General features: G+C 46.3%; 3 protein-coding genes and 1 long non-coding RNA gene across 4 annotated transcripts; 3 read left to right on the top strand and 1 right to left on the bottom strand.

The window, feature by feature from the left end:
• Positions 1-289: 289 nt before the first annotated feature.
• LOC309857645 (uncharacterized protein) lies at positions 290-8,356 on the top strand. Its single transcript, XM_082750365.1, has 6 exons — positions 290-598; positions 972-999; positions 3,682-3,747; positions 5,469-5,542; positions 5,931-6,007; positions 7,222-8,356. The coding sequence occupies exons 1-6, from the start codon at positions 434-436 to the stop codon at positions 7,352-7,354; spliced, it is 543 nt and encodes a 180-aa protein (XP_082606491.1). The 5' UTR covers positions 290-433; the 3' UTR covers positions 7,355-8,356.
• A 5,562-nt stretch (positions 8,357-13,918) lies between these two features.
• LOC309857642 lies at positions 13,919-94,360 on the bottom strand. The gene is made up of 4 exons (XR_014307823.1): positions 94,261-94,360; positions 71,894-71,995; positions 71,752-71,793; positions 13,919-14,002 (listed from the first exon to the last, which is right to left on the bottom strand). It is a non-coding gene; the product is annotated as an uncharacterized lncRNA (long non-coding RNA).
• On the top strand, positions 72,712-79,461 carry LOC309857644 (uncharacterized protein). The gene is made up of 5 exons (XM_082750364.1): positions 72,712-72,778; positions 74,708-74,839; positions 76,320-76,390; positions 76,855-76,879; positions 78,690-79,461. Exons 1-5 carry the CDS (start codon positions 72,751-72,753, stop codon positions 78,797-78,799), a joined length of 366 nt encoding a protein of 121 aa, XP_082606490.1. The 5' UTR covers positions 72,712-72,750; the 3' UTR covers positions 78,800-79,461.
• On the top strand, positions 81,702-89,584 carry LOC309857643 (uncharacterized protein). The gene is made up of 6 exons (XM_082750363.1): positions 81,702-82,010; positions 82,384-82,411; positions 85,094-85,159; positions 86,880-86,953; positions 87,342-87,418; positions 88,633-89,584. Exons 1-6 carry the CDS (start codon positions 81,846-81,848, stop codon positions 88,763-88,765), a joined length of 543 nt encoding a protein of 180 aa, XP_082606489.1. The 5' UTR covers positions 81,702-81,845; the 3' UTR covers positions 88,766-89,584.
• Positions 94,361-144,179: the final 49,819 nt, after the last annotated feature.

Raw genomic sequence — 144,179 nt, forward strand, 5'->3', positions numbered from 1 at the left:
GGTGTCCCTGCTGGAAGGGGATGGCGGTAAGTATTCTGTACTCTAGAGTCACTCACTTGTTTGCAACAACCTGGAAAAGGGCCAAGGTCGGGGCTTCGTCGCAGCCACGATGAGAACCACCCTGATTCCAGGTCTGGCGGGACTGAGAAGAAGGGTCAGGGTAACAGAAAGGGATTTCCTGGGGAAAGACCCGTGGCTTCATGGCCCTGTCCCCGGAAACTACTGCGCTGCTCTTAGGTGGTGCAGGTTTGGAGACAGGCAGTAGGTGTGCCTTGGAGATGGACTATTTCACAGCTACTCCAGGCCCTGTAGCTCCAACAGGAGGCAGAGTTTCTATTCACATCCCTGCTCCTCTCCAGGACCTTTCGTCCTCCATCCAGGAAGGGCCCACTGCAGCTCAGTCCATACTGATGAGCTCCCCACCTCCACACACATGTCCACACGTGCACGCCAAGCAAAGCTCCCCGAGCGATTCCCAAAGAGTCCCATAGGGGTCCCGACATTCTCTGTGTGTATCCACCCAGATCCCCTGGCTAGCCTGTACGATGACCCTGACGTGGACAGCACAGAAGGAGAGGGCCCATTGTTCACCAAGGTGGTAAGTCAGCCTTCCTTCAGGTGAGGTACAGCATCCCTTATTTCCCTGATACTCGCAATCAGATCCGAACATCTCGGCATGTACAATGTCCTTGGTGGAGAGATTCTTGAGAGAGCGACTCTTAGCCAGGGACGCCCCATTCCAAAGACCCTGCAGGAAACAGCAGGTTCGGTTACTGTCCACAGGGTCGTGAGCTTTTTCACGGGTGATACTGACACCGCCGTGCCACCTAATGGACCCAGGGCATGCGACCTCTAGGTGGATTCCATATCACTGCCCATGACCCTGCCCATCACCAAGAGACCAAAAGAGCTGTGCACACAGGACAAGGCAGGACTTGATGTTCATCATGTTTTCTTTTCTATAATCGCAGGTGGCCCGGCTGGAAAAGGAGCTTAGTGGTAAGTATGCTGTCCTCTAGAGTCACTCATTGCTTTTGAGCAACCTGGACAAGGGGCAAGGTGGGGCTTCCTTGCAGGCTCCATCTTGAGAGCCACCCACAATCCAGATCCTGTTGCAACGAGACTAAGGGTCATGTTCCGGACCGAGAACCCAGGCCTCGTGACCCTGGCCCCGGAAGCTACCGTGCTGCTCTTAGGTGCTGTAGGATCGGGTGCTGGGCACGTGGTCTGTTTCCATGGGAATCCATGTGCTGTGATTCTCAGGGTTGGTGTGTGTGTGTCAGGTGGGTGAATGCTGCGCTCTCGAACAGGTCTGGTCCCCTCAAAATGGCGATTAATGGTGTCCACGTTCTCAGGGACAGTTCCCATCACTGTCGCGTCAGGAACGTGACATGGAAAAACTCTTCAACACCTACAATTGAAAGAGGTGTTCTTTCCGTGCAAAATCACATCAATTCCCCCAGAAAACAAATCCCGTCGCTAACTAGGAAGGGCTAGACTGTGCCCCAAAGACACAAGTGTGTCCCTGTTACTGAGTCAGCGTCCATGGGGCTCTCCCGCCAAGGTAGGTCTCGGGCAAGAATGGTCACAGCACCTCCCTCTTGACACTGCACTCACACACACACACGTTCGTCTCTGCATCAGAGGCCCCACGATGCGTCTTCCCAACCTCATCGCAAGCACTGAGTGCTGGGACACACTTCCTCCCTTCTGCAGGCGGCATCCGGGGCAGCCGCATGCAAAAGCCCGTTCGGGGATGACGCGCACAAAGGGGCAATGGCCAGGGAACAGATGGGGCCAATTCACTCCGTGTTTCTCCATGGAGAATTACCATTTCCCTGCAGATACTGTGTCTAAGAATGCAACTGGCCTTCTCCCAGGGAAACCCCACACCCACCACTGGTCCTTGCTGGGGCACTTGGAGGTGGGCCCAAAAGGTGTCCTATCCAAGGGGGAATGAGGTGGTCTTCAGGGACTGAGGATCACTGGCGGCACCTGGGCCCCCTCCATGCAGGAACGAAGGGTGCTCTGTGCATCGCAAGGTGGCCAAAAAGAACCTCAAACCTCAACAGGGGTGACAGGACAATCACCACCCATTTTGCTGGCCATCTGTCCATGCAAGAGGGCCTTGTTAGATTCGGAAGGTTTGGGCCAACAGACAACTCAAGGGGGTTCAGTGCCTGGGAATGGAGGGTTTCAGGGTTCTTTGGCAACCAACAAGACTTTCTCTCATGAGAAACATGTATTGGAAACAGAATCTGATTTTCCAACATCTCTTTTTCTCTCTCGCACGCGCGGGATCCACGGGAGTACCTTTCGCTGCTCTCCGAGGACACTCAACGGGCTTTTCCAGGGTAGTTGCGCCAGTCTGCATTCCACAAATTGCATACAAAGTCTCCAATTGTCTGCCTCCTTCCAACATGGGTCCTGGGTTTGAATTCCTGGTTTGGGTCCTCGCCACCCTAACTACAATGCCACAGCTCGGCGTCCTTTGTATTCGCATTGCCCTCACGATGCCTTAGGCTGAGCATCTTTTCGTACGACGTCTGTCTGACTGACCGAGTTATTTGTTCCCTTTGCAGCACAGACTATTCCAGTCTTTTTCTCGATTCTTTCATTTGGTGAAATCACAGTCTTCTTTTGTTTGGTTGGTTTTCTTTGTTGTTCTTCCTTTACGTCAGTGAACACACCTTTTCTGAAATAAGGATTGCCAAGGGGGTCTCCAATCTGTGGGCTGCCTTTTCACTCTGTTCGCTGTTTCAGAAGAGGATGCTTTTTCTGGGCGGTCCTCTTGGGAAGCATCGTGATGCCAACATGAGCGCATTTCCGGGGCCATTTATCTTTGGCTCCCAGGTGCCCCTGACTCTTTGTATGCCAGCACCCTCCTGTTGGCTCAGGGGAGTCATCCAAGGTATTGGAAGGTCAGCTTCTAGAGACCCACCACTGACTTCTTCATATTCAGAAACGTCGTGGCTCCTTGTGTTCCTTTATGGTTCCCTTATCTATTCTAGCAGCTTCTCTGTCCCAAGAGCAGCACATTGTATGCTTTAGATCCGTGCTGCATGGAATCCGTTCCCCACTTATTCTAGGAACTGGGGCTTCACCTTCATCTCTTCGGGCCCAAAGACCTCCGGCAGCACCTGGTGGGTGTGTGTGAGCCCGGGAACGTCTTCCCTTGATCAACGTCCCTGTCACGCCAGCCACAGATGCCTGAAAAATATGCAGGAGAGCAGGCCTGGTCTCTCGCTCCTGGTTGGTGTCTAGTGCTGAGTGATCCAGGAACGAGTCTGTCTAGTATCCATCGTACACAGTCATTTCTTATCTCAGTGCAGTACACAGAAATCATCAAGGGAACGAAAACATCCAGTTGCTCACTCCCACTAGCCACACGTCAAGAGTCCCATAACAACTGGAGTTTCCGATGGTTGCGCTGGGAGGGGACAGCGGTCATGGGCATGCAGAACTGACACTGAGGTGGCTGCTGCAGCATCCTGGTCTCATTAGAAGGCATGAGACTCCAATCCCCGTCTCCTCCAAGGGCTCCGGCTCCGCCAGCCCCGTGAACCTCTGAAAGCACAGCAGAAGAGTCAGGCAGATGCTGCACGGCCCAGAGACATCTCAACGCACTTGGGAGGAAGGGGTGAGGCGGTTTCTCTCCTAATGGCATTGCTCCTCTTTCAGTTCTTACAGATCTACTGGTAGAGAGCATCGAGGACTACTCCTTCAGTGAGGACGAAGTCTCTTCAGGTAGGGAATGGCACCGAAGAGGGGAACACGGGGACATGGCTCCCGGGAACATGGGGTTGCCCCTGCCGCTCCGGAGAATGAAGAAGGTGGGTCAAAAACCACCAAGGAAAGGGATGCTCTGGCACAGGCATGATTTGCTCATGTCACGGTTTCGGGATGAAAAGAACAGACGAGGTGTCCACGGGCCTTTAGGGTAGGCTGGGTTTGTCATCACCACTCGACTCCTTGCGCGGCTCCTTGAAGGATCTTTCCCATCAAAGCTGCTCGTGCCTCCCTTAGCCGCTGCCACATGTCAAAGCTTGGCCTCTTTGCTCATGGCCTTTCGGGAATGGTGCACAAGAGATTCTGAATCTTTCTTGGCACGGGCCCAGACCTGGTCATGCTCAGGACTTGGCGGCCCCAACCGCACTCTACTGGGCAAGAGAACCGCGACACTACGCTCTGGTCTGAGCCAGGAGGTAGAAGACAGGTCTAAATTCTCTCCCTCCTAACCTCCACTACCAAACCGTCCCGGTTCTCTCCAAGCTGCTATACTTCAAGGAGATGCCCAGAGCTGCAGAAGGGAAAGCGTACTTCCCCTGGGTTCACTACACAGGTTCCTGTAAATCGTACCTTCTGCCAGCCTTCACACCCCAGCCGAGTCTGACCTGTGGACGTGTTCCCAAGGGCGGGACGCCCCCATGCAGCTCCCCTGGAGAACCCCTGTCGCGGGCCACGGTCCCCTGGGCCTGTGTGAAGGGGCTGCTGGACCTGCTTCACACACTCGCTGCCCCGGGTCCACTCTACCTCTCACCAGCTGGCATCGAGGCATAGCACAGAGCCTCTTGGGAGCAGGGCCAGGGAGTCACGGTTCCTCTCACAAACCCACCTCGCCGCTCACAGCCCTGGCCATGCTCCCCACTCCCTAGGCATGCCCACACGGCAAACGTTCCTCAGGCCTGCCCAGGGCCCTACACACACCCCGACCCCGTCCATTCCCGGCAAGCCTCAGCAGGAGCACTGGCAGGAATCCTGTGTTTCAGTAACCACACCGATGGATGCTTTCCAGGGCTGCCCTGAACAGCTGAGGGCGCCTGCACAATTTCCCATGCTCCCGTCTCCATTCAACCTCTCTAACACTTAGGGAAACAGAGGGCGGTGCGTTCCCTGAAACACGTCCCTGGGAAGGTCATCCCAGTCCCTGGGCAGACATGGGCTGTGGGGAGGAGGTGGGCCATCTCTCCCTGCATTTCCCCAGCAATCCCAGGCCCATGACAGCTGCTCCCAGCACAGACAGATCGGGGGACCCAGGATATCTCCTCTCTTTCATGGTTGCCCCCTCCTGGACAACAATAGGACTGGTGGAGCTTGGCAGGGGGAAGGACATGGAGCATCTCTAGGGGAGGAGGTGGAGGAGGAGAAGGAGGATGAAGGAGAGCAGGGAAGGACAAGTACAAGGACAGAGGAAGACAAAGTCCCGCAGGCAGTCTTAGGGACAGTGACAGCCTCCAGGGGGGAAAGGATCACACAGCCGGGCTTCCGGGTCTTGGAGAGAATCGGAGGTGGGAAGAGCAGGTGGGCAACCGGAGACCCCCCTGTACCCTGCGGAAATCAAGCGACCAAGGCCAAGGAGGACTCAGAGCTAGGGACACACCCCACTGAGGGCAGAGCCCAGCATCCCCAGAGCAGTGGGTCGCCAGCTGCACTAACTCCCCTTTGTCCTCTCTCATGGCCAACCCCAGCATCCTCGCTGCTCTCTGACCCGGAGAAGGATTCCATGGACGACGATTCCGTCGGAAGGAGCCACCCTGCGCCTGTAATGCACTTCCACCTCCATCTCTTGGGCTTTCTCTCTCCTCTGTCCATAAGCGCCTCCTCCCAGCGCTTCCCCTTTCCCTGCTTTGACGATGCCCACCCTGGAGGCCCTCGTCTCCGGCAGGCACTCAGGCTTTGCATCGGAACTGCTGCATGAAATCCCCAGGCAGCCCTCCTCACCCCTTTCCTACCATCACCCTGACCCCTCACTGCTGATTCTGGGAAGCAGCCCCGGAGAGCAGAGCAGAGAGGAGGGCTGGGAGTCGGCAGGGCACGGCTCACCCGGCTGGAGGGCCCTCGGGAAGGGAGGCTGGGTGTGAGTATCCCCACACTTGGTTCTCTGATGCCGGGGAGTCTGTGCTCATGCCCACTTCTGCTCTTGCTCTTAGCTCTCAAGAAGCTTCCCTTCGGTGGACTTGGCGCAAACGACAAGGGAAGCAGAAGAAGAGGAGGACTCGGGAACGGGGTGAGTCGGGCAGGAAAAGGGGCCGGTGAACATGGACACACGTTCTCCCTCGTTGCCCAGTCCCTGTTGTGGGCACCTCGGCAAACCGCACAAAACCCGGGGTGCTGCCCTAGCCTCTGACCACAAAGAGGAGAGGAGAGGAAGGTCCCAGTCCCTGCAGGCACTAGGAAGACCTGAGAACATCCCACGGGGAACCTCCACCTGATCCAGGCAACTCCCTGTGGTGGTTAGGCGCTGTCGTCCAGGAGCTGCTGATCTTGGAGGGAGGGCCCTGGCTACCTGGAGGGACTGGACCCCAGGCAGCCTAGGCACAGTGACCTTCTGGAAAAGGGCTCCACGCCCCCCATTGAGCCCCTCCCTCTGCACGACACAAGCCTTGCCCTCCCACCCTGCAAAAGTCAGCAGATGGCTTACTCCCAGACGACACTACTCGAGAAGAGACAGTGGTGAGGTGGCCTCATCTCCCACTTCAGGCACGTGAGAAATGAGCAAACAAGACAGGCCCCCGGGCTCACAGGAGCAGGACAGCTCACCCCTCCCAGCGCTGCATCCCTGTGGGCACGTAGTCGGTCCTGGTCTCCAGCTGAGTCATGTCTGCCGGCCACTCCCATACGATCTGACCAACACCTCCAGTCCCCCGAGCCTCCAAGATGCCTCGTGGGAGGTAGTGGGTCCCCTCATGGCACCATTTTGCTTTGTGAGTTTCATACTCTAGAGACTCTCCTCGATCCCTCAGTCAGCAGGGGAGATTCACCAGGGAAAGGCCACCCTGCTTGCTCCCACCTCACCCAACACCTGCCCACAGCTCATAGACTGTGCCAACTCACTTCCCATGGGGGTCGGGAGCACGTGGTCTCTGCCACGCCACCTGCAACACTCATGTGGGCAAAGGCTCCCCCCACAGAGAAGGGGCACGTCCAGGGCTCTCAGAGAGGCTGGGGAAGGGACAGCCCAGCAGGAGGAGGACCCCGCCGTCATGGAGGAGGACGCTCAGGGAAGGGCCTGAGGGACCCTGGCTGTGAAGCCTTCATTCAGCCCCAGGGGGCCCACGGGAAATTCCCCTTTCTTCAGGTCATGCATGGGTCCTGCAGGGAAACCTCCACCTCAACACCTCAGAAGACATATTCCCCCAAACCCCACAGGCCTCTGGTAAGACATGGCCTAAACCACACGCCACTCACTATCTCACACCACTCCACCCGTTGTCTCCACAGCTGCGCCACAGGACAGTGTGCCCACCACCCCGAGGCAACAAAGGCTCCTGGGGTGCTCCGACAAAGGGAGCCAGGAGGGCCCTGGGGCCCCACTTGCAGCTCCGATTTGGGCCCGGAGGAGGATTCGGCGTGAACACACAGGGAAACACGCCTGCAGGAACGGCTCTCTTACGCCTGACCTCCGTAGGCCAAAGAGACGACTTCTGGGCAGCCCACCAGAGGACGGCACTGGAGCCCCGAGGACGAGATGAGAGGACCCTCTGAGTCGGCCGCCACACCCAGAGCTGGCTGCCCAGGCCCTGCCGATGACGGACACTTGGAGCACGAGGCAACCACCTGGGCCCACAACAATCCGTTGTGTGGGGAGACTGGGCCCACCTGGGACTGGGCCCAACTGGGACTGGGCGGGACAGCAGCCTTCCCGTCGTCTCCCCTGTCTGCTGCAGGGGCTGTCCCCTGCAGTCCCCGGCAACCCTGCAGAGCATGACACATGCAGGACGAAGCGGCACTGCCAGGGCCCCTTGACCACCCTGGGATCCACTCGAGGGGCAGCAGCCCTACCCCTGCTGGATTCCCCGAGGGTGCCGCACCGGAACCGCCCCTGTCGCTTCGACGCACAGGACCGTGACCAATGCTGGGCTCAACACTGGCAGCGGCCCCACAAAACGGGCCCCGCTCAGCCTGTGTTGTTTGGCAGCAGCAAGAGGTTTAGGGAGGAGAGGCTCTCCCCTGCACTCAGCGGCCTCTTCCTTTTACAACTCTGACAGCAGAGGCCTCCCCCAGCTGGGCCTACCCCACCTGACCAGGAACGACCCACGCGGAGGGACAGCTCTACGCCCCTATTCAGCAGGAAGAAGCTACAGAAGATGAGACCGTCCTCCTTCAACAACCTTAACCACGCAATGCTCCGCCCTGGTCAGGGGCACACGAGGAGGGAGGAAGGAGAAGGCTAGCTGAGCACCGAGCAGGAGCTGGCACGCCACACCGCCCCCCCAACCTGGGATACGGGGGACATCCCTCAGGCGCTCTGACTGCCCTCAAGCTGAGGAAAGGAAAAAACAGATTCTCCCCAGATGGCAAGACCGGAGTCTCCCTCGGTTTGTAAAAGTCCTCGTGATTCGGCAGGAATCAAGAGGCCCGCTTAATGAGAGCCTAGTGACCTGCCAGAGGCCCGGATCTCCGTTTCCTGAAGCCCTGACATCTCCCTCCCCTCCACGACACTGAGGGAGGCTGAGGCCGAAGGAAATGTCCGTAGGGACAGAGTTTCTTTTCAAACCTGCAGTCCCTTGAGAAGGACCTGTGAGAGGAGGAAGGTAACATTCCTCCAGGAAGCTCCCCAGCATCTTTCAATTCATGCCTTCCTAGCAGGAAAAACCACCTTCCCTTCACAAGAGCAAAGCCAACTGTATCCTCGGTGTCCTCTGTCCTCCTGCCACGTTCTCGCAAAACTTCCCTTTTGCCTGACCTCCCCCAATGCCACCCCAGAAAGTCAGCCTCCCGTCACGACCCCAGCAAGCAGCCCTTTCTACCCAAGGGTCGTATCCCTGTGCTTTAATAAAAATCACCTCCTGCCAGCAAAGCCGTCTCAAGACTTCTTTCTTGACCATCGGCCTTGAATGCTAACCTCTTTCCTACATCAGTCCTGTCTCTTGTAGGGCTCCTGTGGAAACAACCCTGCAACACGTTGGGCCCATTTCTGTCAACTCTTCCGATTCCATCCACCTCACCCACTGCACATTCTGTGTCCTCCGAGGACCGGACCCTTCTGTGGTTCTTGCACTCAAACCCTCACATGGCCCCTCTCTCAGTCCTCGACGTGGTTGACGTTGCCCTTCTGAAACTCCCCAGCATCCCTCCCTCACTCTCTTTGTCTCGCAGGTTTATCTGGTCCATAGGTTCTCATCACCAACACCCTACAACCGGTTTCTGCTCCTGAGTAAAGGACTCCATTCCTTTCCTTTCTCATCAAGCTCAAATCTTAACTCTCAGATGTTTGTCTCACAACTTTCAAAATTCTTCTTTCCCCTAATGCCTCTCTACCAGTTTCTCTTCTCCCTTTTTCAAGCCACCCTCTCTCCCACCCTCCCTTCGTTCCGTCCTTCCTTCCTTCTCTGCATGATCTTTTCGTTCTTTGTATTCCTTCCTCCCTCCCCCTCTTTCCATTTCTCCTTCTGTTCTGTTAGTCCCCACACAGCACTTCAGTACTTTTTCACCTAGTGTTCTGGGACTCACTCTTTGTGTACAAGACCCAGGAGCTCACGGCAATTCGTTCCCTAATAAAGGATGAAGGGAGACCCACACGGGGGCATCTCAAAGGTCGGCTTCTCTGCAAGTCAACGGGAAGCTTCAGGGTCATGGACCCTGGCCTTCCACACTAGAGCTGGACACGGGCTACGCTAAGCATTCCCCACAATCTCCTGTCTTCCAAGACCCTGAGCATATGGGCTGTCCCACCAGAAACCTGAAGAGTTTCATTTCTCGGCTGAAATGGGCCTCGAGCCAAGCCGCCGCCCGAGTGTCTGGAAAAGTCACTGGCTTCAGCACGACTCACGGGTATATAGTCTTTGAAAAAGAAACATCAAAAATTTAATCAGCAGTTGACGTGGGTTTGATGCTACCATGTAGAAAGATCTAAATGAATTCCGGAAAGGAACAAGGCACGCGACTACAAGTGGCCTACAGGGGTAGACGCAGCGACCATTCCTGAAGGGAGGGGCTGGAACGCGTTCCTTGAGTCAAGAAGGGAGGAACGTGAGGGAGCGATCCTGCCACAGCCCCTCGTGTTCTGGCCACTAGCAGAGGGTTCACACTGCACAGGAACCCGGGCAATGCTGGAGCACAGCACGGGAGAGGTCTCACGTGCCTCACTCACTCCAGGTGTGCTGTGTCCTGGGAAGACAAGCCTTGTATTTCCTGACAATGTGGAAGAGCCTTCAGCCATGGGTCCCTGGTGCCAGGGACATCAGAGCTCGTTCATCCTGGATCGCAGCACACCCATCTACCCAGTGTGGGAGAGCCTTTAGTCGGGGCTCTAAGCTCGGGAGACACGAGAGAACTCACCCTTCCGAGGAACGGAGACATGATACACATGGGGGGAACAACTCCAGGGCAGTGCTCACCTCTGTACACAGTAAGACCACTGGAGACGCCCCTCACGGATGGAAAGAAGGTGGGGGACCCTTGTTTCAGAGAGCTCTGCTCTTCTTCCTGCCCAGGAACTCACACGGGGTAGAAGCCATGTGCTGGGATTGCTGCACAAGAGCTCACAGCAACATACATCCCTTCGAGGCCATGGGCAAGTTCCCACAGACAGAAACTGGTTGAATGTCATCTTCAGGGGAAAGCATTTAGGCCAGCCACACCCTTAGCCAGCATCCGAGGATCCACATCGGCGGCAACCCCAACAAATGCGGTCAATGTGGAAGAGCCCTTGGATACAGCTCTCACATATGGAGACACCAGACAACTCAGAGCGGAGAAACCTGTGTCTGTCACCACTGAGGCCCCGCCTGTACTCAGAGGGCCGCGCCCACCTTGCTCACCGCCACAGAAATCACACAGTACAAACCCTTGTCTCCCGTCACTGAGGCAGAGCCTTCACCCAGAAGTGGACCCTTTCCCAACACCAGAGAACTCACATGGGGAGAGCCACTAGCGCGATATCCTGGTGGAAGAAGCTTCAGGTGGGGTTCATGCCTGAGGCTCCCGCTATCATCTCAGAGTGTGCTTCACCCCTCACACGGGAGCGAAGGTGCAGACACCCCTGGGACGCCCTGCATCATGGCTGTGGCTGAATGCCGAGGACATCCCATATGGGAATCCCATTCCTCACGGAGCCAACCCAGGAAGGACCTGAGAGGATTCACACACGGGAAAATCCTCCCGGTCTGAAGAGCAAAGGAATGGGCTCAGCTATCCCTTCTTCCCTAGCCAGCAATGACACCCTCACACCGAGGAATCACTGATCCCAACACAACGAAGGGAAATTCTTCCCTGGACACTCCCATCAGAGAATCACTGGGCAACTACCTCCTAAGGAATTCCTCGGGGTGACTCTGAGATACAAACTCAGACACTGCAAACACATATAACAGGGCCCCATTCTGAGGGATGCGGAATGCGCTATTCCAGTAACCAATAGCTAGAAATCAAGCACACCTGCTCTGATCCAGGAGTACTTCCATAAAGGCCAGTCTCACCAAACAGGCGGCGTCTCACAACCGTGCACAAAATGCCAAGTAAGAACAGGGGATTTCTCCTTCAGGAGCTCTCACAACAGACACAGGTACTGTCCCTTGGTAGGAAGTGGGATCATGGGAAGTAACACTGCCTGGGATCCATGAGAACATCAAGTCGAGGGGGAACTCAGAGTCTCAGAACACAAGGTGATAGAAGTATGTTCACAAAAACATGAACCTATCGATGTATATAGATCGCAAGGATGAATGGCCACAAGATTCAAAAAACACATGGTTTGTGATCTACCTCTCATGTGTCCTTAATTCTACTAATATTGTCCTCACAAAGCGCAAAGGATTTAAAAAATAATTGCATGCTTAGAAATATATCTACTTCACTTATTGGAGATCGACAGAGCTAGCGAGGGAGCAAGAACAGCCGGGGTCCGGCAGCGGAGAAGAGAAAGAAAGGTGCCCAATACAGGGCTTGATCCCCAGGCATCCAGGGATCCTGACCTCAGCCAAGGGCAGATGCTTACCCAACTGCGCCACCCGGGGGCTGGCAAATTAATTTCATCTTTTACAAAGATGCTCTTCTGGAAGACAGGGCACCAAAACCTCCACAGTTCAGCATCAGGCAATGAGGGCTTCCTCCCTGTCTATGAGAACATGGAAGCCAAAGGTTTTTCTCCACCACCAAGAAGAGCTACATATCTCTGGGCCTGAGAGGGTGTACAACCACTGCAGATGTGGAAATACTCCCCGATTCAGTAGATTTTGAACAGGAAGGCGTTCTTACAGTCCCTTCCATAAAGACAAAGCCTGTCCAGGAATGCCTGCGAAGTTCTTTCAGTTAAGGGACCAGCTTTTGGCTTTGGGTCAGGTTAAGTTATCAGGGTTATGGGACTGAGCCCCGTGTCAGGCTATGGAAGGCAAGTGGAGCCTGCTGAAGGGTCGCTCTCATCCCCTGCAACACCCACTCCGCTGCAAAAAAAAAAAAAAAAAAAAAAAAAAAAAAGGCAAAAAAAAAATCGAATAGAGAGAGAAAGAACATGTGCGGAAGTCCACTCAGACATCCATTTGTAAAGATGCCTGGGATTCTTTGCTCTAGATGAATGGCCCAATAAAGCAAGGGTGGGCAGAAAGTCGATCATCAAGAGAATATCTATTTATAAGGTCAGGCTGCAATAACTCAGGACTGTGCTAAAAGGGGCAACCTGGAGTTCAGAAGTCTTGTGTGGGGCAGGGACTTGCAGAACCTTCTCCACATGTGCCACTAAGTCATCTTCCCCAAGCAGCCGACTCTAGACATTCTGGTTAACGGTACATCTCCACGTTAATCGACAAGAAGAGGCTCTCTTTGCCTCCGGAAGAAAGACAGAAGCCGGCACGAAAGACACCCAAGTCAAGGCCTGAACCTCAACCCAGATGGGAGGTTCAGAACCAAGACAACTTACCACTGCGATGCACGTGCACCAGGGAGATGACAGTGCTCACACTCCTGGACGTGCTGCACTTCCACCTGCACTGAAGAGACAGAGGCCAGACGCTTTGGATGCTGCCCAGCAGGCCACGTCCCCTGAGCCTCGAAGCACCACCTGTAAAAACAAGGAGAGCATTCAGTCGAGGTCTCAGGACCCGCACGTGGGGAGACACAGAGTCACCCATGATGGAAGCAGGCCCCTCCGTCCCAGCAGGGAGTGCAGGTTCAAGGAGGCCAAAACCACAGGGCCCCGCCATCTGTCAAAGTCTTAGCATTGCTGCTGGAAGGCCTTCCCCTAAAGCATGCTTGGCGAATTGCCTGCCAGGAGTTCCATGAGGCTGATAAGGGCCTCTGGTCTTTCCTTGCTACAACATGTCTCATGGGCCCTGGTACTCAACAACAACAACAAAAAAAACCACGACTGACTACCTTCCTCTTCCACAACAACCCTTCCACTTCAGGGTCGTGGCTATGGCAGAGTTCACACTGTGCGCATTTTGCCCTGGTAAACGCCAACCCTCCAATAAAGCACAGAGCAGAGAGTCAGGCTTGAGCACGCTAGTGACCTGGCCGGCTGCCTCCCTCCCTCCCTCCCTCCCTGGCTCCAGTCCTTTCCTATAAGCATCTGCCTGGGGCTGGGACTCTGGCTGTGCCCAGGTGCCCCGGGCCCTGGGTACAGGCCGTCAAAAGGCAGTTGACGGGCTATAGACTCCAGCCAGCCAGCCCTGTGCTCCCCTCAACCCAACCACCGTGGTGACCAATGTGGGCCCAGATGCCAGATCCAACTGCAGCCCCCGCCTTCCTGCTCAAACACAGGGTCGCCCCCGAAGCAAGGCACATCGGCCCCAAATAACCTGCCCCTTTGCCCCCACCTCACTGGGCTGAATATCCCCTGGGGACAGAAGCCCCAGAAGACAACACAACCTCCATTCCAGGCAGCGCATTTCACTCGTCCTCAGGTCTTGCACAGGTTGTCTGATGGGTCCATTAAAACCCGCCTACGTTGCTGCTCTGATGTGAGGAACCCTTCACCACCCCAGAGTTTGAAAGGTCACCTCACCCATTTCGGAGGGCTGTCCCAGTGACCACGCCCACTTCTCCTGCCAGCCTGGGACTCTGCCTGCAGAAAAAGAACAAGAAAGAACAAGAGTTGGTGATAATGTGAAGAAAAAGGAACCTTGTGTACTGATGCTGGGGATGAAAACTGGTGCAGCCATTATGGAAAACAATGTGGGGGATCCGCAAAAATTTAAAAATACAACAGTCATATGTTCCAGTAATTCCATTACTGGGTATTTACTCAAACAAAATGAAAACATTTGAAAAGATACGTTTATATTGCAGCACTATTAACAGTAGGCAAGATATGGAAGAGCCCGTCAACAGATGAGTGGATAAAAATGACGTGGTGTATATAGAGATATATAGAGATATCTAATAGACTAGTACTTGGCCAGAGAAAAGAATGAAATCTTAACATTTGCAACAACATGGATAAATCTAGAGGGTATACTACTAAATGAAATAGGTCAAAGAAAGACAAATATCCTATGATTTCAATCATATGTGAAAGTTAAGAAACAAAACAAAGCATAAAAGAGACCCAAAAAAAGAGACTCACAAATATAGAGAACAAACTGGTGATTACTAGAGGGAAGGTGGGTGGAAAGAGGGCATGAGACAATAAGGGTGTGTCATTTGAAAAGAAAGACAAAACTCTATCTGAAGTCAATATTATTGTCTATGTAGAAAACCTCAAATATCTTATATAAAGAAAAAAAAAACTATTGGAAGTAATGAGGAAATACCAAAACATCATAGGATACAAGGTCAATATAAAAAAGTCAACTATTTTCCTATATCTGAATAAAGAACTGAATTCCAAATTTTCAAATGAAAAAAATACTATTCACAATACACCCCTAAAAAGGGTACTCAAGTATAAAACCCAACACAATACATACATACAGGAAGACAAAACTGATGGAAGAAATCAAAGATCTAAATAAATGGAGATAGAGCTCCTATTCATCGGAAGCAAGACTCAATATGGCTAAGACGTCAATTCTTTCCAACTTAATCGATAAATTCAATGAAATCCAAATAAAACCTCACAGTTATTTTGCAGATAATGACAAGAAGATTCTGAAGTTTACACAGAAAGGCAAAAGATCTAGAAGAGCCAACACACTGGACACCTGGGTGGCTCAGGTGGTTGAGCATTTGCCTTCAGCTCAGGTCATGATCCCACAGTCCTGGGATAAAGCCCCGAGTCAGGCTCCTTGCTCAGAGGGGAGCCTGCTTCTCCCTCTGCCCTCTCTGCCTGTGACATCCCCTCTTTGTGCTCTCTCTGCCAAATAAATAACATCTTTTTAAAAAGTTTTAAAAAAACAGAATAGCCAACACAACGTGGAGGAAAAATGAGAATTCACATCACCTGGTCTTGAGACTAACTATAAAGCTACTAGCCACCAAGACAGTGTGTTAGTGATGAGACAGACACACAGATCAACAGAACAGATTACAAGGACCAGGAATAGAGCTACCAAAATAAAGTCAAACATTTTTTGACAAAGGCACAAAGGGAATAAAAAGAGAAAAAATAGTCTTTCAACAAATGGTGCTCGAACAACTGAACACTCATGCAAAAGAAATGAAACTAGACACAGACCTTACACAAGTATTAACTAAAAATTAATCAGAGGGCACCTGGGTGGCTCAGTGGGTTAAGCCGCTGCCTTCGGCTCAGGTCATGATCTCAGGGTCCTGGGATCGAGTACCGCATCGGGCTCTCTGCTCAGCAGGGAGCCTGCTTCCCTTCCTCTCTCTCTGCCTGCCTCTCCGTCTACTTGTGATTTCTCTCTGTCAAATAAATAAATAAAATCTTAAAAAAAAATAAAAAATAAAAATGAATCAGAGATCTAAATGTAAAAATACAAGAATAAAGAATACAGGAGAAAAATCTCTAGGACACTGGTTTGGGTGATGGGTTTTTAGATTCAACAGCAAAAGCATATTCCACGGGGAAAAGCATGCGTTGGATATTATTAAAAATAAAGTCTTCTGCTCTGGGAAAGACATTTTTAAGAAAATGAAAGGATAAGGCACAGACAGGGAGAAAATATTTGGAACACAGATATCTAATAAAGGCTTTGTGTCCAACATCACAAAAGAGCTCTTAATGATTCAATAATAAGAAAAGAAATGACCAAATGAAAAATATGCAAAAGATTTGAACAAACTCTTCACCAAAGATATCAGGATAGCAAATAAATACACAAACAGATCGATGCTCCACATCACCTCAGTGGGAATATGCAGACACCATGACACAGGTACTGGAATGGTTACATCAAAAATAATGACAGTGCCAATTTCAGGTCCAGAATCAGAACAACAAGATTCTGATTCGTAGTTGGTCCAGAATCAGAACAACAAGATTCTGATTCATAGTTGGTAGGAACAAAAACTGATACAGCAACTTTGTAGAAATAGTTTGGCAATTTCTTGCGAAGGTAAACATACATACATACATACATAACCAACACAGCAATTTCACACCCTATGTTTTTGAAAACTTATGTTTTAAAACCTACATGTGAATATTTCTAGCACCTTAATTCAAATGGTCCCAAACTGGGAGAATCAAGCATCCATGGGTTAACCACTCTGAAATCATGTATGCAACTCTGAAATCATGTATGTGTATTCTGAAATTGAACTATCAAATAAATGAAATTCCGATGTTAGCTGGATTCTCACTGTTAGTGCAGGAGATTACAGACAAGCAAGGAGAGAAGGTTAGACTATTCCATCTGGTAATGCTTACAACAGTGTGAATACTTAGCTTACTACAGATACAGATGGTGACATACCAAAATATTTATAGACACGTGTATATACATGAGTGAGTATACACATATTCCCTGTTCAGTTAGCTGAGAGCGTCTTTGAGCAATGACTTAACAGTCACAACAGACACAACTAGTTCCCCAATCTTGATTTCTCATACTATGCTCCAATGAAAAGAACCAGAACTACTTAGGGGGAAAAAATGGCTAATTCTATGGCAGGAAAGACATAAGATGTACCTGGAAAATCTACTGCCACAGAGTAAAATAGAAATACTCAAACAATAACCGGGTATGTCAATAGACACAGGAACCATCAGAATGTGCTTTTTAAAAATTTTATTTACTTGTTTTTGAGAAAGTAGGAAAAGGAGAGAAAGCATAAGCAGCAGGGAGGAGCACAGGGAGAGAGAGAATTTCTATTTATTTATTTATTTATTTAATAGGCAGAGATCACAAGTAGTCAGAGAGGCAGGCAGAGAGAGGGGGGGAAGCAGGCTCCCTGCTGAGCAGAGAGGCCGATGTGGGGCTCAATCCCATGATCCCGGGATGACGACATGAGCCGAAGGCAGAGGTTTTTACCCACTGAGCCACCCAGGAACCCTGAGAGAGAGAATTTCAAGCAGGCCCCACATTAAGCAAAGAGCTCAACGTGGGGCTGGATCCCAGGACCCTGAGATCATGACCTGAGCTAAAATCAAGAGTCAGACACTCAACCAACTCAGCCACCCAGGTGCCACTAGAAATGCTTTACTAACCAACCTGGAACAACTTGAGCAACCAAAGGAACAAGGTATCATTGTACTAGAACCAAAATATAAAATAACTAGCCATGAATTCGTGCCGATATAAATGGATTAGTAAATAGGAGAGAACAGAAAATTCTCCTGTGCAGAATTCCTGATAATTTATGTACATAATTGTGTAGCTACTCCAACAGGAAGGAGGTACAGTGTAAGTGGTATAGTGTAACTGCCCACTTCCTTCCGAGGAGTACAGCATGAGGACAGAGAAAACAAAGTAATAAGTCATGTCCAGAGCACTAACCCTTGATATGATAAGACCAAAGGACATTTTATCTCTGTGGTCTTCCTCCAAGAAACTCATAACCTCAGTCTAATCATGAAAACAACAGCAAAGAATTCCCAATTGAGGGACATTCTCCAAAACACCTAACTGTACTCCTCAAAACTGCCCAGGTTATCAAAAACAAGGGCAGTCGGGGCGCCTGGGTGGCTCAGTGGGTTAAGCCACTGCCTTCGGCTTGGGTCACGATCTCAGCGTCCTGGTATCGGGCCACGCATCGAGCTCTTTGCTCACCAGGGAGCCTGCTTCCTCCTCTCTCTCTGCCTGCCTCTCTGCCTACCTGTGATCTCTCTCTGTCAAGTAAATAAATAAAAATCTTAAAAAAAAAAAAGAAAAGATATTTAAAAAAAAAAAACAACAACAACAAGGAAAGTCTGAGAAATTGTCACAGCCAAGGGGAGCCTAAACAAACGACAAAGTGAAAGGTGGCATTCTGAAACAAAATACCTGCATGGGGGAGAAAACACCAGGGTCAACTATCAAAAGACAAATCACATCCCATAAAATAATAGTTTACAACCCATATAATGGACAAACACTTGTATCCATAATCTAAAACAGCCAGACACTGAAGAAGAAGAAAAACAAAAAAAGCCACAAACCTAAGAGCAAAATGGGCAAAATATGAACAGAGGGTTCACAGAAACGTAAATACACCTTTCAGATACATGAAAAAATACTTAACCTCACTCATACTTAAGAAGCTTACAGAGATAAACTTCATAAAATGCCATGTTTCTCTTTCCACTACCAAAATTCCAGAAGTTGAAGCACATGTTCTATGGGAGAAGCTGTGGACAAACAAGCACGGATGCAGTTTCGATGGGAGTGACACAAAATGATACCACAATCCTGAATGAGCGAGTTATCAATTCTATGCACCCGTTGACCTGGCAGCACACTTCTAGGAATTTATCGGATAGAAAAAACCTATATGTACAAGGTCATTCACTAGAACATGGTTTGTAATAGCAAAAGGTTTGAAATAGTGCATAACTAATAATAACCAGTTAACTAACTATGGAACGTCCATGCTTGATTACTGTGCAGTTATAACAAAGAAACAATCCATGTTCTGTTTAGATACAGACTTTTAAGAAGTGACAAAAAAGCAAAGAAAGAACAGAAAATCATGTATAAACTCCTTACTCAAAGTGTGGCTCCCTGAGCAGCAGAGTCTGCTTCACCTGGGAGCTTTTTAAAAATGCAAAACCCAGGGCCCCCACCAGATCCACTAAATCAACATCTGCATTTTAACAGGATGCCAGCGGTGTACAGCTGCATCTAAGTTCGGAAAGCCCTAAAGATGATGGATGCCCTTCTAAATAACAGTAGGGGGCATACAAGAGTATCTTTTACCTGAAAAAAGAAGCACTGGTAGGACAAACAAGACAGACAGATATCTACAGCAGGAGGACCATAACTCCAGTTTGTCTGAGACTGTCCCCATATAGCCAGTTGTCCCATTATAACTTTATGGAACCTCTTTCATTCTCAGTGGAAGTGTCTCAGTTGAGATGAAAAATGTCACCCTTCCTAGAGGGAACATCACTTAACCTTTAACCATGTTATTACTAATTCACAAGTATTTTATTAAAAAGAGAGAGAGAGAGAGAGAGAGAGAGAAGACCAGTCAGGGAAAAACACAGACTGAAGAAAAGCAGTGAGCCAAGGATGGTTGAGCAACAAACCCAAGGAGAGGCAACGTCTGGGGCAAAAGGGAAAGACAACTTTGTGAGGAACAGTAAGGGGATGTATCAGAGTTAAGAAAGGAAAGCTAGCAGGCAGGTGTCAGAAACAACAGAGACTGAGGGTTATGCTGCAGGATGGTCAAGTAAGACAAAGCCAAAAACTGGATTTGACTACAATTAGGTAGCCTTTTCCAGAGCTGACTCAGCTGAATGTCGAAGAAGCAAAAATGCATTCATGAAGTTGAAATATGAATGAGAAATGCAGAAACCAAAGCCGGAACAGGCGGCTATTCAAGCTAGAGATGTGAACAAGCGGACACACAAACACTTAGGGAGAGTCATCTGGAAGACGCGTGGTCCCTCCATTCCACCAGATCTTTAAAGTCCAGGCCCAGAAGTGGGCCCTTTCCCAACACCAGAGAACTCACATGGGGAGAGCCACTAGCGCGATATCCTGGTGGAAGAAGCTTCAGGTTGGGTTCATGCCTGAGGCTCCCGCTATCATCTCAGAGTGTGCTTCAACCCTCACATGGGAGCGAAGGTGCAGACACCCCTGGGACGCCCTGTATCATGGCTGTGGCTGAATGCCGAGGACATCCCATATGGGAATCCCATTCCTCACGGAGCCAACCCAGGAAGGACCTGAGAGGATTCGCACACAGGAAAATCCTCCCGGTCTGATGAGCAAAGGAATGGGCTCAGCTATCCCTTCTTCCCTAGCCAGCAATGACACCCTCACACCGAGGAATCACTGATCCCAACACAACGAAGGGAAATTCTTCCCTGGACACTCCCATCAGCAACTACCTCCTAAGGAATTCCTCAGGGTGACTCTGAGATACAAACTCAGACACTGCAAACAAATATAACAGGGCCCCATTCTGAGGCAAGCGGAATGCGCTATTCCAGTAACCAATAGCTAGAAATCAAGCACATCTGCTCTGATCCAGGAGTACTTCCATAAAGGCCAGTCTCACCAAACAGCGCGGGTCTCACAACCATGCACAATATGCCAAGTAAGAACAGGGGATTTCTCCTTCAGGAGCTCTCACAACAGACACAGGTACTGTCCCTTGGTAGGAAGTGGGATCACGGGAAGTAACACTGCCTGGGATCCATGAGAACATCAAGTCGAGGGGGAACTCAGAGTCTCAGAACACAAGGTGATAGAAGTATGTTCACAAAAACATGAACCTATCAATGTATATAGATCGCAAGGATGAATGGCCACAAGATTCAAAAAACACATGGTCTGTGATCTACCTCTCATGTGTCCTTAATTCTACTAATATTGTCCTCACAAAGCGAAAAGGATTTAAAAAATAATTGCATACTTAGAAATATATCTACTTCACTTATTGGAGATCGACAGAGCTAGCGAGGGAGCAAGAACAGCTGGGGTCTGGCAGCAGAGAAGAGGGAGAAGGGTGCCCAATACAGGGCTTGATCCCCCAGGATCCAGGGATCCTGACCTCAGCCAAGGGCAGATGCTTACCCAACTGCGCCACCCGGGGGCTGGCAAATTAATTTCATCTTTTACAAAGATGCTCTTCTGGAAGACAGGGCACCAAAACCTCCACAGTTCAGCATCAGGCAGTGAGGGCTTCCTCCCTGTCTATGAGAACATGGGAGCCAAGAGTTTTTCTCCACCACCAAGAAGAGCTACATAAATCTGGGCCTGACAGGGTGTACAACCACTGCAGATGTGAAATACTCCCCGATTCGGTAGATTTTGAACAGGAAGGCGTTCTTACAGTCCCTTCCATAAAGACAAAGCCTGTCCAGGAATGCCTGCGAAATTCTTTCAGTTAAGGGACCAGCTTTTGGCTTTGGGTCAGGTTATGATGTCAGGGTTATGGTACTGAGCCCCGTGTCAGGCTATGGAAGGCATGTGGAGCCTGCTGAAGGGTCACTCTCATCCCCTGCAACACCCACTCCACTGCAAAAAAAAAAAAAAAAAAAAAAAGAAAACGAGGAGAGAGAGAAAGAACATGTGCGGAAGTCCACTCAGACATCCATTTGTAAAGATGCCTGGGATTCTTTGCTCTAGAAGAATGGCCCAATAAAGCAAGTGTGGGCAGAAAGTCAATCACCAAGAGAATATCTATTTATAAGGTCAGGCTGCAATAACTCCGGACTCTGCTAAAAGGGGCAACCTGGAGTTCAGAAGTCTTATGTGGGGCAGCGACTTGCAGAACCTTCTCCACATGTGCCACTAAGTCAACTTCCCCAAGCAGCCGACTCTAGACATTCTGGTTAACGGTACATCTCCACGTTAATCGACAAGAAGAGGCTCTCTTTGCCTCCGGAAGAAAGACAGAAGCCGGCACGAAAGACACCCAAGTCAAGGCCTGAACCTCAACGCAGGTGGGAGGTTCAGAACCAAGACAACTTACCACTGCGATGCACGTGCACCAGGGATATAACAGCGGTCACACTCCTGGACGTGCTGCACTTCCACCTGCACTGAAGAGACAGAGGCCAGACGCTTTGGATGCTGCCCAGCAGGCCACGTCCCCTGAGCCTCGAAGCACCACCTGTAAAAACAAGGAGAGCATTCAGTCGAGGTCTCAGGACCCACACGTGGGGAGACACAGAGTCACCCATGACGGAAGCAGGCCCCTCCGTCCCAGCAGGGAGTGCAGGTTCAAGGAAGCCAAAACCACAGGGCCCCGCCATCTGTCAAAGTCTTAGCATTGCTGCTGGAAGGCCTTCCCCTAAAGCATGCTTGGCGAATTGCCTGCCAGGAGTTCCATGAGGCTGATAAGGGCCTCTGGTCTTTCCTTGCTACAACATGTCTCATGGGCCCTGGTACTCAACAACAACAACAAAAAAAACCACGACTGACTACCTTCCTCTTCCACAACAACCCTTCCACTTCAGGGTCGTGGCTATGGCAGAGTTCACACTGTGCGCATTTTGCCCTGATAAACGCCAACCCTCCAATAAAGCACAGAGCAGAGAGTCAGGCTTGAGCACGCTGGTGACCTGGCCGGCTGCCTCCCTCCCTCCCTCCCTCCCTCCCTGGCTCCAGTCCTTTCCTATAAGCATCTGCCTGGGCCCTGGGACTCTGGCTGTGCCCAGGTGCCCCGGGCCCTGGGTACAGGCCGTCAAAAGGCAGCTGACGGCCTGCAGACTCCAGCCAGCCAGCCCTGTGCTCCCCTCAACCCAACCACCGTGGTGACCAATGTGGGCCCAGATGCCAGATCCAACTGCAGCCCCCGCCTTCCTGCTCAAACACAGGGTCGCCCCCGAAGCAAGGCACATCGGCCCCAAATAACCTGCCCCTTTGCCCCCACCTCACTGGGCTGAATATCCCCTGGGGACAGAAGCCCCAGAAGACAACACAACCTCCATTCCAGGCAGCGCATTTCACTCGTCCTCAGGTCTTGCACAGGTTGTCTGATGGGTCCATTAAAACCCGCCTACGTTATGGCCCGCGTGCTGCTCTGATGTGAGGAACCCTTCACCACCCCAGAGTTTGAAAGGTCACCTGACCCATTTCGGAGGGCTGTCCCAGTGACCACGCCCACCTCTCCTGCCAGCCTGGGACTCTGCCTGCAGAAAAAGAACAAGAAAGAACAAGAGTTGGTGATAATGTGAAGAAAAAGGAACCTTGTGTACTGATGCTGGGGATGAAAACTGGTGCAGCCATTATGGAAAACAATGTGGGGGATCCTCAAAAATTTAAAAATACAACAGTCATATGTTCCAGTAATTCCATTACTGGGTATTTACTCAAACAAAATGAAAACATTTGAAAAGATACGTTTATATTGCAGCACTATTAACAGTAGGCAAGATATGGAAGAGCCCGTCAACAGATGAGTGGATAAAAATGACGTGGTGTATATAGAGATATATAGAGATATCTAATAGACTAGTACTTGGCCAGAGAAAAGAATGAAATCTTAACATTTGCAACAACATGGATAAATCTAGAGGGTATACTACTAAATGAAATAGGTCAAAGAAAGACAAATATCCTATGATTTCAATCATATGTGAAAGTTAAGAAACAAAACAAAGCATAAAAGAGACCCAAAAAAAGAGACTCACAAATATAGAGAACAAACTGGTGATTACTAGAGGGAAGGTGGGTGGAAAGAGGGCATGAGACAATGAGGGTGTGTCATTTGAAAAGAAAGACAAAACTCTATCTGAAGTCAATATTATTGTCTATGTAGAAAACCTCAAATATCTTATATAAAGAAAAAAAAAACTATTGGAAGTAATGAGGAAATACCAAAACATCATAGGATACAAGGTCAATATAAAAAAGTCAACTATTTTCCTATATCTGAATAAAGAACTGAATTCCAAATTTTCAAATGAAAAAAATACTATTCACAATACACCCCTAAAAAGGGTACTCAAGTATAAAACCTAACACAATACATATATACAGGAAGACAAAACTGATGGAAGAAATCAAAGATCTAAATAAATGGAGATAGAGCTCGTATTCATCGGAAGCAAGACTCAATATGGCTAAGACGTCAATTCTTTCCAACTTAATCGATAAATTCAATGAAATCCAAATAAAACCTCACAGTTATTTTGCAGATAATGACAAGAAGATTCTGAAGTTTACACAGAAAGGCAAAAGATCTAGAAGAGCCAACACACTGGACACCTGGGTGGCTCAGGTGGTTGAGCATTTGCCTTCAGCTCAGGTCATGATCCCACAGTCCTGGGATAAAGCCCCGAGTCAGGCTCCTTGCTCAGAGGGGAGCCTGCTTCTCCCTCTGCCCTCTCTGCCTGTGACATCCCCTCATTGTGCTCTCTCTGCCAAATAAATAACATCTTTTTAAAAAGTTTTAAAAAAACAGAATAGCCAACACAACGTGGAGGAAAAATGAGAATTCACATCACCTGGTCTTGAGACTAACTATAAAGCTACTAGCCACCAAGACAGTGTGTTAGTGATGAGACAGACACACAGATCAACAGAACAGATTACAAGGACCAGGAATAGAGCTATCAAAATAAAGTCAAACATTTTTTGACAAAGGCACAAAGGGAATAAAAAGAGAAAAAATAGTCTTTCAACAAATGGTGCTCGAACAACTGAACACTCATGCAAAAGAAATGAAACAAGACACAGACCTTACACAAGTATTAACTAAAAATGAATCAGAGGGCACCTGGGTGGCTCAGTGGGTTAAGCCGCTGCCTTCGGCTCAGGACATGATCTCAGGGTCCTGGGATCGAGTCCCGCATCGGGCTCTCTGCTCAGCAGGGAGCCTGCTTCCTTTCCTATCTCTCTGCCTGCCTCTCTGTCTACTTGTGATTTCTCTCTGTCAAACAAAGAAATAAAATCTTAAAAAAAATAAAAATAAAAATAAATAAAAAATAAAAATGAATCAGAGATCTAAATGTAAAAATACAAGAATAAAGAATACAGGAGAAAATTCTCTAGGACACTGGTTTGGGTGATGGGTTTTTAGATTCAACAGCAAAAGCATAGTCCACGGGGAAAAGCATGCGTTGGATATTATTAAAAATAAAGTCTTCTGGGGCGCCTGGGTGGCTCAGTGGTTTTGGCTGCTGCCTTTGGCTCGGGTCATGATCTCAGGGTCCTGGGATCGAGCCCCGCATCGGGCTCCCTGCTCCGCAGGAAGCCTGCTTCCCTCTCTCTCTCTCTCTCTGCCTGCCTCTCTGCCTACTTGTGATCTCCGTCTTTCAAATAAATAAATAAAATCTTTAAAAAAAAAATAAATAAAGTCTTCTGCTCTGGGAAAGACATTTTTAGAAAATGAAAGGATAAGGCACAGACAGGGAGAAAATATTTGGAACACAGATATCTAATAAAGGCTTTGTGTCCAGCATCACAAAAGAGCTCTTAATGATTCAATAATAAGAAAAGAAATGACCAAATGAAAAATATGCAAAAGATTTGAACAAACTCTTCACCAAAGATATCAGGATAGCAAATAAATACACAAACACATCGATGCTCCACATCACTTCAGTGGGAATATGCAGACACCATGACACAGGTACTGGAATGGTTACATCAAAAATAATGACAGTGCCAATTTCAGGTCCAGAATCAGAACAACAAGATTCTGATTCGTAGTTGGTCCAGAATCAGAACAACAAGATTCTGATTCGTAGTTGGTAGGAACAAAAACTGATACAGCAACTTTGTAGAAATAGTTTGGCAATTTCTTGCGAAGGTAAACATACATACATACATACATACATACAGAACCAACACAGCAATTTCACACCCTATGTTTTTAAAAACTTATGTTTTAAAACCTACATGTGAATATTTCTAGCACCTTAATTCAAATGGTCCCAAACTGGGAGAATCAAGCATCCATGAGTTAACCACTCTGAAATCATGTATGCAACTCTGAAATCATGTATGTGTATTCTGAAATTGAACTATCAACCTACCACTGCGATGCACGTGCACCAGGGAGATGACAGTGCTCACACTCCTGGACGTGCTGCACTTCCACCTGCACTGAAGAGACAGAGGCCAGACGCTTTGGATGCTGCCCAGTAGGCCACGTCCCCTGAGCCTCGAAGCACCACCTGTAAAAACAAGGAGAGCATTCAGTCGAGGTCTCAGGACCCGCACGTGGGGAGACACAGTGTCACCCATGACGGAAGCAGGCCCCTCCGTCCCAGCAGGGAGTGCAGGTTCAAGGAGGCCAAAACCACAGGGCCCCGCCATCTGTCAAAGTCTTAGCATTGCTGCTGGAAGGCCTTCCCCTAAAGCATGCTTGGCGAATTGCCTGCCAGGAGTTCCATGAGGCTGATAAGGGCCTCTGGTCTTTCCTTGCTACAACATGTCTCATGGGCCCTGGTACTCAACAACAACAACAAAAAAAAACCACGACTGACTACCTTCCTCTTCCACAACAACCCTTCCACTTCAGGGTCGTGGCTATGGCAGAGTTCACACTGTGCGCATTTTGCCCTGATAAACGCCAACCCTCCAATAAAGCACAGAGCAGAGAGTCAGGCTTGAGCACGCTGGTGACCTGGCCGGCTGCCTCCCTCCCTCCCTCCCTCCCTCCCTGGCTCCAGTCCTTTCCTATAAGCATCTGCCTGGGCCCTGGGACTCTGGCTGTGCCCAGGTGCCCCGGGCCCTGGGTACAGGCCGTCAAAAGGCAGCTGACGGCCTGCAGACTCCAGCCAGCCAGCCCTGTGCTCCCCTCAACCCAACCACCGTGGTGACCAATGTGGGCCCAGATGCCAGATCCAACTGCAGCCCCCGCCTTCCTGCTCAAACACAGGGTCGCCCCCGAAGCAAGGCACATCGGCCCCAAATAACCTGCCCCTTTGCCCCCACCTCACTGGGCTGAATATCCCCTGGGGACAGAAGCCCCAGAAGACAACACAACCTCCATTCCAGGCAGCGCATTTCACTCGTCCTCAGGTCTTGCACAGGTTGTCTGATGGGTCCATTAAAACCCGCCTACGTTATGGCCCGCGTGCTGCTCTGATGTGAGGAACCCTTCACCACCCCAGAGTTTGAAAGGTCACCTGACCCATTTCGGAGGGCTGTCCCAGTGACCACGCCCACCTCTCCTGCCAGCCTGGGACTCTGCCTGCAGAAAAAGAACAAGAAAGAACAAGAGTTGGTGATAATGTGAAGAAAAAGGAACCTTGTGTACTGATGCTGGGGATGAAAACTGGTGCAGCCATTATGGAAAACAATGTGGGGGATCCTCAAAAATTTAAAAATACAACAGTCATATGTTCCAGTAATTCCATTACTGGGTATTTACTCAAACAAAATGAAAACATTTGAAAAGATACGTTTATATTGCAGCACTATTAACAGTAGGCAAGATATGGAAGAGCCCGTCAACAGATGAGTGGATAAAAATGACGTGGTGTATATAGAGATATATAGAGATATCTAATAGACTAGTACTTGGCCAGAGAAAAGAATGAAATCTTAACATTTGCAACAACATGGATAAATCTAGAGGGTATACTACTAAATGAAATAGGTCAAAGAAAGACAAATATCCTATGATTTCAATCATATGTGAAAGTTAAGAAACAAAACAAAGCATAAAAGAGACCCAAAAAAAGAGACTCACAAATATAGAGAACAAACTGGTGATTACTAGAGGGAAGGTGGGTGGAAAGAGGGCATGAGACAATGAGGGTGTGTCATTTGAAAAGAAAGACAAAACTCTATCTGAAGTCAATATTATTGTCTATGTAGAAAACCTCAAATATCTTATATAAAGAAAAAAAAAACTATTGGAAGTAATGAGGAAATACCAAAACATCATAGGATACAAGGTCAATATAAAAAAGTCAACTATTTTCCTATATCTGAATAAAGAACTGAATTCCAAATTTTCAAATGAAAAAAATACTATTCACAATACACCCCTAAAAAGGGTACTCAAGTATAAAACCTAACACAATACATATATACAGGAAGACAAAACTGATGGAAGAAATCAAAGATCTAAATAAATGGAGATAGAGCTCGTATTCATCGGAAGCAAGACTCAATATGGCTAAGACGTCAATTCTTTCCAACTTAATCGATAAATTCAATGAAATCCAAATAAAACCTCACAGTTATTTTGCAGATAATGACAAGAAGATTCTGAAGTTTACACAGAAAGGCAAAAGATCTAGAAGAGCCAACACACTGGACACCTGGGTGGCTCAGGTGGTTGAGCATTTGCCTTCAGCTCAGGTCATGATCCCACAGTCCTGGGATAAAGCCCCGAGTCAGGCTCCTTGCTCAGAGGGGAGCCTGCTTCTCCCTCTGCCCTCTCTGCCTGTGACATCCCCTCATTGTGCTCTCTCTGCCAAATAAATAACATCTTTTTAAAAAGTTTTAAAAAAACAGAATAGCCAACACAACGTGGAGGAAAAATGAGAATTCACATCACCTGGTCTTGAGACTAACTATAAAGCTACTAGCCACCAAGACAGTGTGTTAGTGATGAGACAGACACACAGATCAACAGAACAGATTACAAGGACCAGGAATAGAGCTATCAAAATAAAGTCAAACATTTTTTGACAAAGGCACAAAGGGAATAAAAAGAGAAAAAATAGTCTTTCAACAAATGGTGCTCGAACAACTGAACACTCATGCAAAAGAAATGAAACAAGACACAGACCTTACACAAGTATTAACTAAAAATGAATCAGAGGGCACCTGGGTGGCTCAGTGGGTTAAGCCGCTGCCTTCGGCTCAGGACATGATCTCAGGGTCCTGGGATCGAGTCCCGCATCGGGCTCTCTGCTCAGCAGGGAGCCTGCTTCCTTTCCTATCTCTCTGCCTGCCTCTCTGTCTACTTGTGATTTCTCTCTGTCAAACAAAGAAATAAAATCTTAAAAAAAATAAAAATAAAAATAAATAAAAAATAAAAATGAATCAGAGATCTAAATGTAAAAATACAAGAATAAAGAATACAGGAGAAAATTCTCTAGGACACTGGTTTGGGTGATGGGTTTTTAGATTCAACAGCAAAAGCATAGTCCACGGGGAAAAGCATGCGTTGGATATTATTAAAAATAAAGTCTTCTGGGGCGCCTGGGTGGCTCAGTGGTTTTGGCTGCTGCCTTTGGCTCGGGTCATGATCTCAGGGTCCTGGGATCGAGCCCCGCATCGGGCTCCCTGCTCCGCAGGAAGCCTGCTTCCCTCTCTCTCTCTCTCTGCCTGCCTCTCTGCCTACTTGTGATCTCCGTCTTTCAAATAAATAAATAAAATCTTTAAAAAAAAAATAAATAAAGTCTTCTGCTCTGGGAAAGACATTTTTAGAAAATGAAAGGATAAGGCACAGACAGGGAGAAAATATTTGGAACACAGATATCTAATAAAGGCTTTGTGTCCAGCATCACAAAAGAGCTCTTAATGATTCAATAATAAGAAAAGAAATGACCAAATGAAAAATATGCAAAAGATTTGAACAAACTCTTCACCAAAGATATCAGGATAGCAAATAAATACACAAACACATCGATGCTCCACATCACTTCAGTGGGAATATGCAGACACCATGACACAGGTACTGGAATGGTTACATCAAAAATAATGACAGTGCCAATTTCAGGTCCAGAATCAGAACAACAAGATTCTGATTCGTAGTTGGTAGGAACAAAAACTGATACAGCAACTTTGTAGAAATAGTTTGGCAAATTCTTGCAAAGGTAAACATACATACATACATACATACATACATAACCAACACAGCAATTTCACACCCTATGTTTTTAAAAACTTATGTTTTAAAACCTACATGTGAATATTTCTAGCACCTTAATTCAAATGGTCCCAAACTGGGAGAATCAAGCATCCATGAGTTAACCACTCTGAAATCATGTATGCAACTCTGAAATCATGTATGTGTATTCTGAAATTGAACTATCAACCTACCACTGCGATGCACGTGCACCAGGGAGATGACAGTGCTCACACTCCTGGACGTGCTGCACTTCCACCTGCACTGAAGAGACAGAGGCCAGACGCTTTGGATGCTGCCCAGTAGGCCACGTCCCCTGAGCCTCGAAGCACCACCTGTAAAAACAAGGAGAGCATTCAGTCGAGGTCTCAGGACCCGCACGTGGGGAGACACAGTGTCACCCATGACGGAAGCAGGCCCCTCCGTCCCAGCAGGGAGTGCAGGTTCAAGGAGGCCAAAACCACAGGGCCCCGCCATCTGTCAAAGTCTTAGCATTGCTGCTGGAAGGCCTTCCCCTAAAGCATGCTTGGCGAATTGCCTGCCAGGAGTTCCATGAGGCTGATAAGGGCCTCTGGTCTTTCCTTGCTACAACATGTCTCATGGGCCCTGGTACTCAACAACAACAACAAAAAAAACCACGACTGACTACCTTCCTCTTCCACAACAACCCTTCCACTTCAGGGTCGTGGCTATGGCAGAGTTCACACTGTGCGCATTTTGCCCTGATAAACGCCAACCCTCCAATAAAGCACAGAGCAGAGAGTCAGGCTTGAGCACGCTGGTGACCTGGCCGGCTGCCTCCCTCCCTCCCTCCCTCCCTCCCTGGCTCCAGTCCTTTCCTATAAGCATCTGCCTGGGCCCTGGGACTCTGGCTGTGCCCAGGTGCCCCGGGCCCTGGGTACAGGCCGTCAAAAGGCAGCTGACGGCCTGCAGACTCCAGCCAGCCAGCCCTGTGCTCCCCTCAACCCAACCACCGTGGTGACCAATGTGGGCCCAGATGCCAGATCCAACTGCAGCCCCCGCCTTCCTGCTCAAACACAGGGTCGCCCCCGAAGCAAGGCACATCGGCCCCAAATAACCTGCCCCTTTGCCCCCACCTCACTGGGCTGAATATCCCCTGGGGACAGAAGCCCCAGAAGACAACACAACCTCCATTCCAGGCAGCGCATTTCACTCGTCCTCAGGTCTTGCACAGGTTGTCTGATGGGTCCATTAAAACCCGCCTACGTTATGGCCCGCGTGCTGCTCTGATGTGAGGAACCCTTCACCACCCCAGAGTTTGAAAGGTCACCTGACCCATTTCGGAGGGCTGTCCCAGTGACCACGCCCACCTCTCCTGCCAGCCTGGGACTCTGCCTGCAGAAAAAGAACAAGAAAGAACAAGAGTTGGTGATAATGTGAAGAAAAAGGAACCTTGTGTACTGATGCTGGGGATGAAAACTGGTGCAGCCATTATGGAAAACAATGTGGGGGATCCTCAAAAATTTAAAAATACAACAGTCATATGTTCCAGTAATTCCATTACTGGGTATTTACTCAAACAAAATGAAAACATTTGAAAAGATACGTTTATATTGCAGCACTATTAACAGTAGGCAAGATATGGAAGAGCCCGTCAACAGATGAGTGGATAAAAATGACGTGGTGTATATAGAGATATATAGAGATATCTAATAGACTAGTACTTGGCCAGAGAAAAGAATGAAATCTTAACATTTGCAACAACATGGATAAATCTAGAGGGTATACTACTAAATGAAATAGGTCAAAGAAAGACAAATATCCTATGATTTCAATCATATGTGAAAGTTAAGAAACAAAACAAAGCATAAAAGAGACCCAAAAAAAGAGACTCACAAATATAGAGAACAAACTGGTGATTACTAGAGGGAAGGTGGGTGGAAAGAGGGCATGAGACAATGAGGGTGTGTCATTTGAAAAGAAAGACAAAACTCTATCTGAAGTCAATATTATTGTCTATGTAGAAAACCTCAAATATCTTATATAAAGAAAAAAAAAACTATTGGAAGTAATGAGGAAATACCAAAACATCATAGGATACAAGGTCAATATAAAAAAGTCAACTATTTTCCTATATCTGAATAAAGAACTGAATTCCAAATTTTCAAATGAAAAAAATACTATTCACAATACACCCCTAAAAAGGGTACTCAAGTATAAAACCTAACACAATACATATATACAGGAAGACAAAACTGATGGAAGAAATCAAAGATCTAAATAAATGGAGATAGAGCTCGTATTCATCGGAAGCAAGACTCAATATGGCTAAGACGTCAATTCTTTCCAACTTAATCGATAAATTCAATGAAATCCAAATAAAACCTCACAGTTATTTTGCAGATAATGACAAGAAGATTCTGAAGTTTACACAGAAAGGCAAAAGATCTAGAAGAGCCAACACACTGGACACCTGGGTGGCTCAGGTGGTTGAGCATTTGCCTTCAGCTCAGGTCATGATCCCACAGTCCTGGGATAAAGCCCCGAGTCAGGCTCCTTGCTCAGAGGGGAGCCTGCTTCTCCCTCTGCCCTCTCTGCCTGTGACATCCCCTCATTGTGCTCTCTCTGCCAAATAAATAACATCTTTTTAAAAAGTTTTAAAAAAACAGAATAGCCAACACAACGTGGAGGAAAAATGAGAATTCACATCACCTGGTCTTGAGACTAACTATAAAGCTACTAGCCACCAAGACAGTGTGTTAGTGATGAGACAGACACACAGATCAACAGAACAGATTACAAGGACCAGGAATAGAGCTATCAAAATAAAGTCAAACATTTTTTGACAAAGGCACAAAGGGAATAAAAAGAGAAAAAATAGTCTTTCAACAAATGGTGCTCGAACAACTGAACACTCATGCAAAAGAAATGAAACAAGACACAGACCTTACACAAGTATTAACTAAAAATGAATCAGAGGGCACCTGGGTGGCTCAGTGGGTTAAGCCGCTGCCTTCGGCTCAGGACATGATCTCAGGGTCCTGGGATCGAGTCCCGCATCGGGCTCTCTGCTCAGCAGGGAGCCTGCTTCCTTTCCTATCTCTCTGCCTGCCTCTCTGTCTACTTGTGATTTCTCTCTGTCAAACAAAGAAATAAAATCTTAAAAACAATAAAAATAAAAATAAATAAAAAATAAAAATGAATCAGAGATCTAAATGTAAAAATACAAGAATAAAGAATACAGGAGAAAATTCTCTAGGACACTGGTTTGGGTGATGGGTTTTTAGATTCAACAGCAAAAGCATAGTCCACGGGGAAAAGCATGCGTTGGATATTATTAAAAATAAAGTCTTCTGGGGCGCCTGGGTGGCTCAGTGGTTTTGGCTGCTGCCTTTGGCTCGGGTCATGATCTCAGGGTCCTGGGATCGAGCCCCGCATCGGGCTCCCTGCTCCGCAGGAAGCCTGCTTCCCTCTCTCTCTCTCTCTCTGCCTGCCTCTCTGCCTACTTGTGATCTCCGTCTTTCAAATAAATAAATAAAATCTTTAAAAAAAAAATAAATAAAGTCTTCTGCTCTGGGAAAGACATTTTTAGAAAATGAAAGGATAAGGCACAGACAGGGAGAAAATATTTGGAACACAGATATCTAATAAAGGCTTTGTGTCCAGCATCACAAAAGAGCTCTTAATGATTCAATAATAAGAAAAGAAATGACCAAATGAAAAATATGCAAAAGATTTGAACAAACTCTTCACCAAAGATATCAGGATAGCAAATAAATACACAAACACATCGATGCTCCACATCACTTCAGTGGGAATATGCAGACACCATGACACAGGTACTGGAATGGTTACATCAAAAATAATGACAGTGCCAATTTCAGGTCCAGAATCAGAACAACAAGATTCTGATTCGTAGTTGGTCCAGAATCAGAACAACAAGATTCTGATTCGTAGTTGGTAGGAACAAAAACTGATACAGCAACTTTGTAGAAATAGTTTGGCAATTTCTTGCGAAGGTACATACATACATACATACATACATACATACATAACCAACACAGCAATTTCACACCCTATGTTTTTAAAAACTTATGTTTTAAAACCTACATGTGAATATTTCTAGCACCTTAATTCAAATGGTCCCAAACTGGGAGAATCAAGCATCCATGAGTTAACCACTCTGAAATCATGTATGCAACTCTGAAATCATGTATGTGTATTCTGAAATTGAACTATCAACCTACCACTGCGATGCACGTGCACCAGGGAGATGACAGTGCTCACACTCCTGGACGTGCTGCACTTCCACCTGCACTGAAGAGACAGAGGCCAGACGCTTTGGATGCTGCCCAGTAGGCCACGTCCCCTGAGCCTCGAAGCACCACCTGTAAAAACAAGGAGAGCATTCAGTCGAGGTCTCAGGACCCGCACGTGGGGAGACACAGTGTCACCCATGACGGAAGCAGGCCCCTCCGTCCCAGCAGGGAGTGCAGGTTCAAGGAGGCCAAAACCACAGGGCCCCGCCATCTGTCAAAGTCTTAGCATTGCTGCTGGAAGGCCTTCCCCTAAAGCATGCTTGGCGAATTGCCTGCCAGGAGTTCCATGAGGCTGATAAGGGCCTCTGGTCTTTCCTTGCTACAACATGTCTCATGGGCCCTGGTACTCAACAACAACAACAAAAAAAAACCACGACTGACTACCTTCCTCTTCCACAACAACCCTTCCACTTCAGGGTCGTGGCTATGGCAGAGTTCACACTGTGCGCATTTTGCCCTGATAAACGCCAACCCTCCAATAAAGCACAGAGCAGAGAGTCAGGCTTGAGCACGCTGGTGACCTGGCCGGCTGCCTCCCTCCCTCCCTCCCTCCCTCCCTGGCTCCAGTCCTTTCCTATAAGCATCTGCCTGGGCCCTGGGACTCTGGCTGTGCCCAGGTGCCCCGGGCCCTGGGTACAGGCCGTCAAAAGGCAGCTGACGGCCTGCAGACTCCAGCCAGCCAGCCCTGTGCTCCCCTCAACCCAACCACCGTGGTGACCAATGTGGGCCCAGATGCCAGATCCAACTGCAGCCCCCGCCTTCCTGCTCAAACACAGGGTCGCCCCCGAAGCAAGGCACATCGCCCAAATAACCTGCCCCTTTGCCCCCACCTCACTGGGCTGAATATCCCCTGGGGACAGAAGCCCCAGAAGACAACACAACCTCCATTCCAGGCAGCGCATTTCACTCGTCCTCAGGCCTTGCACAGGTTGTCTGATGGGTCCATTAAAACCCGCCTACGTTATGGCCCGCGTGCTGCTCTGATGTGAGGAACCCTTCACCACCCCAGAGTTTGAAAGGTCACCTGACCCATTTCGGAGGGCTGTCCCAGTGACCACGCCCACCTCTCCTGCCAGCCTGGGACTCTGCCTGCAGAAAAAGAACAAGAAAGAACAAGAGTTGGTGATAATGTGAAGAAAAAGGAACCTTGTGTACTGATGCTGGGGATGAAAACTGGTGCAGCCATTATGGAAAACAATGTGGGGGATCCTCAAAAATTTAAAAATACAACAGTCATATGTTCCAGTAATTCCATTACTGGGTATTTACTCAAACAAAATGAAAACATTTGAAAAGATACGTTTATATTGCAGCACTATTAACAGTAGGCAAGATATGGAAGAGCCCGTCAACAGATGAGTGGATAAAAATGACGTGGTGTATATAGAGATATATAGAGATATCTAATAGACTAGTACTTGGCCAGAGAAAAGAATGAAATCTTAACATTTGCAACAACATGGATAAATCTAGAGGGTATACTACTAAATGAAATAGGTCAAAGAAAGACAAATATCCTATGATTTCAATCATATGTGAAAGTTAAGAAACAAAACAAAGCATAAAAGAGACCCAAAAAAAGAGACTCACAAATATAGAGAACAAACTGGTGATTACTAGAGGGAAGGTGGGTGGAAAGAGGGCATGAGACAATGAGGGTGTGTCATTTGAAAAGAAAGACAAAACTCTATCTGAAGTCAATATTATTGTCTATGTAGAAAACCTCAAATATCTTATATAAAGAAAAAAAAAACTATTGGAAGTAATGAGGAAATACCAAAACATCATAGGATACAAGGTCAATATAAAAAAGTCAACTATTTTCCTATATCTGAATAAAGAACTGAATTCCAAATTTTCAAATGAAAAAAATACTATTCACAATACACCCCTAAAAAGGGTACTCAAGTATAAAACCTAACACAATACATATATACAGGAAGACAAAACTGATGGAAGAAATCAAAGATCTAAATAAATGGAGATAGAGCTCGTATTCATCGGAAGCAAGACTCAATATGGCTAAGACGTCAATTCTTTCCAACTTAATCGATAAATTCAATGAAATCCAAATAAAACCTCACAGTTATTTTGCAGATAATGACAAGAAGATTCTGAAGTTTACACAGAAAGGCAAAAGATCTAGAAGAGCCAACACACTGGACACCTGGGTGGCTCAGGTGGTTGAGCATTTGCCTTCAGCTCAGGTCATGATCCCACAGTCCTGGGATAAAGCCCCGAGTCAGGCTCCTTGCTCAGAGGGGAGCCTGCTTCTCCCTCTGCCCTCTCTGCCTGTGACATCCCCTCATTGTGCTCTCTCTGCCAAATAAATAACATCTTTTTAAAAAGTTTTAAAAAAACAGAATAGCCAACACAACGTGGAGGAAAAATGAGAATTCACATCACCTGGTCTTGAGACTAACTATAAAGCTACTAGCCACCAAGACAGTGTGTTAGTGATGAGACAGACACACAGATCAACAGAACAGATTACAAGGACCAGGAATAGAGCTATCAAAATAAAGTCAAACATTTTTTGACAAAGGCACAAAGGGAATAAAAAGAGAAAAAATAGTCTTTCAACAAATGGTGCTCGAACAACTGAACACTCATGCAAAAGAAATGAAACAAGACACAGACCTTACACAAGTATTAACTAAAAATGAATCAGAGGGCACCTGGGTGGCTCAGTGGGTTAAGCCGCTGCCTTCGGCTCAGGACATGATCTCAGGGTCCTGGGATCGAGTCCCGCATCGGGCTCTCTGCTCAGCAGGGAGCCTGCTTCCTTTCCTATCTCTCTGCCTGCCTCTCTGTCTACTTGTGATTTCTCTCTGTCAAACAAAGAAATAAAATCTTAAAAAAAATAAAAATAAAAATAAATAAAAAATAAAAATGAATCAGAGATCTAAATGTAAAAATACAAGAATAAAGAATACAGGAGAAAATTCTCTAGGACACTGGTTTGGGTGATGGGTTTTTAGATTCAACAGCAAAAGCATAGTCCACGGGGAAAAGCATGCGTTGGATATTATTAAAAATAAAGTCTTCTGGGGCGCCTGGGTGGCTCAGTGGTTTTGGCTGCTGCCTTTGGCTCGGGTCATGATCTCAGGGTCCTGGGATCGAGCCCCGCATCGGGCTCCCTGCTCCGCAGGAAGCCTGCTTCCCTCTCTCTCTCTCTCTCTGCCTGCCTCTCTGCCTACTTGTGATCTCCGTCTTTCAAATAAATAAATAAAATCTTTAAAAAAAAATAAATAAAGTCTTCTGCTCTGGGAAAGACATTTTTAGAAAATGAAAGGATAAGGCACAGACAGGGAGAAAATATTTGGAACACAGATATCTAATAAAGGCTTTGTGTCCAGCATCACAAAAGAGCTCTTAATGATTCAATAATAAGAAAAGAAATGACCAAATGAAAAATATGCAAAAGATTTGAACAAACTCTTCACCAAAGATATCAGGATAGCAAATAAATACACAAACACATCGATGCTCCACATCACTTCAGTGGGAATATGCAGACACCATGACACAGGTACTGGAATGGTTACATCAAAAATAATGACAGTGCCAATTTCAGGTCCAGAATCAGAACAACAAGATTCTGATTCGTAGTTGGTCCAGAATCAGAACAACAAGATTCTGATTCGTAGTTGGTAGGAACAAAAACTGATACAGCAACTTTGTAGAAATAGTTTGGCAATTTCTTGCGAAGGTAAACATACATACATACATACATACATACATACATAACCAACACAGCAATTTCACACCGTATGTTTTTAAAAACTTATGTTTTAAAACCTACATGTGAATATTTCTAGCACCTTAATTCAAATGGTCCCAAACTGGGAGAATCAAGCATCCATGAGTTAACCACTCTGAAATCATGTATGCAACTCTGAAATCATGTATGTGTATTCTGAAATTGAACTATCAACCTACCACTGCGATGCACGTGCACCAGGGAGATGACAGTGCTCACACTCCTGGACGTGCTGCACTTCCACCTGCACTGAAGAGACAGAGGCCAGACGCTTTGGATGCTGCCCAGTAGGCCACGTCCCCTGAGCCTCGAAGCACCACCTGTAAAAACAAGGAGAGCATTCAGTCGAGGTCTCAGGACCCGCACGTGGGGAGACACAGTGTCACCCATGACGGAAGCAGGCCCCTCCGTCCCAGCAGGGAGTGCAGGTTCAAGGAGGCCAAAACCACAGGGCCCCGCCATCTGTCAAAGTCTTAGCATTGCTGCTGGAAGGCCTTCCCCTAAAGCATGCTTGGCGAATTGCCTGCCAGGAGTTCCATGAGGCTGATAAGGGCCTCTGGTCTTTCCTTGCTACAACATGTCTCATGGGCCCTGGTACTCAACAACAACAACAAAAAAAAACCACGACTGACTACCTTCCTCTTCCACAACAACCCTTCCACTTCAGGGTCGTGGCTATGGCAGAGTTCACACTGTGCGCATTTTGCCCTGATAAACGCCAACCCTCCAATAAAGCACAGAGCAGAGAGTCAGGCTTGAGCACGCTGGTGACCTGGCCGGCTGCCTCCCTCCCTCCCTCCCTCCCTCCCTGGCTCCAGTCCTTTCCTATAAGCATCTGCCTGGGCCCTGGGACTCTGGCTGTGCCCAGGTGCCCCGGGCCCTGGGTACAGGCCGTCAAAAGGCAGCTGACGGCCTGCAGACTCCAGCCAGCCAGCCCTGTGCTCCCCTCAACCCAACCACCGTGGTGACCAATGTGGGCCCAGATGCCAGATCCAACTGCAGCCCCCGCCTTCCTGCTCAAACACAGGGTCGCCCCCGAAGCAAGGCACATCGGCCCCAAATAACCTGCCCCTTTGCCCCCACCTCACTGGGCTGAATATCCCCTGGGGACAGAAGCCCCAGAAGACAACACAACCTCCATTCCAGGCAGCGCATTTCACTCGTCCTCAGGCCTTGCACAGGTTGTCTGATGGGTCCATTAAAACCCGCCTACGTTATGGCCCGCGTGCTGCTCTGATGTGAGGAACCCTTCACCACCCCAGAGTTTGAAAGGTCACCTGACCCATTTCGGAGGGCTGTCCCAGTGACCACGCCCACCTCTCCTGCCAGCCTGGGACTCTGCCTGCAGAAAAAGAACAAGAAAGAACAAGAGTTGGTGATAATGTGAAGAAAAAGGAACCTTGTGTACTGATGCTGGGGATGAAAACTGGTGCAGCCATTATGGAAAACAATGTGGGGGATCCTCAAAAATTTAAAAATACAACAGTCATATGTTCCAGTAATTCCATTACTGGGTATTTACTCAAACAAAATGAAAACATTTGAAAAGATACGTTTATATTGCAGCACTATTAACAGTAGGCAAGATATGGAAGAGCCCGTCAACAGATGAGTGGATAAAAATGACGTGGTGTATATAGAGATATATAGAGATATCTAATAGACTAGTACTTGGCCAGAGAAAAGAATGAAATCTTAACATTTGCAACAACATGGATAAATCTAGAGGGTATACTACTAAATGAAATAGGTCAAAGAAAGACAAATATCCTATGATTTCAATCATATGTGAAAGTTAAGAAACAAAACAAAGCATAAAAGAGACCCAAAAAAAGAGACTCACAAATATAGAGAACAAACTGGTGATTACTAGAGGGAAGGTGGGTGGAAAGAGGGCATGAGACAATGAGGGTGTGTCATTTGAAAAGAAAGACAAAACTCTATCTGAAGTCAATATTATTGTCTATGTAGAAAACCTCAAATATCTTATATAAAGAAAAAAAAAACTATTGGAAGTAATGAGGAAATACCAAAACATCATAGGATACAAGGTCAATATAAAAAAGTCAACTATTTTCCTATATCTGAATAAAGAACTGAATTCCAAATTTTCAAATGAAAAAAATACTATTCACAATACACCCCTAAAAAGGGTACTCAAGTATAAAACCTAACACAATACATATATACAGGAAGACAAAACTGATGGAAGAAATCAAAGATCTAAATAAATGGAGATAGAGCTCGTATTCATCGGAAGCAAGACTCAATATGGCTAAGACGTCAATTCTTTCCAACTTAATCGATAAATTCAATGAAATCCAAATAAAACCTCACAGTTATTTTGCAGATAATGACAAGAAGATTCTGAAGTTTACACAGAAAGGCAAAAGATCTAGAAGAGCCAACACACTGGACACCTGGGTGGCTCAGGTGGTTGAGCATTTGCCTTCAGCTCAGGTCATGATCCCACAGTCCTGGGATAAAGCCCCGAGTCAGGCTCCTTGCTCAGAGGGGAGCCTGCTTCTCCCTCTGCCCTCTCTGCCTGTGACATCCCCTCATTGTGCTCTCTCTGCCAAATAAATAACATCTTTTTAAAAAGTTTTAAAAAAACAGAATAGCCAACACAACGTGGAGGAAAAATGAGAATTCACATCACCTGGTCTTGAGACTAACTATAAAGCTACTAGCCACCAAGACAGTGTGTTAGTGATGAGACAGACACACAGATCAACAGAACAGATTACAAGGACCAGGAATAGAGCTATCAAAATAAAGTCAAACATTTTTTGACAAAGGCACAAAGGGAATAAAAAGAGAAAAAATAGTCTTTCAACAAATGGTGCTCGAACAACTGAACACTCATGCAAAAGAAATGAAACAAGACACAGACCTTACACAAGTATTAACTAAAAATGAATCAGAGGGCACCTGGGTGGCTCAGTGGGTTAAGCCGCTGCCTTCGGCTCAGGACATGATCTCAGGGTCCTGGGATCGAGTCCCGCATCGGGCTCTCTGCTCAGCAGGGAGCCTGCTTCCTTTCCTATCTCTCTGCCTGCCTCTCTGTCTACTTGTGATTTCTCTCTGTCAAACAAAGAAATAAAATCTTAAAAAAAATAAAAATAAAAATAAATAAAAAATAAAAATGAATCAGAGATCTAAATGTAAAAATACAAGAATAAAGAATACAGGAGAAAATTCTCTAGGACACTGGTTTGGGTGATGGGTTTTTAGATTCAACAGCAAAAGCATAGTCCACGGGGAAAAGCATGCGTTGGATATTATTAAAAATAAAGTCTTCTGGGGCGCCTGGGTGGCTCAGTGGTTTTGGCTGCTGCCTTTGGCTCGGGTCATGATCTCAGGGTCCTGGGATCGAGCCCCGCATCGGGCTCCCTGCTCCGCAGGAAGCCTGCTTCCCTCTCTCTCTCTCTCTGCCTGCCTCTCTGCCTACTTGTGATCTCCGTCTTTCAAATAAATAAATAAAATCTTTAAAAAAAAAATAAATAAAGTCTTCTGCTCTGGGAAAGACATTTTTAGAAAATGAAAGGATAAGGCACAGACAGGGAGAAAATATTTGGAACACAGATATCTAATAAAGGCTTTGTGTCCAGCATCACAAAAGAGCTCTTAATGATTCAATAATAAGAAAAGAAATGACCAAATGAAAAATATGCAAAAGATTTGAACAAACTCTTCACCAAAGATATCAGGATAGCAAATAAATACACAAACACATCGATGCTCCACATCACTTCAGTGGGAATATGCAGACACCATGACACAGGTACTGGAATGGTTACATCAAAAATAATGACAGTGCCAATTTCAGGTCCAGAATCAGAACAACAAGATTCTGATTCGTAGTTGGTAGGAACAAAAACTGATACAGCAACTTTGTAGAAATAGTTTGGCAAATTCTTGCAAAGGTAAACATACATACATACATACATACATACATAACCAACACAGCAATTTCACACCCTATGTTTTTAAAAACTTATGTTTTAAAACCTACATGTGAATATTTCTAGCACCTTAATTCAAATGGTCCCAAACTGGGAGAATCAAGCATCCATGAGTTAACCACTCTGAAATCATGTATGCAACTCTGAAATCATGTATGTGTATTCTGAAATTGAACTATCAACCTACCACTGCGATGCACGTGCACCAGGGAGATGACAGTGCTCACACTCCTGGACGTGCTGCACTTCCACCTGCACTGAAGAGACAGAGGCCAGACGCTTTGGATGCTGCCCAGTAGGCCACGTCCCCTGAGCCTCGAAGCACCACCTGTAAAAACAAGGAGAGCATTCAGTCGAGGTCTCAGGACCCGCACGTGGGGAGACACAGTGTCACCCATGACGGAAGCAGGCCCCTCCGTCCCAGCAGGGAGTGCAGGTTCAAGGAGGCCAAAACCACAGGGCCCCGCCATCTGTCAAAGTCTTAGCATTGCTGCTGGAAGGCCTTCCCCTAAAGCATGCTTGGCGAATTGCCTGCCAGGAGTTCCATGAGGCTGATAAGGGCCTCTGGTCTTTCCTTGCTACAACATGTCTCATGGGCCCTGGTACTCAACAACAACAACAAAAAAAACCACGACTGACTACCTTCCTCTTCCACAACAACCCTTCCACTTCAGGGTCGTGGCTATGGCAGAGTTCACACTGTGCGCATTTTGCCCTGATAAACGCCAACCCTCCAATAAAGCACAGAGCAGAGAGTCAGGCTTGAGCACGCTGGTGACCTGGCCGGCTGCCTCCCTCCCTCCCTCCCTCCCTCCCTGGCTCCAGTCCTTTCCTATAAGCATCTGCCTGGGCCCTGGGACTCTGGCTGTGCCCAGGTGCCCCGGGCCCTGGGTACAGGCCGTCAAAAGGCAGCTGACGGCCTGCAGACTCCAGCCAGCCAGCCCTGTGCTCCCCTCAACCCAACCACCGTGGTGACCAATGTGGGCCCAGATGCCAGATCCAACTGCAGCCCCCGCCTTCCTGCTCAAACACAGGGTCGCCCCCGAAGCAAGGCACATCGGCCCCAAATAACCTGCCCCTTTGCCCCCACCTCACTGGGCTGAATATCCCCTGGGGACAGAAGCCCCAGAAGACAACACAACCTCCATTCCAGGCAGCGCATTTCACTCGTCCTCAGGTCTTGCACAGGTTGTCTGATGGGTCCATTAAAACCCGCCTACGTTATGGCCCGCGTGCTGCTCTGATGTGAGGAACCCTTCACCACCCCAGAGTTTGAAAGGTCACCTGACCCATTTCGGAGGGCTGTCCCAGTGACCACGCCCACCTCTCCTGCCAGCCTGGGACTCTGCCTGCAGAAAAAGAACAAGAAAGAACAAGAGTTGGTGATAATGTGAAGAAAAAGGAACCTTGTGTACTGATGCTGGGGATGAAAACTGGTGCAGCCATTATGGAAAACAATGTGGGGGATCCTCAAAAATTTAAAAATACAACAGTCATATGTTCCAGTAATTCCATTACTGGGTATTTACTCAAACAAAATGAAAACATTTGAAAAGATACGTTTATATTGCAGCACTATTAACAGTAGGCAAGATATGGAAGAGCCCGTCAACAGATGAGTGGATAAAAATGACGTGGTGTATATAGAGATATATAGAGATATCTAATAGACTAGTACTTGGCCAGAGAAAAGAATGAAATCTTAACATTTGCAACAACATGGATAAATCTAGAGGGTATACTACTAAATGAAATAGGTCAAAGAAAGACAAATATCCTATGATTTCAATCATATGTGAAAGTTAAGAAACAAAACAAAGCATAAAAGAGACCCAAAAAAAGAGACTCACAAATATAGAGAACAAACTGGTGATTACTAGAGGGAAGGTGGGTGGAAAGAGGGCATGAGACAATGAGGGTGTGTCATTTGAAAAGAAAGACAAAACTCTATCTGAAGTCAATATTATTGTCTATGTAGAAAACCTCAAATATCTTATATAAAGAAAAAAAAAACTATTGGAAGTAATGAGGAAATACCAAAACATCATAGGATACAAGGTCAATATAAAAAAGTCAACTATTTTCCTATATCTGAATAAAGAACTGAATTCCAAATTTTCAAATGAAAAAAATACTATTCACAATACACCCCTAAAAAGGGTACTCAAGTATAAAACCTAACACAATACATATATACAGGAAGACAAAACTGATGGAAGAAATCAAAGATCTAAATAAATGGAGATAGAGCTCGTATTCATCGGAAGCAAGACTCAATATGGCTAAGACGTCAATTCTTTCCAACTTAATCGATAAATTCAATGAAATCCAAATAAAACCTCACAGTTATTTTGCAGATAATGACAAGAAGATTCTGAAGTTTACACAGAAAGGCAAAAGATCTAGAAGAGCCAACACACTGGACACCTGGGTGGCTCAGGTGGTTGAGCATTTGCCTTCAGCTCAGGTCATGATCCCACAGTCCTGGGATAAAGCCCCGAGTCAGGCTCCTTGCTCAGAGGGGAGCCTGCTTCTCCCTCTGCCCTCTCTGCCTGTGACATCCCCTCATTGTGCTCTCTCTGCCAAATAAATAACATCTTTTTAAAAAGTTTTAAAAAAACAGAATAGCCAACACAACGTGGAGGAAAAATGAGAATTCACATCACCTGGTCTTGAGACTAACTATAAAGCTACTAGCCACCAAGACAGTGTGTTAGTGATGAGACAGACACACAGATCAACAGAACAGATTACAAGGACCAGGAATAGAGCTATCAAAATAAAGTCAAACATTTTTTGACAAAGGCACAAAGGGAATAAAAAGAGAAAAAATAGTCTTTCAACAAATGGTGCTCGAACAACTGAACACTCATGCAAAAGAAATGAAACAAGACACAGACCTTACACAAGTATTAACTAAAAATGAATCAGAGGGCACCTGGGTGGCTCAGTGGGTTAAGCCGCTGCCTTCGGCTCAGGACATGATCTCAGGGTCCTGGGATCGAGTCCCGCATCGGGCTCTCTGCTCAGCAGGGAGCCTGCTTCCTTTCCTATCTCTCTGCCTGCCTCTCTGTCTACTTGTGATTTCTCTCTGTCAAACAAAGAAATAAAATCTTAAAAAAAATAAAAATAAAAATAAATAAAAAATAAAAATGAATCAGAGATCTAAATGTAAAAATACAAGAATAAAGAATACAGGAGAAAATTCTCTAGGACACTGGTTTGGGTGATGGGTTTTTAGATTCAACAGCAAAAGCATAGTCCACGGGGAAAAGCATGCGTTGGATATTATTAAAAATAAAGTCTTCTGGGGCGCCTGGGTGGCTCAGTGGTTTTGGCTGCTGCCTTTGGCTCGGGTCATGATCTCAGGGTCCTGGGATCGAGCCCCGCATCGGGCTCCCTGCTCCGCAGGAAGCCTGCTTCCCTCTCTCTCTCTCTCTCTGCCTGCCTCTCTGCCTACTTGTGATCTCCGTCTTTCAAATAAATAAATAAAATCTTTAAAAAAAAATAAATAAAGTCTTCTGCTCTGGGAAAGACATTTTTAGAAAATGAAAGGATAAGGCACAGACAGGGAGAAAATATTTGGAACACAGATATCTAATAAAGGCTTTGTGTCCAGCATCACAAAAGAGCTCTTAATGATTCAATAATAAGAAAAGAAATGACCAAATGAAAAATATGCAAAAGATTTGAACAAACTCTTCACCAAAGATATCAGGATAGCAAATAAATACACAAACACATCGATGCTCCACATCACTTCAGTGGGAATATGCAGACACCATGACACAGGTACTGGAATGGTTACATCAAAAATAATGACAGTGCCAATTTCAGGTCCAGAATCAGAACAACAAGATTCTGATTCGTAGTTGGTCCAGAATCAGAACAACAAGATTCTGATTCGTAGTTGGTAGGAACAAAAACTGATACAGCAACTTTGTAGAAATAGTTTGGCAATTTCTTGCGAAGGTAAACATACATACATACATACATACATACATACATAACCAACACAGCAATTTCACACCGTATGTTTTTAAAAACTTATGTTTTAAAACCTACATGTGAATATTTCTAGCACCTTAATTCAAATGGTCCCAAACTGGGAGAATCAAGCATCCATGAGTTAACCACTCTGAAATCATGTATGCAACTCTGAAATCATGTATGTGTATTCTGAAATTGAACTATCAACCTACCACTGCGATGCACGTGCACCAGGGAGATGACAGTGCTCACACTCCTGGACGTGCTGCACTTCCACCTGCACTGAAGAGACAGAGGCCAGACGCTTTGGATGCTGCCCAGTAGGCCACGTCCCCTGAGCCTCGAAGCACCACCTGTAAAAACAAGGAGAGCATTCAGTCGAGGTCTCAGGACCCGCACGTGGGGAGACACAGTGTCACCCATGACGGAAGCAGGCCCCTCCGTCCCAGCAGGGAGTGCAGGTTCAAGGAGGCCAAAACCACAGGGCCCCGCCATCTGTCAAAGTCTTAGCATTGCTGCTGGAAGGCCTTCCCCTAAAGCATGCTTGGCGAATTGCCTGCCAGGAGTTCCATGAGGCTGATAAGGGCCTCTGGTCTTTCCTTGCTACAACATGTCTCATGGGCCCTGGTACTCAACAACAACAACAAAAAAAAACCACGACTGACTACCTTCCTCTTCCACAACAACCCTTCCACTTCAGGGTCGTGGCTATGGCAGAGTTCACACTGTGCGCATTTTGCCCTGATAAACGCCAACCCTCCAATAAAGCACAGAGCAGAGAGTCAGGCTTGAGCACGCTGGTGACCTGGCCGGCTGCCTCCCTCCCTCCCTCCCTCCCTCCCTGGCTCCAGTCCTTTCCTATAAGCATCTGCCTGGGCCCTGGGACTCTGGCTGTGCCCAGGTGCCCCGGGCCCTGGGTACAGGCCGTCAAAAGGCAGCTGACGGCCTGCAGACTCCAGCCAGCCAGCCCTGTGCTCCCCTCAACCCAACCACCGTGGTGACCAATGTGGGCCCAGATGCCAGATCCAACTGCAGCCCCCGCCTTCCTGCTCAAACACAGGGTCGCCCCCGAAGCAAGGCACATCGGCCCCAAATAACCTGCCCCTTTGCCCCCACCTCACTGGGCTGAATATCCCCTGGGGACAGAAGCCCCAGAAGACAACACAACCTCCATTCCAGGCAGCGCATTTCACTCGTCCTCAGGTCTTGCACAGGTTGTCTGATGGGTCCATTAAAACCCGCCTACGTTATGGCCCGCGTGCTGCTCTGATGTGAGGAACCCTTCACCACCCCAGAGTTTGAAAGGTCACCTGACCCATTTCGGAGGGCTGTCCCAGTGACCACGCCCACCTCTCCTGCCAGCCTGGGACTCTGCCTGCAGAAAAAGAACAAGAAAGAACAAGAGTTGGTGATAATGTGAAGAAAAAGGAACCTTGTGTACTGATGCTGGGGATGAAAACTGGTGCAGCCATTATGGAAAACAATGTGGGGGATCCTCAAAAATTTAAAAATACAACAGTCATATGTTCCAGTAATTCCATTACTGGGTATTTACTCAAACAAAATGAAAACATTTGAAAAGATACGTTTATATTGCAGCACTATTAACAGTAGGCAAGATATGGAAGAGCCCGTCAACAGATGAGTGGATAAAAATGACGTGGTGTATATAGAGATATATAGAGATATCTAATAGACTAGTACTTGGCCAGAGAAAAGAATGAAATCTTAACATTTGCAACAACATGGATAAATCTAGAGGGTATACTACTAAATGAAATAGGTCAAAGAAAGACAAATATCCTATGATTTCAATCATATGTGAAAGTTAAGAAACAAAACAAAGCATAAAAGAGACCCAAAAAAAGAGACTCACAAATATAGAGAACAAACTGGTGATTACTAGAGGGAAGGTGGGTGGAAAGAGGGCATGAGACAATGAGGGTGTGTCATTTGAAAAGAAAGACAAAACTCTATCTGAAGTCAATATTATTGTCTATGTAGAAAACCTCAAATATCTTATATAAAGAAAAAAAAAACTATTGGAAGTAATGAGGAAATACCAAAACATCATAGGATACAAGGTCAATATAAAAAAGTCAACTATTTTCCTATATCTGAATAAAGAACTGAATTCCAAATTTTCAAATGAAAAAAATACTATTCACAATACACCCCTAAAAAGGGTACTCAAGTATAAAACCTAACACAATACATATATACAGGAAGACAAAACTGATGGAAGAAATCAAAGATCTAAATAAATGGAGATAGAGCTCGTATTCATCGGAAGCAAGACTCAATATGGCTAAGACGTCAATTCTTTCCAACTTAATCGATAAATTCAATGAAATCCAAATAAAACCTCACAGTTATTTTGCAGATAATGACAAGAAGATTCTGAAGTTTACACAGAAAGGCAAAAGATCTAGAAGAGCCAACACACTGGACACCTGGGTGGCTCAGGTGGTTGAGCATTTGCCTTCAGCTCAGGTCATGATCCCACAGTCCTGGGATAAAGCCCCGAGTCAGGCTCCTTGCTCAGAGGGGAGCCTGCTTCTCCCTCTGCCCTCTCTGCCTGTGACATCCCCTCATTGTGCTCTCTCTGCCAAATAAATAACATCTTTTTAAAAAGTTTTAAAAAAACAGAATAGCCAACACAACGTGGAGGAAAAATGAGAATTCACATCACCTGGTCTTGAGACTAACTATAAAGCTACTAGCCACCAAGACAGTGTGTTAGTGATGAGACAGACACACAGATCAACAGAACAGATTACAAGGACCAGGAATAGAGCTATCAAAATAAAGTCAAACATTTTTTGACAAAGGCACAAAGGGAATAAAAAGAGAAAAAATAGTCTTTCAACAAATGGTGCTCGAACAACTGAACACTCATGCAAAAGAAATGAAACAAGACACAGACCTTACACAAGTATTAACTAAAAATGAATCAGAGGGCACCTGGGTGGCTCAGTGGGTTAAGCCGCTGCCTTCGGCTCAGGACATGATCTCAGGGTCCTGGGATCGAGTCCCGCATCGGGCTCTCTGCTCAGCAGGGAGCCTGCTTCCTTTCCTATCTCTCTGCCTGCCTCTCTGTCTACTTGTGATTTCTCTCTGTCAAACAAAGAAATAAAATCTTAAAAAAAATAAAAATAAAAATAAATAAAAAATAAAAATGAATCAGAGATCTAAATGTAAAAATACAAGAATAAAGAATACAGGAGAAAATTCTCTAGGACACTGGTTTGGGTGATGGGTTTTTAGATTCAACAGCAAAAGCATAGTCCACGGGGAAAAGCATGCGTTGGATATTATTAAAAATAAAGTCTTCTGGGGCGCCTGGGTGGCTCAGTGGTTTTGGCTGCTGCCTTTGGCTCGGGTCATGATCTCAGGGTCCTGGGATCGAGCCCCGCATCGGGCTCCCTGCTCCGCAGGAAGCCTGCTTCCCTCTCTCTCTCTCTCTGCCTGCCTCTCTGCCTACTTGTGATCTCCGTCTTTCAAATAAATAAATAAAATCTTTAAAAAAAAAATAAATAAAGTCTTCTGCTCTGGGAAAGACATTTTTAGAAAATGAAAGGATAAGGCACAGACAGGGAGAAAATATTTGGAACACAGATATCTAATAAAGGCTTTGTGTCCAGCATCACAAAAGAGCTCTTAATGATTCAATAATAAGAAAAGAAATGACCAAATGAAAAATATGCAAAAGATTTGAACAAACTCTTCACCAAAGATATCAGGATAGCAAATAAATACACAAACACATCGATGCTCCACATCACTTCAGTGGGAATATGCAGACACCATGACACAGGTACTGGAATGGTTACATCAAAAATAATGACAGTGCCAATTTCAGGTCCAGAATCAGAACAACAAGATTCTGATTCGTAGTTGGTAGGAACAAAAACTGATACAGCAACTTTGTAGAAATAGTTTGGCAATTTCTTGCGAAGGTAAACATACATACATACATACATACATACATAACCAACACAGCAATTTCACACCCTATGTTTTTAAAAACTTATGTTTTAAAACCTACATGTGAATATTTCTAGCACCTTAATTCAAATGGTCCCAAACTGGGAGAATCAAGCATCCATGAGTTAACCACTCTGAAATCATGTATGCAACTCTGAAATCATGTATGTGTATTCTGAAATTGAACTATCAACCTACCACTGCGATGCACGTGCACCAGGGAGATGACAGTGCTCACACTCCTGGATGTGCTGCACTTCCACCTGCACTGAAGAGACAGAGGCCAGACGCTTTGGATGCTGCCCAGTAGGCCACGTCCCCTGAGCCTCGAAGCACCACCTGTAAAAACAAGGAGAGCATTCAGTCGAGGTCTCAGGACCCACACGTGGGGAGACACAGTGTCACCCATGACGGAAGCAGGCCCCTCCGTCCCAGCAGGGAGTGCAGGTTCAAGGAGGCCAAAACCACAGGGCCCCGCCATCTGTCAAAGTCTTAGCATTGCTGCTGGAAGGCCTTCCCCTAAAGCATGCTTGGCGAATTGCCTGCCAGGAGTTCCATGAGGCTGATAAGGGCCTCTGGTCTTTCCTTGCTACAACATGTCTCATGGGCCCTGGTACTCAACAACAACAACAAAAAAAAACCACGACTGACTACCTTCCTCTTCCACAACAACCCTTCCACTTCAGGGTCGTGGCTATGGCAGAGTTCACACTGTGCGCATTTTGCCCTGATAAACGCCAACCCTCCAATAAAGCACAGAGCAGAGAGTCAGGCTTGAGCACGCTGGTGACCTGGCCGGCTGCCTCCCTCCCTCCCTCCCTCCCTCCCTGGCTCCAGTCCTTTCCTATAAGCATCTGCCTGGGCCCTGGGACTCTGGCTGTGCCCAGGTGCCCCGGGCCCTGGGTACAGGCCGTCAAAAGGCAGCTGACGGCCTGCAGACTCCAGCCAGCCAGCCCTGTGCTCCCCTCAACCCAACCACCGTGGTGACCAATGTGGGCCCAGATGCCAGATCCAACTGCAGCCCCCGCCTTCCTGCTCAAACACAGGGTCGCCCCCGAAGCAAGGCACATCGGCCCCAAATAACCTGCCCCTTTGCCCCCACCTCACTGGGCTGAATATCCCCTGGGGACAGAAGCCCCAGAAGACAACACAACCTCCATTCCAGGCAGCGCATTTCACTCGTCCTCAGGTCTTGCACAGGTTGTCTGATGGGTCCATTAAAACCCGCCTACGTTATGGCCCGCGTGCTGCTCTGATGTGAGGAACCCTTCACCACCCCAGAGTTTGAAAGGTCACCTGACCCATTTCGGAGGGCTGTCCCAGTGACCACGCCCACCTCTCCTGCCAGCCTGGGACTCTGCCTGCAGAAAAAGAACAAGAAAGAACAAGAGTTGGTGATAATGTGAAGAAAAAGGAACCTTGTGTACTGATGCTGGGGATGAAAACTGGTGCAGCCATTATGGAAAACAATGTGGGGGATCCTCAAAAATTTAAAAATACAACAGTCATATGTTCCAGTAATTCCATTACTGGGTATTTACTCAAACAAAATGAAAACATTTGAAAAGATACGTTTATATTGCAGCACTATTAACAGTAGGCAAGATATGGAAGAGCCCGTCAACAGATGAGTGGATAAAAATGACGTGGTGTATATAGAGATATATAGAGATATCTAATAGACTAGTACTTGGCCAGAGAAAAGAATGAAATCTTAACATTTGCAACAACATGGATAAATCTAGAGGGTATACTACTAAATGAAATAGGTCAAAGAAAGACAAATATCCTATGATTTCAATCATATGTGAAAGTTAAGAAACAAAACAAAGCATAAAAGAGACCCAAAAAAAGAGACTCACAAATATAGAGAACAAACTGGTGATTACTAGAGGGAAGGTGGGTGGAAAGAGGGCATGAGACAATGAGGGTGTGTCATTTGAAAAGAAAGACAAAACTCTATCTGAAGTCAATATTATTGTCTATGTAGAAAACCTCAAATATCTTATATAAAGAAAAAAAAAACTATTGGAAGTAATGAGGAAATACCAAAACATCATAGGATACAAGGTCAATATAAAAAAGTCAACTATTTTCCTATATCTGAATAAAGAACTGAATTCCAAATTTTCAAATGAAAAAAATACTATTCACAATACACCCCTAAAAAGGGTACTCAAGTATAAAACCTAACACAATACATATATACAGGAAGACAAAACTGATGGAAGAAATCAAAGATCTAAATAAATGGAGATAGAGCTCGTATTCATCGGAAGCAAGACTCAATATGGCTAAGACGTCAATTCTTTCCAACTTAATCGATAAATTCAATGAAATCCAAATAAAACCTCACAGTTATTTTGCAGATAATGACAAGAAGATTCTGAAGTTTACACAGAAAGGCAAAAGATCTAGAAGAGCCAACACACTGGACACCTGGGTGGCTCAGGTGGTTGAGCATTTGCCTTCAGCTCAGGTCATGATCCCACAGTCCTGGGATAAAGCCCCGAGTCAGGCTCCTTGCTCAGAGGGGAGCCTGCTTCTCCCTCTGCCCTCTCTGCCTGTGACATCCCCTCATTGTGCTCTCTCTGCCAAATAAATAACATCTTTTTAAAAAGTTTTAAAAAAACAGAATAGCCAACACAACGTGGAGGAAAAATGAGAATTCACATCACCTGGTCTTGAGACTAACTATAAAGCTACTAGCCACCAAGACAGTGTGTTAGTGATGAGACAGACACACAGATCAACAGAACAGATTACAAGGACCAGGAATAGAGCTATCAAAATAAAGTCAAACATTTTTTGACAAAGGCACAAAGGGAATAAAAAGAGAAAAAATAGTCTTTCAACAAATGGTGCTCGAACAACTGAACACTCATGCAAAAGAAATGAAACAAGACACAGACCTTACACAAGTATTAACTAAAAATGAATCAGAGGGCACCTGGGTGGCTCAGTGGGTTAAGCCGCTGCCTTCGGCTCAGGACATGATCTCAGGGTCCTGGGATCGAGTCCCGCATCGGGCTCTCTGCTCAGCAGGGAGCCTGCTTCCTTTCCTATCTCTCTGCCTGCCTCTCTGTCTACTTGTGATTTCTCTCTGTCAAACAAAGAAATAAAATCTTAAAAAAAATAAAAATAAAAATAAATAAAAAATAAAAATGAATCAGAGATCTAAATGTAAAAATACAAGAATAAAGAATACAGGAGAAAATTCTCTAGGACACTGGTTTGGGTGATGGGTTTTTAGATTCAACAGCAAAAGCATAGTCCACGGGGAAAAGCATGCGTTGGATATTATTAAAAATAAAGTCTTCTGGGGCGCCTGGGTGGCTCAGTGGTTTTGGCTGCTGCCTTTGGCTCGGGTCATGATCTCAGGGTCCTGGGATCGAGCCCCGCATCGGGCTCCCTGCTCCGCAGGAAGCCTGCTTCCCTCTCTCTCTCTCTCTGCCTGCCTCTCTGCCTACTTGTGATCTCCGTCTTTCAAATAAATAAATAAAATCTTTAAAAAAAAAATAAATAAAGTCTTCTGCTCTGGGAAAGACATTTTTAGAAAATGAAAGGATAAGGCACAGACAGGGAGAAAATATTTGGAACACAGATATCTAATAAAGGCTTTGTGTCCAGCATCACAAAAGAGCTCTTAATGATTCAATAATAAGAAAAGAAATGACCAAATGAAAAATATGCAAAAGATTTGAACAAACTCTTCACCAAAGATATCAGGATAGCAAATAAATACACAAACACATCGATGCTCCACATCACTTCAGTGGGAATATGCAGACACCATGACACAGGTACTGGAATGGTTACATCAAAAATAATGACAGTGCCAATTTCAGGTCCAGAATCAGAACAACAAGATTCTGATTCGTAGTTGGTCCAGAATCAGAACAACAAGATTCTGATTCGTAGTTGGTAGGAACAAAAACTGATACAGCAACTTTGTAGAAATAGTTTGGCAATTTCTTGCGAAGGTAAACATACATACATACATACATACATACATAACCAACACAGCAATTTCACACCCTATGTTTTTAAAAACTTATGTTTTAAAACCTACATGTGAATATTTCTAGCACCTTAATTCAAATGGTCCCAAACTGGGAGAATCAAGCATCCATGAGTTAACCACTCTGAAATCATGTATGCAACTCTGAAATCATGTATGTGTATTCTGAAATTGAACTATCAACCTACCACTGCGATGCACGTGCACCAGGGAGATGACAGTGCTCACACTCCTGGACGTGCTGCACTTCCACCTGCACTGAAGAGACAGAGGCCAGACGCTTTGGATGCTGCCCAGTAGGCCACGTCCCCTGAGCCTCGAAGCACCACCTGTAAAAACAAGGAGAGCATTCAGTCGAGGTCTCAGGACCCGCACGTGGGGAGACACAGTGTCACCCATGACGGAAGCAGGCCCCTCCGTCCCAGCAGGGAGTGCAGGTTCAAGGAGGCCAAAACCACAGGGCCCCGCCATCTGTCAAAGTCTTAGCATTGCTGCTGGAAGGCCTTCCCCTAAAGCATGCTTGGCGAATTGCCTGCCAGGAGTTCCATGAGGCTGATAAGGGCCTCTGGTCTTTCCTTGCTACAACATGTCTCATGGGCCCTGGTACTCAACAACAACAACAAAAAAAAACCACGACTGACTACCTTCCTCTTCCACAACAACCCTTCCACTTCAGGGTCGTGGCTATGGCAGAGTTCACACTGTGCGCATTTTGCCCTGATAAACGCCAACCCTCCAATAAAGCACAGAGCAGAGAGTCAGGCTTGAGCACGCTGGTGACCTGGCCGGCTGCCTCCCTCCCTCCCTCCCTCCCTCCCTGGCTCCAGTCCTTTCCTATAAGCATCTGCCTGGGCCCTGGGACTCTGGCTGTGCCCAGGTGCCCCGGGCCCTGGGTACAGGCCGTCAAAAGGCAGCTGACGGCCTGCAGACTCCAGCCAGCCAGCCCTGTGCTCCCCTCAACCCAACCACCGTGGTGACCAATGTGGGCCCAGATGCCAGATCCAACTGCAGCCCCCGCCTTCCTGCTCAAACACAGGGTCGCCCCCGAAGCAAGGCACATCGGCCCCAAATAACCTGCCCCTTTGCCCCCACCTCACTGGGCTGAATATCCCCTGGGGACAGAAGCCCCAGAAGACAACACAACCTCCATTCCAGGCAGCGCATTTCACTCGTCCTCAGGTCTTGCACAGGTTGTCTGATGGGTCCATTAAAACCCGCCTACGTTATGGCCCGCGTGCTGCTCTGATGTGAGGAACCCTTCACCACCCCAGAGTTTGAAAGGTCACCTGACCCATTTCGGAGGGCTGTCCCAGTGACCACGCCCACCTCTCCTGCCAGCCTGGGACTCTGCCTGCAGAAAAAGAACAAGAAAGAACAAGAGTTGGTGATAATGTGAAGAAAAAGGAACCTTGTGTACTGATGCTGGGGATGAAAACTGGTGCAGCCATTATGGAAAACAATGTGGGGGATCCTCAAAAATTTAAAAATACAACAGTCATATGTTCCAGTAATTCCATTACTGGGTATTTACTCAAACAAAATGAAAACATTTGAAAAGATACGTTTATATTGCAGCACTATTAACAGTAGGCAAGATATGGAAGAGCCCGTCAACAGATGAGTGGATAAAAATGACGTGGTGTATATAGAGATATATAGAGATATCTAATAGACTAGTACTTGGCCAGAGAAAAGAATGAAATCTTAACATTTGCAACAACATGGATAAATCTAGAGGGTATACTACTAAATGAAATAGGTCAAAGAAAGACAAATATCCTATGATTTCAATCATATGTGAAAGTTAAGAAACAAAACAAAGCATAAAAGAGACCCAAAAAAAGAGACTCACAAATATAGAGAACAAACTGGTGATTACTAGAGGGAAGGTGGGTGGAAAGAGGGCATGAGACAATGAGGGTGTGTCATTTGAAAAGAAAGACAAAACTCTATCTGAAGTCAATATTATTGTCTATGTAGAAAACCTCAAATATCTTATATAAAGAAAAAAAAAAACTATTGGAAGTAATGAGGAAATACCAAAACATCATAGGATACAAGGTCAATATAAAAAAGTCAACTATTTTCCTATATCTGAATAAAGAACTGAATTCCAAATTTTCAAATGAAAAAAATACTATTCACAATACACCCCTAAAAAGGGTACTCAAGTATAAAACCTAACACAATACATATATACAGGAAGACAAAACTGATGGAAGAAATCAAAGATCTAAATAAATGGAGATAGAGCTCGTATTCATCGGAAGCAAGACTCAATATGGCTAAGACGTCAATTCTTTCCAACTTAATCGATAAATTCAATGAAATCCAAATAAAACCTCACAGTTATTTTGCAGATAATGACAAGAAGATTCTGAAGTTTACACAGAAAGGCAAAAGATCTAGAAGAGCCAACACACTGGACACCTGGGTGGCTCAGGTGGTTGAGCATTTGCCTTCAGCTCAGGTCATGATCCCACAGTCCTGGGATAAAGCCCCGAGTCAGGCTCCTTGCTCAGAGGGGAGCCTGCTTCTCCCTCTGCCCTCTCTGCCTGTGACATCCCCTCATTGTGCTCTCTCTGCCAAATAAATAACATCTTTTTAAAAAGTTTTAAAAAAACAGAATAGCCAACACAACGTGGAGGAAAAATGAGAATTCACATCACCTGGTCTTGAGACTAACTATAAAGCTACTAGCCACCAAGACAGTGTGTTAGTGATGAGACAGACACACAGATCAACAGAACAGATTACAAGGACCAGGAATAGAGCTATCAAAATAAAGTCAAACATTTTTTGACAAAGGCACAAAGGGAATAAAAAGAGAAAAAATAGTCTTTCAACAAATGGTGCTCGAACAACTGAACACTCATGCAAAAGAAATGAAACAAGACACAGACCTTACACAAGTATTAACTAAAAATGAATCAGAGGGCACCTGGGTGGCTCAGTGGGTTAAGCCGCTGCCTTCGGCTCAGGACATGATCTCAGGGTCCTGGGATCGAGTCCCGCATCGGGCTCTCTGCTCAGCAGGGAGCCTGCTTCCTTTCCTATCTCTCTGCCTGCCTCTCTGTCTACTTGTGATTTCTCTCTGTCAAACAAAGAAATAAAATCTTAAAAAAAATAAAAATAAAAATAAATAAAAAATAAAAATGAATCAGAGATCTAAATGTAAAAATACAAGAATAAAGAATACAGGAGAAAATTCTCTAGGACACTGGTTTGGGTGATGGGTTTTTAGATTCAACAGCAAAAGCATAGTCCACGGGGAAAAGCATGCGTTGGATATTATTAAAAATAAAGTCTTCTGGGGCGCCTGGGTGGCTCAGTGGTTTTGGCTGCTGCCTTTGGCTCGGGTCATGATCTCAGGGTCCTGGGATCGAGCCCCGCATCGGGCTCCCTGCTCCGCAGGAAGCCTGCTTCCCTCTCTCTCTCTCTCTGCCTGCCTCTCTGCCTACTTGTGATCTCCGTCTTTCAAATAAATAAATAAAATCTTTAAAAAAAAAATAAATAAAGTCTTCTGCTCTGGGAAAGACATTTTTAGAAAATGAAAGGATAAGGCACAGACAGGGAGAAAATATTTGGAACACAGATATCTAATAAAGGCTTTGTGTCCAGCATCACAAAAGAGCTCTTAATGATTCAATAATAAGAAAAGAAATGACCAAATGAAAAATATGCAAAAGATTTGAACAAACTCTTCACCAAAGATATCAGGATAGCAAATAAATACACAAACACATCGATGCTCCACATCACTTCAGTGGGAATATGCAGACACCATGACACAGGTACTGGAATGGTTACATCAAAAATAATGACAGTGCCAATTTCAGGTCCAGAATCAGAACAACAAGATTCTGATTCGTAGTTGGTCCAGAATCAGAACAACAAGATTCTGATTCGTAGTTGGTAGGAACAAAAACTGATACAGCAACTTTGTAGAAATAGTTTGGCAATTTCTTGCGAAGGTAAACATACATACATACATACATACATACATACATAACCAACACAGCAATTTCACACCCTATGTTTTTAAAAACTTATGTTTTAAAACCTACATGTGAATATTTCTAGCACCTTAATTCAAATGGTCCCAAACTGGGAGAATCAAGCATCCATGAGTTAACCACTCTGAAATCATGTATGCAACTCTGAAATCATGTATGTGTATTCTGAAATTGAACTATCAACCTACCACTGCGATGCACGTGCACCAGGGAGATGACAGTGCTCACACTCCTGGACGTGCTGCACTTCCACCTGCACTGAAGAGACAGAGGCCAGACGCTTTGGATGCTGCCCAGTAGGCCACGTCCCCTGAGCCTCGAAGCACCACCTGTAAAAACAAGGAGAGCATTCAGTCGAGGTCTCAGGACCCGCACGTGGGGAGACACAGTGTCACCCATGACGGAAGCAGGCCCCTCCGTCCCAGCAGGGAGTGCAGGTTCAAGGAGGCCAAAACCACAGGGCCCCGCCATCTGTCAAAGTCTTAGCATTGCTGCTGGAAGGCCTTCCCCTAAAGCATGCTTGGCGAATTGCCTGCCAGGAGTTCCATGAGGCTGATAAGGGCCTCTGGTCTTTCCTTGCTACAACATGTCTCATGGGCCCTGGTACTCAACAACAACAACAAAAAAAAACCACGACTGACTACCTTCCTCTTCCACAACAACCCTTCCACTTCAGGGTCGTGGCTATGGCAGAGTTCACACTGTGCGCATTTTGCCCTGATAAACGCCAACCCTCCAATAAAGCACAGAGCAGAGAGTCAGGCTTGAGCACGCTGGTGACCTGGCCGGCTGCCTCCCTCCCTCCCTCCCTCCCTCCCTGGCTCCAGTCCTTTCCTATAAGCATCTGCCTGGGCCCTGGGACTCTGGCTGTGCCCAGGTGCCCCGGGCCCTGGGTACAGGCCGTCAAAAGGCAGCTGACGGCCTGCAGACTCCAGCCAGCCAGCCCTGTGCTCCCCTCAACCCAACCACCGTGGTGACCAATGTGGGCCCAGATGCCAGATCCAACTGCAGCCCCCGCCTTCCTGCTCAAACACAGGGTCGCCCCCGAAGCAAGGCACATCGGCCCCAAATAACCTGCCCCTTTGCCCCCACCTCACTGGGCTGAATATCCCCTGGGGACAGAAGCCCCAGAAGACAACACAACCTCCATTCCAGGCAGCGCATTTCACTCGTCCTCAGGTCTTGCACAGGTTGTCTGATGGGTCCATTAAAACCCGCCTACGTTATGGCCCGCGTGCTGCTCTGATGTGAGGAACCCTTCACCACCCCAGAGTTTGAAAGGTCACCTGACCCATTTCGGAGGGCTGTCCCAGTGACCACGCCCACCTCTCCTGCCAGCCTGGGACTCTGCCTGCAGAAAAAGAACAAGAAAGAACAAGAGTTGGTGATAATGTGAAGAAAAAGGAACCTTGTGTACTGATGCTGGGGATGAAAACTGGTGCAGCCATTATGGAAAACAATGTGGGGGATCCTCAAAAATTTAAAAATACAACAGTCATATGTTCCAGTAATTCCATTACTGGGTATTTACTCAAACAAAATGAAAACATTTGAAAAGATACGTTTATATTGCAGCACTATTAACAGTAGGCAAGATATGGAAGAGCCCGTCAACAGATGAGTGGATAAAAATGACGTGGTGTATATAGAGATATATAGAGATATCTAATAGACTAGTACTTGGCCAGAGAAAAGAATGAAATCTTAACATTTGCAACAACATGGATAAATCTAGAGGGTATACTACTAAATGAAATAGGTCAAAGAAAGACAAATATCCTATGATTTCAATCATATGTGAAAGTTAAGAAACAAAACAAAGCATAAAAGAGACCCAAAAAAAGAGACTCACAAATATAGAGAACAAACTGGTGATTACTAGAGGGAAGGTGGGTGGAAAGAGGGCATGAGACAATGAGGGTGTGTCATTTGAAAAGAAAGACAAAACTCTATCTGAAGTCAATATTATTGTCTATGTAGAAAACCTCAAATATCTTATATAAAGAAAAAAAAAACTATTGGAAGTAATGAGGAAATACCAAAACATCATAGGATACAAGGTCAATATAAAAAAGTCAACTATTTTCCTATATCTGAATAAAGAACTGAATTCCAAATTTTCAAATGAAAAAAATACTATTCACAATACACCCCTAAAAAGGGTACTCAAGTATAAAACCTAACACAATACATATATACAGGAAGACAAAACTGATGGAAGAAATCAAAGATCTAAATAAATGGAGATAGAGCTCGTATTCATCGGAAGCAAGACTCAATATGGCTAAGACGTCAATTCTTTCCAACTTAATCGATAAATTCAATGAAATCCAAATAAAACCTCACAGTTATTTTGCAGATAATGACAAGAAGATTCTGAAGTTTACACAGAAAGGCAAAAGATCTAGAAGAGCCAACACACTGGACACCTGGGTGGCTCAGGTGGTTGAGCATTTGCCTTCAGCTCAGGTCATGATCCCACAGTCCTGGGATAAAGCCCCGAGTCAGGCTCCTTGCTCAGAGGGGAGCCTGCTTCTCCCTCTGCCCTCTCTGCCTGTGACATCCCCTCATTGTGCTCTCTCTGCCAAATAAATAACATCTTTTTAAAAAGTTTTAAAAAAACAGAATAGCCAACACAACGTGGAGGAAAAATGAGAATTCACATCACCTGGTCTTGAGACTAACTATAAAGCTACTAGCCACCAAGACAGTGTGTTAGTGATGAGACAGACACACAGATCAACAGAACAGATTACAAGGACCAGGAATAGAGCTATCAAAATAAAGTCAAACATTTTTTGACAAAGGCACAAAGGGAATAAAAAGAGAAAAAATAGTCTTTCAACAAATGGTGCTCGAACAACTGAACACTCATGCAAAAGAAATGAAACAAGACACAGACCTTACACAAGTATTAACTAAAAATGAATCAGAGGGCACCTGGGTGGCTCAGTGGGTTAAGCCGCTGCCTTCGGCTCAGGACATGATCTCAGGGTCCTGGGATCGAGTCCCGCATCGGGCTCTCTGCTCAGCAGGGAGCCTGCTTCCTTTCCTATCTCTCTGCCTGCCTCTCTGTCTACTTGTGATTTCTCTCTGTCAAACAAAGAAATAAAATCTTAAAAAAAATAAAAATAAAAATAAATAAAAAATAAAAATGAATCAGAGATCTAAATGTAAAAATACAAGAATAAAGAATACAGGAGAAAATTCTCTAGGACACTGGTTTGGGTGATGGGTTTTTAGATTCAACAGCAAAAGCATAGTCCACGGGGAAAAGCATGCGTTGGATATTATTAAAAATAAAGTCTTCTGGGGCGCCTGGGTGGCTCAGTGGTTTTGGCTGCTGCCTTTGGCTCGGGTCATGATCTCAGGGTCCTGGGATCGAGCCCCGCATCGGGCTCCCTGCTCCGCAGGAAGCCTGCTTCCCTCTCTCTCTCTCTCTGCCTGCCTCTCTGCCTACTTGTGATCTCCGTCTTTCAAATAAATAAATAAAATCTTTAAAAAAAAAAATAAATAAAGTCTTCTGCTCTGGGAAAGACATTTTTAGAAAATGAAAGGATAAGGCACAGACAGGGAGAAAATATTTGGAACACAGATATCTAATAAAGGCTTTGTGTCCAGCATCACAAAAGAGCTCTTAATGATTCAATAATAAGAAAAGAAATGACCAAATGAAAAATATGCAAAAGATTTGAACAAACTCTTCACCAAAGATATCAGGATAGCAAATAAATACACAAACACATCGATGCTCCACATCACTTCAGTGGGAATATGCAGACACCATGACACAGGTACTGGAATGGTTACATCAAAAATAATGACAGTGCCAATTTCAGGTCCAGAATCAGAACAACAAGATTCTGATTCGTAGTTGGTCCAGAATCAGAACAACAAGATTCTGATTCGTAGTTGGTAGGAACAAAAACTGATACAGCAACTTTGTAGAAATAGTTTGGCAATTTCTTGCGAAGGTAAACATACATACATACATACATACATACATAACCAACACAGCAATTTCACACCCTATGTTTTTAAAAACTTATGTTTTAAAACCTACATGTGAATATTTCTAGCACCTTAATTCAAATGGTCCCAAACTGGGAGAATCAAGCATCCATGAGTTAACCACTCTGAAATCATGTATGCAACTCTGAAATCATGTATGTGTATTCTGAAATTGAACTATCAACCTACCACTGCGATGCACGTGCACCAGGGAGATGACAGTGCTCACACTCCTGGATGTGCTGCACTTCCACCTGCACTGAAGAGACAGAGGCCAGACGCTTTGGATGCTGCCCAGTAGGCCACGTCCCCTGAGCCTCGAAGCACCACCTGTAAAAACAAGGAGAGCATTCAGTCGAGGTCTCAGGACCCGCACGTGGGGAGACACAGTGTCACCCATGACGGAAGCAGGCCCCTCCGTCCCAGCAGGGAGTGCAGGTTCAAGGAGGCCAAAACCACAGGGCCCCGCCATCTGTCAAAGTCTTAGCATTGCTGCTGGAAGGCCTTCCCCTAAAGCATGCTTGGCGAATTGCCTGCCAGGAGTTCCATGAGGCTGATAAGGGCCTCTGGTCTTTCCTTGCTACAACATGTCTCATGGGCCCTGGTACTCAACAACAACAACAAAAAAAACCACGACTGACTACCTTCCTCTTCCACAACAACCCTTCCACTTCAGGGTCGTGGCTATGGCAGAGTTCACACTGTGCGCATTTTGCCCTGATAAACGCCAACCCTCCAATAAAGCACAGAGCAGAGAGTCAGGCTTGAGCACGCTGGTGACCTGGCCGGCTGCCTCCCTCCCTCCCTCCCTCCCTCCCTGGCTCCAGTCCTTTCCTATAAGCATCTGCCTGGGCCCTGGGACTCTGGCTGTGCCCAGGTGCCCCGGGCCCTGGGTACAGGCCGTCAAAAGGCAGCTGACGGCCTGCAGACTCCAGCCAGCCAGCCCTGTGCTCCCCTCAACCCAACCACCGTGGTGACCAATGTGGGCCCAGATGCCAGATCCAACTGCAGCCCCCGCCTTCCTGCTCAAACACAGGGTCGCCCCCGAAGCAAGGCACATCGGCCCCAAATAACCTGCCCCTTTGCCCCCACCTCACTGGGCTGAATATCCCCTGGGGACAGAAGCCCCAGAAGACAACACAACCTCCATTCCAGGCAGCGCATTTCACTCGTCCTCAGGTCTTGCACAGGTTGTCTGATGGGTCCATTAAAACCCGCCTACGTTATGGCCCGCGTGCTGCTCTGATGTGAGGAACCCTTCACCACCCCAGAGTTTGAAAGGTCACCTGACCCATTTCGGAGGGCTGTCCCAGTGACCACGCCCACCTCTCCTGCCAGCCTGGGACTCTGCCTGCAGAAAAAGAACAAGAAAGAACAAGAGTTGGTGATAATGTGAAGAAAAAGGAACCTTGTGTACTGATGCTGGGGATGAAAACTGGTGCAGCCATTATGGAAAACAATGTGGGGGATCCTCAAAAATTTAAAAATACAACAGTCATATGTTCCAGTAATTCCATTACTGGGTATTTACTCAAACAAAATGAAAACATTTGAAAAGATACGTTTATATTGCAGCACTATTAACAGTAGGCAAGATATGGAAGAGCCCGTCAACAGATGAGTGGATAAAAATGACGTGGTGTATATAGAGATATATAGAGATATCTAATAGACTAGTACTTGGCCAGAGAAAAGAATGAAATCTTAACATTTGCAACAACATGGATAAATCTAGAGGGTATACTACTAAATGAAATAGGTCAAAGAAAGACAAATATCCTATGATTTCAATCATATGTGAAAGTTAAGAAACAAAACAAAGCATAAAAGAGACCCAAAAAAAGAGACTCACAAATATAGAGAACAAACTGGTGATTACTAGAGGGAAGGTGGGTGGAAAGAGGGCATGAGACAATGAGGGTGTGTCATTTGAAAAGAAAGACAAAACTCTATCTGAAGTCAATATTATTGTCTATGTAGAAAACCTCAAATATCTTATATAAAGAAAAAAAAAACTATTGGAAGTAATGAGGAAATACCAAAACATCATAGGATACAAGGTCAATATAAAAAAGTCAACTATTTTCCTATATCTGAATAAAGAACTGAATTCCAAATTTTCAAATGAAAAAAATACTATTCACAATACACCCCTAAAAAGGGTACTCAAGTATAAAACCTAACACAATACATATATACAGGAAGACAAAACTGATGGAAGAAATCAAAGATCTAAATAAATGGAGATAGAGCTCGTATTCATCGGAAGCAAGACTCAATATGGCTAAGACGTCAATTCTTTCCAACTTAATCGATAAATTCAATGAAATCCAAATAAAACCTCACAGTTATTTTGCAGATAATGACAAGAAGATTCTGAAGTTTACACAGAAAGGCAAAAGATCTAGAAGAGCCAACACACTGGACACCTGGGTGGCTCAGGTGGTTGAGCATTTGCCTTCAGCTCAGGTCATGATCCCACAGTCCTGGGATAAAGCCCCGAGTCAGGCTCCTTGCTCAGAGGGGAGCCTGCTTCTCCCTCTGCCCTCTCTGCCTGTGACATCCCCTCATTGTGCTCTCTCTGCCAAATAAATAACATCTTTTTAAAAAGTTTTAAAAAAACAGAATAGCCAACACAACGTGGAGGAAAAATGAGAATTCACATCACCTGGTCTTGAGACTAACTATAAAGCTACTAGCCACCAAGACAGTGTGTTAGTGATGAGACAGACACACAGATCAACAGAACAGATTACAAGGACCAGGAATAGAGCTATCAAAATAAAGTCAAACATTTTTTGACAAAGGCACAAAGGGAATAAAAAGAGAAAAAATAGTCTTTCAACAAATGGTGCTCGAACAACTGAACACTCATGCAAAAGAAATGAAACAAGACACAGACCTTACACAAGTATTAACTAAAAATGAATCAGAGGGCACCTGGGTGGCTCAGTGGGTTAAGCCGCTGCCTTCGGCTCAGGACATGATCTCAGGGTCCTGGGATCGAGTCCCGCATCGGGCTCTCTGCTCAGCAGGGAGCCTGCTTCCTTTCCTATCTCTCTGCCTGCCTCTCTGTCTACTTGTGATTTCTCTCTGTCAAATAAAGAAATAAAATCTTAAAAAAAAATAAAAAATAAAAATGAATCAGAGATCTAAATGTAAAAATACAAGAATAAAGAATACAGGAGAAAAATCTCTAGGACACTGGTTTGGGTGATGGGTTTTTAGATTCAACAGCAAAAGCATATTCCACGGGGAAAAGCATGCGTTGGATATTATTAAAAATAAAGTCTTCTGCTCTGGGAAAGACATTTTTAAGAAAATGAAAGGATAAGGCACAGATAGGGAGAAAATATTTGGAACACAGATATCTAATAAAGGCTTTGTGTCCAACATCACAAAAGAGCTCTTAATGATTCAATAATAAGAAAAGAAATGACCAAATGAAAAATATGCAAAAGATTTGAACAAACTCTTCACCAAAGATATCAGGATAGCAAATAAATACACAAACAGATCGATGCTCCACATCACCTCAGTGGGAATATGCAGACACCATGACACAGGTACTGGAATGGTTACATCAAAAATAATGACAGTGCCAATTTCAGGTCCAGAATCAGAACAACAAGATTCTGATTCGTAGTTGGTCCAGAATCAGAACAACAAGATTCTGATTCATAGTTGGTAGGAACAAAAACTGATACAGCAACTTTGTAGAAATAGTTTGGCAATTTCTTGCGAAGGTAAACATACATACATACATACATAACCAACACAGCAATTTCACACCCTATGTTTTTGAAAACTTATGTTTTAAAACCTACATGTGAATATTTCTAGCACCTTAATTCAAATGGTCCCAAACTGGGAGAATCAAGCATCCATGGGTTAACCACTCTGAAATCATGTATGCAACTCTGAAATCATGTATGTGTATTCTGAAATTGAACTATCAAATAAATGAAATTCCGATGTTAGCTGGATTCTCACTGTTAGTGCAGGAGATTACAGACAAGCAAGGAGAGAAGGTTAGACTATTCCATCTGGTAATGCTTACAACAGTGTGAATACTTAGCTTACTACAGATACAGATGGTGACATACCAAAATATTTATAGACACGTGTATATACATGAGTGAGTATACACATATTCCCTGTTCAGTTAGCTGAGAGCGTCTTTGAGCAATGACTTAACAGTCACAACAGACACAACTAGTTCCCCAATCTTGATTTCTCATACTATGCTCCAATGAAAAGAACCAGAACTACTTAGGGGGAAAAAATGGCTAATTCTATGGCAGGAAAGACATAAGATGTACCTGGAAAATCTACTGCCACAGAGTAAAATAGAAATACTCAAACAATAACCGGGTATGTCAATAGACACAGGAACCATCAGAATGTGCTTTTTAAAAATTTTATTTACTTGTTTTTGAGAAAGTAGGAAAAGGAGAGAAAGCATAAGCAGCAGGGAGGAGCACAGGGAGAGAGAGAATTTCTATTTATTTATTTATTTATTTAATAGGCAGAGATCACAAGTAGTCAGAGAGGCAGGCAGAGAGAGGGGGGGAAGCAGGCTCCCTGCTGAGCAGAGAGGCCGATGTGGGGCTCGATCCCATGATCCCGGGATGACGACATGAGCCGAAGGCAGAGGTTTTTACCCACTGAGCCACCCAGGAACCCTGAGAGAGAGAATTTCAAGCAGGCCCCACATTAAGCAAAGAGCTCAACGTGGGGCTGGATCCCAGGACCCTGAGATCATGACCTGAGCTAAAATCAAGAGTCAGACACTCAACCAACTCAGCCACCCAGGTGCCACTAGAAATGCTTTACTAACCAACCTGGAACAACTTGAGCAACCAAAGGAACAAGGTATCATTGTACTAGAACCAAAATATAAAATAACTAGCCATGAATTCGTGCCGATATAAATGGATTAGTAAATAGGAGAGAACAGAAAATTCTCCTGTGCAGAATTCCTGATAATTTATGTACATAATTGTGTAGCTACTCCAACAGGAAGGAGGTACAGTGTAAGTGGTATAGTGTAACTGCCCACTTCCTTCCGAGGAGTACAGCATGAGGACAGAGAAAACAAAGTAATAAGTCATGTCCAGAGCACTAACCCTTGATATGATAAGACCAAAGGACATTTTATCTCTGTGGTCTTCCTCCAAGAAACTCATAACCTCAGTCTAATCATGAAAACAACAGCAGAGAATTCCCAATTGAGGGACATTCTCCAAAACACCTAACTGTACTCCTCAAAACTGCCCAGGTTATCAAAAACAAGGGCAGTCGGGGCGCCTGGGTGGCTCAGTGGGTTAAGCCACTGCCTTCGGCTTGGGTCACGATCTCAGCGTCCTGGTATCGGGCCACGCATCGAGCTCTTTGCTCACCAGGGAGCCTGCTTCCTCCTCTCTCTCTGCCTGCCTCTCTGCCTACCTGTGATCTCTCTCTGTCAAGTAAATAAATAAAAATCTTAAAAAAAAAAAAGAAAAGATATTTAAAAAAAAAAAAACAACAACAACAAGGAAAGTCTGAGAAATTGTCACAGCCAAGGGGAGCCTAAACAAACGACAAAGTGAAAGGTGGCATTCTGAAACAAAATACCTGCATGGGGGAGAAAACACCAGGGTCAACTATCAAAAGACAAATCACATCCCATAAAATAATAGTTTACAACCCATATAATGGACAAGCACTTGTATCCATAATCTAAAACAGCCAGACACTGAAGAAGAAGAAAAACAAAAAAAGCCACAAACCTAAGAGCAAAATGGGCAAAATATGAACAGAGGGTTCACAGAAACGTAAATACACCTTTCAGATACATGAAAAAATACTTAACCTCACTCATACTTAAGAAGCTTACAGAGATAAACTTCATAAAATGCCATGTTTCTCTTTCCACTACCAAAATTCCAGAAGTTGAAGCACATGTTCTATGGGAGAAGCTGTGGACAAACAAGCACGGATGCAGTTTCGATGGGAGTGACACAAAATGATACCACAATCCTGAATGAGCGAGTTATCAATTCTATGCACCCGTTGACCTGGCAGCACACTTCTAGGAATTTATCGGATAGAAAAAACCTATATGTACAAGGTCATTCACTAGAACATGGTTTGTAATAGCAAAAGGTTTGAAATAGTGCATAACTAATAATAACCAGTTAACTAACTATGGAACGTCCATGCTTGATTACTGTGCAGTTATAACAAAGAAACAATCCATGTTCTGTTTAGATACAGACTTTTAAGAAGTGACAAAAAAGCAAAGAAAGAACAGAAAATCATGTATAAACTCCTTACTCAAAGTGTGGCTCCCTGAGCAGCAGAGTCTGCTTCACCTGGGAGCTTTTTAAAAATGCAAAACCCAGGGCCCCCACCAGATCCACTAAATCAACATCTGCATTTTAACAGGATGCCAGCGGTGTACAGCTGCATCTAAGTTCGGAAAGCCTTAAAGATTATGGATGCCCTTCTAAATAACAGTAGGGGGCATACAAGAGTATCTTTTACCTGAAAAAAAGAAGCACTGGTAGGACAAACAAGACAGACAGATATCTACAGCAGGAGGACCATAACTCCAGTTTGTCTGGGACTGTCCCCATATAGCCAGTTGTCCCATTATAACTTTATGGAACCTCTTTCATTCTCAGTGGAAGTGTCTCAGTTGAGATGAAAAATGTCACCCTTCCTAGAGGGAACATCACTTAACCTTTAACCATGTTATTACTAATTCAGAAGTATTTTATTAAAAAGAGAGAGAGAGAGAGAGAGAGAGAGAGAGAGAGAGAGAAGACCAGTCAGGGAAAAACACAGACTGAAGAAAAGCAGTGAGCCAAGGATGGTTGAGCAACAAACCCAAGGAGAGGCAACGTCTGGGGCAAAAGGGAAAGACAACTTTGTGAGGAACAGTAAGGGGATGTATCAGAGTTAAGAAAGGAAAGCTAGCAGGCAGGTGTCAGAAACAACAGAGACTGAGGGTTATGCTGCAGGATGGTCAAGTAAGACAAAGCCAAAAACTGGATTTGACTACAATTAGGTAGCCTTTTCCAGAGCTGACTCAGCTGAATGTCGAAGAAGCAAAAATGCATTCATGAAGTTGAAATATGAATGAGAAATGCAGAAACCAAAGCCGGAACAGGCGGCTATTCAAGCTAGAGATGTGAACAAGCGGACACACAAACACTTAGGGAGAGTCATCTGGAGGACGCGTGGTCCCTCCATTCCACCAGATCTTCAAAGTCCTATTCCTGGATCAAGCAGGACCATGAGAGGGCTGTCCACTCAGACCTCAATTGTTCGGTCCCCTGAAAAGCATCCATACACTTCTAGTACAATGCTGTGTCTACCAGATATGATTATAGGCTATTTTAGTGTTGTTATTGGGAAAATCAAAGGAAGTTTTACAACTTGCACAACTCTGTGAAATTAAGAGTCCTGCTTCTCATTCTACCAACTGTTCTTTGAATTTGCTTGATATACTTGATACACCTCCCTTCAAGTAATTCTTGCCTATTTCTATCTTTTCGGTTTTATTTTTAAGATTTTATTTATTCATTTGACAGACAGAGATCACAAGTAGGCAGAGAGGCAGGCACAGAGAGAGAGGGAAGCAGGCTCCCTGCTGATCCGAGAGCTCGATGTGGAGCTCTATCCCAGGACCCTGGGATCATGACCTGAGCCAAAGGCAGGGGCTTTAACCCACTGAGCCACCCAGGAGCCCCTCTATTTTTTTGTTTTAAAAATATGAATCTTTTCAAATTTTAGAAAACTCATTTTAAAACAAAGTGGAATCAGGTAACGTGATGCCCCCAGCTTTATTTTTGTGTTTCAACATTTCTTTAGCGATTCGGGGTCTCTTCTGATTCCATACAAATTTTAGGATTCGTTGCTCCAGCTCTTTGAGGAATACCAGTGGAATTTTGATCGGAATGGCATTAAAAGTATATATTGCTCTAGGCAGTAAAGACATTTTAACAATGTTTATTCTTCCGATCCAAGAGCATGGAATGGTCTTCCATCATTGTGTGTCTTCTTCAATTTCTTTCATGAGTGTTCTGTAGTTCCTCGAGTACAGATCCTTTACCTCTTTGGTTAGGTTTATTCCCAGGTATCTTATGGTTCTTGGTGCTATCGTAAATGGAATCGATTCTCTAATTTCCCTTTCTGTATTTTCATTGTTAGTGTATAAGAAAGCCACTGATTTCTGCACATTGACTTTGTATCCTGACACATTGCTGAATTGCTCTATGAGTTCTAGTAGTTTGGGGGTGGAGTCTTTTGGGTTTTCCATATAAAGAATCATGTCATCTGCGAAGAGAGAGAGTTTGACTTCTTCATGACCAATTTGGATACCTTTTATTGCTCTTTGTTGTCTGATTGCTGTTGCTAGGACTTCTAATACTATGTTGAACAAGAGTGGTGAAAGTGGGCATCCTTGTCTTGTTCCTGATCTCAACGGGAAGGCTGCATGGTACTGGCATAAAAACAGACACATAGACTGTGGAACAGAGTAGAGAGCCCAGCTATGGACCCTCAATTCTATGGTCAATTAATCTTCGACAAAACAGGAAAAAATATACAGTGGAAAAAAGACAGTCTCTTCAATAAATGGTGCTGGGAAAACTGGACAGCTATATGTAGAAGAATAAAATGCGACCATTCTCTTACACCGTACACAAAGATAAACTCAAAATGGATAAAAGACCTCAACGTGAAACAGGAATCCATCAGAATCCTAGAGGAGAACATAGGCAGTAATCTCTTCGGTATCAGCCACAGCAACTTCTTTCAAGATATGTCTCCAAAGGCAAAGGAAACTAAAGCGAAAATAAACTTTTGGGACTTCATCAAAATCAAAAGCTTCTGCACAGCAAAGGAAACCGTCAAAAAAACAAAGAGGCAACCCACGGAATGGGAGAAGATATTTGCAAATGACAGTACAGACAAAAGGTTGATATCCAGGATCTATAATGAACTCCTCAAACTCAACACACACGAAACAGGCAAACATATCAAAAAATGGGAAGAAGATATGAACAGACACTTCTCCAATCAAGACATACAAATGGCTATCAGACACATGAAAAAATGTTCATCATCATTAGCCCTCAGGGAGATCCAAATTAAAACCCCATTGAGATATCACCTTACACCAGTTAGAATAGCCAAAATTAACAAAACAGGAAACAACATGTGTTGGAGAGGATGTGGAGAAAGGGGAACGAACCCTCTTCCACTGTTGGTGGGAATGCAAGTTGGTGCAGCCTCTTTGGAGAACAGTGTGGAGATTCCTCATGAAATTAAAAATAGAACTTCCCTATGACCCTGCCATTGCACTCCTGCGTATTTACCCCAAGGATACAGATGTCGTGAAAAGAAGGGCCATCTGTACCCCAATGTTTATAGCAGCAAGGGCCACGGTCGCCAAACTGTGGAAAGAACCAAGATGCCCCTCAACGGATGAATGGATAAAAAAGGTGTGGTCCATATACACTATGGAGTATTATGCCTCCATCAGAAAGGATGAATACCCAACTTTTGTAGCAACATGGACGGGACTGGAAGAGATTGTGCTGAGTGAAAAAAGTCAAGCAGAGAGAGTCAACTATCATATGGTTTCACTTATTTGTGGAGCATAACAAATATCATGGAGGAAAAGGGGTGTTAGAGAGGAGAAGGGAGTTGGGGTAAATTGGAAGAGGAGATGGATCATGAGAGACTATGGACTCTGAAAAACAATCTGAGGGGTTTGAAGTGGCGGGGGGGTGGGAGGTGGGGGTACCAGGTGGTGGGTATTATAGAGGGCACGGATTGCATGGAGCACTGGGTGTGGTGAAAAAATAATGAATACTGTTTTGCTGAAAATAAATAAATTGAAAAAATTCTTTTAAAAATAAATTAAAAATAAAACCCTGTCACAGACCCCCCCCAAATAAATGAATAAATAAATAATGAATAAATAAATAAATAAAACAAAGTGGAAATAAACAAACAAAAAGCTCACCTGGGATGTGTTCCTTTTCTGCTCTGAGTCGAGGAGGGAGAGCTGAGGAAGAAGGAAGGAAGAAGGAAGTTAGAAGAGACTTGGCCTGCCTTGCAGTTCCTGGATTCACCTGCCTACGCAGCGCCACATACAAGATACTTACATGCCCATGTGTGGCTCCGATAGATGTTGAGCTTAGACATGATACTCTTCACTGAGTGAATGTAAACAATTGTTCCCTCTGGATTTATTATCAATTTAGGTTCTGTGACACAGAAAAATTAAAAACATGAGAAGATGAGTTGAACATTTACCAGTAACCTAAAGGAGGAAACACTATGGCCTTTTCAGAACTGATGTGGGAAAAATTAAAAATTAAAAATCTCAAGCCACATTGTTATTCTGTTTTCCTGTGAACACTATTAATCCCCTGAGGTCAGAAAATCCAAGAAACTCTGGAAAAAAGAGATGGGGGTGTCGAAGCCAAGATAAAAAAATAAATGTTTAATGTTGGTTTCTTACAACTTTCAAAAGGTCATTAAATAAGAAACTATCTTTGACTTAATTAAACTATCTATGACTTAACCCACTGAGCCACCCAAGAACTCCTGGAGAGACTTTGTGAAACAATCTCGTATAAACAGAGGAGTTTTCCAGAGTAGCAGATAGTGAAATGAACATTTCAGTCTCCTAGGTGCCCTCAGGAGTCTCCTTTTCTGAATGTCCAAAAATGCAGGTAGTTAACATACAGTGCAGTACAACTCGGGGACTCATCACTTCTCTCCACCACTCAGTGCTGACCACAACAAGTGCCTTTCTCAATGCCTATCATCTAACGACTCCTCTCCAACCCACTTCCCTCCATGACCCCACAGTGTGCAGGGATGCCTTCACCCTCAGAGTTCTGTCATGAGCCATCGCCACGGTGACCTGATGACACGCGTCCATCCTTCCGTTTCAACTGTCACTCTGTGAGCCGAGGCCGTGGCGGTTTGGTGAGCGGCTGTAGAGGTCCCCACGATGGGGAATCTTAACTGCTGTTGTACGGGTATGTGCCTATCGATTTTCTCAATTCTCTTCTCTCGAGCTGGTTGCCTCCCTTTCACAGAGACAGGCTTCTTCCCTTTGGCTTTTCCGCTCCACCCTCTGATTCCTCCACCCGGTTCGATGCCTGTGCTTGTTCGTTTGTCTGGGTGATTTCGCTAGAATTTCGTGGGGAAGCTGCCATCCTTAAAGTACTTCTACGTTCAGAAAACCGTACTCTTTCTGAATACCCATTTCAGACACAGTCCTAAAGGGACAACACACAGGTCACACGCCACACTGCTGTCCCCGGATCAGGAGAACCTTGGTGCGACCCAGGCACCACATTTGAGGGGGAGGAATTGCCGGTCACCTCTTCCCGATGGACACGACAAAATCGGAGAGGAAGGGTCAGCGGTCGAAATGCAGCTGTTTTTAGAAGGAGAGACACTGGAAGATAGCGGGGTGGTCTCATGGGTTGATGTGCAGGGTTTCACGGGCCGTCTGCTTGATGCCGGGGAGTGCACGGGAACGGGCTGTGCCACCGGGTGGGTGGACAGAACACACGGCAGTTGCACAGTGGACTGTCTGCTGGTCTCAAAGGTACTGCTGGGCTGGGTTCTCCAGGCCCGGCCTAGGGAGGGAGACAGGAGACTGTCCGCTTAACCTACAGTCTCCAGAGGGGATCAAGAGACCTGAGAGTAGACAGGGGATGCTGGCAAAAATGAGAGAGTAGGGAGGGACTCACGCCAGCCAGGGTAGCCTCACTTCCATCCAGGCTCCTCAGAGCAGTCCGCATGGCAAGAGCGGGCCCCTCAGCATCATCCGTCTCCTTCCTGAAACCAACCACCCCACATGGCCAGCCCACATGGCCACCTCCATGATCGTTCGTACCATCGACTGCTCCTCGGGACTGGCGAGCTCAAGGCAAGCGTGTTCTTGGTGGGGTCAAAGTGTAACCTTTGGGAGCGGAAGGCAAGCGAGTTCTCGACGGGGTCCTATGTGACCGTTGGGAGTCTGAATCACCTTGGGAGCCAAGCAGAACCCCAGGAGCCGTGGGCTGCAACTGGCCTTCAGGACAGCCTTGGCGACTGGGCTGACCTTGCAGAGAGGTGAGGGAACGTGGCCCATGCTACCCGTTCCTGGTCCTTCACTAGGGCCCCACTGGGCAGAAACCGCCACATAGTTGATGTCAGGGCCCCAAACACAGATGTGAGTGAGGACTGAGGCTGGTCTCGTGGCCCTCGCTCTCCCCTACAGAAACACTGGCACAGAGGAATTTCAGATTGTGAGGGCAGCTCTTGGTTCAGGGCTTCAGGACCTTTCCTCAGGGGCCGTGGGTTGGTGTCAGGGGCTGGGGGATCTCTGGCCACAGGGAAACAACAACATTCCTGTCCCAGATCAATCCTTCATCGGGGCCCTCCACTGTCCTCCACTGTGGCTTCAACCACAGCCAGCCATCTAGCTGAGTCCCTAGGCGGTCCCTTCCTCAACACCTGCCGAGCGGCTGGGCAGCATCCAGTCCTCCCCTAGGTCCCAGGTGCTCCTTAGACTCAATCACTTGGGACACCGTGGCGGCACACTAACGTCTAGGCCGGAGGGCAAGGAAGCGGGCACAGAGGGTTCTGGGGAACACTCTCGGGTAGGTGTGGCTGCTCAATGGCTGTGACTGAGGACATCACGCGTGCTCACGGCACTCTGTTGCGTTTCTGTCCTGTCTCTGCTCCATACAAGCCGTTGCCCACAGAACCTGTGGGTGTGGGAGGGGGCTGAATTCAGAGCACAGCACATGGTGACCTCTTCCTAAGTCCCACCTGGAGGGAGGAATGCCTGCTGGGCACCTGGCGAGTAGGGGCAGGAGACGGATGGACCAGAAGGAAAGGATGTCCAATCCCCCTGTGGGCTCCTGACGACAAGGTGCCGACACTGTTCTCTATTTCTGTGCGTCTCCCAGAGTTCTGTGGGGAGTGTTTCCTCGACGATGTGGAGACGCCCCCACCCACGCCCCTCCCTCCACGAGGACCCAAGAAGAGAGTCCGGTTCTCCTTCCATGATGAAGTGTACATCATCAAGGACACCAAGGAAGGTACGTTGGGGATTGACTCATTACGTAGATTGGAGACACATTCTGTCGTTCACTAGCACATACATAACCGAAGCCTTTAAAACTGCTGAGACACATTGTCCTCTGATTTCACTGGTAGCCATTTCCCTCTATGCCGTCCGTCCGTCCCCTTTTACGTCCACGAGTCACGATGAGATCCTCATTCAAACTGGACCCAAGGGGCACAGGAAAAAAGTGTCTACTAGCTGAAGGGATAGATCTTAGGTCGTTCTGGAACACACAGGTCCCTACAGGTCTCCCCAGGAAACATGGTTCTTAGATGTGTAGGAAGGAAGAGACTATGTTTTCCGCTGAACAGAAAAATGGGCCAGAATACGACAGGAGGTTTCACGATGCCCCCCCTTCACTTCCGCCCATTAGCCACATCTTACATGGGTGTGCTACGTATCTTCAAAGGAACAAAACGACCTCGCCACATTTGGGGAACTCAAGTACCCAGTACATTCCACGTGGTTACCGTTCTACAAATGGGGCCAATGCCTTCGGTGACGTCTTCTCATTTTGGAAACACAGAAATCTGCGCACTAATGTCTCACACAGCGGGGTTCCCAATAGCCCCAGACAGGCACTGCCCCCAAATCCATCACGGGAGGAAAGAACACATTCAATGGCATCCATACACATCATGGAGTGCAATTCAGGCGCAAGAAGAAACAAAGGTTTCCAATATTTTACGAAACAGATGGGCCCTGGAAACCTAACACGCATTTTGAAAGCAAGCACACAAGGAAAGAGGTACATTACACGATCCCAGGCTGAGAGGACACTCCAGTAGGGACATTCGTAGACCCAGAAAGTGGAAGGGACGGTGCAGGGAGGAAACGGGGAGGGCCGGTCATGTCGTCACGGGTACAGAGGTGCCAGGGGATAGGATGGCAACGTTCTCCCCATAGATGGCAGTGCGGTCTACAAAGCATCACGGATGTCAGCACTGTCACCGAACGGACGCGTACTAACAAATACAACCGTCCCCAGTACTTAGATTCCATCACCGAAAAACCCACTACTCCAAGGCACGACAGAGGAGTGATAGGGTCCCACAGCAGAGGTGCAGGGGAGACAGCTGAACAGGCCCCATGACCAGCTGAAGAAGTGGCAAGCTGGCTTGGCTTCACACTGGGCAGGAAGGCTCAGGGGACTGCGCCCTGAAACCCAGGGTGCCTTGAGTGTTTCCCAGACAGACGCTGAGAGTTCCCACTGATGATATCCCCTCCGTTAGAAAGCCAAGGCCCCATTTCCCTTTTCCATCCTGCTCCCCTCCTCTGTGTTTTGTGTACAGCACTGTGTACTGTCTCCACCACTGTGTCCAACACAGGCCTTGCGTGGTCACCCTTCACGTCCATTCCCTCTGGCCCCGCATCCACATCCAGCAGACTTAACTCCCCGAGTCATTCCTGAGTAGTGCAGCCAATGTCCTGACAGCTCCTCTCTGTTTTCCTAGACCGGGTGGAGGGACAGTCCAAGCACCTTCCTAGGGGCTGGAAAAAGGAAGGTCCCCCAACTCTCCCTGAGGTAAGCTCACCTCTCTTTCTCAGAGACATAAATGGTGCTTCCTTGATTTCTTCCATCAGTGGAGTTTGATGAACATCGGGCACTTTACCTCCCAGGGGAAGGGGGCAGCAGCCTCCCCTCATAGAAGAATGCTGGGTCTGACCTCTTACGCACAGTGGACCCAAAAAGGGTGATGACACAGGACAGCCTCAGTTACAAACTCCATGGGATCAAACACCTTCTTCAGCAGAAAAGGTTTCTCCTTGAAAGAGAACGTTCTGTCTGTTGATCAGAATGGACTTCGGAGATTGAATGATGCTCCAGCATCATTCAAACGGTCCTCCTGAACTCGGGTGGGGGGACATGGACTCAACCACGGGACCTCATCCAATTAACTGCCTGAAGTCCTCCCCAAACCAAAGAGCTGGCCCAACAGAGGACAGGATGCTGGGATCCTCACTGTGTTTCCTTTTCCCCAATCGCAGGTAGACGCTGGGAGCAAGGACAGCTGTACGTATTTAAGAGCATCGGGCTCTGGGAGGAAATCTAGAGTACAAAGAAGCCTGCCCCCTGATTCTGGGTTCCAACAAGGAACGGGGGGTGGGGGATACTGACCGAGACTGTCCGGTGAGGCACGGTCACCACGTCGAACAGGGCCTGGAAGAACTCGTACATAGGGAAGGGCTGATCTGTGTGCACGTGGGATGAAGGCCCTGTGTGCGTGGGGGTGTGCGTGGGGGCGTGCAGGTGTGTGTATGTGTCCCCATGTGTTATGCTTGGGAACGTGATTGTGTGCCTTTCCCAGGAGATCTTTCTCACACTTCCACCACAATCACAGTGCCCCCCTTCCGAAACACTCTCATCACCCTGGCACACTTGACATACTCCTTCCCCTACCCACCACAGCTGTACCTGGAGGACATTTCCCTTTGATTTCCTGAGACGGGCATGGTGCAGAGATGAAGGGACCAAACCCTTGACCTCCTACTTGGAAAGCCAAGATTGGAGCTCAGGTTCCAATCTGAAAGTTGCTCTGGCCTACCCACCTGTGTTAGTCCCTCAGACAGGGGGTCATGATGTACCATGGGTGCTAGCTAGCAAAGGGCCATAAGCATCTGTGCACACAGCCAAATACCTAGATTCTATGATGGTCCCCCACAGGACCCAACATGACACAGTGGCTTCCTTGGACACAGAAGCCAGGGCAAGCTTAGAAGCCCACGTTCAAGATTACAGCCTGGTCCCTGGAGTCAAGTGCACAGAGAAAAGCCACATCCTCGTGCTCAAGCCCACATGGCTGGAAAGCGTGTGGACCCGTGGAGGACAGAACAGGGCAACATCAGTCATAGCCGGTCTCAGTGTATACACACGACCGACCAATGGCAGAAAAGCATCACGGAGGGAACTGACTGTACTTGATAAGATTTCCCTAAGCCTCAGCAAGGTTCAGATTCTCTAAGCACACACTCAAATACCACTAGCCAATAGGAAAGCAAGGTCAAGCTTGGGTGGAAGCTTTGGACGCAACATCCCCGGAGCAAATCTCCTGCAAAGCAGGCCGACAGCCTATCGCACACACTCCAAAAAGACTCCACTGTGTAAGCAACTTTCCACTGGTCAGAACACCTGGGAGGGTTCGGACAGCCACTGTCTTCACGGGAAACACGCACAAACACACACACACACACACACACACACACACACACGGGACAGCTCAAGAACAGTGGAAGGATTCTATCACACTCATCGACGGTGCCGGCTGTTTACAGAAGCTAAGATGTCCGTGCTCTCCAGTGTTGCACATGGCATTTTCTGAAGACCAAGAAAGGATGAGTGAAGCAAACTACTAGGCTCCTTTCCTGAGGGTTGAATGCAGCCTGGCAAGTGAGGCTGCTTTTTATGCCGTGCAAAATCTTACAGAGACGTGATGCATATAGTCGCAGCAGGTGGGGATCTTGGGCCCAGAGCTGATGTCCAAAGCAGCAGCGTGGGACGCCTTAGTGGCACGTCAGTCAGGAGAGGTTATGGGACTCGGTCCTCACACAGAAGCCAGCTTAGGCTTCCCATGTACTGGACTGGCTATTTGGCTTTGATCGGGCTCACTTTAGCTAGAATGACAAGAACCCTCTTCGCATTTCCTCCCTGCTCCTCTCCCATCCCATCCCCTCTGCACCAAGGACAAGGCCCGGCAGCAGTGCCGCCCGTACCTCCTACGCTCCCCCACACGCACACTCCCCTCCTGTCCTCATCCATCCAAAATCCCCGCCTACTTCCTGAGCAGCCTCACCAGTGTCCTCACGGTGCCTCTGTATCCTCCTAGCTCTCCACGATGACCTGATGGAAGAGCTACTACCCACTTTGAGGGCTGAGGAGGAAACTCCGACTCTCCCTCAGGTAAACTCATTGTTCCTCAACTTTTTATTTATTTAAGACAGAAAGAGAAGGAGAGAGAGAGAGAGAGACAGACAAACAGACCGAGTGCGCACGAGAGCGCAAGCAGGGGGAGTAGCAGAGGGAGAGGAAGAAGCAGGCTCCCCTTTCAAGCAGGGTGCCCAATGTGGGCCTCCATCCCAGGACCCTAGGATCAAGTCCTGAGCTGAAGGCAGAAGCTTCAATGTATGAACCGTTGGGTCACCTCGCTAAAGTCATTTTGTGCTTCTGAGGGACAGCCAGTGTTTGATTTCTCTTTCCATGAACATCTGAGCATGGACATGCCAGAGGGGAGAGACAATGTCCTTGGTGCTGAGAGCCTGCCATGTGGTTATACCATTAATGGACAGCGGATTGAGACGGGCACTGAGAAAACATCACCATCATTGCTTAGGCAATGGATGGTTGTGAGCATTTTCCACCAGGTCATTCTGTCTATGGGAAATGGCTTTGGAATGAGTTGCTGAAGAAAATGGACGGGGGAGTTTTGACATAACAAGCCGGAGCCTTTTCGGGAGGTCATTTCCTCCTCCTCTGGATCATAGACTCAATGACCGCATCCCATCTAGCTTGCTTACGACACACACCAAGGGCACAGAGATGTGTGCACACGGTGTGCACAGGGTGCGGGGATCCTCACTGGGTTTCCCTTTCTCCAGCTGCAGGAGGCAATCACCGGATATGGCCCATATGCCTATTCCCCCATCACTCCCTTTAGGGAGACAGATGTAGCTGAAGATCAAGGTAGGGCTTTCTCTCCTCCTTTGGTCTGGAGAGCTTCCCCCCTTCTGAGTTCCTCCCGGGAACGGAAGCTGGGGCGGACTGAACAAACGGAGTGTCCTGCAGAAAACCAGGACCCTGTGCTACAGTCCCTGGAAACCAGTAGGTCATGCGGGCGGTGTGCTTGGTGCGTCTGAGGGTTGGGGCTTGTTTTCGCCTGGGTCGATGCGACGGGACTGGGCATGTGGGTGTGTGGACTCTGTCGAGTTTCACCAGAAGACATCTCCCACTGAATGGACTTGACGGCACGGGTCAAAGTTTCAAAGCCAAACCTCCTTCATCCCCGCTGCACACACCCCCCTAGGACACCACATTCCTCCCTGACCCCAGCTCCACCTGGAGGGTTGCTCAGGATTCCCTTTCTTCAGACAGGGATGGGGAGAAAGGAAGGGGCCCACATCTGTCCTAGCTAGGACGTTTCTCAGACAGGGTCAAAACACAAAGGAATCAGAAGCTACTTTAGTCGACCCAGACATCACCACCAGCCTTACAAAAACGCTCCCATCTTGAACGCACAGAGGGAAGGCTCACTGGCAAATGGCAATAGCCAGGAAAGCTTCATCATTAGCTCGGGGCCCGATCCGACTTCCTGACAATCTGCTACATGGCCAGGTTGGAGAGTGCCCTTCTCTCGCCTGGCCTCCGCTCTCTCGTGAACTTGCCTGGTCCTGACTGGGGGAGGTGGGTCCCGGGAAACTGGGTCCCGCAGACTCCAAGGACACACCCACATGTCACAGGAAAGGAAGACTGGGAAGAATCAGCACTTTGTGGATGGGGACTCTGTTGGAATGGTCAGATGTCAGTACGTAGAAATCCTGGGTCTTTCGTTTTCCTGACCCTGCATGACTCAGAGACAAATAGAAACCTCTAGGGTACTTGTGCTTGCATTGAATGCAACCCTGCCACACAGCATTCTTCTGCAGAAATACAATCTCCTAGTAGAGGTGAGAGATAGGTGGGAGCGGCCACGAATCGGTCTTGACAATGACCACGACACAGTCGCTGGTTGGAAGAGCTTGCCCGTCAGTACAACGGACCGTGTGTCTTAGTGTTTACCCACTTTCGGCTTGAAGAGGTCACCCTGATTCCATTCCCTGTAGCTCGAGTTCAGAGTCAGTATTTCTCCCTCCGTTCCTGCTCCTTGCCCTGACCTCTCTCGATGCAGCAGCAGCTTACTCAGTCCATACCCACGCAACCCAACGTCGCCATACACTCCCGGGCACGCCCACCCCAAGCGAAACTCCCTGAGCTCTTCCTACCGAGCCCCACCATTGGACTGACCGTTCTGTGGATCTCTCCCTAGCTTGGCTGGATGGACAGGCGGGTGAACGTTCAACAGGAACGACAGAGGAAGACGCCCCGTTTTACACCAGAGTGGTACGCTGGCCTTTCTTTGGGGGAGACACAAAACTCTTCTGGCTTTTTAAATCAAGGTCCCATAAAAAACAATCTCAGCATGCACAATTGAAAGGGTAGGGAGAAGTTTGAGAGAGAATCTGTTACCAAATGCTACCTAACCCCGAAGGCATTGCAGGGGGTTGGGACAACCACAGCATGATCACCTACCATCTGGAGGAGAGGGAGCTTTAGTACGGGTAGCAGCTATTCCTCCTTGGCACCTATTTTGTCCAGTGGGACCCGGCACGTGGGACATCTAGGAAGACTGGGCACATCTGTGGAGAACTCATTTTGCTCTCTTTATACTTTGGGGCTCACGGGCCTCTAGCACACTTCCCCATCTGGCTTCCTCTGGTGCCCCAGGGAACAAAAGAGCCATGCAAACAGGACAAAGCCTGATTTGATGTTCATACTGTTTTCTATTCTGAAATCACAGGTGTCCCTGCTGGAAGGGGATGGCGGTAAGTATTCTGTACTCTAGAGTCACTCACTTGTTTGCAACAACCTGGAAAAGGGCCAAGGTCGGGGCTTCGTCGCAGCCACGATGAGAACCACCCTGATTCCAGGTCTGGCGGGACTGAGAAGAAGGGTCAGGGTAACAGAAAGGGATTTCCTGGGGAAAGACCCGTGGCTTCATGGCCCTGTCCCCGGAAACTACTGCGCTGCTCTTAGGTGGTGCAGGTTTGGAGACAGGCAGTAGGTGTGCCTTGGAGATGGACTATTTCACAGCTACTCCAGGCCCTGTAGCTCCAACAGGAGGCAGAGTTTCTATTCACATCCCTGCTCCTCTCCAGGACCTTTCGTCCTCCATCCAGGAAGGGCCCACTGCAGCTCAGTCCATACTGATGAGCTCCCCACCTCCACACACATGTCCACACGTGCACGCCAAGCAAAGCTCCCCGAGCGATTCCCAAAGAGTCCCATAGGGGTCCCGACATTCTCTGTGTGTATCCACCCAGATCCCCTGGCTAGCCTGTACGATGACCCTGACGTGGACAGCACAGAAGGAGAGGGCCCATTGTTCACCAAGGTGGTAAGTCAGCCTTCCTTCAGGTGAGGTACAGCATCCCTTATTTCCCTGATACTCGCAATCAGATCCGAACATCTCGGCATGTACAATGTCCTTGGTGGAGAGATTCTTGAGAGAGCGACTCTTAGCCAGGGACGCCCCATTCCAAAGACCCTGCAGGAAACAGCAGGTTCGGTTACTGTCCACAGGGTCGTGAGCTTTTTCACGGGTGATACTGACACCGCCGTGCCACCTAATGGACCCAGGGCATGCGACCTCTAGGTGGATTCCATATCACTGCCCATGACCCTGCCCATCACCAAGAGACCAAAAGAGCTGTGCACACAGGACAAGGCAGGACTTGATGTTCATCATGTTTTCTTTTCTATAATCGCAGGTGGCCCGGCTGGAAAAGGAGCTTAGTGGTAAGTATGCTGTCCTCTAGAGTCACTCATTGCTTTTGAGCAACCTGGACAAGGGGCAAGGTGGGGCTTCCTTGCAGGCTCCATCTTGAGAGCCACCCACAATCCAGATCCTGTTGCAACGAGACTAAGGGTCATGTTCCGGACCGAGAACCCAGGCCTCGTGACCCTGGCCCCGGAAGCTACCGTGCTGCTCTTAGGTGCTGTAGGATCGGGTGCTGGGCACGTGGTCTGTTTCCATGGGAATCCATGTGCTGTGATTCTCAGGGTTGGTGTGTGTGTGTCAGGTGGGTGAATGCTGCGCTCTCGAACAGGTCTGGTCCCCTCAAAATGGCGATTAATGGTGTCCACGTTCTCAGGGACGGTTCCCATCACTGTCGCGTCAGGAACGTGACATGGAAAAACTCTTCAACACCTACAATTGAAAGAGGTGTTCTTTCCATGCAAAATCACATCAATTCCCCCAGAAAACAAATCCCGTCGCTAACTAGGAAGGGCTAGACTGTGCCCCAAAGACACAAGTGTGTCCCTGTTACTGAGTCAGCGTCCATGGGGCTCTCCCGCCAAGGTAGGTCTCGGGCAAGAATGGTCACAGCACCTCCCTCTTGACACTGCACTCACACACACACACGTTCGTCTCTGCATCAGAGGCCCCACGATGCGTCTTCCCAACCTCATCGCAAGCACTGAGTGCTGGGACACACTTCCTCCCTTCTGCAGGCGGCATCCGGGGCAGCCGCATGCAAAAGCCCGTTCGGGGATGACGCGCACAAAGGGGCAATGGCCAGGGAACAGATGGGGCCAATTCACTCCGTGTTTCTCCATGGAGAATTACCATTTCCCTGCAGATACTGTGTCTAAGAATGCAACTGGCCTTCTCCCAGGGAAACCCCACACCCACCACTGGTCCTTGCTGGGGCACTTGGAGGTGGGCCCAAAAGGTGTCCTATCCAAGGGGGAATGAGGTGGTCTTCAGGGACTGAGGATCACTGGCGGCACCTGGGCCCCCTCCATGCAGGAACGAAGGGTGCTCTGTGCATCGCAAGGTGGCCAAAAAGAACCTCAAACCTCAACAGGGGTGACAGGACAATCACCACCCATTTTGCTGGCCATCTGTCCATGCAAGAGGGCCTTGTTAGATTCGGAAGGTTTGGGCCAACAGACAACTCAAGGGGGTTCAGTGCCTGGGAATGGAGGGTTTCAGGGTTCTTTGGCAACCAACAAGATTTTCTCTCATGAGAAACATGTATTGGAAACAGAATCTGATTTTCCAACATCTCTTTTTCTCTCTCGCACGCGCGGGATCCACGGGAGTACCTTTCGCTGCTCTCCGAGGACACTCAACGGGCTTTTCCAGGGTAGTTGCGCCAGTCTGCATTCCACAAATTGCATACAAAGTCTCCAATTGTCTGCCTCCTTCCAACATGGGTCCTGGGTTTGAATTCCTGGTTTGGGTCCTCGCCACCCTAACTATAATGCCACAGCTCGGCGTCCTTTGTATTCGCATTGCCCTCACGATGCCTTAGGCTGAGCATCTTTTCGTACGACGTCTGTCTGACTGACCGAGTTATTTGTTCCCTTTGCAGCACAGACTATTCCAGTCTTTTTCTCGATTCTTTCATTTGGTGAAATCACAGTCTTCTTTTGTTTGGTTGGTTTTCTTTGTTGTTCTTCCTTTACGTCAGTGAACACACCTTTTCTGAAATAAGGATTGCCAAGGGGGTCTCCAATCTGTGGGCTGCCTATTCACTCTGTTCGCTGTTTCAGAAGAGGATGCTTTTTCTGGGCGGTCCTCTTGGGAAGCATCGTGATGCCAACATGAGCGCATTTCCGGGGCCATTTATCTTCAGCTCCCAGGTGCCCCTGACTCTTTGTATGCCAGCACCCTCCTGTTGGCTCAGGGGAGTCATCCAAGGTATTGGAAGGTCAGCTTCTAGAGACCCACCACTGACTTCTTCATATTCAGAAACGTCGTGGCTCCTTGTGTTCCTTTATGGTTCCCTTATCTATTCTAGCAGCTTCTCTGTCCCAAGAGCAGCACATTGTATGCTTTAGATCCGTGCTGCATGGAATCCGTTCCCCACTTATTCTAGGAACTGGGGCTTCACCTTCATCTCTTCGGGCCCAAAGACCTCCGGCAGCACCTGGTGGGTGTGTGTGAGCCCGGGAACGTCTTCCCTTGATCAACGTCCCTGTCACGCCAGCCACAGATGCCTGAAAAATATGCAGGAGAGCAGGCCTGGTCTCTCGCTCCTGGTTGGTGTCTAGTGCTGAGTGATCCAGGAACGAGTCTGTCTAGTATCCATCGTACACAGTCATTTCTTATCTCAGTGCAGTACACAGAAATCATCAAGGGAACGAAAACATCCAGTTGCTCACTCCCACTAGCCACACGTCAAGAGTCCCATAACAACTGGAGTTTCCGATGGTTGCGCTGGGAGGGGACAGCGGTCATGGGCATGCAGAACTGACACTGAGGTGGCTGCTGCAGCATCCTGGTCTCATTAGAAGGCATGAGACTCCAATCCCCGTCTCCTCCAAGGGCTCCGGCTCCGCCAGCCCCGTGAACCTCTGAAAGCACAGCAGAAGAGTCAGGCAGATGCTGCACGGCCCAGAGACATCTCAACGCACTTGGGAGGAAGGGGTGAGGCGGTTTCTCTCCTAATGGCATTGCTCCTCTTTCAGTTCTTACAGATCTACTGGTAGAGAGCATCGAGGACTACTCCTTCAGTGAGGACGAAGTCTCTTCAGGTAGGGAATGGCACCGAAGAGGGGAACACGGGGACATGGCTCCCGGGAACATGGGGTTGCCCCTGCCGCTCCGGAGAATGAAGAAGGTGGGTCAAAAACCACCAAGGAAAGGGATGCTCTGGCACAGGCATGATTTGCTCATGTCACGGTTTCGGGATGAAAAGAACAGACGAGGTGTCCACGGGCCTTTAGGGTAGGCTGGGTTTGTCATCACCACTCGACTCCTTGCGCGGCTCCTTGAAGGATCTTTCCCATCAAAGCTGCTCGTGCCTCCCTTGGCCGCTGCCACATGTCAAAGCTTGGCCTCTTTGCTCATGGCCTTTTGGGAATGGTGCACAAGAGATTCTGAATCTTTCTTGGCACGGGCCCAGACCTGGTCATGCTCAGGACTTGGCGGCCCCAACCGCACTCTACTGGGCAAGAGAACCGCGACACTACGCTCTGGTCTGAGCCAGGAGGTAGAAGACAGGTCTAAATTCTCTCCCTCCTAACCTCCACTACCAAACCGTCCCGGTTCTCTCCAAGCTGCTATACTTCAAGGAGATGCCCAGAGCTGCAGAAGGGAAAGCGTACTTCCCCTGGGTTCACTACACAGGTTCCTGTAAATCGTACCTTCTGCCAGCCTTCACACCCCAGCCGAGTCTGACCTGTGGACGTGTTCCCAAGGGCGGGACGCCCCCATGCAGCTCCCCTGGAGAACCCCTGTCGCGGGCCACGGTCCCCTGGGCCTGTGTGAAGGGGCTGCTGGACCTGCTTCACACACTCGCTGCCCCGGGTCCACTCTACCTCTCACCAGCTGGCATCGAGGCATAGCACAGAGCCTCTTGGGAGCAGGGCCAGGGAGTCACGGTTCCTCTCACAAACCCACCTCGCCGCTCACAGCCCTGGCCATGCTCCCCACTCCCTAGGCATGCCCACACGGCAAACGTTCCTCAGGCCTGCCCAGGGCCCTACACACACCCCGACCCCGTCCATTCCCGGCAAGCCTCAGCAGGAGCACTGGCAGGAATCCTGTGTTTCAGTAACCACACCGATGGATGCTTTCCAGGGCTGCCCTGAACAGCTGAGGGCGCCTGCACAATTTCCCATGCTCCCGTCTCCATTCAACCTCTCTAACACTTAGGGAAACAGAGGGCGGTGCGTTCCCTGAAACACGTCCCTGGGAAGGTCATCCCAGTCCCTGGGAGACATGGGCTGTGGGGACGTGGTGGGCCATCTCTCCCGGCACTTCCCCAGCAATCCCAGACCCATGACAGCTGCTCCCAGCACAGACAGATCGGGGGACCCAGGATATCTCCTCTCTTTCATGGTTGCCCCCTCCTGGACAACAATAGGACTGGTGGAGCTTGGCAGGGGGAAGGACATGGAGCATCTCTAGGGGAGGAGGTGGAGGAGGAGGAGGAGGATGAAGGAGAGCAGGGAAGGACAAGTACAAGGACAGAGGAAGACAAAGTCCCGCAGGCAGTCTTAGGGACAGTGACAGCCTCCAGGGGGGAAAGGATCACACAGCCGGGCTTCCGGGTCTTGGAGAGAATCGGAGGTGGGAAGAGCAGGTGGGCAACCGGAGACCCCCCTGTACCCTGCGGAAATCAAGCGACCAAGGCCAAGGAGGACTCAGAGCTAGGGACACACCCCACTGAGGGCAGAGCCCAGCATCCCCAGAGCAGTGGGTCGCCAGCTGCACTAACTCCCCTTTGTCCTCTCTCATGGCCAACCCCAGCATCCTCGCTGCTCTCTGACCCGGAGAAGGATTCCATGGACGACGATTCCGTCGGAAGGAGCCACCCTGCGCCTGTAATGCACTTCCACCTCCATCTCTTGGGCTTTCTCTCTCCTCTGTCCATAAGCGCCTCCTCCCAGCGCTTCCCCTTTCCCTGCTTTGACGATGCCCACCCTGGAGGCCCTCGTCTCCGGCAGGCACTCAGGCTTTGCATCGGAACTGCTGCATGAAATCCCCAGGCAGCCCTCCTCACCCCTTTCCTACCATCACCCTGACCCCTCACTGCTGATTCTGGGAAGCAGCCCCGGAGAGCAGAGCAGAGAGGAGGGCTGGGAGTCGGCAGGGCACGGCTCACCCGGCTGGAGGGCCCTCGGGAAGGGAGGCTGGGTGTGAGTATCCCCACACTTGGTTCTCTGATGCCGGGGAGTCTGTGCTCATGCCCACTTCTGCTCTTGCTCTTAGCTCTCAAGAAGCTTCCCTTCGGTGGACTTGGCGCAAACGACAAGGGAAGCAGAAGAAGAGGAGGACTCGGGAACGGGGTGAGTCGGGCAGGAAAAGGGGCCGGTGAACATGGACACACGTTCTCCCTCGTTGCCCAGTCCCTGTTGTGGGCACCTCGGCAAACCGCACAAAACCCGGGGTGCTGCCCTAGCCTCTGACCACAAAGAGGAGAGGAGAGGAAGGTCCCCGTCCCTGCAGGCACTAGGAAGACCTGAGAACATCCCACGGGGAACCTCCACCTGATCCAGGCAACTCCCTGTGGTGGTTAGGCGCTGTCGTCCAGGAGCTGCTGATCTTGGAGGGAGGGCCCTGGCTACCTGGAGGGACTGGACCCCAGGCAGCCTAGGCACAGTGACCTTCTGGAAAAGGGCTCCACGCCCCCCATTGAGCCCCTCCCTCTGCACGACACAAGCCTTGCCCTCCCACCCTGCAAAAGTCAGCAGATGGCTTACTCCCAGACGACACTACTCGAGAAGAGACAGTGGTGAGGTGGCCTCATCTCCCACTTCAGGCACGTGAGAAATGAGCAAACAAGACAGGCCCCCGGGCTCACAGGAGCAGGACAGCTCACCCCTCCCAGCGCTGCATCCCTGTGGGCACGTAGTCGGGCCCGGTCTCCAGCTGAGTCATGTCTGCCGGCCACTCCCATACGATCTGACCAACACCTCCAGTCCCCCGAGCCTCCAAGATGCCTCGTGGGAGGTAGTGGGTCCCCTCATGGCACCATTTTGCTTTGTGAGTTTCATACTCTAGAGACTCTCCTCGATCCCTCAGTCAGCAGGGGAGATTCACCAGGGAAAGGCCACCCTGCTTGCTCCCACCTCACCCAACACCTGCCCACAGCTCATAGACTGTGCCAACTCACTTCCCATGGGGGTCGGGAGCACGTGGTCTCTGCCACGCCACCTGCAACACTCATGTGGGCAAAGGCTCCCCCCACAGAGAAGGGGCACGTCCAGGGCTCTCAGAGAGGCTGGGGAAGGGACAGCCCAGCAGGAGGAGGACCCCGCCGTCATGGAGGAGGACGCTCAGGGAAGGGCCTGAGGGACCCTGGCTGTGAAGCCTTCATTCAGCCCCAGGGGGCCCACGGGAAATTCCCCTTTCTTCAGGTCATGCATGGGTCCTGCAGGGAAACCTCCACCTCAACACCTCAGAAGACATATTCCCCCAAACCCCACAGGCCTCTGGTAAGACATGGCCTAAACCACACGCCACTCACTATCTCACACCACTCCACCCGTTGTCTCCACAGCTGCGCCACAGGACAGTGTGCCCACCACCCCGAGGCAACAAAGGCTCCTGGGGTGCTCCGACAAAGGGAGCCAGGAGGGCCCTGGGGCCCCACTTGCAGCTCCGATTTGGGCCCGGAGGAGGATTCGGCGTGAACACACAGGGAAACACGCCTGCAGGAACGGCTCTCTTACGCCTGACCTCCGTAGGCCAAAGAGACGACTTCTGGGCAGCCCACCAGAGGACGGCACTGGAGCCCCGAGGACGAGATGAGAGGACCCTCTGAGTCGGCCGCCACACCCAGAGCTGGCTGCCCAGGCCCTGCCGATGACGGACACTTGGAGCACGAGGCAACCACCTGGGCCCACAACAATCCGTTGTGTGGGGAGACTGGGCCCACCTGGGACTGGGCCCAACTGGGACTGGGCGGGACAGCAGCCTTCCCGTCGTCTCCCCTGTCTGCTGCAGGGGCTGTCCCCTGCAGTCCCCGGCAACCCTGCAGAGCATGACACATGCAGGACGAAGCGGCACTGCCAGGGCCCCTTGACCACCCTGGGATCCACTCGAGGGGCAGCAGCCCTACCCCTGCTGGATTCCCCGAGGGTGCCGCACCGGAACCGCCCCTGTCGCTTCGACGCACAGGACCGTGACCAATGCTGGGCTCAACACTGGCAGCGGCCCCACAAAACGGGCCCCGCTCAGCCTGTGTTGTTTGGCAGCAGCAAGAGGTTTAGGGAGGAGAGGCTCTCCCCTGCACTCAGCGGCCTCTTCCTTTTACAACTCTGACAGCAGAGGCCTCCCCCAGCTGGGCCTACCCCACCTGACCAGGAACGACCCACGCGGAGGGACAGCTCTACGCCCCTATTCAGCAGGAAGAAGCTACAGAAGATGAGACCGTCCTCCTTCAACAACCTTAACCACGCAATGCTCCGCCCTGGTCAGGGGCACACGAGGAGGGAGGAAGGAGAAGGCTAGCTGAGCACCGAGCAGGAGCTGGCACGCCACACCGCCCCCCCAACCTGGGATACGGGGGACATCCCTCAGGCGCTCTGACTGCCCTCAAGCTGAGGAAAGGAAAAAACAGATTCTCCCCAGATGGCAAGACCGGAGTCTCCCTCGGTTTGTAAAAGTCCTCGTGATTTGGCAGGAATCAAGAGGCCCGCTTAATGAGAGCCTAGTGACCTGCCAGAGGCCCGGATCTCCGTTTCCTGAAGCCCTGACATCTCCCTCCCCTCCACGACACTGAGGGAGGCTGAGGCCGAAGGAAATGTCCGTAGGGACAGAGTTTCTTTTCAAACCTGCAGTCCCTTGAGAAGGACCTGTGAGAGGAGGAAGGTAACATTCCTCCAGGAAGCTCCCCAGCATCTTTCAATTCATGCCTTCCTAGCAGGAAAAACCACCTTCCCTTCACAAGAGCAAAGCCAACTGTATCCTCGGTGTCCTCTGTCCTCCTGCCACGTTCTCGCAAAACTTCCCTTTTGCCTGACCTCCCCCAATGCCACCCCAGAAAGTCAGCCTCCCGTCACGACCCCAGCAAGCAGCCCTTTCTACCCAAGGGTCGTATCCCTGTGCTTTAATAAAAATCACCTCCTGCCAGCAAAGCCGTCTCAAGACTTCTTTCTTGACCATCGGCCTTGAATGCTAACCTCTTTCCTACATCAGTCCTGTCTCTTGTAGGGCTCCTGTGGAAACAACCCTGCAACACGTTGGGCCCATTTCTGTCAACTCTTCCGATTCCATCCACCTCACCCACTGCACATTCTGTGTCCTCCGAGGACCGGACCCTTCTGTGGTTCTTGCACTCAAACCCTCACATGGCCCCTCTCTCAGTCCTCGACGTGGTTGACGTTGCCCTTCTGAAACTCCCCAGCATCCCTCCCTCACTCTCTTTGTCTCGCAGGTTTATCTGGTCCATAGGTTCTCATCACCAACACCCTACAACCGGTTTCTGCTCCTGAGTAAAGGACTCCATTCCTTTCCTTTCTCATCAAGCTCAAATCTTAACTCTCAGATGTTTGTCTCACAACTTTCAAAATTCTTCTTTCCCCTAATGCCTCTCTACCAGTTTCTCTTCTCCCTTTTTCAAGCCACCCTCTCTCCCACCCTCCCTTCGTTCCGTCCTTCCTTCCTTCTCTGCATGATCTTTTCGTTCTTTGTATTCCTTCCTCCCTCCCCCTCTTTCCTTTTCTCCTTCTGTTCTGTTAGTCCCCACACAGCACTTCAGTACTTTTTCACCTAGTGTTCTGGGACTCACTCTTTGTGTACAAGACCCAGGAGCTCACGGCAATTCGTTCCCTAATAAAGGATGAAGGGAGACCCACACGGGGGCATCTCAAAGGTCGGCTTCTCTGCAAGTCAACGGGAAGCTTCAGGGTCATGGACCCTGGCCTTCCACACTAGAGCTGGACACGGGCTACGCTAAGCATTCCCCACAATCTCCTGTCTTCCAAGACCCTGAGCATATGGGCTGTCCCACCAGAAACCTGAAGAGTTTCATTTCTCGGCTGAAATGGGCCTCGAGCCAAGCCGCCGCCCGAGTGTCTGGAAAAGTCACTGGCTTCAGCACGACTCACGGGTATATAGTCTTTGAAAAAGAAACATCAAAAATTTAATCAGCAGTTGACGTGGGTTTGATGCTACCATGTAGAAAGATCTAAATGAATTCCGGAAAGGAACAAGGCACGCGACTACAAGTGGCCTACAGGGGTAGACGCAGCGACCATTCCTGAAGGGAGGGGCTGGAACGCGTTCCTTGAGTCAAGAAGGGAGGAACGTGAGGGAGCGATCCTGCCACAGCCCCTCGTGTTCTGGCCACTAGCAGAGGGTTCACACTGCACAGGAACCCGGGCAATGCTGGAGCACAGCACGGGAGAGGTCTCACGTGCCTCACTCACTCCAGGTGTGCTGTGTCCTGGGAAGACAAGCCTTGTATTTCCTGACAATGTGGAAGAGCCTTCAGCCATGGGTCCCTGGTGCCAGGGACATCAGAGCTCGTTCATCCTGGATCGCAGCACACCCATCTACCCAGTGTGGGAGAGCCTTTAGTCGGGGCTCTAAGCTCGGGAGACACGAGAGAACTCACCCTTCCGAGGAACGGAGACATGATACACATGGGGGGAACAACTCCAGGGCAGTGCTCACCTCTGTACACAGTAAGACCACTGGAGACGCCCCTCACGGATGGAAAGAAGGTGGGGGACCCTTGTTTCAGAGAGCTCTGCTCTTCTTCCTGCCCAGGAACTCACACGGGGTAGAAGCCATGTGCTGGGATTGCTGCACAAGAGCTCACAGCAACATACATCCCTTCGAGGCCATGGACAAGTTCCCACAGACAGAAACTGGTTGAATGTCATCTTCAGGGGAAAGCATTTAGGCCAGCCACACCCTTAGCCAGCATCCGAGGATCCACATCGGCGGCAACCCCAACAAATGCGGTCAATGTGGAAGAGCCCTTGGATACAGCTCTCACATATGGAGACACCAGACAACTCAGAGCGGAGAAACCTGTGTCTGTCACCACTGAGGCCCCGCCTGTACTCAGAGGGCCGCGCCCACCTTGCTCACCGCCACAGAAATCACACAGTACAAACCCTTGTCTCCCGTCACTGAGGCAGAGCCTTCACCCAGAAGTGGACCCTTTCCCAACACCAGAGAACTCACATGGGGAGAGCCACTAGCGCGATATCCTGGTGGAAGAAGCTTCAGGTGGGGTTCATGCCTGAGGCTCCCGCTATCATCTCAGAGTGTGCTTCACCCCTCACACGGGAGCGAAGGTGCAGACACCCCTGGGACGCCCTGCATCATGGCTGTGGCTGAATGCCGAGGACATCCCATATGGGAATCCCATTCCTCACGGAGCCAACCCAGGAAGGACCTGAGAGGATTCACACACGGGAAAATCCTCCCGGTCTGAAGAGCAAAGGAATGGGCTCAGCTATCCCTTCTTCCCTAGCCAGCAATGACACCCTCACACCGAGGAATCACTGATCCCAACACAACGAAGGGAAATTCTTCCCTGGACACTCCCATCAGAGAATCACTGGGCAACTACCTCCTAAGGAATTCCTCGGGGTGACTCTGAGATACAAACTCAGACACTGCAAACACATATAACAGGGCCCCATTCTGAGGGATGCAGAATGCGCTATTCCAGTAACCAATAGCTAGAAATCAAGCACACCTGCTCTGATCCAGGAGTACTTCCATAAAGGCCAGTCTCACCAAACAGGCGGCGTCTCACAACCATGCACAAAATGCCAAGTAAGAACAGGGGATTTCTCCTTCAGGAGCTCTCACAACAGACACAGGTACTGTCCCTTGGTAGGAAGTGGGATCATGGGAAGTAACACTGCCTGGGATCCATGAGAACATCAAGTCGAGGGGGAACTCAGAGTCTCAGAACACAAGGTGATAGAAGTATGTTCACAAAAACATGAACCTATCGATGTATATAGATCGCAAGGATGAATGGCCACAAGATTCAAAAAACACATGGTTTGTGATCTACCTCTCATGTGTCCTTAATTCTACTAATATTGTCCTCACAAAGCGCAAAGGATTTAAAAAATAATTGCATGCTTAGAAATATATCTACTTCACTTATTGGAGATCGACAGAGCTAGCGAGGGAGCAAGAACAGCCGGGGTCCGGCAGCGGAGAAGAGAAAGAAAGGTGCCCAATACAGGGCTTGATCCCCAGGCATCCAGGGATCCTGACCTCAGCCAAGGGCAGATGCTTACCCAACTGCGCCACCCGGGGGCTGGCAAATTAATTTCATCTTTTACAAAGATGCTCTTCTGGAAGACAGGGCACCAAAACCTCCACAGTTCAGCATCAGGCAATGAGGGCTTCCTCCCTGTCTATGAGAACATGGAAGCCAAAGGTTTTTCTCCACCACCAAGAAGAGCTACATATCTCTGGGCCTGAGAGGGTGTACAACCACTGCAGATGTGGAAATACTCCCCGATTCAGTAGATTTTGAACAGGAAGGCGTTCTTACAGTCCCTTCCATAAAGACAAAGCCTGTCCAGGAATGCCTGCGAAGTTCTTTCAGTTAAGGGACCAGCTTTTGGCTTTGGGTCAGGTTAAGTTATCAGGGTTATGGGACTGAGCCCCGTGTCAGGCTATGGAAGGCATGTGGAGCCTGCTGAAGGGTCGCTCTCATCCCCTGCAACACCCACTCCGCTGCAAAAAAAAAAAAAAAAAAAAAAAAGGCAAAAAAAAATCGAATAGAGAGAGAAAGAACATGTGCGGAAGTCCACTCAGACATCCATTTGTAAAGATGCCTGGGATTCTTTGCTCTAGATGAATAGCCCAATAAAGCAAGGGTGGGCAGAAAGTCGATCATCAAGAGAATATCTATTTATAAGGTCAGGCTGCAATAACTCAGGACTGTGCTAAAAGGGGCAACCTGGAGTTCAGAAGTCTTGTGTGGGGCAGGGACTTGCAGAACCTTCTCCACATGTGCCACTAAGTCATCTTCCCCAAGCAGCCGACTCTAGACATTCTGGTTAACGGTACATCTCCACGTTAATCGACAAGAAGAGGCTCTCTTTGCCTCCGGAAGAAAGACAGAAGCCGGCACGAAAGACACCCAAGTCAAGGCCTGAACCTCAACCCAGGTGGGAGGTTCAGAACCAAGACAACTTACCACTGCGATGCACGTGCACCAGGGAGATGACAGTGCTCACACTCCTGGACGTGCTGCACTTCCACCTGCACTGAAGAGACAGAGGCCAGACGCTTTGGATGCTGCCCAGTAGGCCACGTCCCCTGAGCCTCGAAGCACCACCTGTAAAAACAAGGAGAGCATTCAGTCGAGGTCTCAGGACCCGCACGTGGGGAGACACAGTGTCACCCATGACGGAAGCAGGCCCCTCCGTCCCAGCAGGGAGTGCAGGTTCAAGGAGGCCAAAACCACAGGGCCCCGCCATCTGTCAAAGTCTTAGCATTGCTGCTGGAAGGCCTTCCCCTAAAGCATGCTTGGCGAATTGCCTGCCAGGAGTTCCATGAGGCTGATAAGGGCCTCTGGTCTTTCCTTGCTACAACATGTCTCATGGGCCCTGGTACTCAACAACAACAACAAAAAAAACCACGACTGACTACCTTCCTCTTCCACAACAACCCTTCCACTTCAGGGTCGTGGCTATGGCAGAGTTCACACTGTGCGCATTTTGCCCTGATAAACGCCAACCCTCCAATAAAGCACAGAGCAGAGAGTCAGGCTTGAGCACGCTGGTGACCTGGCCGGCTGCCTCCCTCCCTCCCTCCCTCCCTCCCTGGCTCCAGTCCTTTCCTATAAGCATCTGCCTGGGCCCTGGGACTCTGGCTGTGCCCAGGTGCCCCGGGCCCTGGGTACAGGCCGTCAAAAGGCAGCTGACGGCCTGCAGACTCCAGCCAGCCAGCCCTGTGCTCCCCTCAACCCAACCACCGTGGTGACCAATGTGGGCCCAGATGCCAGATCCAACTGCAGCCCCCGCCTTCCTGCTCAAACACAGGGTCGCCCCCGAAGCAAGGCACATCGGCCCCAAATAACCTGCCCCTTTGCCCCCACCTCACTGGGCTGAATATCCCCTGGGGACAGAAGCCCCAGAAGACAACACAACCTCCATTCCAGGCAGCGCATTTCACTCGTCCTCAGGCCTTGCACAGGTTGTCTGATGGGTCCATTAAAACCCGCCTACGTTATGGCCCGCGTGCTGCTCTGATGTGAGGAACCCTTCACCACCCCAGAGTTTGAAAGGTCACCTGACCCATTTCGGAGGGCTGTCCCAGTGACCACGCCCACCTCTCCTGCCAGCCTGGGACTCTGCCTGCAGAAAAAGAACAAGAAAGAACAAGAGTTGGTGATAATGTGAAGAAAAAGGAACCTTGTGTACTGATGCTGGGGATGAAAACTGGTGCAGCCATTATGGAAAACAATGTGGGGGATCCTCAAAAATTTAAAAATACAACAGTCATATGTTCCAGTAATTCCATTACTGGGTATTTACTCAAACAAAATGAAAACATTTGAAAAGATACGTTTATATTGCAGCACTATTAACAGTAGGCAAGATATGGAAGAGCCCGTCAACAGATGAGTGGATAAAAATGACGTGGTGTATATAGAGATATATAGAGATATCTAATAGACTAGTACTTGGCCAGAGAAAAGAATGAAATCTTAACATTTGCAACAACATGGATAAATCTAGAGGGTATACTACTAAATGAAATAGGTCAAAGAAAGACAAATATCCTATGATTTCAATCATATGTGAAAGTTAAGAAACAAAACAAAGCATAAAAGAGACCCAAAAAAAGAGACTCACAAATATAGAGAACAAACTGGTGATTACTAGAGGGAAGGTGGGTGGAAAGAGGGCATGAGACAATGAGGGTGTGTCATTTGAAAAGAAAGACAAAACTCTATCTGAAGTCAATATTATTGTCTATGTAGAAAACCTCAAATATCTTATATAAAGAAAAAAAAAACTATTGGAAGTAATGAGGAAATACCAAAACATCATAGGATACAAGGTCAATATAAAAAAGTCAACTATTTTCCTATATCTGAATAAAGAACTGAATTCCAAATTTTCAAATGAAAAAAATACTATTCACAATACACCCCTAAAAAGGGTACTCAAGTATAAAACCTAACACAATACATATATACAGGAAGACAAAACTGATGGAAGAAATCAAAGATCTAAATAAATGGAGATAGAGCTCGTATTCATCGGAAGCAAGACTCAATATGGCTAAGACGTCAATTCTTTCCAACTTAATCGATAAATTCAATGAAATCCAAATAAAACCTCACAGTTATTTTGCAGATAATGACAAGAAGATTCTGAAGTTTACACAGAAAGGCAAAAGATCTAGAAGAGCCAACACACTGGACACCTGGGTGGCTCAGGTGGTTGAGCATTTGCCTTCAGCTCAGGTCATGATCCCACAGTCCTGGGATAAAGCCCCGAGTCAGGCTCCTTGCTCAGAGGGGAGCCTGCTTCTCCCTCTGCCCTCTCTGCCTGTGACATCCCCTCATTGTGCTCTCTCTGCCAAATAAATAACATCTTTTTAAAAAGTTTTAAAAAAACAGAATAGCCAACACAACGTGGAGGAAAAATGAGAATTCACATCACCTGGTCTTGAGACTAACTATAAAGCTACTAGCCACCAAGACAGTGTGTTAGTGATGAGACAGACACACAGATCAACAGAACAGATTACAAGGACCAGGAATAGAGCTATCAAAATAAAGTCAAACATTTTTTGACAAAGGCACAAAGGGAATAAAAAGAGAAAAAATAGTCTTTCAACAAATGGTGCTCGAACAACTGAACACTCATGCAAAAGAAATGAAACAAGACACAGACCTTACACAAGTATTAACTAAAAATGAATCAGAGGGCACCTGGGTGGCTCAGTGGGTTAAGCCGCTGCCTTCGGCTCAGGACATGATCTCAGGGTCCTGGGATCGAGTCCCGCATCGGGCTCTCTGCTCAGCAGGGAGCCTGCTTCCTTTCCTATCTCTCTGCCTGCCTCTCTGTCTACTTGTGATTTCTCTCTGTCAAACAAAGAAATAAAATCTTAAAAAAAATAAAAATAAAAATAAATAAAAAATAAAAATGAATCAGAGATCTAAATGTAAAAATACAAGAATAAAGAATACAGGAGAAAATTCTCTAGGACACTGGTTTGGGTGATGGGTTTTTAGATTCAACAGCAAAAGCATAGTCCACGGGGAAAAGCATGCGTTGGATATTATTAAAAATAAAGTCTTCTGGGGCGCCTGGGTGGCTCAGTGGTTTTGGCTGCTGCCTTTGGCTCGGGTCATGATCTCAGGGTCCTGGGATCGAGCCCCGCATCGGGCTCCCTGCTCCGCAGGAAGCCTGCTTCCCTCTCTCTCTCTCTCTGCCTGCCTCTCTGCCTACTTGTGATCTCCGTCTTTCAAATAAATAAATAAAATCTTTAAAAAAAAAATAAATAAAGTCTTCTGCTCTGGGAAAGACATTTTTAGAAAATGAAAGGATAAGGCACAGACAGGGAGAAAATATTTGGAACACAGATATCTAATAAAGGCTTTGTGTCCAGCATCACAAAAGAGCTCTTAATGATTCAATAATAAGAAAAGAAATGACCAAATGAAAAATATGCAAAAGATTTGAACAAACTCTTCACCAAAGATATCAGGATAGCAAATAAATACACAAACACATCGATGCTCCACATCACTTCAGTGGGAATATGCAGACACCATGACACAGGTACTGGAATGGTTACATCAAAAATAATGACAGTGCCAATTTCAGGTCCAGAATCAGAACAACAAGATTCTGATTCGTAGTTGGTCCAGAATCAGAACAACAAGATTCTGATTCGTAGTTGGTAGGAACAAAAACTGATACAGCAACTTTGTAGAAATAGTTTGGCAATTTCTTGCGAAGGTAAACATACATACATACATACATACATACATAACGAACACAGCAATTTCACACCCTATGTTTTTAAAAACTTATGTTTTAAAACCTACATGTGAATATTTCTAGCACCTTAATTCAAATGGTCCCAAACTGGGAGAATCAAGCATCCATGAGTTAACCACTCTGAAATCATGTATGCAACTCTGAAATCATGTATGTGTATTCTGAAATTGAACTATCAACCTACCACTGCGATGCACGTGCACCAGGGAGATGACAGTGCTCACACTCCTGGACGTGCTGCACTTCCACCTGCACTGAAGAGACAGAGGCCAGACGCTTTGGATGCTGCCCAGTAGGCCACGTCCCCTGAGCCTCGAAGCACCACCTGTAAAAACAAGGAGAGCATTCAGTCGAGGTCTCAGGACCCGCACGTGGGGAGACACAGTGTCACCCATGACGGAAGCAGGCCCCTCCGTCCCAGCAGGGAGTGCAGGTTCAAGGAGGCCAAAACCACAGGGCCCCGCCATCTGTCAAAGTCTTAGCATTGCTGCTGGAAGGCCTTCCCCTAAAGCATGCTTGGCGAATTGCCTGCCAGGAGTTCCATGAGGCTGATAAGGGCCTCTGGTCTTTCCTTGCTACAACATGTCTCATGGGCCCTGGTACTCAACAACAACAACAAAAAAAAACCACGACTGACTACCTTCCTCTTCCACAACAACCCTTCCACTTCAGGGTCGTGGCTATGGCAGAGTTCACACTGTGCGCATTTTGCCCTGATAAACGCCAACCCTCCAATAAAGCACAGAGCAGAGAGTCAGGCTTGAGCACGCTGGTGACCTGGCCGGCTGCCTCCCTCCCTCCCTCCCTCCCTCCCTGGCTCCAGTCCTTTCCTATAAGCATCTGCCTGGGCCCTGGGACTCTGGCTGTGCCCAGGTGCCCCGGGCCCTGGGTACAGGCCGTCAAAAGGCAGCTGACGGCCTGCAGACTCCAGCCAGCCAGCCCTGTGCTCCCCTCAACCCAACCACCGTGGTGACCAATGTGGGCCCAGATGCCAGATCCAACTGCAGCCCCCGCCTTCCTGCTCAAACACAGGGTCGCCCCCGAAGCAAGGCACATCGGCCCCAAATAACCTGCCCCTTTGCCCCCACCTCACTGGGCTGAATATCCCCTGGGGACAGAAGCCCCAGAAGACAACACAACCTCCATTCCAGGCAGCGCATTTCACTCGTCCTCAGGTCTTGCACAGGTTGTCTGATGGGTCCATTAAAACCCGCCTACGTTATGGCCCGCGTGCTGCTCTGATGTGAGGAACCCTTCACCACCCCAGAGTTTGAAAGGTCACCTGACCCATTTCGGAGGGCTGTCCCAGTGACCACGCCCACCTCTCCTGCCAGCCTGGGACTCTGCCTGCAGAAAAAGAACAAGAAAGAACAAGAGTTGGTGATAATGTGAAGAAAAAGGAACCTTGTGTACTGATGCTGGGGATGAAAACTGGTGCAGCCATTATGGAAAACAATGTGGGGGATCCTCAAAAATTTAAAAATACAACAGTCATATGTTCCAGTAATTCCATTACTGGGTATTTACTCAAACAAAATGAAAACATTTGAAAAGATACGTTTATATTGCAGCACTATTAACAGTAGGCAAGATATGGAAGAGCCCGTCAACAGATGAGTGGATAAAAATGACGTGGTGTATATAGAGATATATAGAGATATCTAATAGACTAGTACTTGGCCAGAGAAAAGAATGAAATCTTAACATTTGCAACAACATGGATAAATCTAGAGGGTATACTACTAAATGAAATAGGTCAAAGAAAGACAAATATCCTATGATTTCAATCATATGTGAAAGTTAAGAAACAAAACAAAGCATAAAAGAGACCCAAAAAAAGAGACTCACAAATATAGAGAACAAACTGGTGATTACTAGAGGGAAGGTGGGTGGAAAGAGGGCATGAGACAATGAGGGTGTGTCATTTGAAAAGAAAGACAAAACTCTATCTGAAGTCAATATTATTGTCTATGTAGAAAACCTCAAATATCTTATATAAAGAAAAAAAAAACTATTGGAAGTAATGAGGAAATACCAAAACATCATAGGATACAAGGTCAATATAAAAAAGTCAACTATTTTCCTATATCTGAATAAAGAACTGAATTCCAAATTTTCAAATGAAAAAAATACTATTCACAATACACCCCTAAAAAGGGTACTCAAGTATAAAACCTAACACAATACATATATACAGGAAGACAAAACTGATGGAAGAAATCAAAGATCTAAATAAATGGAGATAGAGCTCGTATTCATCGGAAGCAAGACTCAATATGGCTAAGACGTCAATTCTTTCCAACTTAATCGATAAATTCAATGAAATCCAAATAAAACCTCACAGTTATTTTGCAGATAATGACAAGAAGATTCTGAAGTTTACACAGAAAGGCAAAAGATCTAGAAGAGCCAACACACTGGACACCTGGGTGGCTCAGGTGGTTGAGCATTTGCCTTCAGCTCAGGTCATGATCCCACAGTCCTGGGATAAAGCCCCGAGTCAGGCTCCTTGCTCAGAGGGGAGCCTGCTTCTCCCTCTGCCCTCTCTGCCTGTGACATCCCCTCATTGTGCTCTCTCTGCCAAATAAATAACATCTTTTTAAAAAGTTTTAAAAAAACAGAATAGCCAACACAACGTGGAGGAAAAATGAGAATTCACATCACCTGGTCTTGAGACTAACTATAAAGCTACTAGCCACCAAGACAGTGTGTTAGTGATGAGACAGACACACAGATCAACAGAACAGATTACAAGGACCAGGAATAGAGCTATCAAAATAAAGTCAAACATTTTTTGACAAAGGCACAAAGGGAATAAAAAGAGAAAAAATAGTCTTTCAACAAATGGTGCTCGAACAACTGAACACTCATGCAAAAGAAATGAAACAAGACACAGACCTTACACAAGTATTAACTAAAAATGAATCAGAGGGCACCTGGGTGGCTCAGTGGGTTAAGCCGCTGCCTTCGGCTCAGGACATGATCTCAGGGTCCTGGGATCGAGTCCCGCATCGGGCTCTCTGCTCAGCAGGGAGCCTGCTTCCTTTCCTATCTCTCTGCCTGCCTCTCTGTCTACTTGTGATTTCTCTCTGTCAAACAAAGAAATAAAATCTTAAAAAAAATAAAAATAAAAATAAATAAAAAATAAAAATGAATCAGAGATCTAAATGTAAAAATACAAGAATAAAGAATACAGGAGAAAATTCTCTAGGACACTGGTTTGGGTGATGGGTTTTTAGATTCAACAGCAAAAGCATAGTCCACGGGGAAAAGCATGCGTTGGATATTATTAAAAATAAAGTCTTCTGGGGCGCCTGGGTGGCTCAGTGGTTTTGGCTGCTGCCTTTGGCTCGGGTCATGATCTCAGGGTCCTGGGATCGAGCCCCGCATCGGGCTCCCTGCTCCGCAGGAAGCCTGCTTCCCTCTCTCTCTCTCTCTGCCTGCCTCTCTGCCTACTTGTGATCTCCGTCTTTCAAATAAATAAATAAAATCTTTAAAAAAAAAATAAATAAAGTCTTCTGCTCTGGGAAAGACATTTTTAGAAAATGAAAGGATAAGGCACAGACAGGGAGAAAATATTTGGAACACAGATATCTAATAAAGGCTTTGTGTCCAGCATCACAAAAGAGCTCTTAATGATTCAATAATAAGAAAAGAAATGACCAAATGAAAAATATGCAAAAGATTTGAACAAACTCTTCACCAAAGATATCAGGATAGCAAATAAATACACAAACACATCGATGCTCCACATCACTTCAGTGGGAATATGCAGACACCATGACACAGGTACTGGAATGGTTACATCAAAAATAATGACAGTGCCAATTTCAGGTCCAGAATCAGAACAACAAGATTCTGATTCGTAGTTGGTCCAGAATCAGAACAACAAGATTCTGATTCGTAGTTGGTAGGAACAAAAACTGATACAGCAACTTTGTAGAAATAGTTTGGCAATTTCTTGCGAAGGTAAACATACATACATACATACATACATACATAACCAACACAGCAATTTCACACCCTATGTTTTTAAAAACTTATGTTTTAAAACCTACATGTGAATATTTCTAGCACCTTAATTCAAATGGTCCCAAACTGGGAGAATCAAGCATCCATGAGTTAACCACTCTGAAATCATGTATGCAACTCTGAAATCATGTATGTGTATTCTGAAATTGAACTATCAACCTACCACTGCGATGCACGTGCACCAGGGAGATGACAGTGCTCACACTCCTGGACGTGCTGCACTTCCACCTGCACTGAAGAGACAGAGGCCAGACGCTTTGGATGCTGCCCAGTAGGCCACGTCCCCTGAGCCTCGAAGCACCACCTGTAAAAACAAGGAGAGCATTCAGTCGAGGTCTCAGGACCCGCACGTGGGGAGACACAGTGTCACCCATGACGGAAGCAGGCCCCTCCGTCCCAGCAGGGAGTGCAGGTTCAAGGAGGCCAAAACCACAGGGCCCCGCCATCTGTCAAAGTCTTAGCATTGCTGCTGGAAGGCCTTCCCCTAAAGCATGCTTGGCGAATTGCTTGGCGAATTGCCTGCCAGGAGTTCCATGAGGCTGATAAGGGCCTCTGGTCTTTCCTTGCTACAACATGTCTCATGGGCCCTGGTACTCAACAACAACAACAAAAAAAAACCACGACTGACTACCTTCCTCTTCCACAACAACCCTTCCACTTCAGGGTCGTGGCTATGGCAGAGTTCACACTGTGCGCATTTTGCCCTGATAAACGCCAACCCTCCAATAAAGCACAGAGCAGAGAGTCAGGCTTGAGCACGCTGGTGACCTGGCTGGCTGCCTCCCTCCCTCCCTCCCTCCCTCCCTGGCTCCAGTCCTTTCCTATAAGCATCTGCCTGGGCCCTGGGACTCTGGCTGTGCCCAGGTGCCCCGGGCCCTGGGTACAGGCCGTCAAAAGGCAGCTGACGGCCTGCAGACTCCAGCCAGCCAGCCCTGTGCTCCCCTCAACCCAACCACCGTGGTGACCAATGTGGGCCCAGATGCCAGATCCAACTGCAGCCCCCGCCTTCCTGCTCAAACACAGGGTCGCCCCCGAAGCAAGGCACATCGGCCCCAAATAACCTGCCCCTTTGCCCCCACCTCACTGGGCTGAATATCCCCTGGGGACAGAAGCCCCAGAAGACAACACAACCTCCATTCCAGGCAGCGCATTTCACTCGTCCTCAGGTCTTGCACAGGTTGTCTGATGGGTCCATTAAAACCCGCCTACGTTATGGCCCGCGTGCTGCTCTGATGTGAGCAACCCTTCACCACCCCAGAGTTTGAAAGGTCACCTGACCCATTTCGGAGGGCTGTCCCAGTGACCACGCCCACCTCTCCTGCCAGCCTGGGACTCTGCCTGCAGAAAAAGAACAAGAAAGAACAAGAGTTGGTGATAATGTGAAGAAAAAGGAACCTTGTGTACTGATGCTGGGGATGAAAACTGGTGCAGCCATTATGGAAAACAATGTGGGGGATCCTCAAAAATTTAAAAATACAACAGTCATATGTTCCAGTAATTCCATTACTGGGTATTTACTCAAACAAAATGAAAACATTTGAAAAGATACGTTTATATTGCAGCACTATTAACAGTAGGCAAGATATGGAAGAGCCCGTCAACAGATGAGTGGATAAAAATGACGTGGTGTATATAGAGATATATAGAGATATCTAATAGACTAGTACTTGGCCAGAGAAAAGAATGAAATCTTAACATTTGCAACAACATGGATAAATCTAGAGGGTATACTACTAAATGAAATAGGTCAAAGAAAGACAAATATCCTATGATTTCAATCATATGTGAAAGTTAAGAAACAAAACAAAGCATAAAAGAGACCCAAAAAAAGAGACTCACAAATATAGAGAACAAACTGGTGATTACTAGAGGGAAGGTGGGTGGAAAGAGGGCATGAGACAATGAGGGTGTGTCATTTGAAAAGAAAGACAAAACTCTATCTGAAGTCAATATTATTGTCTATGTAGAAAACCTCAAATATCTTATATAAAGAAAAAAAAAAACTATTGGAAGTAATGAGGAAATACCAAAACATCATAGGATACAAGGTCAATATAAAAAAGTCAACTATTTTCCTATATCTGAATAAAGAACTGAATTCCAAATTTTCAAATGAAAAAAATACTATTCACAATACACCCCTAAAAAGGGTACTCAAGTATAAAACCTAACACAATACATATATACAGGAAGACAAAACTGATGGAAGAAATCAAAGATCTAAATAAATGGAGATAGAGCTCGTATTCATCGGAAGCAAGACTCAATATGGCTAAGACGTCAATTCTTTCCAACTTAATCGATAAATTCAATGAAATCCAAATAAAACCTCACAGTTATTTTGCAGATAATGACAAGAAGATTCTGAAGTTTACACAGAAAGGCAAAAGATCTAGAAGAGCCAACACACTGGACACCTGGGTGGCTCAGGTGGTTGAGCATTTGCCTTCAGCTCAGGTCATGATCCCACAGTCCTGGGATGAAGCCCCGAGTCAGGCTCCTTGCTCAGAGGGGAGCCTGCTTCTCCCTCTGCCCTCTCTGCCTGTGACATCCCCTCATTGTGCTCTCTCTGCCAAATAAATAACATCTTTTTAAAAAGTTTTAAAAAAACAGAATAGCCAACACAACGTGGAGGAAAAATGAGAATTCACATCACCTGGTCTTGAGACTAACTATAAAGCTACTAGCCACCAAGACAGTGTGTTAGTGATGAGACAGACACACAGATCAACAGAACAGATTACAAGGACCAGGAATAGAGCTATCAAAATAAAGTCAAACATTTTTTGACAAAGGCACAAAGGGAATAAAAAGAGAAAAAATAGTCTTTCAACAAATGGTGCTCGAACAACTGAACACTCATGCAAAAGAAATGAAACAAGACACAGACCTTACACAAGTATTAACTAAAAATGAATCAGAGGGCACCTGGGTGGCTCAGTGGGTTAAGCCGCTGCCTTCGGCTCAGGACATGATCTCAGGGTCCTGGGATCGAGTCCCGCATCGGGCTCTCTGCTCAGCAGGGAGCCTGCTTCCTTTCCTATCTCTCTGCCTGCCTCTCTGTCTACTTGTGATTTCTCTCTGTCAAACAAAGAAATAAAATCTTAAAAAAAATAAAAATAAAAATAAATAAAAAATAAAAATGAATCAGAGATCTAAATGTAAAAATACAAGAATAAAGAATACAGGAGAAAATTCTCTAGGACACTGGTTTGGGTGATGGGTTTTTAGATTCAACAGCAAAAGCATAGTCCACGGGGAAAAGCATGCGTTGGATATTATTAAAAATAAAGTCTTCTGGGGCGCCTGGGTGGCTCAGTGGTTTTGGCTGCTGCCTTTGGCTCGGGTCATGATCTCAGGGTCCTGGGATCGAGCCCCGCATCGGGCTCCCTGCTCCGCAGGAAGCCTGCTTCCCTCTCTCTCTCTCTCTGCCTGCCTCTCTGCCTACTTGTGATCTCCGTCTTTCAAATAAATAAATAAAATCTTTAAAAAAAAAATAAATAAAGTCTTCTGCTCTGGGAAAGACATTTTTAGAAAATGAAAGGATAAGGCACAGACAGGGAGAAAATATTTGGAACACAGATATCTAATAAAGGCTTTGTGTCCAGCATCACAAAAGAGCTCTTAATGATTCAATAATAAGAAAAGAAATGACCAAATGAAAAATATGCAAAAGATTTGAACAAACTCTTCACCAAAGATATCAGGATAGCAAATAAATACACAAACACATCGATGCTCCACATCACTTCAGTGGGAATATGCAGACACCATGACACAGGTACTGGAATGGTTACATCAAAAATAATGACAGTGCCAATTTCAGGTCCAGAATCAGAACAACAAGATTCTGATTCGTAGTTGGTCCAGAATCAGAACAACAAGATTCTGATTCGTAGTTGGTAGGAACAAAAACTGATACAGCAACTTTGTAGAAATAGTTTGGCAATTTCTTGCGAAGGTAAACATACATACATACATACATACATACATAACGAACACAGCAATTTCACACCCTATGTTTTTAAAAACTTATGTTTTAAAACCTACATGTGAATATTTCTAGCACCTTAATTCAAATGGTCCCAAACTGGGAGAATCAAGCATCCATGAGTTAACCACTCTGAAATCATGTATGCAACTCTGAAATCATGTATGTGTATTCTGAAATTGAACTATCAACCTACCACTGCGATGCACGTGCACCAGGGAGATGACAGTGCTCACACTCCTGGACGTGCTGCACTTCCACCTGCACTGAAGAGACAGAGGCCAGACGCTTTGGATGCTGCCCAGTAGGCCACGTCCCCTGAGCCTCGAAGCACCACCTGTAAAAACAAGGAGAGCATTCAGTCGAGGTCTCAGGACCCGCACGTGGGGAGACACAGTGTCACCCATGACGGAAGCAGGCCCCTCCGTCCCAGCAGGGAGTGCAGGTTCAAGGAGGCCAAAACCACAGGGCCCCGCCATCTGTCAAAGTCTTAGCATTGCTGCTGGAAGGCCTTCCCCTAAAGCATGCTTGGCGAATTGCCTGCCAGGAGTTCCATGAGGCTGATAAGGGCCTCTGGTCTTTCCTTGCTACAACATGTCTCATGGGCCCTGGTACTCAACAACAACAACAAAAAAAAACCACGACTGACTACCTTCCTCTTCCACAACAACCCTTCCACTTCAGGGTCGTGGCTATGGCAGAGTTCACACTGTGCGCATTTTGCCCTGATAAACGCCAACCCTCCAATAAAGCACAGAGCAGAGAGTCAGGCTTGAGCACGCTGGTGACCTGGCCGGCTGCCTCCCTCCCTCCCTCCCTCCCTCCCTGGCTCCAGTCCTTTCCTATAAGCATCTGCCTGGGCCCTGGGACTCTGGCTGTGCCCAGGTGCCCCGGGCCCTGGGTACAGGCCGTCAAAAGGCAGCTGACGGCCTGCAGACTCCAGCCAGCCAGCCCTGTGCTCCCCTCAACCCAACCACCGTGGTGACCAATGTGGGCCCAGATGCCAGATCCAACTGCAGCCCCCGCCTTCCTGCTCAAACACAGGGTCGCCCCCGAAGCAAGGCACATCGGCCCCAAATAACCTGCCCCTTTGCCCCCACCTCACTGGGCTGAATATCCCCTGGGGACAGAAGCCCCAGAAGACAACACAACCTCCATTCCAGGCAGCGCATTTCACTCGTCCTCAGGTCTTGCACAGGTTGTCTGATGGGTCCATTAAAACCCGCCTACGTTATGGCCCGCGTGCTGCTCTGATGTGAGCAACCCTTCACCACCCCAGAGTTTGAAAGGTCACCTGACCCATTTCGGAGGGCTGTCCCAGTGACCACGCCCACCTCTCCTGCCAGCCTGGGACTCTGCCTGCAGAAAAAGAACAAGAAAGAACAAGAGTTGGTGATAATGTGAAGAAAAAGGAACCTTGTGTACTGATGCTGGGGATGAAAACTGGTGCAGCCATTATGGAAAACAATGTGGGGGATCCTCAAAAATTTAAAAATACAACAGTCATATGTTCCAGTAATTCCATTACTGGGTATTTACTCAAACAAAATGAAAACATTTGAAAAGATACGTTTATATTGCAGCACTATTAACAGTAGGCAAGATATGGAAGAGCCCGTCAACAGATGAGTGGATAAAAATGACGTGGTGTATATAGAGATATATAGAGATATCTAATAGACTAGTACTTGGCCAGAGAAAAGAATGAAATCTTAACATTTGCAACAACATGGATAAATCTAGAGGGTATACTACTAAATGAAATAGGTCAAAGAAAGACAAATATCCTATGATTTCAATCATATGTGAAAGTTAAGAAACAAAACAAAGCATAAAAGAGACCCAAAAAAAGAGACTCACAAATATAGAGAACAAACTGGTGATTACTAGAGGGAAGGTGGGTGGAAAGAGGGCATGAGACAATGAGGGTGTGTCATTTGAAAAGAAAGACAAAACTCTATCTGAAGTCAATATTATTGTCTATGTAGAAAACCTCAAATATCTTATATAAAGAAAAAAAAAAACTATTGGAAGTAATGAGGAAATACCAAAACATCATAGGATACAAGGTCAATATAAAAAAGTCAACTATTTTCCTATATCTGAATAAAGAACTGAATTCCAAATTTTCAAATGAAAAAAATACTATTCACAATACACCCCTAAAAAGGGTACTCAAGTATAAAACCTAACACAATACATATATACAGGAAGACAAAACTGATGGAAGAAATCAAAGATCTAAATAAATGGAGATAGAGCTCGTATTCATCGGAAGCAAGACTCAATATGGCTAAGACGTCAATTCTTTCCAACTTAATCGATAAATTCAATGAAATCCAAATAAAACCTCACAGTTATTTTGCAGATAATGACAAGAAGATTCTGAAGTTTACACAGAAAGGCAAAAGATCTAGAAGAGCCAACACACTGGACACCTGGGTGGCTCAGGTGGTTGAGCATTTGCCTTCAGCTCAGGTCATGATCCCACAGTCCTGGGATGAAGCCCCGAGTCAGGCTCCTTGCTCAGAGGGGAGCCTGCTTCTCCCTCTGCCCTCTCTGCCTGTGACATCCCCTCATTGTGCTCTCTCTGCCAAATAAATAACATCTTTTTAAAAAGTTTTAAAAAAACAGAATAGCCAACACAACGTGGAGGAAAAATGAGAATTCACATCACCTGGTCTTGAGACTAACTATAAAGCTACTAGCCACCAAGACAGTGTGTTAGTGATGAGACAGACACACAGATCAACAGAACAGATTACAAGGACCAGGAATAGAGCTATCAAAATAAAGTCAAACATTTTTTGACAAAGGCACAAAGGGAATAAAAAGAGAAAAAATAGTCTTTCAACAAATGGTGCTCGAACAACTGAACACTCATGCAAAAGAAATGAAACAAGACACAGACCTTACACAAGTATTAACTAAAAATGAATCAGAGGGCACCTGGGTGGCTCAGTGGGTTAAGCCGCTGCCTTCGGCTCAGGACATGATCTCAGGGTCCTGGGATCGAGTCCCGCATCGGGCTCTCTGCTCAGCAGGGAGCCTGCTTCCTTTCCTATCTCTCTGCCTGCCTCTCTGTCTACTTGTGATTTCTCTCTGTCAAACAAAGAAATAAAATCTTAAAAAAAATAAAAATAAAAATAAATAAAAAATAAAAATGAATCAGAGATCTAAATGTAAAAATACAAGAATAAAGAATACAGGAGAAAATTCTCTAGGACACTGGTTTGGGTGATGGGTTTTTAGATTCAACAGCAAAAGCATAGTCCACGGGGAAAAGCATGCGTTGGATATTATTAAAAATAAAGTCTTCTGGGGCGCCTGGGTGGCTCAGTGGTTTTGGCTGCTGCCTTTGGCTCGGGTCATGATCTCAGGGTCCTGGGATCGAGCCCCGCATCGGGCTCCCTGCTCCGCAGGAAGCCTGCTTCCCTCTCTCTCTCTCTCTGCCTGCCTCTCTGCCTACTTGTGATCTCCGTCTTTCAAATAAATAAATAAAATCTTTAAAAAAAAAAATAAATAAAGTCTTCTGCTCTGGGAAAGACATTTTTAGAAAATGAAAGGATAAGGCACAGACAGGGAGAAAATATTTGGAACACAGATATCTAATAAAGGCTTTGTGTCCAGCATCACAAAAGAGCTCTTAATGATTCAATAATAAGAAAAGAAATGACCAAATGAAAAATATGCAAAAGATTTGAACAAACTCTTCACCAAAGATATCAGGATAGCAAATAAATACACAAACACATCGATGCTCCACATCACTTCAGTGGGAATATGCAGACACCATGACACAGGTACTGGAATGGTTACATCAAAAATAATGACAGTGCCAATTTCAGGTCCAGAATCAGAACAACAAGATTCTGATTCGTAGTTGGTCCAGAATCAGAACAACAAGATTCTGATTCGTAGTTGGTAGGAACAAAAACTGATACAGCAACTTTGTAGAAATAGTTTGGCAATTTCTTGCGAAGGTAAACATACATACATACATACATACATACATAACGAACACAGCAATTTCACACCCTATGTTTTTAAAAACTTATGTTTTAAAACCTACATGTGAATATTTCTAGCACCTTAATTCAAATGGTCCCAAACTGGGAGAATCAAGCATCCATGAGTTAACCACTCTGAAATCATGTATGCAACTCTGAAATCATGTATGTGTATTCTGAAATTGAACTATCAACCTACCACTGCGATGCACGTGCACCAGGGAGATGACAGTGCTCACACTCCTGGACGTGCTGCACTTCCACCTGCACTGAAGAGACAGAGGCCAGACGCTTTGGATGCTGCCCAGTAGGCCACGTCCCCTGAGCCTCGAAGCACCACCTGTAAAAACAAGGAGAGCATTCAGTCGAGGTCTCAGGACCCGCACGTGGGGAGACACAGTGTCACCCATGACGGAAGCAGGCCCCTCCGTCCCAGCAGGGAGTGCAGGTTCAAGGAGGCCAAAACCACAGGGCCCCGCCATCTGTCAAAGTCTTAGCATTGCTGCTGGAAGGCCTTCCCCTAAAGCATGCTTGGCGAATTGCCTGCCAGGAGTTCCATGAGGCTGATAAGGGCCTCTGGTCTTTCCTTGCTACAACATGTCTCATGGGCCCTGGTACTCAACAACAACAACAAAAAAAAACCACGACTGACTACCTTCCTCTTCCACAACAACCCTTCCACTTCAGGGTCGTGGCTATGGCAGAGTTCACACTGTGCGCATTTTGCCCTGATAAACGCCAACCCTCCAATAAAGCACAGAGCAGAGAGTCAGGCTTGAGCACGCTGGTGACCTGGCCGGCTGCCTCCCTCCCTCCCTCCCTCCCTCCCTGGCTCCAGTCCTTTCCTATAAGCATCTGCCTGGGCCCTGGGACTCTGGCTGTGCCCAGGTGCCCCGGGCCCTGGGTACAGGCCGTCAAAAGGCAGCTGACGGCCTGCAGACTCCAGCCAGCCAGCCCTGTGCTCCCCTCAACCCAACCACCGTGGTGACCAATGTGGGCCCAGATGCCAGATCCAACTGCAGCCCCCGCCTTCCTGCTCAAACACAGGGTCGCCCCCGAAGCAAGGCACATCGGCCCCAAATAACCTGCCCCTTTGCCCCCACCTCACTGGGCTGAATATCCCCTGGGGACAGAAGCCCCAGAAGACAACACAACCTCCATTCCAGGCAGCGCATTTCACTCGTCCTCAGGTCTTGCACAGGTTGTCTGATGGGTCCATTAAAACCCGCCTACGTTATGGCCCGCGTGCTGCTCTGATGTGAGGAACCCTTCACCACCCCAGAGTTTGAAAGGTCACCTGACCCATTTCGGAGGGCTGTCCCAGTGACCACGCCCACCTCTCCTGCCAGCCTGGGACTCTGCCTGCAGAAAAAGAACAAGAAAGAACAAGAGTTGGTGATAATGTGAAGAAAAAGGAACCTTGTGTACTGATGCTGGGGATGAAAACTGGTGCAGCCATTATGGAAAACAATGTGGGGGATCCTCAAAAATTTAAAAATACAACAGTCATATGTTCCAGTAATTCCATTACTGGGTATTTACTCAAACAAAATGAAAACATTTGAAAAGATACGTTTATATTGCAGCACTATTAACAGTAGGCAAGATATGGAAGAGCCCGTCAACAGATGAGTGGATAAAAATGACGTGCTGTATATAGAGATATATAGAGATATCTAATAGACTAGTACTTGGCCAGAGAAAAGAATGAAATCTTAACATTTGCAACAACATGGATAAATCTAGAGGGTATACTACTAAATGAAATAGGTCAAAGAAAGACAAATATCCTATGATTTCAATCATATGTGAAAGTTAAGAAACAAAACAAAGCATAAAAGAGACCCAAAAAAAGAGACTCACAAATATAGAGAACAAACTGGTGATTACTAGAGGGAAGGTGGGTGGAAAGAGGGCATGAGACAATGAGGGTGTGTCATTTGAAAAGAAAGACAAAACTCTATCTGAAGTCAATATTATTGTCTATGTAGAAAACCTCAAATATCTTATATAAAGAAAAAAAAAAACTATTGGAAGTAATGAGGAAATACCAAAACATCATAGGATACAAGGTCAATATAAAAAAGTCAACTATTTTCCTATATCTGAATAAAGAACTGAATTCCAAATTTTCAAATGAAAAAAATACTATTCACAATACACCCCTAAAAAGGGTACTCAAGTATAAAACCTAACACAATACATATATACAGGAAGACAAAACTGATGGAAGAAATCAAAGATCTAAATAAATGGAGATAGAGCTCGTATTCATCGGAAGCAAGACTCAATATGGCTAAGACGTCAATTCTTTCCAACTTAATCGATAAATTCAATGAAATCCAAATAAAACCTCACAGTTATTTTGCAGATAATGACAAGAAGATTCTGAAGTTTACACAGAAAGGCAAAAGATCTAGAAGAGCCAACACACTGGACACCTGGGTGGCTCAGGTGGTTGAGCATTTGCCTTCAGCTCAGGTCATGATCCCACAGTCCTGGGATAAAGCCCCGAGTCAGGCTCCTTGCTCAGAGGGGAGCCTGCTTCTCCCTCTGCCCTCTCTGCCTGTGACATCCCCTCATTGTGCTCTCTCTGCCAAATAAATAACATCTTTTTAAAAAGTTTTAAAAAAACAGAATAGCCAACACAACGTGGAGGAAAAATGAGAATTCACATCACCTGGTCTTGAGACTAACTATAAAGCTACTAGCCACCAAGACAGTGTGTTAGTGATGAGACAGACACACAGATCAACAGAACAGATTACAAGGACCAGGAATAGAGCTATCAAAATAAAGTCAAACATTTTTTGACAAAGGCACAAAGGGAATAAAAAGAGAAAAAATAGTCTTTCAACAAATGGTGCTCGAACAACTGAACACTCATGCAAAAGAAATGAAACAAGACACAGACCTTACACAAGTATTAACTAAAAATGAATCAGAGGGCACCTGGGTGGCTCAGTGGGTTAAGCCGCTGCCTTCGGCTCAGGACATGATCTCAGGGTCCTGGGATCGAGTCCCGCATCGGGCTCTCTGCTCAGCAGGGAGCCTGCTTCCTTTCCTATCTCTCTGCCTGCCTCTCTGTCTACTTGTGATTTCTCTCTGTCAAACAAAGAAATAAAATCTTAAAAAAAATAAAAATAAAAATAAATAAAAAATAAAAATGAATCAGAGATCTAAATGTAAAAATACAAGAATAAAGAATACAGGAGAAAATTCTCTAGGACACTGGTTTGGGTGATGGGTTTTTAGATTCAACAGCAAAAGCATAGTCCACGGGGAAAAGCATGCGTTGGATATTATTAAAAATAAAGTCTTCTGGGGCGCCTGGGTGGCTCAGTGGTTTTGGCTGCTGCCTTTGGCTCGGGTCATGATCTCAGGGTCCTGGGATCGAGCCCCGCATCGGGCTCCCTGCTCCGCAGGAAGCCTGCTTCCCTCTCTCTCTCTCTCTGCCTGCCTCTCTGCCTACTTGTGATCTCCGTCTTTCAAATAAATAAATAAAATCTTTAAAAAAAAAATAAATAAAGTCTTCTGCTCTGGGAAAGACATTTTTAGAAAATGAAAGGATAAGGCACAGACAGGGAGAAAATATTTGGAACACAGATATCTAATAAAGGCTTTGTGTCCAGCATCACAAAAGAGCTCTTAATGATTCAATAATAAGAAAAGAAATGACCAAATGAAAAATATGCAAAAGATTTGAACAAACTCTTCACCAAAGATATCAGGATAGCAAATAAATACACAAACACATCGATGCTCCACATCACTTCAGTGGGAATATGCAGACACCATGACACAGGTACTGGAATGGTTACATCAAAAATAATGACAGTGCCAATTTCAGGTCCAGAATCAGAACAACAAGATTCTGATTCTTGGTTGGTCCAGAATCAGAACAACAAGATTCTGATTCGTAGTTGGTAGGAACAAAAACTGATACAGCAACTTTGTAGAAATAGTTTGGCAATTTCTTGCGAAGGTAAACATACATACATACATACATACATACATAACCAACACAGCAATTTCACACCCTATGTTTTTAAAAACTTATGTTTTAAAACCTACATGTGAATATTTCTAGCACCTTAATTCAAATGGTCCCAAACTGGGAGAATCAAGCATCCATGAGTTAACCACTCTGAAATCATGTATGCAACTCTGAAATCATGTATGTGTATTCTGAAATTGAACTATCAACCTACCACTGCGATGCACGTGCACCAGGGAGATGACAGTGCTCACACTCCTGGACGTGCTGCACTTCCACCTGCACTGAAGAGACAGAGGCCAGACGCTTTGGATGCTGCCCAGTAGGCCACGTCCCCTGAGCCTCGAAGCACCACCTGTAAAAACAAGGAGAGCATTCAGTCGAGGTCTCAGGACCCGCACGTGGGGAGACACAGTGTCACCCATGACGGAAGCAGGCCCCTCCGTCCCAGCAGGGAGTGCAGGTTCAAGGAGGCCAAAACCACAGGGCCCCGCCATCTGTCAAAGTCTTAGCATTGCTGCTGGAAGGCCTTCCCCTAAAGCATGCTTGGCGAATTGCCTGCCAGGAGTTCCATGAGGCTGATAAGGGCCTCTGGTCTTTCCTTGCTACAACATGTCTCATGGGCCCTGGTACTCAACAACAACAACAAAAAAAAACCACGACTGACTACCTTCCTCTTCCACAACAACCCTTCCACTTCAGGGTCGTGGCTATGGCAGAGTTCACACTGTGCGCATTTTGCCCTGATAAACGCCAACCCTCCAATAAAGCACAGAGCAGAGAGTCAGGCTTGAGCACGCTGGTGACCTGGCCGGCTGCCTCCCTCCCTCCCTCCCTCCCTCCCTGGCTCCAGTCCTTTCCTATAAGCATCTGCCTGGGCCCTGGGACTCTGGCTGTGCCCAGGTGCCCCGGGCCCTGGGTACAGGCCGTCAAAAGGCAGCTGACGGCCTGCAGACTCCAGCCAGCCAGCCCTGTGCTCCCCTCAACCCAACCACCGTGGTGACCAATGTGGGCCCAGATGCCAGATCCAACTGCAGCCCCCGCCTTCCTGCTCAAACACAGGGTCGCCCCCGAAGCAAGGCACATCGGCCCCAAATAACCTGCCCCTTTGCCCCCACCTCACTGGGCTGAATATCCCCTGGGGACAGAAGCCCCAGAAGACAACACAACCTCCATTCCAGGCAGCGCATTTCACTCGTCCTCAGGTCTTGCACAGGTTGTCTGATGGGTCCATTAAAACCCGCCTACGTTATGGCCCGCGTGCTGCTCTGATGTGAGCAACCCTTCACCACCCCAGAGTTTGAAAGGTCACCTGACCCATTTCGGAGGGCTGTCCCAGTGACCACGCCCACCTCTCCTGCCAGCCTGGGACTCTGCCTGCAGAAAAAGAACAAGAAAGAACAAGAGTTGGTGATAATGTGAAGAAAAAGGAACCTTGTGTACTGATGCTGGGGATGAAAACTGGTGCAGCCATTATGGAAAACAATGTGGGGGATCCTCAAAAATTTAAAAATACAACAGTCATATGTTCCAGTAATTCCATTACTGGGTATTTACTCAAACAAAATGAAAACATTTGAAAAGATACGTTTATATTGCAGCACTATTAACAGTAGGCAAGATATGGAAGAGCCCGTCAACAGATGAGTGGATAAAAATGACGTGGTGTATATAGAGATATATAGAGATATCTAATAGACTAGTACTTGGCCAGAGAAAAGAATGAAATCTTAACATTTGCAACAACATGGATAAATCTAGAGGGTATACTACTAAATGAAATAGGTCAAAGAAAGACAAATATCCTATGATTTCAATCATATGTGAAAGTTAAGAAACAAAACAAAGCATAAAAGAGACCCAAAAAAAGAGACTCACAAATATAGAGAACAAACTGGTGATTACTAGAGGGAAGGTGGGTGGAAAGAGGGCATGAGACAATGAGGGTGTGTCATTTGAAAAGAAAGACAAAACTCTATCTGAAGTCAATATTATTGTCTATGTAGAAAACCTCAAATATCTTATATAAAGAAAAAAAAAAACTATTGGAAGTAATGAGGAAATACCAAAACATCATAGGATACAAGGTCAATATAAAAAAGTCAACTATTTTCCTATATCTGAATAAAGAACTGAATTCCAAATTTTCAAATGAAAAAAATACTATTCACAATACACCCCTAAAAAGGGTACTCAAGTATAAAACCTAACACAATACATATATACAGGAAGACAAAACTGATGGAAGAAATCAAAGATCTAAATAAATGGAGATAGAGCTCGTATTCATCGGAAGCAAGACTCAATATGGCTAAGACGTCAATTCTTTCCAACTTAATCGATAAATTCAATGAAATCCAAATAAAACCTCACAGTTATTTTGCAGATAATGACAAGAAGATTCTGAAGTTTACACAGAAAGGCAAAAGATCTAGAAGAGCCAACACACTGGACACCTGGGTGGCTCAGGTGGTTGAGCATTTGCCTTCAGCTCAGGTCATGATCCCACAGTCCTGGGATGAAGCCCCGAGTCAGGCTCCTTGCTCAGAGGGGAGCCTGCTTCTCCCTCTGCCCTCTCTGCCTGTGACATCCCCTCATTGTGCTCTCTCTGCCAAATAAATAACATCTTTTTAAAAAGTTTTAAAAAAACAGAATAGCCAACACAACGTGGAGGAAAAATGAGAATTCACATCACCTGGTCTTGAGACTAACTATAAAGCTACTAGCCACCAAGACAGTGTGTTAGTGATGAGACAGACACACAGATCAACAGAACAGATTACAAGGACCAGGAATAGAGCTATCAAAATAAAGTCAAACATTTTTTGACAAAGGCACAAAGGGAATAAAAAGAGAAAAAATAGTCTTTCAACAAATGGTGCTCGAACAACTGAACACTCATGCAAAAGAAATGAAACAAGACACAGACCTTACACAAGTATTAACTAAAAATGAATCAGAGGGCACCTGGGTGGCTCAGTGGGTTAAGCCGCTGCCTTCGGCTCAGGACATGATCTCAGGGTCCTGGGATCGAGTCCCGCATCGGGCTCTCTGCTCAGCAGGGAGCCTGCTTCCTTTCCTATCTCTCTGCCTGCCTCTCTGTCTACTTGTGATTTCTCTCTGTCAAACAAAGAAATAAAATCTTAAAAAAAATAAAAATAAAAATAAATAAAAAATAAAAATGAATCAGAGATCTAAATGTAAAAATACAAGAATAAAGAATACAGGAGAAAATTCTCTAGGACACTGGTTTGGGTGATGGGTTTTTAGATTCAACAGCAAAAGCATAGTCCACGGGGAAAAGCATGCGTTGGATATTATTAAAAATAAAGTCTTCTGGGGCGCCTGGGTGGCTCAGTGGTTTTGGCTGCTGCCTTTGGCTCGGGTCATGATCTCAGGGTCCTGGGATCGAGCCCCGCATCGGGCTCCCTGCTCCGCAGGAAGCCTGCTTCCCTCTCTCTCTCTCTCTCTGCCTGCCTCTCTGCCTACTTGTGATCTCCGTCTTTCAAATAAATAAATAAAATCTTTAAAAAAAAAATAAATAAAGTCTTCTGCTCTGGGAAAGACATTTTTAGAAAATGAAAGGATAAGGCACAGACAGGGAGAAAATATTTGGAACACAGATATCTAATAAAGGCTTTGTGTCCAGCATCACAAAAGAGCTCTTAATGATTCAATAATAAGAAAAGAAATGACCAAATGAAAAATATGCAAAAGATTTGAACAAACTCTTCACCAAAGATATCAGGATAGCAAATAAATACACAAACACATCGATGCTCCACATCACTTCAGTGGGAATATGCAGACACCATGACACAGGTACTGGAATGGTTACATCAAAAATAATGACAGTGCCAATTTCAGGTCCAGAATCAGAACAACAAGATTCTGATTCGTAGTTGGTCCAGAATCAGAACAACAAGATTCTGATTCGTAGTTGGTAGGAACAAAAACTGATACAGCAACTTTGTAGAAATAGTTTGGCAATTTCTTGCGAAGGTAAACATACATACATACATACATACATACATAACCAACACAGCAATTTCACACCCTATGTTTTTAAAAACTTATGTTTTAAAACCTACATGTGAATATTTCTAGCACCTTAATTCAAATGGTCCCAAACTGGGAGAATCAAGCATCCATGAGTTAACCACTCTGAAATCATGTATGCAACTCTGAAATCATGTATGTGTATTCTGAAATTGAACTATCAACCTACCACTGCGATGCACGTGCACCAGGGAGATGACAGTGCTCACACTCCTGGACGTGCTGCACTTCCACCTGCACTGAAGAGACAGAGGCCAGACGCTTTGGATGCTGCCCAGTAGGCCACGTCCCCTGAGCCTCGAAGCACCACCTGTAAAAACAAGGAGAGCATTCAGTCGAGGTCTCAGGACCCGCACGTGGGGAGACACAGTGTCACCCATGACGGAAGCAGGCCCCTCCGTCCCAGCAGGGAGTGCAGGTTCAAGGAGGCCAAAACCACAGGGCCCCGCCATCTGTCAAAGTCTTAGCATTGCTGCTGGAAGGCCTTCCCCTAAAGCATGCTTGGCGAATTGCCTGCCAGGAGTTCCATGAGGCTGATAAGGGCCTCTGGTCTTTCCTTGCTACAACATGTCTCATGGGCCCTGGTACTCAACAACAACAACAAAAAAAACCACGACTGACTACCTTCCTCTTCCACAACAACCCTTCCACTTCAGGGTCGTGGCTATGGCAGAGTTCACACTGTGCGCATTTTGCCCTGATAAACGCCAACCCTCCAATAAAGCACAGAGCAGAGAGTCAGGCTTGAGCACGCTGGTGACCTGGCCGGCTGCCTCCCTCCCTCCCTCCCTCCCTCCCTGGCTCCAGTCCTTTCCTATAAGCATCTGCCTGGGCCCTGGGACTCTGGCTGTGCCCAGGTGCCCCGGGCCCTGGGTACAGGCCGTCAAAAGGCAGCTGACGGCCTGCAGACTCCAGCCAGCCAGCCCTGTGCTCCCCTCAACCCAACCACCGTGGTGACCAATGTGGGCCCAGATGCCAGATCCAACTGCAGCCCCCGCCTTCCTGCTCAAACACAGGGTCGCCCCCGAAGCAAGGCACATCGGCCCCAAATAACCTGCCCCTTTGCCCCCACCTCACTGGGCTGAATATCCCCTGGGGACAGAAGCCCCAGAAGACAACACAACCTCCATTCCAGGCAGCGCATTTCACTCGTCCTCAGGTCTTGCACAGGTTGTCTGATGGGTCCATTAAAACCCGCCTACGTTATGGCCCGCGTGCTGCTCTGATGTGAGCAACCCTTCACCACCCCAGAGTTTGAAAGGTCACCTGACCCATTTCGGAGGGCTGTCCCAGTGACCACGCCCACCTCTCCTGCCAGCCTGGGACTCTGCCTGCAGAAAAAGAACAAGAAAGAACAAGAGTTGGTGATAATGTGAAGAAAAAGGAACCTTGTGTACTGATGCTGGGGATGAAAACTGGTGCAGCCATTATGGAAAACAATGTGGGGGATCCTCAAAAATTTAAAAATACAACAGTCATATGTTCCAGTAATTCCATTACTGGGTATTTACTCAAACAAAATGAAAACATTTGAAAAGATACGTTTATATTGCAGCACTATTTACAGTAGGCAAGATATGGAAGAGCCCGTCAATAGATGACTGGATAAAATGACGTGGTGTATATATAGATTTATATATATAGAGAGAGATAGAGATTATATAGATATCTAATAGACTAGTACTTGGCCAGAGAAAAGAATGAAATCTTAACATTTGCAACAACATGGATAAATCTAGAGGATATAATACTAAATGAAATAGGTCAAAGGAAGACAAATATCCTATGATTTCAAATGTATGTGAAAGTTAAGAAACAAAACAAAGCATAAAAGAGACCCAAAAAAAGAGACTCACAAATATAGAGAACAAACTGGTAGATTACTAGAGGAAAGGTGGGTGGAAAGAGGGCATGAGACAATGAGGGTGTGTCATTTAAAAAGAAAAACAAAACTCTATCTGAAGTCAATATTATTGTCTATGTAGAAAATCTCAAATATCTTATAAAAAGTAAAAAAAAAAAACTATTTGAAGTAATGAGGAAATTACCAAAACATCATAGGATACAAGGTCAATATAAAAAAGTCAACTATTTTCCTATATCTGAATAAAGAACTGAATTCCAAATTTTCAAATGAAAAAAAATACTATTCACAATACACCCCTAAAAAGGGTACTCAAGTACACAACCTAACACAATACATATATACAGGAGGACAAAACTGATGGAAGAAATCAAAGATCTAAATAAATGGAGATAGAGCTCGAATTCAGCGGAAGCAAGACTCAATATGGCTAAGACGTCAATTCTTTCCAACTTAATCGATAAATTCAATGAAATCCAAATAAAACCTCACAGTTATTTTGCAGATAATGACAAGAAGATTCTGAAGTTTACACAGAAAGGCAAAAGATCTAGAAGAGCCAACACACTGAACACCTGGGTGGCTCAGGTGGTTGAGCATTTGCCTTCAGCTCAGGTCATGATCCCACAGTCCTGGGATGAAGTCCCGAGTCAGGCTCCTTGCTCAGAGGGGAGCCTGCTTCTCCCTCTGCCCTCTCTGCCTGTGACATCCCCTCATTGTGCTCTCTCTGCCAAATAAATAACATCTTTTTAAAAAGTTTTAAAAAAACAGAATAGCCAACACAACGTGGAGGAAAAATGAGAATTCACATCACCTGGTCTTGAGACTAACTATAAAGCTACTAGCCACCAAGACAGTGTGTTAGTGATGAGACAGACACACAGATCAACAGAACAGATTACAAGGACCAGGAATAGAGCTATCAAAATAAAGTCAAACATTTTTTGACAAAGGCACAAAGGGAATAAAAAGAGAAAAAATAGTCTTTCAACAAATGGTGCTCGAACAACTGAACACTCATGCAAAAGAAATGAAACAAGACACAGACCTTACACAAGTATTAACTAAAAATGAATCAGAGGGCACCTGGGTGGCTCAGTGGGTTAAGCCGCTGCCTTCGGCTCAGGACATGATCTCAGGGTCCTGGGATCGAGTCCCGCATCGGGCTCTCTGCTCAGCAGGGAGCCTGCTTCCTTTCCTATCTCTCTGCCTGCCTCTCTGTCTACTTGTGATTTCTCTCTGTCAAACAAAGAAATAAAATCTTAAAAAAAATAAAAATAAAAATGAATCAGAGATCTAAATGTAAAAATACAAGAATAAAGAATACAGGAGAAAATTCTCTAGGACACTGGTTTGGGTGATGGGTTTTTAGATTCAACAGCAAAAGCATAGTCCACGGGGAAAAGCATGCGTTGGATATTATTAAAAATAAAGTCTTCTGGGGCGCCTGGGTGGCTCAGTGGTTTTGGCTGCTGCCTTTGGCTCGGGTCATGATCTCAGGGTCCTGGGATCGAGCCCCGCATCGGGCTCCCTGCTCCGCAGGAAGCCTGCTTCCCTCTCTCTCTCTCTCTGCCTGCCTCTCTGCCTACTTGTGATCTCCGTCTTTCAAATAAATAAATAAAATCTTTAAAAAAAAATAAATAAAGTCTTCTGCTCTGGGAAAGACATTTTTAGAAAATGAAAGGATAAGGCACAGACAGGGAGAAAATATTTGGAACACAGATATCTAATAAAGGCTTTGTGTCCAGCATCACAAAAGAGCTCTTAATGATTCAATAATAAGAAAAGAAATGACCAAATGAAAAATATGCAAAAGATTTGAACAAACTCTTCACCAAAGATATCAGGATAGCAAATAAATACACAAACACATCGATGCTCCACATCACTTCAGTGGGAATATGCAGACACCATGACACAGGTACTGGAATGGTTACATCAAAAATAATGACAGTGCCAATTTCAGGTCCAGAATCAGAACAACAAGATTCTGATTCGTAGTTGGTCCAGAATCAGAACAACAAGATTCTGATTCGTAGTTGGTAGGAACAAAAACTGATACAGCAACTTTGTAGAAATAGTTTGGCAATTTCTTGCGAAGGTAAACATACATACATACATACATACATACATAACCAACACAGCAATTTCACACCCTATGTTTTTAAAAACTTATGTTTTAAAACCTACATGTGAATATTTCTAGCACCTTAATTCAAATGGTCCCAAACTGGGAGAATCAAGCATCCATGAGTTAACCACTCTGAAATCATGTATGCAACTCTGAAATCATGTATGTGTATTCTGAAATTGAACTATCAACCTACCACTGCGATGCACGTGCACCAGGGAGATGACAGTGCTCACACTCCTGGACGTGCTGCACTTCCACCTGCACTGAAGAGACAGAGGCCAGACGCTTTGGATGCTGCCCAGTAGGCCACGTCCCCTGAGCCTCGAAGCACCACCTGTAAAAACAAGGAGAGCATTCAGTCGAGGTCTCAGGACCCGCACGTGGGGAGACACAGTGTCACCCATGACGGAAGCAGGCCCCTCCGTCCCAGCAGGGAGTGCAGGTTCAAGGAGGCCAAAACCACAGGGCCCCGCCATCTGTCAAAGTCTTAGCATTGCTGCTGGAAGGCCTTCCCCTAAAGCATGCTTGGCGAATTGCCTGCCAGGAGTTCCATGAGGCTGATAAGGGCCTCTGGTCTTTCCTTGCTACAACATGTCTCATGGGCCCTGGTACTCAACAACAACAACAAAAAAAACCACGACTGACTACCTTCCTCTTCCACAACAACCCTTCCACTTCAGGGTCGTGGCTATGGCAGAGTTCACACTGTGCGCATTTTGCCCTGATAAACGCCAACCCTCCAATAAAGCACAGAGCAGAGAGTCAGGCTTGAGCACGCTGGTGACCTGGCCGGCTGCCTCCCTCCCTCCCTCCCTCCCTCCCTGGCTCCAGTCCTTTCCTATAAGCATCTGCCTGGGCCCTGGGACTCTGGCTGTGCCCAGGTGCCCCGGGCCCTGGGTACAGGCCGTCAAAAGGCAGCTGACGGCCTGCAGACTCCAGCCAGCCAGCCCTGTGCTCCCCTCAACCCAACCACCGTGGTGACCAATGTGGGCCCAGATGCCAGATCCAACTGCAGCCCCCGCCTTCCTGCTCAAACACAGGGTCGCCCCCGAAGCAAGGCACATCGGCCCCAAATAACCTGCCCCTTTGCCCCCACCTCACTGGGCTGAATATCCCCTGGGGACAGAAGCCCCAGAAGACAACACAACCTCCATTCCAGGCAGCGCATTTCACTCGTCCTCAGGTCTTGCACAGGTTGTCTGATGGGTCCATTAAAACCCACCTACGTTATGGCCCGCGTACTGCTCTGATGTGAGGAACCCTTCACCACCCCAGAGTTTGAAAGGTCACCTGACCCATTTCGGAGGGCTGTCCCAGTGACCACGCCCACCTCTCCTGCCAGCCTGGGACTCTGCCTGCAGAAAAAGAACAAGAAAGAACAAGAGTTGGTGATAATGTGAAGAAAAAGGAACCTTGTGTACTGATGCTGGGGATGAAAACTGGTGCAGCCATTATGGAAAACAATGTGGGGGATCCTCAAAAATTTAAAAATACAACAGTCATATGTTCCAGTAATTCCATTACTGGGTATTTACTCAAACAAAATGAAAACATTTGAAAAGATACGTTTATATTGCAGCACTATTTACAGTAGGCAAGATATGGAAGAGCCCGTCAATAGATGACTGGATAAAATGACGTGGTGTATATATAGATTTATATATAGAGAGAGAGATAGAGATTATATAGATATCTAATAGACTAGTACTTGGCCAGAGAAAAGAATGAAATCTTAACATTTGCAACAACATGGATAAATCTAGAGGATATAATACTAAATGAAATAGGTCAAAGGAAGACAAATATCCTATGATTTCAAATGTATGTGAAAGTTAAGAAACAAAACAAAGCATAAAAGAGACCCAAAAAAAGAGACTCACAAATATAGAGAACAAACTGGTAGATTACTAGAGGAAAGGTGGGTGGAAAGAGGGCATGAGACAATGAGGGTGTGTCATTTAAAAAGAAAAACAAAACTCTATCTGAAGTCAATATTATTGTCTATGTAGAAAATCTCAAATATCTTATAAAAAGTAAAAAAAAAAAACTATTTGAAGTAATGAGGAAATTACCAAAACATCATAGGATACAAGGTCAATATAAAAAAGTCAACTATTTTCCTATATCTGAATAAAGAACTGAATTCCAAATTTTCAAATGAAAAAAAATACTATTCACAATACACCCCTAAAAAGGGTACTCAAGTACACAGCCTAACACAATACATATATACAGGAGGACAAAACTGATGGAAGAAATCAAAGATCTAAAAAAATGGAGATAGAGCTCGTATTCATCGGAAGCAAGACTCAATATGGCTAAGACGTCAATTCTTTCCAACTTAATCGATAAATTCAATGAAATCCAAATAAAACCTCACAGTTATTTTGCAGATAATGACAAGAAGATTCTGAAGTTTACACAGAAAGGCAAAAGATCTAGAAGAGCCAACACACTGAACACCTGGGTGGCTCAGGTGGTTGAGCATTTGCCTTCAGCTCAGGTCATGATCCCACAGTCCTGGGATGAAGTCCCGAGTCAGGCTCCTTGCTCAGAGGGGAGCCTGCTTCTCCCTCTGCCCTCTCTGCCTGTGACATCCCCTCATTGTGCTCTCTCTGCCAAATAAATAACATCTTTTTAAAAAGTTTTAAAAAAACAGAATAGCCAACACAACGTGGAGGAAAAATGAGAATTCACATCACCTGGTCTTGAGACTAACTATAAAGCTACTAGCCACCAAGACAGTGTGTTAGTGATGAGACAGACACACAGATCAACAGAACAGATTACAAGGACCAGGAATAGAGCTATCAAAATAAAGTCAAACATTTTTTGACAAAGGCACAAAGGGAATAAAAAGAGAAAAAATAGTCTTTCAACAAATGGTGCTCGAACAACTGAACACTCATGCAAAAGAAATGAAACAAGACACAGACCTTACACAAGTATTAACTAAAAATGAATCAGAGGGCACCTGGGTGGCTCAGTGGGTTAAGCCGCTGCCTTCGGCTCAGGACATGATCTCAGGGTCCTGGGATCGAGTCCCGCATCGGGCTCTCTGCTCAGCAGGGAGCCTGCTTCCTTTCCTATCTCTCTGCCTGCCTCTCTGTCTACTTGTGATTTCTCTCTGTCAAACAAAGAAATAAAATCTTAAAAAAAATAAAAATAAAAATAAATAAAAAATAAAAATGAATCAGAGATCTAAATGTAAAAATACAAGAATAAAGAATACAGGAGAAAATTCTCTAGGACACTGGTTTGGGTGATGGGTTTTTAGATTCAACAGCAAAAGCATAGTCCACGGGGAAAAGCATGCGTTGGATATTATTACAAATAAAGTCTTCTGGGGCGCCTGGGTGGCTCAGTGGTTTTGGCTGCTGCCTTTGGCTCGGGTCATGATCTCAGGGTCCTGGGATCGAGCCCCGCATCGGGCTCCCTGCTCCGCAGGAAGCCTGCTTCCCTCTCTCTCTCTCTCTCTGCCTGCCTCTCTGCCTACTTGTGATCTCCGTCTTTCAAATAAATAAATAAAATCTTTAAAAAAAAATAAATAAAGTCTTCTGCTCTGGGAAAGACATTTTTAGAAAATGAAAGGATAAGGCACAGACAGGGAGAAAATATTTGGAACACAGATATCTAATAAAGGCTTTGTGTCCAGCATCACAAAAGAGCTCTTAATGATTCAATAATAAGAAAAGAAATGACCAAATGAAAAATATGCAAAAGATTTGAACAAACTCTTCACCAAAGATATCAGGATAGCAAATAAATACACAAACACATCGATGCTCCACATCACTTCAGTGGGAATATGCAGACACCATGACACAGGTACTGGAATGGTTACATCAAAAATAATGACAGTGCCAATTTCAGGTCCAGAATCAGAACAACAAGATTCTGATTCGTAGTTGGTAGGAACAAAAACTGATACAGCAACTTTGTAGAAATAGTTTGGCAATTTCTTGCGAAGGTAAACATACATACATACATACATACATACATAACCAACACAGCAATTTCACACCCTATGTTTTTAAAAACTTATGTTTTAAAACCTACATGTGAATATTTCTAGCACCTTAATTCAAATGGTCCCAAACTGGGAGAATCAAGCATCCATGAGTTAACCACTCTGAAATCATGTATGCAACTCTGAAATCATGTATGTGTATTCTGAAATTGAACTATCAACCTACCACTGCGATGCACGTGCACCAGGGAGATGACAGTGCTCACACTCCTGGACGTGCTGCACTTCCACCTGCACTGAAGAGACAGAGGCCAGACGCTTTGGATGCTGCCCAGTAGGCCACGTCCCCTGAGCCTCGAAGCACCACCTGTAAAAACAAGGAGAGCATTCAGTCGAGGTCTCAGGACCCGCACGTGGGGAGACACAGTGTCACCCATGACGGAAGCAGGCCCCTCCGTCCCAGCAGGGAGTGCAGGTTCAAGGAGGCCAAAACCACAGGGCCCCGCCATCTGTCAAAGTCTTAGCATTGCTGCTGGAAGGCCTTCCCCTAAAGCATGCTTGGCGAATTGCCTGCCAGGAGTTCCATGAGGCTGATAAGGGCCTCTGGTCTTTCCTTGCTACAACATGTCTCATGGGCCCTGGTACTCAACAACAACAACAAAAAAAACCACGACTGACTACCTTCCTCTTCCACAACAACCCTTCCACTTCAGGGTCGTGGCTATGGCAGAGTTCACACTGTGCGCATTTTGCCCTGATAAACGCCAACCCTCCAATAAAGCACAGAGCAGAGAGTCAGGCTTGAGCACGCTGGTGACCTGGCCGGCTGCCTCCCTCCCTCCCTCCCTCCCTCCCTGGCTCCAGTCCTTTCCTATAAGCATCTGCCTGGGCCCTGGGACTCTGGCTGTGCCCAGGTGCCCCGGGCCCTGGGTACAGGCCGTCAAAAGGCAGCTGACGGCCTGCAGACTCCAGCCAGCCAGCCCTGTGCTCCCCTCAACCCAACCACCGTGGTGACCAATGTGGGCCCAGATGCCAGATCCAACTGCAGCCCCCGCCTTCCTGCTCAAACACAGGGTCGCCCCCGAAGCAAGGCACATCGGCCCCAAATAACCTGCCCCTTTGCCCCCACCTCACTGGGCTGAATATCCCCTGGGGACAGAAGCCCCAGAAGACAACACAACCTCCATTCCAGGCAGCGCATTTCACTCGTCCTCAGGTCTTGCACAGGTTGTCTGATGGGTCCATTAAAACCCGCCTACGTTATGGCCCGCGTGCTGCTCTGATGTGAGGAACCCTTCACCACCCCAGAGTTTGAAAGGTCACCTGACCCATTTCGGAGGGCTGTCCCAGTGACCACGCCCACCTCTCCTGCCAGCCTGGGACTCTGCCTGCAGAAAAAGAACAAGAAAGAACAAGAGTTGGTGATAATGTGAAGAAAAAGGAACCTTGTGTACTGATGCTGGGGATGAAAACTGGTGCAGCCATTATGGAAAACAATGTGGGGGATCCTCAAAAATTTAAAAATACAACAGTCATATGTTCCAGTAATTCCATTACTGGGTATTTACTCAAACAAAATGAAAACATTTGAAAAGATACGTTTATATTGCAGCACTATTAACAGTAGGCAAGATATGGAAGAGCCCGTCAACAGATGAGTGGATAAAAATGACGTGGTGTATATAGAGATATATAGAGATATCTAATAGACTAGTACTTGGCCAGAGAAAAGAATGAAATCTTAACATTTGCAACAACATGGATAAATCTAGAGGGTATACTACTAAATGAAATAGGTCAAAGAAAGACAAATATCCTATGATTTCAATCATATGTGAAAGTTAAGAAACAAAACAAAGCATAAAAGAGACCCAAAAAAAGAGACTCACAAATATAGAGAACAAACTGGTGATTACTAGAGGGAAGGTGGGTGGAAAGAGGGCATGAGACAATGAGGGTGTGTCATTTGAAAAGAAAGACAAAACTCTATCTGAAGTCAATATTATTGTCTATGTAGAAAACCTCAAATATCTTATATAAAGAAAAAAAAAACTATTGGAAGTAATGAGGAAATACCAAAACATCATAGGATACAAGGTCAATATAAAAAAGTCAACTATTTTCCTATATCTGAATAAAGAACTGAATTCCAAATTTTCAAATGAAAAAAATACTATTCACAATACACCCCTAAAAAGGGTACTCAAGTATAAAACCTAACACAATACATATATACAGGAAGACAAAACTGATGGAAGAAATCAAAGATCTAAATAAATGGAGATAGAGCTCGTATTCATCGGAAGCAAGACTCAATATGGCTAAGACGTCAATTCTTTCCAACTTAATCGATAAATTCAATGAAATCCAAATAAAACCTCACAGTTATTTTGCAGATAATGACAAGAAGATTCTGAAGTTTACACAGAAAGGCAAAAGATCTAGAAGAGCCAACACACTGGACACCTGGGTGGCTCAGGTGGTTGAGCATTTGCCTTCAGCTCAGGTCATGATCCCACAGTCCTGGGATAAAGCCCCGAGTCAGGCTCCTTGCTCAGAGGGGAGCCTGCTTCTCCCTCTGCCCTCTCTGCCTGTGACATCCCCTCATTGTGCTCTCTCTGCCAAATAAATAACATCTTTTTAAAAAGTTTTAAAAAAACAGAATAGCCAACACAACGTGGAGGAAAAATGAGAATTCACATCACCTGGTCTTGAGACTAACTATAAAGCTACTAGCCACCAAGACAGTGTGTTAGTGATGAGACAGACACACAGATCAACAGAACAGATTACAAGGACCAGGAATAGAGCTATCAAAATAAAGTCAAACATTTTTTGACAAAGGCACAAAGGGAATAAAAAGAGAAAAAATAGTCTTTCAACAAATGGTGCTCGAACAACTGAACACTCATGCAAAAGAAATGAAACAAGACACAGACCTTACACAAGTATTAACTAAAAATGAATCAGAGGGCACCTGGGTGGCTCAGTGGGTTAAGCCGCTGCCTTCGGCTCAGGACATGATCTCAGGGTCCTGGGATCGAGTCCCGCATCGGGCTCTCTGCTCAGCAGGGAGCCTGCTTCCTTTCCTATCTCTCTGCCTGCCTCTCTGTCTACTTGTGATTTCTCTCTGTCAAACAAAGAAATAAAATCTTAAAAAAAATAAAAATAAAAATAAATAAAAAATAAAAATGAATCAGAGATCTAAATGTAAAAATACAAGAATAAAGAATACAGGAGAAAATTCTCTAGGACACTGGTTTGGGTGATGGGTTTTTAGATTCAACAGCAAAAGCATAGTCCACGGGGAAAAGCATGCGTTGGATATTATTAAAAATAAAGTCTTCTGGGGCGCCTGGGTGGCTCAGTGGTTTTGGCTGCTGCCTTTGGCTCGGGTCATGATCTCAGGGTCCTGGGATCGAGCCCCGCATCGGGCTCCCTGCTCCGCAGGAAGCCTGCTTCCCTCTCTCTCTCTCTCTGCCTGCCTCTCTGCCTACTTGTGATCTCCGTCTTTCAAATAAATAAATAAAATCTTTAAAAAAAAAATAAATAAAGTCTTCTGCTCTGGGAAAGACATTTTTAGAAAATGAAAGGATAAGGCACAGACAGGGAGAAAATATTTGGAACACAGATATCTAATAAAGGCTTTGTGTCCAGCATCACAAAAGAGCTCTTAATGATTCAATAATAAGAAAAGAAATGACCAAATGAAAAATATGCAAAAGATTTGAACAAACTCTTCACCAAAGATATCAGGATAGCAAATAAATACACAAACACATCGATGCTCCACATCACTTCAGTGGGAATATGCAGACACCATGACACAGGTACTGGAATGGTTACATCAAAAATAATGACAGTGCCAATTTCAGGTCCAGAATCAGAACAACAAGATTCTGATTCGTAGTTGGTAGGAACAAAAACTGATACAGCAACTTTGTAGAAATAGTTTGGCAATTTCTTGCGAAGGTAAACATACATACATACATACATACATACATAACCAACACAGCAATTTCACACCCTATGTTTTTAAAAACTTATGTTTTAAAACCTACATGTGAATATTTCTAGCACCTTAATTCAAATGGTCCCAAACTGGGAGAATCAAGCATCCATGAGTTAACCACTCTGAAATCATGTATGCAACTCTGAAATCATGTATGTGTATTCTGAAATTGAACTATCAACCTACCACTGCGATGCACGTGCACCAGGGAGATGACAGTGCTCACACTCCTGGACGTGCTGCACTTCCACCTGCACTGAAGAGACAGAGGCCAGACGCTTTGGATGCTGCCCAGTAGGCCACGTCCCCTGAGCCTCGAAGCACCACCTGTAAAAACAAGGAGAGCATTCAGTCGAGGTCTCAGGACCCGCACGTGGGGAGACACAGTGTCACCCATGACGGAAGCAGGCCCCTCCGTCCCAGCAGGGAGTGCAGGTTCAAGGAGGCCAAAACCACAGGGCCCCGCCATCTGTCAAAGTCTTAGCATTGCTGCTGGAAGGCCTTCCCCTAAAGCATGCTTGGCGAATTGCCTGCCAGGAGTTCCATGAGGCTGATAAGGGCCTCTGGTCTTTCCTTGCTACAACATGTCTCATGGGCCCTGGTACTCAACAACAACAACAAAAAAAACCACGACTGACTACCTTCCTCTTCCACAACAACCCTTCCACTTCAGGGTCGTGGCTATGGCAGAGTTCACACTGTGCGCATTTTGCCCTGATAAACGCCAACCCTCCAATAAAGCACAGAGCAGAGAGTCAGGCTTGAGCACGCTGGTGACCTGGCCGGCTGCCTCCCTCCCTCCCTCCCTCCCTCCCTGGCTCCAGTCCTTTCCTATAAGCATCTGCCTGGGCCCTGGGACTCTGGCTGTGCCCAGGTGCCCCGGGCCCTGGGTACAGGCCGTCAAAAGGCAGCTGACGGCCTGCAGACTCCAGCCAGCCAGCCCTGTGCTCCCCTCAACCCAACCACCGTGGTGACCAATGTGGGCCCAGATGCCAGATCCAACTGCAGCCCCCGCCTTCCTGCTCAAACACAGGGTCGCCCCCGAAGCAAGGCACATCGGCCCCAAATAACCTGCCCCTTTGCCCCCACCTCACTGGGCTGAATATCCCCTGGGGACAGAAGCCCCAGAAGACAACACAACCTCCATTCCAGGCAGCGCATTTCACTCGTCCTCAGGTCTTGCACAGGTTGTCTGATGGGTCCATTAAAACCCGCCTACGTTATGGCCCGCGTGCTGCTCTGATGTGAGCAACCCTTCACCACCCCAGAGTTTGAAAGGTCACCTGACCCATTTCGGAGGGCTGTCCCAGTGACCACGCCCACCTCTCCTGCCAGCCTGGGACTCTGCCTGCAGAAAAAGAACAAGAAAGAACAAGAGTTGGTGATAATGTGAAGAAAAAGGAACCTTGTGTACTGATGCTGGGGATGAAAACTGGTGCAGCCATTATGGAAAACAATGTGGGGGATCCTCAAAAATTTAAAAATACAACAGTCATATGTTCCAGTAATTCCATTACTGGGTATTTACTCAAACAAAATGAAAACATTTGAAAAGATACGTTTATATTGCAGCACTATTAACAGTAGGCAAGATATGGAAGAGCCCGTCAACAGATGAGTGGATAAAAATGACGTGGTGTATATAGAGATATATAGAGATATCTAATAGACTAGTACTTGGCCAGAGAAAAGAATGAAATCTTAACATTTGCAACAACATGGATAAATCTAGAGGGTATACTACTAAATGAAATAGGTCAAAGAAAGACAAATATCCTATGATTTCAATCATATGTGAAAGTTAAGAAACAAAACAAAGCATAAAAGAGACCCAAAAAAAGAGACTCACAAATATAGAGAACAAACTGGTGATTACTAGAGGGAAGGTGGGTGGAAAGAGGGCATGAGACAATGAGGGTGTGTCATTTGAAAAGAAAGACAAAACTCTATCTGAAGTCAATATTATTGTCTATGTAGAAAACCTCAAATATCTTATATAAAGAAAAAAAAAACTATTGGAAGTAATGAGGAAATACCAAAACATCATAGGATACAAGGTCAATATAAAAAAGTCAACTATTTTCCTATATCTGAATAAAGAACTGAATTCCAAATTTTCAAATGAAAAAAATACTATTCACAATACACCCCTAAAAAGGGTACTCAAGTATAAAACCTAACACAATACATATATACAGGAAGACAAAACTGATGGAAGAAATCAAAGATCTAAATAAATGGAGATAGAGCTCGTATTCATCGGAAGCAAGACTCAATATGGCTAAGACGTCAATTCTTTCCAACTTAATCGATAAATTCAATGAAATCCAAATAAAACCTCACAGTTATTTTGCAGATAATGACAAGAAGATTCTGAAGTTTACACAGAAAGGCAAAAGATCTAGAAGAGCCAACACACTGGACACCTGGGTGGCTCAGGTGGTTGAGCATTTGCCTTCAGCTCAGGTCATGATCCCACAGTCCTGGGATGAAGCCCCGAGTCAGGCTCCTTGCTCAGAGGGGAGCCTGCTTCTCCCTCTGCCCTCTCTGCCTGTGACATCCCCTCATTGTGCTCTCTCTGCCAAATAAATAACATCTTTTTAAAAAGTTTTAAAAAAACAGAATAGCCAACACAACGTGGAGGAAAAATGAGAATTCACATCACCTGGTCTTGAGACTAACTATAAAGCTACTAGCCACCAAGACAGTGTGTTAGTGATGAGACAGACACACAGATCAACAGAACAGATTACAAGGACCAGGAATAGAGCTATCAAAATAAAGTCAAACATTTTTTGACAAAGGCACAAAGGGAATAAAAAGAGAAAAAATAGTCTTTCAACAAATGGTGCTCGAACAACTGAACACTCATGCAAAAGAAATGAAACAAGACACAGACCTTACACAAGTATTAACTAAAAATGAATCAGAGGGCACCTGGGTGGCTCAGTGGGTTAAGCCGCTGCCTTCAGCTCAGGACATGATCTCAGGGTCCTGGGATCGAGTCCCGCATCGGGCTCTCTGCTCAGCAGGGAGCCTGCTTCCTTTCCTATCTCTCTGCCTGCCTCTCTGTCTACTTGTGATTTCTCTCTGTCAAACAAAGAAATAAAATCTTAAAAAAAATAAAAATAAAAATAAATAAAAAATAAAAATGAATCAGAGATCTAAATGTAAAAATACAAGAATAAAGAATACAGGAGAAAATTCTCTAGGACACTGGTTTGGGTGATGGGTTTTTAGATTCAACAGCAAAAGCATAGTCCACGGGGAAAAGCATGCGTTGGATATTATTACAAATAAAGTCTTCTGGGGCGCCTGGGTGGCTCAGTGGTTTTGGCTGCTGCCTTTGGCTCGGGTCATGATCTCAGGGTCCTGGGATCGAGCCCCGCATCGGGCTCCCTGCTCCGAAGGAAGCCTGCTTCCCTCTCTCTCTCTCTCTCTGCCTGCCTCTCTGCCTACTTGTGATCTCCGTCTTTCAAATATATAAATAAAATCTTTAAAAAAAAAAATAAATAAAGTCTTCTGCTCTGGGAAAGACATTTTTAGAAAATGAAAGGATAAGGCACAGACAGGGAGAAAATATTTGGAACACAGATATCTAATAAAGGCTTTGTGTCCAGCATCACAAAAGAGCTCTTAATGATTCAATAATAAGAAAAGAAATGACCAAATGAAAAATATGCAAAAGATTTGAACAAACTCTTCACCAAAGATATCAGGATAGCAAATAAATACACAAACACATCGATGCTCCACATCACTTCAATGGGAATATGCAGACACCATGACACAGGTACTGGAATGGTTACATCAAAAATAATGACAGTGCCAATTTCAGGTCCAGAATCAGAACAACAAGATTCTGATTCGTAGTTGGTCCAGAATCAGAACAACAAGATTCTGATTCGTAGTTGGTAGGAACAAAAACTGATACAGCAACTTTGTAGAAATAGTTTGGCAATTTCTTGCGAAGGTAAACATACATACATACATACATACATACATAACCAACACAGCAATTTCACACCCTATGTTTTTAAAAACTTATGTTTTAAAACCTACATGTGAATATTTCTAGCACCTTAATTCAAATGGTCCCAAACTGGGAGAATCAAGCATCCATGAGTTAACCACTCTGAAATCATGTATGCAACTCTGAAATCATGTATGTGTATTCTGAAATTGAACTATCAACCTACCACTGCGATGCACGTGCACCAGGGAGATGACAGTGCTCACACTCCTGGACGTGCTGCACTTCCACCTGCACTGAAGAGACAGAGGCCAGACGCTTTGGATGCTGCCCAGTAGGCCACGTCCCCTGAGCCTCGAAGCACCACCTGTAAAAACAAGGAGAGCATTCAGTCGAGGTCTCAGGACCCGCACGTGGGGAGACACAGTGTCACCCATGACGGAAGCAGGCCCCTCCGTCCCAGCAGGGAGTGCAGGTTCAAGGAGGCCAAAACCACAGGGCCCCGCCATCTGTCAAAGTCTTAGCATTGCTGCTGGAAGGCCTTCCCCTAAAGCATGCTTGGCGAATTGCCTGCCAGGAGTTCCATGAGGCTGATAAGGGCCTCTGGTCTTTCCTTGCTACAACATGTCTCATGGGCCCTGGTACTCAACAACAACAACAAAAAAAACCACGACTGACTACCTTCCTCTTCCACAACAACCCTTCCACTTCAGGGTCGTGGCTATGGCAGAGTTCACACTGTGCGCATTTTGCCCTGATAAACGCCAACCCTCCAATAAAGCACAGAGCAGAGAGTCAGGCTTGAGCACGCTGGTGACCTGGCCGGCTGCCTCCCTCCCTCCCTCCCTCCCTCCCTGGCTCCAGTCCTTTCCTATAAGCATCTGCCTGGGCCCTGGGACTCTGGCTGTGCCCAGGTGCCCCGGGCCCTGGGTACAGGCCGTCAAAAGGCAGCTGACGGCCTGCAGACTCCAGCCAGCCAGCCCTGTGCTCCCCTCAACCCAACCACCGTGGTGACCAATGTGGGCCCAGATGCCAGATCCAACTGCAGCCCCCGCCTTCCTGCTCAAACACAGGGTCGCCCCCGAAGCAAGGCACATCGGCCCCAAATAACCTGCCCCTTTGCCCCCACCTCACTGGGCTGAATATCCCCTGGGGACAGAAGCCCCAGAAGACAACACAACCTCCATTCCAGGCAGCGCATTTCACTCGTCCTCAGGTCTTGCACAGGTTGTCTGATGGGTCCATTAAAACCCGCCTACGTTATGGCCCGCGTGCTGCTCTGATGTGAGGAACCCTTCACCACCCCAGAGTTTGAAAGGTCACCTGACCCATTTCGGAGGGCTGTCCCAGTGACCACGCCCACCTCTCCTGCCAGCCTGGGACTCTGCCTGCAGAAAAAGAACAAGAAAGAACAAGAGTTGGTGATAATGTGAAGAAAAAGGAACCTTGTGTACTGATGCTGGGGATGAAAACTGGTGCAGCCATTATGGAAAACAATGTGGGGGATCCTCAAAAATTTAAAAATACAACAGTCATATGTTCCAGTAATTCCATTACTGGGTATTTACTCAAACAAAATGAAAACATTTGAAAAGATACGTTTATATTGCAGCACTATTAACAGTAGGCAAGATATGGAAGAGCCCGTCAACAGATGAGTGGATAAAAATGACGTGGTGTATATAGAGATATATAGAGATATCTAATAGACTAGTACTTGGCCAGAGAAAAGAATGAAATCTTAACATTTGCAACAACATGGATAAATCTAGAGGGTATACTACTAAATGAAATAGGTCAAAGAAAGACAAATATCCTATGATTTCAATCATATGTGAAAGTTAAGAAACAAAACAAAGCATAAAAGAGACCCAAAAAAAGAGACTCACAAATATAGAGAACAAACTGGTGATTACTAGAGGGAAGGTGGGTGGAAAGAGGGCATGAGACAATGAGGGTGTGTCATTTGAAAAGAAAGACAAAACTCTATCTGAAGTCAATATTATTGTCTATGTAGAAAACCTCAAATATCTTATATAAAGAAAAAAAAAACTATTGGAAGTAATGAGGAAATACCAAAACATCAAAGGATACAAGGTCAATATAAAAAAGTCAACTATTTTCCTATATCTGAATAAAGAACTGAATTCCAAATTTTCAAATGAAAAAAATACTATTCACAATACACCCCTAAAAAGGGTACTCAAGTATAAAACCTAACACAATACATATATACAGGAAGACAAAACTGATGGAAGAAATCAAAGATCTAAATAAATGGAGATAGAGCTCGTATTCATCGGAAGCAAGACTCAATATGGCTAAGACGTCAATTCTTTCCAACTTAATCGATAAATTCAATGAAATCCAAATAAAACCTCACAGTTATTTTGCAGATAATGACAAGAAGATTCTGAAGTTTACACAGAAAGGCAAAAGATCTAGAAGAGCCAACACACTGGACACCTGGGTGGCTCAGGTGGTTGAGCATTTGCCTTCAGCTCAGGTCATGATCCCACAGTCCTGGGATAAAGCCCCGAGTCAGGCTCCTTGCTCAGAGGGGAGCCTGCTTCTCCCTCTGCCCTCTCTGCCTGTGACATCCCCTCATTGTGCTCTCTCTGCCAAATAAATAACATCTTTTTAAAAAGTTTTAAAAAAACAGAATAGCCAACACAACGTGGAGGAAAAATGAGAATTCACATCACCTGGTCTTGAGACTAACTATAAAGCTACTAGCCACCAAGACAGTGTGTTAGTGATGAGACAGACACACAGATCAACAGAACAGATTACAAGGACCAGGAATAGAGCTATCAAAATAAAGTCAAACATTTTTTGACAAAGGCACAAAGGGAATAAAAAGAGAAAAAATAGTCTTTCAACAAATGGTGCTCGAACAACTGAACACTCATGCAAAAGAAATGAAACAAGACACAGACCTTACACAAGTATTAACTAAAAATGAATCAGAGGGCACCTGGGTGGCTCAGTGGGTTAAGCCGCTGCCTTCGGCTCAGGACATGATCTCAGGGTCCTGGGATCGAGTCCCGCATCGGGCTCTCTGCTCAGCAGGGAGCCTGCTTCCTTTCCTATCTCTCTGCCTGCCTCTCTGTCTACTTGTGATTTCTCTCTGTCAAACAAAGAAATAAAATCTTAAAAAAAATAAAAATAAAAATAAATAAAAAATAAAAATGAATCAGAGATCTAAATGTAAAAATACAAGAATAAAGAATACAGGAGAAAATTCTCTAGGACACTGGTTTGGGTGATGGGTTTTTAGATTCAACAGCAAAAGCATAGTCCACGGGGAAAAGCATGCGTTGGATATTATTACAAATAAAGTCTTCTGGGGCGCCTGGGTGGCTCAGTGGTTTTGGCTGCTGCCTTTGGCTCGGGTCATGATCTCAGGGTCCTGGGATCGAGCCCCGCATCGGGCTCCCTGCTCCGAAGGAAGCCTGCTTCCCTCTCTCTCTCTCTCTCTGCCTGCCTCTCTGCCTACTTGTGATCTCCGTCTTTCAAATATATAAATAAAATCTTTAAAAAAAAAAATAAATAAAGTCTTCTGCTCTGGGAAAGACATTTTTAGAAAATGAAAGGATAAGGCACAGACAGGGAGAAAATATTTGGAACACAGATATCTAATAAAGGCTTTGTGTCCAGCATCACAAAAGAGCTCTTAATGATTCAATAATAAGAAAAGAAATGACCAAATGAAAAATATGCAAAAGATTTGAACAAACTCTTCACCAAAGATATCAGGATAGCAAATAAATACACAAACACATCGATGCTCCACATCACTTCAATGGGAATATGCAGACACCATGACACAGGTACTGGAATGGTTACATCAAAAATAATGACAGTGCCAATTTCAGGTCCAGAATCAGAACAACAAGATTCTGATTCGTAGTTGGTCCAGAATCAGAACAACAAGATTCTGATTCGTAGTTGGTAGGAACAAAAACTGATACAGCAACTTTGTAGAAATAGTTTGGCAATTTCTTGCGAAGGTAAACATACATACATACATACATACATACAGAACCAACACAGCAATTTCACACCCTATGTTTTTAAAAACTTATGTTTTAAAACCTACATGTGAATATTTCTAGCACCTTAATTCAAATGGTCCCAAACTGGGAGAATCAAGCATCCATGAGTTAACCACTCTGAAATCATGTATGCAACTCTGAAATCATGTATGTGTATTCTGAAATTGAACTATCAACCTACCACTGCGATGCACGTGCACCAGGGAGATGACAGTGCTCACACTCCTGGACGTGCTGCACTTCCACCTGCACTGAAGAGACAGAGGCCAGACGCTTTGGATGCTGCCCAGTAGGCCACGTCCCCTGAGCCTCGAAGCACCACCTGTAAAAACAAGGAGAGCATTCAGTCGAGGTCTCAGGACCCGCACGTGGGGAGACACAGTGTCACCCATGACGGAAGCAGGCCCCTCCGTCCCAGCAGGGAGTGCAGGTTCAAGGAGGCCAAAACCACAGGGCCCCGCCATCTGTCAAAGTCTTAGCATTGCTGCTGGAAGGCCTTCCCCTAAAGCATGCTTGGCGAATTGCCTGCCAGGAGTTCCATGAGGCTGATAAGGGCCTCTGGTCTTTCCTTGCTACAACATGTCTCATGGGCCCTGGTACTCAACAACAACAACAAAAAAAACCACGACTGACTACCTTCCTCTTCCACAACAACCCTTCCACTTCAGGGTCGTGGCTATGGCAGAGTTCACACTGTGCGCATTTTGCCCTGATAAACGCCAACCCTCCAATAAAGCACAGAGCAGAGAGTCAGGCTTGAGCACGCTGGTGACCTGGCCGGCTGCCTCCCTCCCTCCCTCCCTCCCTCCCTGGCTCCAGTCCTTTCCTATAAGCATCTGCCTGGGCCCTGGGACTCTGGCTGTGCCCAGGTGCCCCGGGCCCTGGGTACAGGCCGTCAAAAGGCAGCTGACGGCCTGCAGACTCCAGCCAGCCAGCCCTGTGCTCCCCTCAACCCAACCACCGTGGTGACCAATGTGGGCCCAGATGCCAGATCCAACTGCAGCCCCCGCCTTCCTGCTCAAACACAGGGTCGCCCCCGAAGCAAGGCACATCGGCCCCAAATAACCTGCCCCTTTGCCCCCACCTCACTGGGCTGAATATCCCCTGGGGACAGAAGCCCCAGAAGACAACACAACCTCCATTCCAGGCAGCGCATTTCACTCGTCCTCAGGTCTTGCACAGGTTGTCTGATGGGTCCATTAAAACCCGCCTACGTTATGGCCCGCGTGCTGCTCTGATGTGAGGAACCCTTCACCACCCCAGAGTTTGAAAGGTCACCTGACCCATTTCGGAGGGCTGTCCCAGTGACCACGCCCACCTCTCCTGCCAGCCTGGGACTCTGCCTGCAGAAAAAGAACAAGAAAGAACAAGAGTTGGTGATAATGTGAAGAAAAAGGAACCTTGTGTACTGATGCTGGGGATGAAAACTGGTGCAGCCATTATGGAAAACAATGTGGGGGATCCTCAAAAATTTAAAAATACAACAGTCATATGTTCCAGTAATTCCATTACTGGGTATTTACTCAAACAAAATGAAAACATTTGAAAAGATACGTTTATATTGCAGCACTATTAACAGTAGGCAAGATATGGAAGAGCCCGTCAACAGATGAGTGGATAAAAATGACGTGCTGTATATAGAGATATATAGAGATATCTAATAGACTAGTACTTGGCCAGAGAAAAGAATGAAATCTTAACATTTGCAACAACATGGATAAATCTAGAGGGTATACTACTAAATGAAATAGGTCAAAGAAAGACAAATATCCTATGATTTCAATCATATGTGAAAGTTAAGAAACAAAACAAAGCATAAAAGAGACCCAAAAAAAGAGACTCACAAATATAGAGAACAAACTGGTGATTACTAGAGGGAAGGTGGGTGGAAAGAGGGCATGAGACAATGAGGGTGTGTCATTTGAAAAGAAAGACAAAACTCTATCTGAAGTCAATATTATTGTCTATGTAGAAAACCTCAAATATCTTATATAAAGAAAAAAAAAACTATTGGAAGTAATGAGGAAATACCAAAACATCATAGGATACAAGGTCAATATAAAAAAGTCAACTATTTTCCTATATCTGAATAAAGAACTGAATTCCAAATTTTCAAATGAAAAAAATACTATTCACAATACACCCCTAAAAAGGGTACTCAAGTATAAAACCTAACACAACACATATATACAGGAAGACAAAACTGATGGAAGAAATCAAAGATCTAAATAAATGGAGATAGAGCTCGTATTCATCGGAAGCAAGACTCAATATGGCTAAGACGTCAATTCTTTCCAACTTAATCGATAAATTCAATGAAATCCAAATAAAACCTCACAGTTATTTTGCAGATAATGACAAGAAGATTCTGAAGTTTACACAGAAAGGCAAAAGATCTAGAAGAGCCAACACACTGGACACCTGGGTGGCTCAGGTGGTTGAGCATTTGCCTTCAGCTCAGGTCATGATCCCACAGTCCTGGGATAAAGCCCCGAGTCAGGCTCCTTGCTCAGAGGGGAGCCTGCTTCTCCCTCTGCCCTCTCTGCCTGTGACATCCCCTCATTGTGCTCTCTCTGCCAAATAAATAACATCTTTTTAAAAAGTTTTAAAAAAACAGAATAGCCAACACAACGTGGAGGAAAAATGAGAATTCACATCACCTGGTCTTGAGACTAACTATAAAGCTACTAGCCACCAAGACAGTGTGTTAGTGATGAGACAGACACACAGATCAACAGAACAGATTACAAGGACCAGGAATAGAGCTATCAAAATAAATTCAAACATTTTTTGACAAAGGCACAAAGGGAATAAAAAGAGAAAAAATAGTCTTTCAACAAATGGTGCTCGAACAACTGAACACTCATGCAAAAGAAATGAAACAAGACACAGACCTTACACAAGTATTAACTAAAAATGAATCAGAGGGCACCTGGGTGGCTCAGTGGGTTAAGCCGCTGCCTTCGGCTCAGGACATGATCTCAGGGTCCTGGGATCGAGTCCCGCATCGGGCTCTCTGCTCAGCAGGGAGCCTGCTTCCTTTCCTATCTCTCTGCCTGCCTCTCTGTCTACTTGTGATTTCTCTCTGTCAAACAAAGAAATAAAATCTTAAAAAAAATAAAAATAAAAATAAATAAAAAATAAAAATGAATCAGAGATCTAAATGTAAAAATACAAGAATAAAGAATACAGGAGAAAATTCTCTAGGACACTGGTTTGGGTGATGGGTTTTTAGATTCAACAGCAAAAGCATAGTCCACGGGGAAAAGCATGCGTTGGATATTATTAAAAATAAAGTCTTCTGGGGCGCCTGGGTGGCTCAGTGGTTTTGGCTGCTGCCTTTGGCTCGGGTCATGATCTCAGGGTCCTGGGATCGAGCCCCGCATCGGGCTCCCTGCTCCGCAGGAAGCCTGCTTCCCTCTCTCTCTCTCTCTGCCTGCCTCTCTGCCTACTTGTGATCTCCGTCTTTCAAATAAATAAATAAAATCTTTAAAAAAAAAAATAAATAAAGTCTTCTGCTCTGGGAAAGACATTTTTAGAAAATGAAAGGATAAGGCACAGACAGGGAGAAAATATTTGGAACACAGATATCTAATAAAGGCTTTGTGTCCAGCATCACAAAAGAGCTCTTAATGATTCAATAATAAGAAAAGAAATGACCAAATGAAAAATATGCAAAAGATTTGAACAAACTCTTCACCAAAGATATCAGGATAGCAAATAAATACACAAACACATCGATGCTCCACATCACTTCAGTGGGAATATGCAGACACCATGACACAGGTACTGGAATGGTTACATCAAAAATAATGACAGTGCCAATTACAGGTCCAGAATCAGAACAACAAGATTCTGATTCGTAGTTGGTCCAGAATCAGAACAACAAGATTCTGATTCGTAGTTGGTAGGAACAAAAACTGATACAGCAACTTTGTAGAAATAGTTTGGCAATTTCTTGCGAAGGTAAACATACATACATACATACATACATACAGAACCAACACAGCAATTTCACACCCTATGTTTTTAAAAACTTATGTTTTAAAACCTACATGTGAATATTTCTAGCACCTTAATTCAAATGGTCCCAAACTGGGAGAATCAAGCATCCATGAGTTAACCACTCTGAAATCATGTATGCAACTCTGAAATCATGTATGTGTATTCTGAAATTGAACTATCAACCTACCACTGCGATGCACGTGCACCAGGGAGATGACAGTGCTCACACTCCTGGACGTGCTGCACTTCCACCTGCACTGAAGAGACAGAGGCCAGACGCTTTGGATGCTGCCCAGTAGGCCACGTCCCCTGAGCCTCGAAGCACCACCTGTAAAAACAAGGAGAGCATTCAGTCGAGGTCTCAGGACCCGCACGTGGGGAGACACAGTGTCACCCATGACGGAAGCAGGCCCCTCCGTCCCAGCAGGGAGTGCAGGTTCAAGGAGGCCAAAACCACAGGGCCCCGCCATCTGTCAAAGTCTTAGCATTGCTGCTGGAAGGCCTTCCCCTAAAGCATGCTTGGCGAATTGCCTGCCAGGAGTTCCATGAGGCTGATAAGGGCCTCTGGTCTTTCCTTGCTACAACATGTCTCATGGGCCCTGGTACTCAACAACAACAACAAAAAAAACCACGACTGACTACCTTCCTCTTCCACAACAACCCTTCCACTTCAGGGTCGTGGCTATGGCAGAGTTCACACTGTGCGCATTTTGCCCTGATAAACGCCAACCCTCCAATAAAGCACAGAGCAGAGAGTCAGGCTTGAGCACGCTGGTGACCTGGCCGGCTGCCTCCCTCCCTCCCTCCCTCCCTCCCTGGCTCCAGTCCTTTCCTATAAGCATCTGCCTGGGCCCTGGGACTCTGGCTGTGCCCAGGTGCCCCGGGCCCTGGGTACAGGCCGTCAAAAGGCAGCTGACGGCCTGCAGACTCCAGCCAGCCAGCCCTGTGCTCCCCTCAACCCAACCACCGTGGTGACCAATGTGGGCCCAGATGCCAGATCCAACTGCAGCCCCCGCCTTCCTGCTCAAACACAGGGTCGCCCCCGAAGCAAGGCACATCGGCCCCAAATAACCTGCCCCTTTGCCCCCACCTCACTGGGCTGAATATCCCCTGGGGACAGAAGCCCCAGAAGACAACACAACCTCCATTCCAGGCAGCGCATTTCACTCGTCCTCAGGTCTTGCACAGGTTGTCTGATGGGTCCATTAAAACCCGACCTACGTTATGGCCCGCGTGCTGCTCTGATGTGAGGAACCCTTCACCACCCCAGAGTTTGAAAGGTCACCTGACCCATTTCGGAGGGCTGTCCCAGTGACCACGCCCACCTCTCCTGCCAGCCTGGGACTCTGCCTGCAGAAAAAGAACAAGAAAGAACAAGAGTTGGTGATAATGTGAAGAAAAAGGAACCTTGTGTACTGATGCTGGGGATGAAAACTGGTGCAGCCATTATGGAAAACAATGTGGGGGATCCTCAAAAATTTAAAAATACAACAGTCATATGTTCCAGTAATTCCATTACTGGGTATTTACTCAAACAAAATGAAAACATTTGAAAAGATACGTTTATATTGCAGCACTATTAACAGTAGGCAAGATATGGAAGAGCCCGTCAACAGATGAGTGGATAAAAATGACGTGCTGTATATAGAGATATATAGAGATATCTAATAGACTAGTACTTGGCCAGAGAAAAGAATGAAATCTTAACATTTGCAACAACATGGATAAATCTAGAGGGTATACTACTAAATGAAATAGGTCAAAGAAAGACAAATATCCTATGATTTCAATCATATGTGAAAGTTAAGAAACAAAACAAAGCATAAAAGAGACCCAAAAAAAGAGACTCACAAATATAGAGAACAAACTGGTGATTACTAGAGGGAAGGTGGGTGGAAAGAGGGCATGAGACAATGAGGGTGTGTCATTTGAAAAGAAAGACAAAACTCTATCTGAAGTCAATATTATTGTCTATGTAGAAAACCTCA

This window comes from Mustela nivalis (assembly GCF_964662115.1).
Source record: "Mustela nivalis genome assembly, contig: HAP1_SCAFFOLD_1010, whole genome shotgun sequence".
Taxonomy (NCBI): Eukaryota; Metazoa; Chordata; class Mammalia; order Carnivora; family Mustelidae; genus Mustela; species Mustela nivalis.

Bases quoted from the DNA above. Each gene is read 5' to 3' on its own strand.
- LOC309857645 (XM_082750365.1), top strand. From the start codon at position 434: ATGTCCACACGTGCACGCCAAGCAAAGCTCCCCGAGCGATTCCCAAAG. The intron at 1,000-3,681 runs GTAAGTATGCTG...CTCCTCTTTCAG, and splicing joins GCTGGAAAAGGAGCTTAGTG to TTCTTACAGATCTACTGGTA. The intron at 6,008-7,221 runs GTGAGTCGGGCA...TTGTCTCCACAG, and splicing joins GAGGAGGACTCGGGAACGGG to CTGCGCCACAGGACAGTGTG.
- LOC309857644 (XM_082750364.1), top strand. From the start codon at position 72,751: ATGGGGAATCTTAACTGCTGTTGTACGG. The intron at 76,391-76,854 runs GTAAGCTCACCT...CCCCAATCGCAG, and splicing joins GTCCCCCAACTCTCCCTGAG to GTAGACGCTGGGAGCAAGGA. The intron at 76,880-78,689 runs GTACGTATTTAA...GTATCCTCCTAG, and splicing joins CGCTGGGAGCAAGGACAGCT to CTCTCCACGATGACCTGATG.
- LOC309857643 (XM_082750363.1), top strand. From the start codon at position 81,846: ATGTCCACACGTGCACGCCAAGCAAAGCTCCCCGAGCGATTCCCAAAG. The intron at 82,011-82,383 runs GTAAGTCAGCCT...CTATAATCGCAG, and splicing joins GCCCATTGTTCACCAAGGTG to GTGGCCCGGCTGGAAAAGGA. The intron at 87,419-88,632 runs GTGAGTCGGGCA...TTGTCTCCACAG, and splicing joins GAGGAGGACTCGGGAACGGG to CTGCGCCACAGGACAGTGTG.